At 38.8% G+C, this 144,179-nt stretch overlaps 1 protein-coding gene across 1 annotated transcript; it reads right to left on the reverse strand.

Annotated features, from left to right (window-relative positions):
• Window positions 1–48,366: 48,366 nt before the first annotated feature.
• On the reverse strand, window positions 48,367–109,718 carry CABCOCO1 (ciliary associated calcium binding coiled-coil 1). The gene is made up of 8 exons (XM_075215177.1): window positions 109,600–109,718; window positions 104,011–104,117; window positions 99,195–99,364; window positions 98,729–98,873; window positions 92,113–92,185; window positions 60,215–60,337; window positions 56,500–56,613; window positions 48,367–48,875 (listed from the first exon to the last, which is right to left on the reverse strand). The coding sequence occupies exons 1-8, from the start codon at window positions 109,633–109,635 to the stop codon at window positions 48,801–48,803; spliced, it is 843 nt and encodes a 280-aa protein (XP_075071278.1). The 5' UTR covers window positions 109,636–109,718; the 3' UTR covers window positions 48,367–48,800.
• Window positions 109,719–144,179: the final 34,461 nt, after the last annotated feature.

Below are 144,179 nucleotides of genomic sequence, written 5' to 3' on the forward strand. Positions count from 1 at the left end.
AGGTTAACATTTTAAAAATAAAGCTTTTTAAATATTTATTTGTTATGGTATCTTTAGCTTTCTACTTTATGTTTGAGGGAAGGAATTACGGTTGCACGTTTTGTTCTACTGTGATTGTCAGACTACAAAAATTCCGTGTTATGTTTTAATCAGAATTAATGAGGATACCAACCAAAAGGGTGAGGTATGTGTATTACCTTGCTAATGTGGGTAGTTTAGATAGCAGGGATCTGAACAAATGAAACTAAAAGGTTGAATATACAAATACAAAGGTAAAGTACATGCCAGAATACATTTAAGAGCAACAGTGGTGCATTTAAAAGTGTTTGGGGTACTGGTTTAGCCTTACTGGTTTAACCTTGTAAATTAAATTACCTTTAGCACAACTGTCTTTGGAGGCTGTGCTCCACTCTATTTATATCATCATAGTGGGCATGACTTAGGTAGGGGCAGGTGTATATATTCTGAGGGGTCATCCCTCTGAGGAAGTGCCATTGCAGGCACAAAGCTTGTTAGGCCTTCAGTTGAAGTGCTAATCTATTTTTATAGTCGTTTGACTAATAAATAAACTGCTGTAATATAAGAAGGCTAACAGAGGCTTTCTTTGATCAGCTTGAGTGGGGTCATTTCCTTGTTAAATTTCACAATGCTGGTGGGTGGTGGAAGAGTCCTCAACCACAAACCTGGAACTAGTTACCAGATGTCAATGATGAGATCCCCATTCAGAGCCGCAGAAGGAGATATATCATTTATAGAGCACTTTGTGCTTAGGTCCGGAGATCACGGTTACGTGGTGGCTTTACATAAGGTAGTATGGTATTGCAACAAAGCGGATTTCCCTTCGCAACCCTATGCGGGATGAAGGTTAATCCACGTTACTTCGGTACAGCGTAGTACCTTCATCAGCCGTTCTGAGCGAAATCGCGATTTCTGGACCAAATTGAACATGCCCCTCTATATTCAAAAGTGTGTAACTTGCAGTTTACTTTGATAGAAAGATGGTTATTGCTAACCAAACTAGTTAAATTGTGGTTTTCAAGATGACAGGTTTGATGATTACATGGCTATGTGCAGATAACTCTACAATATATAGTTATTGTACTCTATATTCCTCTATATTATGATACATTTCATGATCTAATTGAATTCATTACCTAAACCCACCAGACCTCTGTATATAATAAATCACTTTTAGACCATATTTTGCATTTAGGGCATTTCAGACAAGTTATTCCCTCTAAACATGCATATTCTTCCTTCTGTCTACAAATGATGAACACATCCCTCTTACATCTATATGGGGTGACCCCACTGACAGAGTCCGACATGACTAAATGCATTGTGTTGTAGCCTGACACTGACCAATCATTCTGTGACCAGCAGTGGTGAAGCTTACTATATATATATATATATATATATATATATATATATATATATATATATATATATATATATATATATATATATATATATATATATACACACACACACACACACACATATATATATATATATATATATATACACATACAGATGTGCCAAACTTTAAATTAACATTTATGAATTGTAATAAATTAAATTTAAATCTAAAGGTATGTGCACACACAGCATAGTGAATAGTACATAGGTGTAGAAGAAATATACAGAATATCACAGAACACCAGTTTTCTTTTTTCATTTGATAAATTTTCAGATTAATATCTCATGGCAGAATATGCTTTATTGATAGAGAAGCCGGGGACCACCAATGGTGGAGTAGAAACTTTAATATTAAAGTACACAGACAGTATAATGTACAATTTAATTGTAAGCTCCCTGCACCTTCTTTGTCATATATGTCTTTTTTTCTGATTCTCTGTAAGATTTCTATTTTGTGTAATTTATTATACCGACAGTCTGGCTTTGGAAAGCTTTGTGGAATCTTGTAAATAAAAGTTGAGGATATATTCAAAAACATTTGCTCATCTGTAATACCCCAAAGCAAACTGCATGATTCTCAGTGTTAAGCAATATAACAATTGGTTCTTTTCTGTCTCTACATTATGGAAGGTTGACCAGCAAGCTGCAAATCTCAGTCATCTTTAGAGATTCACTGTAGAAGCAGCATTCAATGGGTTCTGGCTGTGACTTTGGATTAAGAGATCAGGAGGCCATACCCAATATATTTAACAATATTTTGTGAGAGTAGTAACTTCCTTATTCTAAATGTACTTTTATATACAAATTGTCAGGAATCATGTATTTAGATGCAGGGCTCAGCATTTAACTCTCACTGCACAGTATGACAAGCATAGCTGATGCAAGATTACTGGGTTGCAATCAGGTGATAACTCACACTGCAGAGGCAGCTAGTTGAACTTCCAAACAATATATAATCCTGCTCTTCATGTCATTCCCAGCCAGATAATCAGTTTTGCTGTTCTGAGCTCCTGAGTGTGTTATCCCATTTACTACTTGATTCCTGATTATTGACCTGGCCTGTTCCTGACTTAGTGATGCCTGGATCCTGACTTTGTACTGCTTTGACGGATTGGTTTTGACCTAAGACTTTTCCTGACTATTTCTCTACTTATGGATTTTGTATGGTTTACCTGCATCTTGCTGACCTTGACTTGTCTGACTATTTTGCCTTCACAGTTACATGCCTATAATGCTCCGCCCACAACAGTAAGGGCCACCTGGCTACTATATGCAGCCTCATCCATCCCGCTTTGTGGCAGGCTTTGGTGTTTACTTGTAGTAACTTAGACTCTGTACCACTGCTCTCTGGCCTTGTCAATATTAGCTGGTCCACAACCCCTTACCTGATACAAATACACTGACTATGATTTATCTGCAGTGACAGAATAAATGATATTCCATTCTCATAAAATTATAACAAATCTTATAATAGCATTAAGACACCAAAGATAGCAATTTAGTGTCATCAATCTGCATCAATATATAAATATAATGAAATGTACCAAATTACAAAATTTATGATTAATATACATATGACCAAATGCATATTAAATATTAATGTACATGTATTGATAGCTAAAATAAAATACGAATTGACATAGTTATAACATGGTTAGGGGTTAAAGTATCTGAAGAATTTATCCTGTGTAATTTCTGACTTCACTGTGGCCAGTAAAAAATTAGTTAATTTGATTTAACTAACCTATTCCAAACAAGCGATGAACAAGCGATAATACACACCCAGGGGAGAGATATCTTGCCCAGATTAGCATATACAGTGCCCATCTGAAGGAACATGTTCATAAATCCCCTGCATGTTGAAAAATTGCTTTTGGGAGTCAATCAAATTGAAGAATTGTCCATCTAATTCTGCCTATTCCCAGACATAAGACATACATGTGTTTTATTTCTGCATTTTTATCCTTTTATTTTCCAACTGTATTTAATTTATTTGTGTCATTATGTTTTTTTAAATTATATGCAATGACCTGTACTTTTTTATATTAAATCTCATATGTAATATGTATTGTAGCATGGGCACCCTTCTTGTGACACAGGCACCCCACGGCCATCAGTCACAGACAACTTCTTGTTGAAATAAACGGTACTTTTATTGTTCCATCACAATAAACAGTATATACTTCATCAGGATGACAACAGTTAACCAATCACTGGCTAGTCCTAGTTTCCCTCTCTGGACACCGGTCACTAGCTGGCAATGGTCGCACAAATGCACAGTACTGTCTTTTATAGTTCAGACTGCTCCCACAGCCTTGACTTGACGGACAGGCGATTGCAGGCATGGACAACCTCTGGCTCTCCAGGTGTTGTTAGACTACAAGCACCAGTATACTTTCCAGCTGATAGCTGGCAGGGTATGCTGGGACTTGTAGTTTCACAACACTGGGAGAATCACAGGTTATCCAGGCCTGGTCTATTAGGAATTCCACTTAAGTTTATATTCACTCAGGCTCTGGATAGCGACATCAAGGGTAACTATAGCAAAATAGGTAAGAGCTATAGGACAACTGCTGACCGCTGTGTATATATATTAGACAAGTTAACCCGTGCATGATACTCATGCATTCTAGTCAAATCAAGCTACTTAAGGTGTTAAAAAGGTTCTTGTCATGTATTTGGGGCTAGGCCAGGCCTCCTCAGGGGAAGAGCGTTACTTCCCGACGTAAGCGCCCTTTTTTAACGTGGTTTTGTCCACATGTCACCACCTCATCATTCTTCTCCATCACCTCATCCTTCATCTTCATCGCCACATCCTTAATCTCCATCGTCTTACTGTTCTAAAACCTCTCGATACACAACGTTTCTGCTAAACACCTTATCGCTGTGCTCAATCAGTCTTCCTTGAAGGGCAGTATTCATGACCTGCACTTTCACATCACTGCTTCTCCGTACTCATGAAAATGCGACATACAATTGTCCATGACCAAACACAGGCTCTGGTAAATAAATACCCACACGGTCAAGCGTTTGAGCCCTCAACTGGTAAATTTAGCCTTTACTACCCCTCCCACGGGGGGAAGGGGGGATGATGGAAGTTAACTGACTTCACTATTATAATTGTTTTGTCAAATAATGTCAGTATACCAAATTTCAGGTCAATTGGATGAGCCCTTTCTGAGAAAATAGTTTTTTCCACACACACTAACACACGCCGCTAGGCTTATATATATTCGATCATTTATACTTTTTAGTGTAACTAACTTAATAATAGCAAGTAGCCGTGCTTGGTTAGGTGCTTTGCTGTTTTCTCTCAAAAATAAAGAAAAGAGTTCTGGCACACTATGACAGGCTTGACATAACTTGCAGATGACAGATGGTATGAAGCTGTAAATATTTTTTGATATATGTACATAATTCTTACTCAATGTAATGTCCATCCTTATTTCTCTTCTGTAGCCCATGACACCCTGGAGCCTTACTCAATATAAATATTTTTTTTATATATCTACTTCTCATTTAAAACTTCTCTTACCAGAATTATGTTTAAACCAAAAACAAGTTCTGCAAAACAAAACGTTGTTTTTTTTATTCTATGCTTGAGCTTGATTTATACAGAGATTTTCATTTATAGGGAACTAAGAAATATCTTAATGACCAGTTAGATGAAAAATAAATTAGGCCTATTCACATTTTCCTCCTAGAACATGAATAGTTTTAAAACTATTCTGATGTATATTTCCTGTAATATAACTTCTCAAGAAGCAATTGCAGTAACCCAGAACACCACCAGATGGCTCTACTGAACTGAAGTTTCCAAGAAGGTGAAATGTATACTATAGTTCAAAATGTCATATTTAATTTTATACTGTTTACGTGTTTTGAATGGCAGCCAACTGAATCTGAACAGATATATATTAACAGGAATCTAGATGTTCATTTCTGTCAAGCTGTAAATAAATCTTTCCACTAGTAAAACACATTACTTAAGCTAAATAATCATACACTGTTGTTTCTTGTTCAGTTACTAACAGTAAATAGCTTAAACTGTGAATTATCCCATTGTCTATATAAAAAAAGAATAGCGAAGAACAAAGAAAAGGAATAGTGGCTTTAAACAGTTTCATGTTTTGAAAGTTATTTAAATGAAAAACAGATGACAATCCTATATAAATGTAATTTAAAGAACACTGATGTGCACGTGTAGGCAACCTGTGGCTCTACAGATGCAGAACTACATGGCCAGCATGGTATGTTGGCACTTGCAGAGTCAGATCACCTGGAAAGTCACAGGTTGACCACATGTGCAATTGAGTATCTCCAGTCATATTTATGTGATTAATGTGTCTTCTAGAACATACTTGCCAACATTTCCTCTTTGGCTTCAGGGAGATCCCGGGGGAGGTGGGCGTGTGGGGGCGGGGTTTGACAAATTGTACCATTTTGACCCCGCCCATAAATGATTATCACAATTGTGGCCAATTACAGCGGGGGCAGGGCTAATAATAACGCAATATTTGCATCATTAAGCTCGCCCCCCACCACTTATCTATTGTGGGGGCGAGAACCGAGAGGTTGCCCTGCTCTCCCGAGAGGTCTCCCAGAAATGCGGGAGTCTCCCGGACATTCCAGGAGAGTAGGCAACTATGCGCTACAGAAAAGCAGCTAATGAATCTCTACAGACTGAAGTGTCTTTTACATTTCTGTCTCCTTGACTGAAGTTATGTTGTCTTACCTGTCAGTCTTTGACTAAATCTTGGTCTCCATGAAAATGGCCACCTCCAGAGGCATCGATACATGTACATAGGACACAATTTCTGAACTCTGTCATCATGCCACAGATGGCGAAGCCAACCACGTCTTGTACTGGCTCAGCATCAGGGAGAATGCCAGACTCTTCAGGGAGTGAGGGAGATCACCTCTATTTCAGTGAGTCTCCCTGACATTCAGGGAGAGTTGGCAAGTATGTTCTAGAATGCAGACTGCTGCACCATGGTGATTTTAAAAATAAAATAGATGGTCTATGCACTCAGTTTGAATAATGCTTTTGCTATCTTTTATCATATTATTTATTTCTGGAGGCTGATAATACTATTGCCTAACAAGAATTACCCGCACTTTCCCCACCAATTGTTATGCTATTATTTTCTGTAGCATGGTCCCCCCACCTCTTAAATCGTAGCTCATTTGCGCCGGGCTATCTTTACCTTCTGTTTCATGTCATTGTATATAAAGTGTTTGTATCACGTTTTGATCTCCTAAATGTACAGTGCAGCATAATATGTCAGAGTTTTGTAAATAAAAAAATATTAATTAAAATATAATAATAATCTTAAAAAATGTCTCCATACCTACATACTTTTTCATTATGCTGCTTTCATAAATTAGTAAACCTTATAATACATGTGTTATAAATTCCCACGTATAATGTGTCAAAACCAGGAAAGATTGTGGAGTTCGAGATGCGAGTTTGGGACCAAATGCCTTACTACAATAGATGCAGGGGTACAGCTGCTATGAGGGCTCACAGTTGAGGGGGTATGCTCAAAAGTGTTAAATCAACTGTGCTCCCTATATTTTGCAACCGTGCAGAGAGAAAAATGGGGGAAGGGATTCCGCACTCCCCGAGAAAACATAAATGGAAAAGAACTCCCTAGGCGCAGTAGGTGTGGTGTATAAAAGGTGTCAACAAGATGTGTATAAAATAGACCAAATGTTTATTTACAATAGAAATAATGAAAGGTTCTGGCCAGATCAATAATAAGCAATCAAATAGAATTATATAAAACTCATATGAGCTGACGGTTATACACCAGGCGAAATGCGTTGGTGGTTCATTACTTTCATATATGCATTCTGGATGTGAATGCTAAGAGATTACTGATGACGATCCTGCTTTCTTCATATACATCTACCCGATGTAAGTCGCGCTATACTATACACCCAGCTGCCTAGACCAGCTCACATGCGCATGTGCTACTCTACTGGGCCATCACTGAACACTGCTGCACACCTCACGATCATCTGAAAGCAGCGCCCCCCGCCACCATGGGGAGGTAATGGAACACATCTATGAGAGGACCGAGAGCAGCGTCCGTTGCATTTCTTTCACGTAAGTCGCAGAACGTTTGTCTCCGGGTATCGCGTTTGCAATAACCACTGGAGCAAGAATTTCTGTACTTTCATGACCATTCCTGTTGACAAACAGGCAACCGCACAGCACCGATAGGGACTTCTTGGAATATCCTCTCTAGTAGTGCTTCTGTCCTTGTTGGTTGTTTTCTACTAGGTTGTCTCTCTTTGGATGTCAGCTCATATGAGTTTTATATAATTCTATTTGCTTATTATTGTTTTAGCCAGAACCTTTCATTATTTCTATTGTAAATAAACGTTTGGTCTATTTTATACATATCTTGTTGACACATTTATACACCACACGTACTGCGCCTAGGGAGTTCTTTTCCATCACAGTTGAGGGGGGCCTGACTATCTTGTCAAAACCCCTTGGGGGCAGTACATGGGGGCTACTAGCCCCCATGTACTGCCCAATGGTGAGTTTTTCACCATTGTGCAGTACATGGGGGCTGGGAGCCCTTGCAAAAGTTTGCCATGGGGCCCTGTCTCAAACAGCACTTACCGTAGCCTGCGTGATGTATATGTGACAAGGCGCTACCTGGTCTGTCTAACAATGATGAAAACCTCTCCGAATTATACTTCACACTCACTATTAAAACTGCCACCACCAAGTTTTAGTTTTCAAAGATCACACCTTGAGGAAGTCATAGTTACTCCGCTTAACTCAAAATTCCATCACAACTAATTACTACAATTCAACTTTGTTTAAACAGAGCTATGGCTAGCCAAACAATCCCTTGTATATCAGTTATGTAGAGTTTAATAAAATGATCAAGAATAACTAGTACGTTAATTTGTTAAGAACACAGAATGTGGGTTTCCTCTAATTTTAAATTAGTAATCGTTATTAGATTTAATATGGTCACAATGTTTAAGGTATAGAAAAAAATAATAAGATAACAAAATTACATGCAGTAATACAACATTATGCAAATGCATTTGACTAAAGTAAAATGGAGAAAAACAGAAACTAAAAAAATGTTTACAATTTCCTATTTTTTTCTTAAAAGGATTATGTTGGGGAATTGACCATTCCCCAACACAGATTGGCCTCCAGGAATATAGGAGTTTAGTAGGAGATTTTAATCCCATTTTTTCCTACCCATAGCACCACCCACTGTGTATATGCTAATAGTGGGGAATTTCACACCTGGTGTGTATCACAGTATATTCAGAAATAGTCATAAAGTGCTATAAAGTCCATAAGTTTCCCCTTAACCACTACAAAATCATAATAAATGCATTCAAATGGAATATAAATTTACTTATTTGTAGACATGAGACATCACTATAAAATATTAATTATTTGGACAATATTCTGTTCTATCGTTTCCCTGCTAGGTAGACCTTTCTATTTGACATATTATGTGTAATTAATGTTTCCAATAATAAATATGGAAAGGGACTTGCACAACTAGGAATGATAAAATAAATTGTTTTGATGTGGACATTTTCTTATTTAAAAATATAGATCTGCCCATGTCCTCTGAATTCAGTATGGGCAGTCATAAACTTCTGTCTGACATGTGATCTGATAACTGAGGAGATGCCCACTAGCTATAGCCCCCTGCTATTGGAAAGGACATAAGCAACAGTAGGGTGCTTGGCTATGGCAAATGGCCAGTTGATATGTCAGCAAAGCTAAGTAACCCCTTGGTTACTTGCCATAGTGAGTTGCAGCAATTCATCTTTTATATTTTAACCCCTGATCATATCACACCAACGAGAGGCTCACAAATGTCTAAGTATGCACCTGATTGGGACCATATGCATTGTTTCCTTTTTAGGGTAATGTTACATTACATGAGCTGGAAGCAGTTTTGTGATGGTTTTTGAGTCCCAGAATACTGTCACAGCAATTGCTCTCCCTTCATGCAGCTTCTCCACATCCTAACCTCCACTGACCAACTCACTGCTAAACACCTGACATCTTAACCATATATCCACCTCTGTTTACCCAAAATCCATGCAGACTAAACCTAGAATATTCCATATTCCATAGCCTCATCTTAACCCACCCCTGCTTCCGATCCATAAAGACTACTACCACCCAAAACTAAGAAGCAGTGCAGTGTTCCAAAAGAAAAAAGCAAACTTTACTCCATGGCTTGACCACGTTCCCCTCTAATGGCTCGCCATGCTGCTTCAGGTGTACACTATTTCATGGGCCTCTACCTTTGGAAGGCCCTGTTGAGACCATCATTTCTAGGAACTACAATGTCGCTTATTAATTACCAATCAGGCATGTTTTCTTATACCCATCCTCTGCCGCTAGGAGGACCACACTCAAGAGGTGAGGAATTATCTTCCAACACTGTCGTCAGGTCAGGGGCCATTATGTTGAAGACCAGTAGATAAGTAAGTGCAGGAGTGAATTGCTCACTGTCAGATAAATTACATTCACTTGCAGCTGATATAACCAATGTAAGACTAAAATTTTCCAAAGCCTTCAGAAGGAGAATTCTCAGAATGTTCTGTTTCCTGTGCTGCTCCTCCAAATAAAAGTATAGCTACTACTGGATAGTTAACCAACATCATACATTTTAATTAAAAATTGTTTTGTCCTGACTTTATGCCTCTTTGCTATGGTTTATGGACAACTATATTACAGGCTGTCTGATACATATATAGACACACAGTCTTCTACCCCTCGCTCCCCAGCACTACACACCGCATTGTATGCATCCATTATGCGAATTACAAAATCGCAACTGGTGCTATCCAGCTTCACCTCACATTCTACAAGTGATTGCCCCGCCTTTCGCAAAAAGAAACATGGATTTAATTTGCACAAATGCACCTACTTGACTGACATCCACTTTCTCCTGAGGGATTGTGACCATTTGCAGGATTTGCAGACAGAAAAAGGTGTGCCTGAAATGACAATTTTAGTTTTTCAAAGTTCTGCCTATAATCAGACTCATATCTTTCTTAAAGCAATTAGGAGATTAAGTAAACATTGAGACCTTCTTTAATATAAAATATACTTTCCTGTATAACAATGTGGAATTTAGAAGAAATCTGGGGAAGGGGTTGGAGGGGGGGTCTAGCACTTGTAAATGTTGCCTATCTATTATCTCTCCCTCCAAGATCAGATAGGGGGGAGTCAGTGTTCCCTCTCACCTAGGGCACTCAAACCTATGGCTTTGTGTTAATATATAGTCTCTGCACAGCACTGCGAAATTAGTGGCACTATATAAATAGATGATGATGATGACGATGATATATGTGCTGTTGTTTGCTTTGTCAATTTTGGGGGACTGGACTATGGGACATATTTATCAAAAGGTGTAGAGCCGTATTACTTATCATGGTCATTTAAGTATATATCAGATAATCACTAGCTTGGTCATTGTTATGCCCTTCTGTCTGTCTTCTGTTTCTTTCATTTTTCAGGACTACCTTCCAGATATCCACATTCAATTAAATTTTTAACTAGTGGTCTAATTGCACCATGATGGTAATTTTGTGGCTGTCTTGGCACAGCCACCGCAAATCACTAATTTAAAATTAGAGGAAACCCACATTTTGTTGAGTTGCCCCTTGTCTATACTCTTAGCATATTGACAAATGCATAGTGTCCCTTCTCTTGTTTTATATGATGGGATAGGTGATAACTATATTATATAATTCCAGTTTGTAAATTATGTTATCCAAATATTGCACATTTAACATATATTAGTCTAACCCTCAAACCGCAGCTACTATTCAGCATAACCACAAGCACTTGCATGATTACTTGCACTATTTTCCTCTGCAACGCAATATGATCCCCTTTGTTCCTATGCACTCTATTGTATACACGACTGTTTGTAACTATCCAATTTTTCTAACAAATGATTTACTTCATTTTTTTTTATAACCCATATTTTATATCTTTTTACTTACCTTGCGTATTGGTATCATTGTTTTATAAAATGTCATACTTTAAAAAGATAATTCACTAAATACCTTCCATAGTGTGTAAACTGAAATTGATTATATATGAATATTAAACTCACTTTACTGGGAAATGTTAACTTAATCCCTTCAATTCTTAGAAACGCTTGTTAAAATGTTGAATAGAAATGTGCTTGTCACAAATTGTTGACATTAGTGATCATTTGATACCTCCGTTTTATATGCCACTACTCAAATTACGTCACCAGAATATTATAAAAATAAAATAGCTTTCACCTTTGGTTTGCATAATAAACATTAAATGCTACATTTGCATGATTTATATATCTTTAATCTGCATTCATTCCTTAGAAGAACATTAAACAGTTTTAACCTTTGTTCTTTTAAAAGGTTGAAATTTAATCTGTGGATTTAAATGATTATATTGATAAAGTTTAAATATATATTACCTAGGAAAAGTGGGATAAGTTTTTCAGCAATGGAAAATTATATATTAAACGTGAGTTTTATTTGCATATTCAGTGTATTTATTCTTTAATGAACTTAAGTTGTTCAATGTGAATTAATTAATCATGCTAAAGAACATAATTCTGTTCATGCTATATAGCTATCTTCTTGTCCCCTCCTCCCACTGACATTGCTTATTGGAGAATACTGATATTTGTACTGAATATAAAAAGCATACATAAATCCATGTTCAAAAAGACATAAAAAAAAATCAACAACATCTCTAACTTATGTTTCAATATGTCATTAAATGTACATTGCCTGCTAAATGGTCCCTCCTATGAACACTACTGTCAAATATTAAAATAATAACTGGCGCTAATGCTTAACTCTTAATTTCACAGTCCCAGTTAAGATAAATTCGGTAATTCTCCCAAAAAATATTTCCCTTGATTTCAGGTGGCTGCCGTTGTACTAGAGCCTGGTGTTCACACAGGTAGTTGAAGATCTAGAGACAGAGGAAAAGACAAATGTACCTACTATTGTAGTAATTAAGTCAAGTTGCCCAAAAAAGTATTGTGTATAGCGAATTCAAGTTTCGTAGGATCTTGCTTGCAAGGATCCAAATTCATAGAAAAGAAAAAACACTCACAAAGCAATAACGTCATGCACCAAACAACCATGTCCGGACCATATAAAGAGTGTCTGCCAACCAATGATGCAAAAAAAGAAATGCTTAGCTGTAACACTTAGGATACACTCCTGTTCCTCTGCACTAGTATCAACAGTGTCGCTGAACTTTAAATCATACAAAATTTCAGTACTATCAAAGTAGAAACATAATCAAGGAGTATCATAGTGTAGTATAGATGTAAAAAAAACAAAAAACAAAGCAAAACACCTTTATTAATTTAAATACAATGTAATGTATGTACATTTAGCAGTTAAAAAATAGGCTTATCTGGTTTTTCCTTAGGCTAGATCTCCTCTCTGAGGCTTTTGCAGAAAGCAGTCCTGTGCAAAGTCATTCCTATTGGAAGCTCTCACTAGCAGGACCCTCTTATCCTCGTGTCCTCCTGGTTTTGTTACCTTTCCTCTTGGCTCCCCTACTAGATTTCCTCATCACTAGGCCCCTGCCCTTGGTCTAACCCTTTACAATGCAGCACCGCTTGAAATTAAATCGCGGAAGAGGCTGAACACGCGGGTGTTGAAGAACCCGCAGATTGATACATTTACCCCCAGAGGTCTGATTCATTAAGGATCTTAACTTGAGAAACTTCTTATTTCAGTCTCCTGGACAAAACCATGTTACAATGCAAGGGGTGCAAATTAAGATTTTGTTTTGCACATAAGTTAAATACTGACTGTTTTTTCATGTAGCACACAAATATCAACTTTAAATTTCAAGTATTTGTGTGCTACATGAAAAAACAGTCAGTATTTAACTTATGTGCAAAACAGAAAAGTAATTTGCACCCCTTGCATTGCAACATGGTTTTGTCCAGGAGACTGAAATAAGAAGTTTCTCAAGTTAAGATCCTTAAAGAATGAGAGGTTAGCTGGTGCGATGTGTGTTATAAGAATCATATAGATCAGTGCACTGATCAGGTTTTACTATAACATTTTAGATATGTGTATCTGTCAGTGATACGTGTTATTGTTCGTTTTTATCTTGCAAATGGTTCTTTTATGTGGTATTAATAATGAAAGTTTTTCATGGATTTTATTCACAAACTCATTCCTATGTATGGATAACGGGTTATTATCTAGCGCTGCAATTTTTTCTTTTTCTTTTTTTTTTCACGTGTGAGAGCTCACAGGCTCTTTGGCAGCTACAGACTACAGCTCTCTGTTCACCTATTCTTCTTCCCCTTTTTAATCAATTTTTAGAACATACAATCTTGCTCAGCGTCATGGGATTATTTTTGTGTTTATCCATCAGGACTTCATCAGGGGTATAACTATAATGCTTACTTGACTGGACCCTCTTTTTATCGTGACAATAATCCATACATGTTGCAGATATGTATACATCTACAACATTCTGAACTCTATGGGCATGTGCTGACTGCGCTTAGAATGTTGCACCAAGTAGCGGCCATTTTTACTACTGGAAACATGCCCAAAAGACCATCTGTGCAGTTGCTATGAATGCCGATTCCAGCTGTTTATCATTCAACCTAGTAGACCTGAAATACAAGTGATAAAGCACTAATTGTTTAATTTCCTACCAAAGAAAATATACCTGGTCATTTGATGTTTACTGAGAACATATGGATTATAAGACTCACTGCACATAAATATAGAGCAGTCAAACTGCTATATTGAATTAAACGGTGCCCATTTTAATGCCATTAATTCAAGAGCTTATCGGCTCTAAAGATGCTAATACGTATTATGACTACATAAATCTTTAAAGTAATACCAATAGAGAACAGTAAAAAACTATTATCTAAGCTAATTGGAGTAGATGCTGTATTCATATTCTGACATTAAAATACATGTGACATCATGTATCTATGTCCCCTAAAGGACTACTAGTTAATATACATGAAAAAACTTATAAAATACATATAATATACAGATAACCACATATAAATGTATTCAAAGTGATCATCACAAAATGTATAGGCTAATCCTAGAAATACATAAAAGCATACCAATCCTGAAAATCATAAAGATCATTAAAATCTTTTAAAAAAAAATCATTTAAAAAGCACATACAAAGGGAAATCTCAAAACTTTTGTTTAAACTGTTTGGGGATAACAGACCTGATTTGTTAAGGAGAGTTAAGCACAAAAAAAAGAGTAGCTTTACACCTTGGCAAATACATGTTGCATTAGAGGGGGGGTGATTTAAAATGTGAGGACAAATTTTTATGTGGGGTAGGGCATGTCCTAGATCAACTTTAAATTTCAGTGTACAAATAAGCTATCAAGTATTTGTGTGCTACATGAAAAATCAGGCAAGAAAAAAAATTGTGTGCAAAATAAACTAATTTGCACCCCTTGCATTTGTAACATGGTTTTCTACAGGAGTAAACTTACTCATTTTTTTTGCCTTACTTTCCTTAATGAATCAGGCCCAAGGTGTTTAACTAAGAGATTCAAAACATTTCCCTTTTGCAATAATTCACTGCCTCTTTTACCCAATTGTACATGTTCTATTGCTTTAAACAAAAAATATTTGGGATCACAGTTGTGTTCATTAAGGAAATGTCTAGGAAGGGAATCACTCACCAATCTATTTTTAATGTGTCAGCCATGATCTTGTATTTTGAGTCTTAAGACTATAGTTTAGTTTTCCCCATAGTTAAATCCACAAACACATTCCAGGAGATGGATCAATGAGGTAGTTGTGCAGTTAGTAAGATCCTTCATCTCAAAACTCTTTGAATTGTCAAGATGGAATAATTTTTTAGGCACAGAGTTAATGTATTTACATATTTTACAGTGCCCACATTTATAAAAACCCAATGTACTTAGTTCCCCATATTCATTCTTATTGGTTTTACCTCCTGGTAGAGCATACTTGGTGCCAAAATATCCTTCGTTTCTAAAAATATTCTTTATTTTATCTGGAAGGATTTTCCTCTTCTTAAAAGCAGCTTTGAGTTAACGCGACTCAATGATAGTGATTTTTTATCTCCATCCCAGAGGTCACATTCAAGGGAATTATAAATATAAAAGGTATATACAAATAAAATATTCGAGAAGTCTCACCCTTAGAAACAGAGTGAGAGGCAAATGGGGAAAGCACAAAGAAATCACAAATACAATCCTGCAATAGAGAATACAGATCCAAGGTCACAGGGGATTTTTAACCTTTCTAATTATGAAAAGTCCAAAGCAAATATAACATTAGCTAAAGAGTTATAATTTGCCCCCACTATTAAACCAAATTATTTCCAATTGTTTTTGGGACTTAAATTTTGGGACACAAGTTTGTCCGAAAATTGACACTGAAGAGACACTTCTTTAGGAAAGAATCAGCAATTATTGAGTATTATGACACTAATTCCAAATCAGATTTGAAAACAAAGTTGAAATCCTACCCTTTAGAGACTAGCAATAGCCTAATATACATTTTTTTTATGAGATAGTTAAAGTTGGCTTTCTGAAATAGAAAAAGATTGAAAATGTAAACAATTTTTAAAAACAAACCCTAAAGTATTTCAAACTGGTAAAGATATAGTTATAAGTCAGTGAATAAAGTGGGTTGTCTAGTTATTATGAATTGAAAAAGATTATGAAAGAGAAGCATTAAGATTACTTAATGATTAAGATTTGTGTAAGTTAGATGTCTGTTAGTGCAAGGTATACACATGGACATAATTAACAAAGAGCAATATGAGAATCCATTGCAAACTATTCTGGTAATCCTGGTCTTTTATTTCTTCCCAAAGATACATTAGTCTCTAGAGAGGCCATCGGACAGACCGATTGTGGCAGGAATAGATTCTCTGACATCACACATTTCCGAATAGGTCAAGATTTTCCTGAATAAGTATGTGAAGGAGTAGTCCTTATATGTCAAGAATACCACATCATATTTACAAACAATGCAAGATTTTACATGGCATGATTATTTTTTTATTGCCCACCACTGATGTACAATCTCTTTAAACAACAAATGAAAATGGAATTTTAGCAGTGACAGAAGTTTAACGAATGACTCAACGTTAAGTATGATACACCAAGATTTTATATGTTACTTTATCTATTTTATCCTCACTCATAACCATGTTGAATTTCTGGATACTTTTTATTAATACATTTGTGGCACTGCAACAGGGACTATATTCGCCCCTAATTTTACCAATTTACATATGGGTAGTTGGGTAAAATGCTATATTTCTGATAATAGTCCCTACAGTGAAAATATTCTTAAATACAAACAATATATTGGCAATAATATTAAAGTCTGGAAGGGAGATGCTGAGACTTTTGTAAAATTTCTTAAGTGGATTAGTAGTATTCATTATAATCTTACATTTACCTATAACAGCAATAAGGAAATAATTGAATACCTTTAGCACTTATGGGAGAAGGAGAGAGTCACTACAAAAAAATTAAAACATTATATAGAAATAGCTACTTGCATTTTAGTAGTGGTCATAATCAGGCCCGGCGCTCCCATTAGGCAAGATTAGGCAATTGCCTAGGGCGCCGGGACCTGCAGGGCGCCTCAAAATTAAAAAAACCCGGAAATCCACGGGGAGGAGAGGAGGGAAGGGGCTATTGAATCTTACCTGCATGAAGCTGCTCCTCTCTGCTCTGTCTTCTCCCCTCCGCTCACTGACAGTGACAGGCCGTGATGATGATGTCATCATCACGGCCCGACAGTGTCTGTGAGTGGAGGGGAGAAGACAGAGCAGAGAGGAGCAGCTTCATGCAGGTAAGTTAAAGAAAGACGTGGGGAGGGGTGGGGAGGGAAGCGCAGCGGTGATTTTTAAAGGGGGGGGGCGGCGATTTTCACACGGGTGGGGGGGGCGGCGATTTTCACACTGTGCCTAGGGCGCCAAGCCTAGCACCGGCGCTGGTCATAATAAAAAAAAACAAAGGCAAATATCTCCTACTTTACTCCAAGAGATTTAAATCAAAGGGGCATCCAGAAGTTTTAATTAATAATTGTCAAGAATAGCCACCTCTAGCAACTCCCTGATTCATTATCTTATCATATATTCACACAGTCAAACAATATATCACCTTTATTTTGTCAGGAAACCAATCCTAACTATGTTTACCAGTCACAAACCGCACTCTGCGCACTCATGAGTTGGAAGCTTACAGTAAGGAAACACACAGGATTCCAGCCTGAACCTCACACTCATCTCTCTCTCAGGCTACAGATTTAGCTGGCCCCTTTCCCAACACAGATACATGCTTCAAAACTTCTCTGCAACTGCCACCAGCTATGTAAGGGCCGTAGAAAACCTATTACTTAATTACCCCAATTGCGCACACTCGGTGCTCTGGTAGCTAAACAGTTAACACTTCACACACTGGTATCTAAAGAGTTAGCCCAGCCAAGCAATCTCTTCTAAACAGGCAGTGAATTTGTTTAGAGCAATAAGGACCTCACTAATTACATTTTTAATTTAATATACAAAAAGTACAATGCTTACAGCTTATAATGAAAACAATTAATAATTCACATGACATACATAAGCAAAACAGATTTAAAAACAAAGGGATTAAATTCATAGTATAACTTACAGACAAGTGCTATATTCTGCACCAAGAGAAATTGGCTTGAAGATGGACAGATTATCAATTATAATTGCTTACCCAAAAGACTGACAATTTCTTGAAAATGGTCTCAGCTTTTTAGAGAATCCTTTAAACCTTACCTCACCTCCAGGGGTTGTAGTCTGTGACACTGTTTACAATCACCATTTGCATGTTGCCTGACTTACTACCCAATTCTACTATGTGACCTAACTTTCCTGTGGAGTGTCACGCAGACCCAATTTTATTATTAATCCACTATGAATTTACCCATTTATTAATACCAAACAGGCCTAGGTCCATTGTTTCAGTTGAGCTTCTACTAATTTCCTCATATTCTCTGTGTAACAGAATCAGGGCCTGATTAAGGGTTCCGGGTGCCTTGGGCTAATACACCCCCCTTCCCCACCAATGTATTGACATATGGGAATACTCCTGAATATGAGTGTTTAGGAATATTCTCCAACATCCAAATTTAGATATATTGTGCATCTTACCTGTTATTGATCTTCTCTCTTGCTTGTTCTTGTAGCTTTGTTGTCTTCTAGCTGACTTCTGGAAAGTTGGGGTTCTGTGGGCAGCACAGTGGCGTAGTGGTTAGCACGTCTGCCTCACAGCACTGGGGTCATGAGTTCGATTCCCAGATTCCCAACCATGGCCTTATCTGTGTGGAGTTTGTATGTTCTCCCTGTGTTTGCGTGGGTTTCCTCCGGGTGCTCCGGTTTCCTCCCACACTCCAAAAACATACTGGCAGGTTAATTGGCTGCAATAAAAATAAAAAATAAATAAATAAATAAATTGACCCTAGTCTCTCCCTCTCTGTCTGTCTGTCTGTTTGTGTGAGTGTGTGTCTATAGTAGGGAATTTAGACTGTAAGCTCCAATGGGGCAGGGACTGATGTGAATGAGTTCTCTGTACAGCGCTGCGGAAATAGTGGCGCTATATAAATAAATGATGATGATGATGTTTTGAAAATGAAAGAATTGTATAACGCAAAATATTAACAAATATTAAAAATCCCTGAATGATTTGGCCCTTTACTTAATACTCCATTATGGCCAGATAACATTACTCCATTGTACAGGCATATATAAGCAATAAATGTACTACATGTCTATTTATAAATAATAAATTGTCAGAATTTAGTTGTGGGGACAAAAGATATAAGGTTAGAGGTTTGATAAACTGCACCACATGTTTTGTCATATATATTCTTAAATTCAGCTGTGACTTAATTTATGTGGGTAGAACCACAAGAGCCCTTAAAGTGAGATTTATGGAACATCGAAGAAACATTCTAAATCGTAAAAACAATCATAGTGTTTCATGTCATTTTGATCTAGTGCATAATGGCAAGGATGAAGGTCTCACAGTCTGTGGGATTGAACATATAACACAAACTGTAAGAGGGGGTGACTGATTTAAACGGTTATGTACACAAGAGGTTTTCTGGATACATCAGCTGAATGCCCAAAGTCCTGTAGGATTGAATGAAGCTCTAGAATTGAACGATGTTCTGTCATAATATCAATCTGTAATCATATGGTCGTTATTACCATTAGTTCTTCTTATTATTATTATTACTAAGTTATGGCACGTTATTGCATCATAATTGTATGTAATTAGGTATCTCTATATATAACTAGTGGGTGACTAAATTTTATTGGTCACCAGTATGGATTTATTGTTGTAATATATTCAAGCATACATGAGGGGGGAGACCATATTCCATTGGTCATCATTATGGATATATTGTTTAATTTATCGAAATATACATGAGGGGTATCCTCAACATACACTATGGTTGTAACATCCCGTTTTTTGAGTGGGATATGGTTTATAAATCATCTATTTCTCATTGTCAGTGTGAGAAAAATGAGTTTTATATATATATATATATATATATATATATATATATATATATATATATATATATATACAGAAACGTGAGAGACATCTGATATGTGTCTCCTATGTAGTCTTATTCTGAGCTAGAAGGTTGATTGTATGGATTCCCATTTATGGGTTTATTGTATATGTATGGATATTAATATGATATATATATATATATATATATATATATATATTTTTATAAATCAATTATGTGAATTTTTATGTATGTGTGTTTAGTGGTTAGATTGTCAATGTATAGATCGAGGGTCTTTATTTCCTTTTTATTTGTATTTATGGGTTTGTACCTTTATAAGAACCTCGACTTTTGAAATTTTATATAAATCGGGTTGACTATTTTTAAAAAATCGTACTGATTAAAGTGAATTGGATATAGATACGACTGTCAATGCTGCTGTTAAAAATAGGATTATAAATTTATTCAACTTTGCAGCCAGAATGTGTTACTTATATTGGATCTATGAGAACTTCCGATCACCAGTTGACTAATTAATTAAACTGATGGTATTTAAGAACAACCCATAGGAAAACCACCTAGTACCTCTGATGAAATCACCAATTGGTGATGAAACGCGTCAGTTCACATGACCAGCTGTACTGATTCATTTTTGAAGTGGAGATCGAGTGGTGTGCTGCTAGCTGTGGCCGAGAGAGTCTTTTCTAATCTGGTTATCACCTTTGGATGTGTCATCTAACAAGTATTCACTAATCCGCTTTGGGACGACTATTCCATTCATGAGGAGGCCCGCTAATGGGATTGATTGTCTGGTGGTGAATTATTTCCCGGCCTGCATAGGACCGATCTCGTGGACTCATCATAATATGGTATTGTATTGCTTGCTTGCTATATACCGGATGAAGTTTTACAATATTTCCACATATAGAGATTGATCAGTCTATATCATGGAGACCTATCACTGGATTTGAAGGATTAGAGACTTGATTGTTTCCAGCTACATGTGTATCTAACATCGGATGAATTATATAATCTTTTCTACACACAGAGTATCATCAGTCCAAATTTTGGAGACTAATTACAATTTGTCTGATTAACTAGAAATATCGGCTTATCGAGACATTTCGTGGATTCATTAAATGTATGAGTACTCTTGATCTAGCAGACACACCTGCTTCACAGACTTCACGGAGTTTGTGTTCTATTACTACCAGCTCACTTTTGAGCATTCGAGACATTACCATCTTTGAGTCTATTGAGGAGTTACCTATTGGCCATTAACCACCTATTTACTCCCCGTGAGACTATTACTGAACGCCGACTCCTTAGAGTTAATTGTTATAGCTTTTATTCTATGTGATCAGCTGGTCATTTATGAGTTAATGTGTTATTCAACTGTTATGCACATGTCAAATAAATTGTTATTTTAATCATTTATCCATGCCTAATGGTATTGGTAGAGATATTTCCAATTCACACTCAGCGCTGTTTTATTGAATTCTTTGCGTCTGCCATTTGAGACTCCACGGGTCTTTCAGCAGCGGGTGTGGTTTGGTTGTTTCTCTTCTAACAGAGATTCTGGTGGTGAGTAAGGGTGTGCACCGGCCACTTTTGGGGTTTTGGGTTCTGATTTGTTTTGCCAAAACACCCCACGAAAGGTTTTGGTTCTGATTTTAGGTTCTGATTTTTTTTTAAAAAAAGCATAAAAAGTGCTAAAATCCATATTTCAGGTTTTTTTTTCACTCCTAAACTATTATTAACCTCAATAACATTCATTTACACTAATTTCCAGTCTATTGTGAACACCTCACAATATTGTTTTTAGTCCAAAAGGTTGCACCGAGGTAGCTGGTTGTCTAAGCAAAGCGACACAAGTGGGCGGCACAAACACGTGGCCCATCGTAGGTGGCTGTGTAGGCTTGAATGGCTTTTTTGCTGCTCCTCCATCCTCTGCAGCATATAGAGGGTGGAGTTCAAGCACGTCACTACCTCTTGTTTTAGTTGATGGCAGGGGCAGGTTCATGCTTTTTTGATGTAGCAGGAACAGTGAACGTAGTTTAATATCTGATACTAATATTTCTGCACTGCAGGAACAGTGAACGCAGTTTAATATCTGATACGAATATTTCTGGACTGCCCATTGAAGTGGAATCTCGACGGGATTTGGTACCGGGGACACAATACCTCCATCAACCGTCTAAATTCCACTGCACAGTAGGCGGACTCCGGACGCACGTCTAACAAAAACATAGCTGTTACATCCGCAGTTATCCGCTTTGCAATAGGGTGACTACTGTCGTACTTTGTGTTTATGGCAAACGACTGTTGGACGGTCAACTGTTTGGTGAAAGACGTAGCGTTCTTGCGACTTCCCCTCTAGGAAGATGACCGACTACCAGCAGCAACAGCGGCAGTAGTAGGCGTACCGCTGCAGGATTCCTCGGATGAATCCCGGATTGAAGAGGACTCAGTCTGGCTGGTGACATGGCCTGCAGGACTAAATATGGAGATCGTGGAGGAAGTTGACGAGGAGGGTGTTGGTGGTGTGTATCCAACAGGACCAAGGGATTTAGGTGTCCCTGGACTGCTGACGGTCCTAGCCACAGTTCCTGAACTAAACACAGAATTATGAAGGTTCTTCAGGTGACGTATAAGGGAGGATGTTCCTAGGTGGGCAAGATCTTTACCCCTGCTTATTTGAGCTTTACATAAGCTACATATGGCCATACATTTGTTGTACGGATTGGGATAAAAATAACTCCAGACAGAAGAGGTGGATTTTTTGGTCTTCTAACCAGGCATGACGATGGGCTTTTTCATCCCATGGACAACAACTGTTTCCCCCCCTGGTGCCTCATTTAAGATAACCACATCAGCATCCTCCTCGTCAAGTTCCTCCTCAGCGCCAACTACATCAATATCCTCCTCCCGGTGTACAACATTCACACCTTCATTAGCCAAATTTGTAACTGGACTGTGGGTGATCCTTCCAGCATATGCAGAGGGCGTGCTGCAAATGGTGGAAGGAACCACCTCTTTCCGTACAGTGATGGGAAGGTTGCTTCGCAACCACCAACACCCTTGGACTCGCCTTGGGGATTTGTGATGACATCTCTCTAGAAGGCAGAGTTGTTTGCTGTGTTGTTGATGACAGCTTAAGTCTCTTAAATATTTTAGAGGGGTGGGGAGGAGGAGGGCTTAGATCCTTGGGTGAAGCTGAACCACTAGTCATGAACACGGGCCAGGGCCTAAGCCGTTCCTTGCCACTCCGTGTCGTAAATGGCATATTGGCAAGTTTACGTTTCTCCTCAGATGATTTGAATTTTCTTTTTTTTACTAATTGTAGTGAACTTTGGCTTTTTGGATTTTACATGCACTCTACTAGGAGATTGGGCATCGCCCTTGGCAGACGACGTTGATGGCATTTCATCGTCTATGTCATGACTAGTGGCAGCAGTTTCAGCATTAGGAGGAAGTGGGTCTTGATCTTTCCCTACTTTATCCTCAAAATTTTTGTACTCCATTATATGCAGCACAAGAGAGCGTACCCCTAAACCACACACACTTTGGTACTGTAGAAACAGTGAACGTAGTAATATAGATTGCAGTTCCTATTTTTTGGTACTGCGGAAACAGTGAACGTAGTAATATAGATTGCAGTTCCTATTTTTTGGTACTGCGGAAACAGTGAACGTAGTAATATAGATTGCAGTTCCTATTTTTTGGTACTGCGGAAACAGTGAACATAGTAATATAGATTGCAGTTCCTATTTTTTGGGACTGCAGAAACAGTGGACGTAGTAATATAGATTGCAGTTCCTATTTTTTGGTACTGCGGAAACAGTGAACGTAGTAATATAGATTGCAGTTCCTATTTTTTGGTACTGCGGAAACAGTGAACATAGTAATATAGATTGCAGTTCCTATTTTTTAGGACTGCAGGAATATATTGCTCTAGAATATTTTTTATACTTTTATTTAAAATAAAAAAATTTTTTTTATATTTTTTTTAGAATTATAAAATTACTATGGACTTAGCAGAAAAAAAAAACACAGGACAAAAGCACCACTGGACTTAGGACAGACACTGGCCAAAGCACCACTGTAATCAGCAGGACAGAGCACTGGACAAAGTACTACTGGACTCAGCAGGACAGAGCACTGGACAAAACACCACTTGACTAAACTAATCAGCAGGACAGAGCACAGGATCTCAACAACCTCCCTCTTCAGTGATCGCAGGGAGAATGAAGATGGCGGCCGCGAGCGGGGCATTTATGACATCCGAGTCTCGCGAGATCCGACGCGAGACTTTGGATTCTTTTGGCGGCCGGAAGTACCCGAACAGTGCTCGGATCCCGTCGGATCCGCACTGTTCGGGTGGGCTCGGATTAGCAAAATCCGAGCCCGCTCATCTTTAGTGGTGAGTGGAGATCTGTTTTCATTGCGCCAGGACATTTTGTGTGTTTATATATAAGCAATATCTGAACATTTGTGGTCAATAAAATACAAAGCTCTATCAGCCCCACCTCACTCTCACTAGTATTTAGTATTCTAGTGATCGCTGAGACCACAGACAGCATCCATGTAACCGCCACCACACAATAAAGAGATCATGCCCACCAAAGCTGCTCTATTTTTTAAATACCCCCTCAGTCATTCCTTACATCCCACCCTGCATCCCCCCTGCAGCTATTTTCCAAACCTCCCACTGTAGCTATTTTCCTAACCCCCCTGCAGCAAAATTTCCTTACCTCCCATCCTGCATCCACCCCCCCTTCAGCCATTTCCCTTAACCCCCTCTGCAGCCATTTTCCTCACCCCCCCTTCAGCCATTGCTCCCTCTGCAGCAATTTTTATTACCTCCCTCCCCTTGCAGCAATTGTTCTCACCCCCTTTCAGCCATTTTCTTAAGCCTCCTGCAGCCATTGTCCCTCCGCAGCAATTTTCCTTACCTCTCACCCTGCATCCATTCTCTCTCCCTGCAGCTATTTTTCTCACCCCCAGTAGCCATTTTTTTAACCCCCTGCAGCTATTTTTCTCACCCCCCCTGCAGCTATTTTCCTCACATCTCCCCTGCAGCTATTTTTCTCACCCCCTGTAGCCATTTTTCTCACCCCCCCTGCAGCTATTTTCCTCACCCCCCTGCAGCTATTTTCCTCACATCTCCCCTGCAGCTATTTTCCTCACATCTCCCCTGCAGCTATTTTCCTCACATCTCCCCTGCAGCTATTTTCCTCACCCCCCCTGCAGTTATTCCCTCCCCCTCAACTAATCAACTCACTTACCTTATTACAGCAGACCTCCTCTTCTACAACAGGCAGCTTGCAGGAAATCCCCTTGCCTGTCAGTGCAGGGGCAGAGAATGCTTAGCCAAGTCTTGTGAGATATGGAAATCTTGCGAGACTTGACTAGAAGCTCTGTAGCTGCAATGGCAGGCAGCTAACAGCATGGGATTTGCTGTCAGGCTGCCTGTCTCCATAGTGATCGTCGGGGGTCGCCCCCTTTGGACTATGGGTGGCTCTGATGCCAGACAGCCACGGAGCTCTCCATTTTAAGAGAAAAAAAGTTTAAAAAAAAAATCAAATGCCAACAGCGCAGTGCCTCAGGCTGCAGCCTGATCAGTCTAATGGTTGATCAGGCCCTGGACAAAATGCTTTGATACATGGGCTGCCCTTTATCATGCTATTGATGAATATGTGGTTGATCACTACTCTCATTGATTTAGAAACTGAAATATATTTGCCTATACAAAATATAGCTATTCATCACGTGGTCTCCTTCTGTAAGACCACAAGCTGCGAACGGCTCCTGTCTGTCAAATGTCTCTTTAGGCGTCAAAAAAACTCTCCTATGTCAGGATGTAGCTCAACCCAGGGGTCTTTGAAGCTGCTCAACTTTCCCTGAAAGTGGTGCTGTTATCTGTTAACACAGAGGTGGGCAGGGCCTACAGGTAAACACACTCCAGTACCTCTGACTTCATATTTTACACCTTAGTAGCTCAATTTATCAATGGATTAATTTGATATACCATATTTACACTGCAGTTATGATTTAGGCCTTTTTCCCTCCCAGTTATGTTATTGGTTAATCCTTATAACTGTATTTCCTCTATGTTCACTACAATAATGCTATCCATAGAACGAGTGAGGTTGATAGATGGGATATGCTAAAAACAAAAATGAGGAATGTATACCATTTATCATCTTATATAACCAATCTGAAAAAAACCCCCAAATGAGAACATGTAGGGAATCATTGAAACATCCTTTGTCTGGATCCGGAATTAAGTCAAATAATTGCAGAAAAAAGGCCTATTATTTTTAGGACCCTGAAGACATTTTGGCATCAAGCATGCTCTATCGAAAGGTAAAACAATCAAAATGAATATGGGGAACTAAGTGCATTGTTTTTTTTTAAATGCGGCACGTTAACATTTATAAATACACGAATTATGTGCCTAAAAAGTACTTCATTTTGACAATTAAGAGAGTTTGAGATGAAGGATTTCACAACTACCTCCGTGAACTATCTTCTAGAATGTGTTTGTGGATATAAATAGGAAAATCTAGACAAGTCCGAAGACTCAGCATACTCGTCATATCTGAAACATTAAAAGCAAAGTGGAGAGCTATTCCCTTTATAAAATTCCCTTAATGAAAACAACTCTGACTCCAAATATTTGGTTCTTAAAGTAATAGAACATGGGTGAAAGAGGAAGGGGGCTAAAAATTAAATTTTATCGCAAAGGAAAATGTTTTGTTTTTTCCCAAAATAATGGTCTGAATAAAAGCTATGAGATCGCCCCTATTTATGATTTTATAAGACTTTTATTGATCTTCATGTTTTTGAGTAGTTTAGGATTGGTGTGCTTTTATGGATTTATATGATTAATGTATATATTTTGTGAAAATAAATATATATATATATATATATATATATATATATATACACACACATATATTGTAACAAAACGCACCCTTCTCATGGTACTTGTGTCACCTTCTGTTGCAAGAACACACAGCAGCTATCAGCAACACGAAAACTTCTTGTTTTAAATCAATATATTTATTGCTTGCATCACAATAAATGGCAATTCTTCTGTCAGGATGATACCAGTAAGCAACCCCTTTTGCTTGCACCTCCTGGTGACCCTAATGCTTACTAGACATAGACCATCTTTCTACTGACTGGCCAACTAGTTCAGCATCAGTCACATGTAACAACAGCACAACTCAAGGTTAAATACACAGGTGTCCTCCCACAGGCTTGGGTGACTGACAGACGACCCTCCCACCTTGTCTTTAAAGGAAGTCCCCACAGGTGCTCTGTAACGCCTATTCAGTACAGCCATCCCTATCAGCTCTGCTGCTAGCTGTGGATACAAACATTAAAGCAAATAAGTAAATCACATTTTACATTTACTTTATCACATGTCTCAGACCTGTACATAACTGAACCTAAGCACAGTGCTACACCTGAATATAACTATACAGCCTTTTACCTGCAGACTAGGTTTTGGAGACTAGTGCACCTGGCTTTATAGTGACCAAGTTCTCCACACATGAAGCACCTCTTGTCAGGCACACTTATAGCTTGACCTAAATTAGCAGCAGGGTTCCCCTTTAGGCCCTTGACTTTGGGTTTACCCACTTGGATGCTCTCATCCTTGGTGTTCATTAAACTCCTCTGAGTGGATGTCAAGGCCACTGCTTGGTCACGTTCCTCAGCATACCTAGAAGACAGAGTTTTTTCTTCTTGGAGCAACTGTTCCAGCTTTTCATGCTGTTCATCAAATACAAGCTTCTCCAACTTGCACTCCTCAAGCTCTCTTGCAGACTCTCTTACTAAGAATACCTCTTGCTGAGCCAAGACAAGCTTCTGTTCTAAAGCAGCAATTTCTGTCTTTCTCTTTTTGTTCACACACTCTTTGCATGCATGCGACTCATTTTCCACAGATTTAAAAACCACATTGTCTTGCTCTCTCTGCTGCTTTAAATTCCACACTTTTATAAGACAGCAGTTTTCCTCAATAAACATTTTCACTAAAGAATGATACTCTTGCCTGGTCACATGTTCTGACCCAGGTAACACTAGGTTTGTGCAGAGAGCATGAGATTCTCCTCTCTGATTTTCCATGTTTTCCTGTTGAGAATGTACCTCAGACACACCTGTTTGCACACTTTCCTTCTGAGATATTTTGTTCTTTTTCTAGCCCGTCTTAAGGAGCAAAGACAATTTTGTACTAGCAGCTTTCAATTAGCAAGCTTCACATATGTCCAGCACTTCCACAGGCAATTAGTAAAACAGGTGCATTAGTCTCCCATACAGGTAAAACAGCAACTTAAATGCATAGGCAAAACAGCAGACTTGTGGACCACACCCAGTGAATAAACAAGGTATGGCACTACAATGCCCAGCCTAAAAAAACCTTTTGCTTTCTTTTGCAAAACAAATGCTGAATAGTTCACAGTAATATTGCTTCTGTCTCTCCACAGACAAAAAATATTGCTTGCTTAGCAACAGCAATCTCTTCACTGCCACTGACAGCATATACAGTTTAAGGTGTGATAGCAGTATTCAATCATTTCCCACTCACCATCTCTTGCATCTGGAGGTTGGGTGGACAGCTGTGCGTTGGCTGTTCTTGGCGATCCCACTTCTGACACCACTTGTAACAAAACGCATCCTTCTCGTGGCACTTTGTCACCTTCTGTTGCAAGAGCACCCAGCAGATACCAGCAACACGAAAATGTCTTGTTTTAAATGAGATATATTTATTGTTAGCATAACAATAAATGGCAATTCTTCTGTCAGGATGACACCAGCAAGCAACCCCTTTTGCTTGCACCTCCTGGTGACCCTAATGCTTACTAGACATAGACCATCTCTCTACTACCCAACTAGTTCAGCATCAGTCACATTTAACAAGAGCACAACTCAAGGTTAAATACACAGGTGTCCTCCCACAGGCTTGGGTGACTGACAGACGACCCTCCCACCTTGTCTTTAAAGGAAGTCCCCTCAGGTGCTCTGTAACGCCTATTCAGTACAGCCACCCCTATCAGCTCTGCTGCTAGCTGTGGATACAAACACATTAAAGCATGTAAGTAATCACATGGTGGACCCCCATGCAGGCGGTGAAGGAGTCATTCAGGTGAAACAACATTCTAATATCAACAATATACATACAGAAGAAAACAAATGTACAGCAAACCGTATTGTCCTCTATTTTGGCAGTCTCAAAATACTCATGGTATAGTCAGGGGGGTGTAGCATGTTCATTGGGCTGGGGAGATTCTATGAGCGCTGGAGAAGGGGATGGTATGGAATCAGGCGTCTTGAGGTGCACATGGACTATCTGTAACATATTCATGCCATCTAAACCATCTCATAATGGGTGCTGATGCAGATGTGGAATAGGGCATGTCTATTGTCTCCATCTCAAAGCTATATTGAATTTTTCAGATAATCCGGGTGATAGTAGGGGGGTGGGGGACTTCCAGTTTTGGGCTATCATCGCCCTAGCAGCTATCAGTATATGCTCTAAGAGATAGCGGTCTTGTTTAGGAATGGAAGTTGGGTATACATGAAGAAGAGCTAAGGCAGGGTCTGGAGCAACAGTGGTTTTCAAAACAGTGAATATCAAGGCAAAAACCTCACCCCAGAGCGGCTGTAGCACTGGGCACATCCAGAAGATGTGAAAAACTTCAGATATCTAAATACATTGATGCCAGCTGAATTTTGATTGGTTTGGCCAGATCTTATGTAGCTGGTTCGGGGTGAGGTATAACCGATTGAGGAGTTTGACCTGAATTTCTGTGTGATTAATGCACTTTGACAATCGGAAGGGTGTCACGGGCACTAGGAGTCTTGCCCAAGAATTCACCAGATGACTGGGCTTACCAGAGTAGTGAAGCTCACACAACGGTCCTCTGGTAGCGGGGTGAGTAGCGGAACAGATATCACAGTAGATGGAGAGAGAATGCCAATAAATAATAGGAAAGTCAGTGACTTGCAGCAATCTTTGGTCAATGAATCAGCGACTAGCTGATATAGTGGAAAGGCAGATTTGAACACGGAGATCAGGATGGACGTGAGTAGATGCAGGGAGGTAGCAGGGAAGTCAGTGGTCTGCGTACAGCAAGTTGTACCACTGCTTATGGTGAAGAGACTTGTCCAAGTGCAGGTAGGTAGCGGGGAAGTTAGTGGTCTGCGTATAGCAAGTTGTACCACTGCTTAATAGGTGAGGATGTGTACAAGTGTTGATGAGTGGAAGCATACAAAGATAATAGGATGCAGACACTGAGAGCACAGAGGAACTTGATCCCAATAGGTATGCAGCATATCCAACAAAGTCTATATAACGGTATGTGTGGCGCTGCTTGGTAGAGACTTGCTCAGCACAGATATGCAGGCCAATAATGGATAGTCAATCACAGTTATGCATATAACGACTGAGTAGTACGGTTAATTCCAAACAGGTATGCAGCGTAACAATAACAGTCTATAGCGGGTATGGATACCGCTGCTGAGCGTGGAAACTTGTCCTAGCGGATATGCAGAGTAAACGTTGAAAGTCAATAACAGATAGGCATACCGCTATTCAGTAGAACAGTCTGTCCACAGGGAGATGCAGGAACTGCAGAGACGAGTGTAGGAACCACAGGTGAGTAGATCCGGTAATCAGAGTCCAGCTGAGGACACAGGCAGGAAACAGGAGACTGTAGCAGGTATGGAAACCAGCGATGAGTAGCACAGGGAATCCACATGAACTGAAGACACTAGTAGTACACAGGAGATAGTAGTGGGTATGGAAACCAGCGATGAGTAGATCAGGAATCAGCAGGAAACTGAAGACACTAGTAGAACTCAGGGAACACCTTCAGAGACTCACAGGGAATGAGACTCCAAGATCAAGCAATGAGGTAATGCACACAGGTGCCTTAAATAGGGAGTTGCCTGATCAACCAATTTGGATTAAAAGCAACAGTCACAAGAGTTCTTGGGAGCCGCGCATGCGCAGACCATCAGGATGGAGGGCGGCCGCGGTTCAGGATAGGTGCCGGCAGGAAGGCTAGGGAGCCACGCACCAGCGCAGAGGCACTCACGGTCCGGTGAGTGACAAAGGGAAGTTAAATAAATATTTTTCCATTGTTGCAGGGTGAGGGTTACACAGATGCTTGCTTCCCAGCAAAGGTGGGCTGAGGCTTTAGAGGGGGGGGATCAAGGAGTGGAGGTACTGGTACCAGAACGTTATTCCACCTTTATTAGCACCCTTTGTCAGCCTATCTAAAACAGAAGCTGGTGGCGGGGAGAGAGTGAGGGGTCTTCGAGACAGTCATCACCCAGTGCCTGATTTGCAAGTACTTATATGTCTCAGATGAAGGGAGTCTCTAACGGTCTTGGAGCAGAGTGAAGGGAAGAAAGAGACTCTGGTAAACAGATCTGATAGGGAGGCAATCCCCTTGTCCCTCCAGTCGGTGAGATTCAGATCTGGAATGAGTTTGGATACAGCTTGAAGGGAGAGATTGCGGGATGGGAGTGCAAAATCTGTATGTAACCCGATGACTCTGTCCCACACCTGCATGGAATCTGAGATGGACAATAGTCTATGAATGGTTAGGGGATAACTTGGGCACAGGGCCCTTTCAATTTCTACCCATGGTTTAGAGGCCTGGAGAAGTGCCCAAACCCACAAGTGGTTCAGTATGCAGGCTTGTTGATAATGTGTTAGTTTGGGGAGCATTAGGCCATCTCATAGCTTAGGTAGGGCCATACGTTTATGGGTGAGAAGGGGGCATTTCTGTCTCCACACATATGTCTTCATTAGTGTGTGGAAGTGGCTATCAGTCGTTTGGATACAATATATGGTACAGTGCAGAAAATATACATAAGTTTGGGTAAGAACATCATTTTAAAGGCAGCTATACGACCCAGCCAGGAGACCCTGAAGTTAATCCAATTGTTGACCAGAGAAGAAAGAAAGAGGAAAATTGGGAAAAAAAATAGTTTCAAATATAGTAGATAGGGAAGGAGGTATGTGTATGCCGAGGTATGGCAGAGACTCCTAGCCCACACAAAAGGGAATTGCTTTTGCAGAATCGATAGTGAGGGTTGCTGTATATTGATAGGGAGGGCCTCAGATTTAGTGATATTCAGTTTGTAGAACGGGGCTGCACTATAACGTCCAAGATATATTTCAAGGCTGACAACGTGGTCTCCAGGCTGGTAACAAATAAGAATACATTGTCTCCAAACATACACAGTTTGTGTGTGTATGAGTGGAGAGTAATACCCAGGAAGTCAGAAGCCTGTCGAATTGCGTGGGTAGGTATTCCATGGCAAGAACAAACATCAGAGGGGAAAGAGGGCACACCAGCCAAGTACCACTGGTGATAGGGAAAGGGGAGGATAGGAAGCCATTACTAAATAAATTTGTGAAAGGTCCTTGATATAGGGTCAATATGGAGAGTAGTTTATTTCCCTGTATACCAAATTTAAGCAATATCTCTTGCATATAAAGCCAATGGTGTCTACAGAAAGCAAAACAAGCTTCTCTTGGGTCCTAGACAGGAGATCCACAAAATCCAAAATGTGACGCACATTATCTGACGCCTGGCGGCCCAATATGAAGCCTACCTGGTCCGGATCAAAAGAGGGTTTAGACGATCAGCCTAGCATAGATTTTCAGCTCAGTATTGGGTAACGCTATGGGTCTATAATTCTTACAGTTTCGGGATAGTTAAGATTTGTGCATCCAATATCTCAGCTGGGAAGCTGCCATCCGTCAAAACTTTGTTCTACAAGTTGGTAAGAAGCGGGGCCAGCTCTGACCTAAATGCGGTATAGAAAGCATCAACAAAATCATCCGGAACAGGGGCTTTATCTTTTGGAAGGTGTTTGATAACATCTTCGACCTCTCGCTGGGACCAAGAGAGGTTAAATAGCTCCAGACTATTTACATTTAATGAGGGGTTCAGGTGGTGGAGGAATGCAGATAGGTAGGCTTCTGTTGGTTGTATAGTGTCCTTGTCATCCTTCAAGTTATAGAGTCTGGCGTAGTATGTAGCGAACTGATTGGCTATAGCAACAGGGTTGTAGATCTTATTACCTCTAAAATCATGGAGGGCTTTTATTCAAATTCTGGTTTGTTTACCTATAAGTTTACCGGCCAGGTCTGTTGCCCGTGGAATAGAATTTCTGTTACAGTTTAGTAAGGAATGATTTCATACAATATATAAAAAGGGTATTAAGCCATTTCCTAACGTCATTTATTTCTCTTTGAAGGGCTTTGGAGGGGCGTGTCTGGTTTTGTAGTTCAACAGTAGACAGACTGGACTCAAAGGTTCGTTGGGAGAGGTACTGTTTTTTTTAAGCGGGCAGCTATTTGGATGGCCGAGCCTTGAAGGACTGCTTTCAGAGCGCACCAATGAGTGGAAAGAGAGGTATCATCTGGGTTGTTAGTCTGAATATATTGTGACAATGCTTTCGAGTGGGCGACCCTGGGTTCTAAAGAGGTAAGTAGATAGGCCAGCAACTGCCAAGATCTCAGGGGAAACTTTAGTAAGTTGTAGGTTCCTGGACCACAGAGCATGGTCTGACCATCTGGTGGGGAGTATGTTAATAGTGCCAGTATGTTGAAGTGAACATTTACCTATCAGGACCATATCTATTCTGGAGAATGTGTTGTGGACCATGAAGTATATTCCCCTGCGCCTGGAGATTGAACCCGCCAAATGTCATATAGATCATGTTTCACTAATAATGCATGAAAAGCGGTAGAGGGGCCAAGGGTGGGGTCAGAGTTCATAACCAGATGGCCCCTGCGCACTTTATGTATCTCGTCACATAGTGTCTTAAGGAAAGAGACTTGGCGAGAGCTGGGTGCATATAGCAAGACTATGGTTTGTCCTCTAGAAGTCTAACCAGAATTATAAATCTTCCGAATTTATCTTGTATTTTTAATTGAAGCAAAGTATCCCAGCGGGTATCTTGGATCACTCAGCTGGGGAGGGAAGGGAGCACGGGACGAACATTGTGTTTCTTGGAAGGCTATAATATCTTCTCTGCGCATGTGGAATGTGGTAAGCACCAAGCGGCATTTATTGGGGGGAGTTAAGTTAAGGAACTGGGAAGGGGAGATTTGTAGCTAGGGAGTCTGTTCTGTTCTTGTGGCATGGTATTTGAGTGACCAAGGGGAGAGGGGGAGGGACTGGTGGAAGGGTTTAGGGGAGAAGAGAGAAAAACACTGAACTGACCCGAGGAACGGGGTCAGAGGATTTGCCACAGAGGAAAGCGTGTGTCAAACTGGGTATCATGTGGAGGGGTGGTGGAACAAGATCCCACCCATGGAGCACCCGCAGAAGGAAGGGGGGTTAAGAAACAATATAGCAACAAGTGATGCAACTGATATATTGCAGATAACAGTAGCATGTCAGTACACTGTGAGCAGTGCTGGGGGAGGTGCGCAGCCACTGGGGGCTCCAGGGCCCAACCCCCGCAAAGCTATGAAACATCCAGGGAAGTATCGCAGCAGTGGCCCACTAGCCCACAGGAGGGGTCAGCCTTAGGGTGGGAGGGGCGCACCTTGGCAATCCTAACTCTGGGATCATACAGACATTCCATCTCCCATATGTATGCCTATTGCAACATAGCTTGTATTGTAAGTCAAAAACTTAGAACATAATGCATCAAACATTGATATTAGTAGTAGCTATACTGTTATGTTTGTTTAGTCACTATCAATAAATATTTTCTGCTGTGATCAATGTGGTTCCAATGCACAAAAGAGATTTAATAGTTTAATATAATAATTTTAAAACCACTTTATTGATATCTAAGGTTTAGGATATAGGAAATAAATCATGTTTAGTGTCATACTAATCCACTTTTCACCCTGTGTCTGCTAGTTATGGATGATAAAGGATTAATGCTCAAAATTATATTGTGTTTGGAATGCTCATAGGCTGGTTGAAATCAGTATTTCGTCGGACTCCTGAGGGAAGACACGTAGGCAACATTTGGAGAGTTGCCCCCCACCCTTGGAGAGGATCGTTTGAACCAACCTATGACCTGCATAATACTGGACTGTCCTAAATCCTGAACCAATGGAAAAATGCCATGACATTACCACAGTTTTTTTTATGTACCACAAACTGTATATAAACCAGGCACTGTGACCATCATTCAGTCTACTTTGACCACAGGCTTTAGGACTGAATGTTTGCCGGATCAAGTGCACTGCATTTGTATCGGCTGTACTTTATTTTATTTTATCGTTATTTGTTACATCTTGCTATTAAATCTCTTTTGTACGATGGAATCACATTGATCGCAGCGGACAATATTTATTGATAGTGACTAAACGAACATAACAAATTCTAGTCGGAGGTAGAAGCTATAAATACTTCAGCAGAAACAGTGAACCTCAATCTTTACTAACATGAGTCCATTTTGGTTAAGGCGGTGTCTTGCTTGCAGCAGGTCTAGGAGGAAGATGTATGTGCCATTCCTGTAGGAATTTAGTACCGGCTTCAAGGGACGAGATGACATAAGTTGAGTCTTTATGTCGAACCAGCAGCTTGACCGGAAGCCCCATCTGTAGATGTTATTGCCTGTGAGGCTACTGTGAATAACTGAAGAACTCGTCTTTGGTTGATGGTGGTGAGAGGTCTTGAAAGAGTTGTAGGTCGTTAAGCACCGCTACATTGCTCGGATCTCGTGCTGCTTGAAGTATAGGCCCCTTGATGTGGAAGAAATGAACCCGGAGGAGTGTGTCTCTCGGGACATTCCCTGGCGCAGAGCGAGGACGTGGGAGGCGGTTTTTACGGTCAATATGAAGGTCCTTAATGTCCACAGAAGGTAGCAGTTTCCTAAACAATGGAACAACATAGTCCCATACGTCTGTATTCGAGACAGATTCCGGAATGCCTCTAATCTTGATATTGTTCCTGTGGGATCTATCTTCCAGGTCTGTAACTTTGTCTTTCAGAAAGGTAACTTCACTCTGAAGAGAATTTTGTGAGGAAAGAAGGTCGTTATGGGAGGAAACCAGTTCCTCCATATTTGATCTCCAAGCTCAGCAATGTCAGTTTTCAGGCCGCCAATCGTCGCCTTCAGCTCAGAAGTCAGATCGGCCCGTAGGGCAGTTAGCATCTGATGTAGAGTATGAGCTGTTAATGGGGTGTCCAATGCTCTGTTGGATCCCAAATCGGAGAGGGGAGCACTCAGAGGAGGGACCGCTGGTTCCAGGTCTGTGGGGGAGAGCCTTTTAACGTAGAAGGTGAGCTTGTCACAGACTTAGTCTTCGGTTGAAATTTAATTGGAGAAGCCAAAACAGCGGGCTTGAGCTTTTTAGGAGGCATGTCCGTCTGTGCAGTGGGCTGGTTTTGCAGGATCTGTAGATAGAATCAGACTAGCAATCTGTTACTTAGGGTGCTTCACAGGTGGGGTGTCCTACATATTAATTCAAAAGGCTTCCATTTGGATGCTGATCACCACTGGAGGTGTGCAGTGTCATATCCCATAGCGTGGTGGGAGGTGGGCCGATACACTGTTATGCCAAGTATTCAGCTGTGGCTGGTATGGTTACTTAGCAACTTCAGGAAATTAGACTCAGATATATAATCGTCGGAGAAAGGGCTCTGAGTACAAGTACATGCTGCACAGTGGTGGGCAACTGAAGACCTCCAGGGATTGTACCAATCAGTGGCAGAGCAGTCCTGTGGACTTCACACGGGCTCCCTGTTCACTCTTATAGGTCTCCAGGCAGAGCAGCAGGTCTTGTTGTAACAAAAAGGAGGGTATGTAGAGTGTATTATAGCGCATTACCAGAGCGGTTGCATAGCCATGCTCCCACCGGAAGTGAGGCGCCAACGGCAAGCCAGGACCAGACACCGAGGCCTCGGGACCAGAAGTAGGCCTCTCTCAAGGTTGTCCAGATGCAGGGCCGGGAATGGTCTCGGCCAGTAGGGAAGGTCCGCAGTCAGGTAGGCAGACTAGGGTGGGCTGTGAGGTATGCCAGCATGGTTTGAGTACAATTTTAGTGGGTCACACCACGGAACAGCCGATTGCTGTCAGAGGGGTCTCTGTAGTCTCCCAGAGTCATGTTAAGTGTGGCCGCTTAGCCCCTGCCCCTCCAGAAGTCACTCGTTGGGGGGATAGTGAGTACCAGAGACAGAGGCCTCCGCACCGGAAGTAGGCCTTCATCTGAGCCAAGGCAGCAGGTGAGGCCGGGAGTCTGCAGAGAGTGTAAAAGACAAGCTCGCTGACCGATGTGGACAGCTGTGCTATTCAGGTGAGCAAGTGCGCAGTAGATGTCGGGGCCACACCGCGGCATCCAGTGGTCAGGTGCTTGCTCAATGGTGTCACTGTTGAGGGGGTCCGCCTCCTGTGGGATAGCCAAAGGATGCAGGGAGAGAAACTGAGCAGGTGGAAGGTATCCAGGCCGCGCAGTGAGGGCAACAGCCTGCTGCTCCCGGAGGTAAAGTTTGTGAAGATCTCTCCTCTGTTTTACTGGACTCCACAAGTAGGTTCCTACGTTACATAGAGGCAGGTATGGTTGTGGGAGTAGGGGATATTCCCAGAAAATCAACCAGATTTACAGCTGTTGGCAAAGAGCTCTTATGAAGTGCAGCCAGTAATCATGGCGTCCAAACCATGCCCCCCGACCCTTCTTAGTTTTAAAGTATGACTATGCAAACCCCAATCAACAAAATCCATACTATAACTGGTTATATATGAAGATATAGTTCTCATCTCTTAAAGTATGCATAGGACAAAGATCCATCTCTATATAATTAAATATGGAAGGTCTCTCATGTAATTACTATGCATCCAATATCTGACAATTCGATTGTTGTAATGTGTGACACAGAAGTGATCACTAGAATGTTAGGAACATATAGAAGTAGCTTGTTTATTATAGCATGTGAAACAAAGATAAACAGTCACTCCGATAATATAAATAAATAGACACTGATTATCAAATACTTACAGTTTTCTTCAAGTGTCCTTTAAATTTTCCATCTAGGTCTGGTGCCAGCCCTCCGATAGGAGATCCTGATATAATATGCATACAAATCAGCACTTGGACAAAGTTGGAATGGCCACAATCTTACAGCATGGTTACATACTGCTCACACAAAATGTCATAGATATCCTTTATAGTGCACCAGTCAGACAGACAATGATAAATCCTTCCTGACGCATTTCATTGCCATTCTGCAATTTCCTCAGAGGAAAATAAATAGTTTTAAGTAAAATCCAGATGAACTCTGTTTATATCATTGGTACACAAGCACTCTTATGCACTACATGCTGGATGGACCTTAAATTCAGCTTAAAAAATTTATATTGTCTGGATACCCCAGAAAATGTTGTGATAGGCAAAATACAAATTTTACAGAGCCAATAGCTGAACACACTAACAGCCCTTTATGGTTTAAACACAACCATGATTGTTTATTTAATATGCAATTCTATCTTAATATTTCAAACAGAAAAACGTGTATTAAGAGTAAGTAAAATCTTAAAATATTTCCAGTTCTTGCAGAATGAAAAAGTGATTTTTTTTTTGGCTCTTTTGAAACCATGTAGGGGTAACAATGCCTTGAGGATATGTCAGGGTTTTGTAAATTAATCATTTCTATGATTTCATTTAGTAATGATGCATTTTCATCTAATATAGAGCTTAGAAAAAAAAAAGCTGGTATAAAGCCAATTGCACAACAGATAAAGGCAACTCTGCCCCAGTCATTTCTGATATTCAGCCAAGCCCTTGAAGTTTTCCCACAAACACACATTATTTATTTCATGTATTAACATTAAAAGCTGAAAAGAAAACCACAATAGTCTCTTAAAGTGTCCATAATGGTATATTTATGACTACAGTAGTTTTTTTAGGATTCATTACATGTTTGTCTATTGACACTATATTTGCTAATTTTTTCGTGCATTGTGTTTGTTTGATGGTCATTAACATTCTATTCCAAGACTGGACTTAAATACTTTAACATGGAAACATAATTTAAGTAGGTTAGCAAGAGTCAGCTTGTTTGTCTTGTACAAATAAATCAAAAACATATTTATATTCCAGACAAAATTTCTATAACGAGTGCTTTTCATATTATTTTGTTTATTAAATGTTATTTAAGTGGCTGTTTCTCCCATTGTTGCAAATTAAATTCCAAGATAATTTACTCCAAAAACTCAAGAAAAAGAAAGTTGTACAATATTTACTCTCTTACTCTCATTATCTAATCTAAGGTAACTTAGGCACTGGGTTAACATTTATTTATTGCTAATGAAAATGTCTGTAAGACCCAATGTTTAACATACATTTGATACAAGCATTTGGAACTCCCTATGGTAAATGCATGTAGATACAAGAAGATGAATTGCAAAGGGAGTGCTACAGCAGGAACTGTAACAGTGGAAATTGGTATGGTAACACTGGGGATAATTGTTTTTTATGTAATATCCATTTACATGAATTTTACAAGTGTTAAATAGATAATAAGAGTTTTGGTTGCATCTTGGGTAAGAAAAGGGTAAATTCTAGCAATACTTCAGTGGAGGTGATAGAACTGAAAGACTAGATTTAGGCATAAAGCAGAGGGCAGAGTTAAGAATGAAACCAAGCAGCGAGCTTAGAAGCTTGAGGAATTTGTAGTGTTGTTGAAGATGAGGGAGATTTGAGGAGAGGTGGTGTCATCAGCATATAGATGGTATTGGTGGCCAATTGAGTGAATTAGCTCACCAAGAGAAGATGTGTACAGTGAGAAAATCAGAGGACTAAGAACAGAACCTTGTGGGACCCCAACAGTTATTGGAAGTGCAGGGCATGACATGCTAGAGTCACTGAAAGGGAGATGGTATAGGTAGGAAATTGAACGAGGAAAGAACTGTGTCACCATGGCCATTGGAGAGAAGGGTGTGCAGGAGAAGCGGGTCATCAACAGTGTCAAAGGTTAGCGGAAAGGTCCAGGAGGATGAGTATGGAAAAATGACCCTCACACTGCTGTAAGTAGATCGTTGACCACTTTTGTGAGGGCAGCCTCAGTGGAATCTTGGAGGCTGGAGTGAAAGAGTGACTCGTGTAATGGTGCTCTGTAAACTGGGTGTGTGAGTGTTGGTGTGCAGGAGTCAGGGCTCCCATCAGGGGAGAACTGAAGTTACAGGGGCCTGCCATCTGAAGCAGAGTTTTTCAATAACCTGTTGGGGTCCTTACACATTCTGATATAGTTATAGTTGTTCCAGTGCATCAATATCAGAGCCAGTCCTGTGCTAAAGAAGGCAGGCCCAATGATTACTGTACTTCCTGGTAGCTGGTATTCCTGATAGCTGGTACCTCCCTGGGACCTGCTACCAATGAGCTGCCTTCCTTTCTAGTCCCCCTCCTCCGCTCTGTCTCCCATCCTCCACCCTCTACTCTCCGATCCCAATCATCCCTACTTCCCATCATCTAGCCTGCACCACCCCTCCCCTCTTAACTAATGTTGTGTGTGGGGTGTTATAATAACACCCCACTCTTAACCCACCCTACATAATATATGTGGGGAAGGTATTAATGTTATGTGGGGGCTCTTTTGAAAATACCCATAAACTTACAGTGATCAGCAGGATACTTCCCCTGTACAAAGGCAGTCTGGGCTGGTGCTAATACTTGTAACACTTTCCCCACAATCAGTGCAATATATAGGATATATCTCTTTCCCTCTCAGTGTCTGTGCTGTGTTCAATGGACTATCCTCTTTCTCTCTGTGGTAAAGGGCATGTGGAGTGGTCTGAGCGGAATGTGGGGAGGTCCAAAGAGCATGTAAAGGGGGTGGACATGGAGGAAGAGGGGCCTTGCCAGTTTCATTTGTAATGGGCCCCACAATTTCTGATGGCAACTGTGGCAGGAGTAACGTAATCCATATTGAGGTACTCTGAAAACTGGGTGTGAGTGCCGGTGAGCAGAGAAGAAATAGTCTGTCATGTTATCTGTTTGTATGTTTCAGAGACAGCTTGGGAATTTACACAAAGACAACAAAGGAAGGAGGAGTCACAATATATACCTTCCGGGGGTATCAAGTTTTTTGTTTTTAATCCATTCATGAAGATCGCCAAGTCTGAAGAGGAAAAATTTCTATGCTTTACCATTCATATTGTTTTCTAACTATCTACATTGTTACAGCAGCTCATAAGCTAAATACAAACAAAATACCTATAATAAAACACAATTTTGAACAAATGTTAATGTATATGTATAAAAGTGCTAAAGTACTTACATACAGTACATTTGAGAATATAATCTAAATGTAATAATTTACTCTTTGCTTACTAGGATCCCCTGTGATGATTACTGTCACACTGAAAGGCAATCATTTTCTTAGCAATCCTGTAAACTGCTCAAACACAGTGTATGCTGCTGAACAATTTGAATCAAACAGGTAAAGATAGTCTATACCATTTTAGCTCAAGTCTTTGACTTCACAAGGATAGACTGAAAGATATGCACAGGGCCGTAACTAGGGCTGGTAGACAGGGGCGACCGCCCAGGGCGCAACGCTGAAGGGGGGCGCAATTTGTGAATATTTTAGGTTAATTTGGTTAAAATCGAAGGCTAGTGGGGCGGCATTTGTCTTTCTGGCTCAGGGCACTAGAATTCTAAGTTACGGCTCTGGATATGCATAGTAAACAAGGGCTGTTTATGCGCTATCCGCTCTTTCAGGTAGGCTTTCTCAAGTCTGAATAGCAGGAGAGCTAAGAGGTTTATTGCCCAGACGTGAGCTTTCTACTCTGCCCAACTCGCCTTTAGATTTGGGGCTAGATGACAGCTAGAACCTGATTGCTTGCTATAGGCAACATCTCCACTTTTTCAAACCCACAGTTTAGTAAATCTAGCCCTTGAACTTTCAGACTGCACTATTCTCACTTTCTGTATAACTCTCAGCTCTCCTGCTTTGTGGGCTGGAGGAAGCCTGAAGAAGAGAGCATAAAAGCACAGGGTACAGTAAAGCAAAATATAAATAAAGCAAAAGCCGCTTTAAAAGAAAATAGCAATTTGTTTGTATTCTTCATTAGGCAATGTTAATAGCAAGCTGCAGCAAAACAATGTTATTGCTAGCTAACATCCTAAATCCTAAATTCTGCTTTTGATCTTGGTTGTGTTTATATCACACACATTCTGATTTTATCAGCTTACAAAAAAGGCAGAAGCTCTGCTCCCTCAAAATCATTATGGCACAGGTGTTTCATACTAAACGTTCTGGATGCTGTTTCTTGAAATTCAGTTTTCTCAGTATTAAGACACTTTTCCATAGTTGATGTTTTAGTCTGATTACTCTAAATTCATGAGTGAAAGACTACCCGTTTTGCATCACTTGTTTTAGTAATTTAAATAACCTTTTGCCACCATAATTTAACACAGGCAGTTTCACTACAGTGAATAAATTGCAGCGTAATCAATAAAACAAAACAATACTGCCATCAAGATAAGTAGAATTAATTATTTGTTAACTTTTTATGAGTCTCATTGATATTAATCATGAGCTCTGTCTCAATCTGAGTATTTATTCCATTAGCTTTCAGTTGTTTTGTAATGATTTTCTCTGTACTTGAGCTGTAATTTGTTAGAGTATATTGAAGCAGAACTGAACTTTATTTTCTAGACTAGGGAGTATATTTTGCCGATAGTGCTAATACTAGTAGTACTGATATTTAGGTAATAAATACATAATATGAAAGCATCATAAAAAAATCCGTATCAGCATAAAATATAACAAAATCTAAACTATACTAAAATATAACAAATATATACATGTGTACATAAATTTGCAAAATAGAGCTTTCCATATTAACAGAGATGAGAAAAATTTAGCATGAATCGAATTTTATAACACAACAAACAGTTGCGCAGATAGGTAAAATTACAGCAACACAATCCTCGAATTACGCTTTTGCTTGGCAATTTCATGGAATTTATAGTCTAGAGCTGGTACGATGATGGTGAATTCTTTCTGCTGCGTAATATGGTTGGAGAAGGACTGGGAACATCTAAGGCCAAATACCGCTGGCGAAATATGCAAAATGTCACGGCCAATGCAGAATGAAGTCAGTATTCTTCTTGGAAAATTTTGCATATCTGTACATATAATAACGAGATGCTTTAGCACAAACATTCAACAATAAATGCTAAAAGTCTTTGGTAGACATAATAAACGTACATTTTTCATAAATCACCTAAAATTCTGAATATTTTGTTTTAATTTAATAATGACTTATTGGTGAATTGCAATTATTATTAGTTATTTATCAGGCACCAGAGATTTTGTAGCAATGGAAATGTAATCCCTGACCTGGAACAGAATAGGGACGTCTGCCTGTCATTATAACCCATCACTTTAACCACGGTTTCAGACAGAGTAGTCTGGTCCCTGGATCAAAACAGGATTCACTACATTCCAACACATTATGGACACATTTGCTCTGATCTAATTTGCTGAGATCTAAGGGGGAAAAAACAAGAATACACAGGAACAGATTTTTCCAATACTTACAATTCTGACACATCATTTGAGACCACTTTGCAAACTATCTCTCCAAGGAAACTGTCCTCATTTGAATGAATATGCCCATTATCACCCAATCAGTGAAGGGATGTCTCCTTTTCTTTACTCCAGATCAACCCAACCAAGAATCACACAAAGTAACCTGGCAGGACATAGACTCACCTCTAGTCAAGAAATTGTCAAAGTGTTCAAATAACCTCAAGGAAAATACATTCAAAATTTATAGTCAGCTGGTTTTAGTGCCAGAACAGCTCCCACCTATACCCAAGTGCATCCAACCAGTGTTGGTTCCTTCTTTCGTATATGGTGTTCCTGCCTAGTAAATGCCAAAATCTTGGACGCACAATCCTACTAACCTCACAGTACAGCTACTCAAGAAACTCCTAGTAAAATGCAAGTCATATTTACTATTAATTGCATTTTCCTGAAAGACTCAAAGGCAGCCCTAACCTTGATCAGCTGATCAGAGACAGAAAAGGGAAAATGCTTCCAGTGGGTATATAATGTGACTTCTCATCTTCCTAGGTGAATTGGAGTAACTTCCCAAGCTGTCCCTATAAAACAGACAACACAGATGGGCTGCAATGCAGTCTTTAGTGGAAACTAAATTAGTCGTAAATATAATTTACTTATTTCATCCTCAGACTCCCTAACGATTGAGATGTATTCAAGCAATATAAACATAGGTAATAATCACCAAATTGTGATGAAAATAAAATTTTATTGATCCATAGTCTGAAGGGTCTTTCTTTCAAACTGCGCAACCCTAGATGTAAAGCAGTACCTCTGATTATATTCCATATGAATTGGCTTTCTTGGTATTTATTTCACTCAGTTCCCCCACCAGGCTCATCCTGAAAAGTCAACACTTCCGTAATCCTCCTTGGTTCTCCCTCATCATCTTTACCCCTTTTCCACTTCCAAAAACCACCCCGATACTCACACTTCTCTCCTCCATAACAATCCGCTTTCCCTCTCCTCCCTTTTTTCATAGAGCAAAAAAATCCTGACTACAACCACACCACAAATATTTGGATTTTATATCTGTACTGTATCAATAATGTGGTACTTGGTACATTTTAAGTACAAACAGTTTTATTTTGGGACCAGTTTTATTTTGCAGGGTACGTGGTCATTAATGATTTACAAAAAGTTAAATCAATCTCCTCCTTTCTTTTCAAGGTGTCTCTTAAGTCTCATAGGATAGCAATAGCATTGTTTCATCAGTCAGCTTGTTAACATTTGTTAACATTTATTAGTGTTTTATAGTAAGTTTTGGTGAAAGCATAGAAATTTTACTTGGTACATTTCTTATTTTAATTACAAAACTTTACCTTTAACACAATTTCTACTCAGCCAAAGTGCAAATTAGCTGTGAGTTATCTAATCACAAAGTACGTTGGTATTAAAGAAAAGGTTATCTACGCGAAGGCAATGCCATAGGGGGGTTCGATTTCATGTGCCCTACATCCAGGGGCAGGCTGGGCTAGGGTGCAGGGATGCATCTGCCCTCTGGGGCAGGCCCACAGTGAGCGTCTACGGGCTAAGACACTGGGCCACCTGCATTCTTTTCCTTAAAAATGTTCCTAATAGGCTGCTTGGTCAAGTTTTGCCAACCCCCTGGGCTAAAATTAGCTTGGCTCAGAGGGACGTCCCAATGCATCTCTACTCGCTACAACATGTGCCATGTGACTGTGATTGTCATTATAGTTTATGATATTGTGCAGAACTAGAAAGTATTAGTGGCCTGAAGAAGCAAACCAAGGAAAAATGGTAAATATAGTCTGCTACTGTGATTTATTTACAAACACATTATTTCATGGAATTGCTGCTTTAATGTAATACAAACAGTTTCAGCTTTACTCTTAGCAAATCACTTACATCATTTGCAGTGCTCCCCACTGCAAAGTTAGCACAACTAGTGTTGGAGTCGCGAGTTGGCGATTCCTACATCAGTAATATTTAAAAAATTCACTACCTGGGAACAATGGCAAATAATGATATTATTACGTTACACAATTATATTACAGAAATCCTGGTATTTTCAGAAAATGTCAGAAAGCCAGCCCCATAGTTCAATCTCACAGACAATGTTTCTAAAAAAAACATCTCTTTACTTGTGCCCATTGTTAACTATGGTTTGCTGAAAAATATTTCAAAAAGTTTTAACCTGTCTTTTCTCAGATATATCCCAGAGACATAACTCTCCCCCTTCAAAAAAACGGTCATAACTTTTTGCACGTTTAAATACCAAATATGATGAAATTACAGCAATATCAGATCTCATCCAGAAAGACAAGTGACTACTGCGGTTCCCTGTATAGTTGGAACCTATGCTTTAGAACCCGAGTGTGGTTTTTGCCCCTCAGTACGGAGTGGCACACTGATTTCCCAAAATATGAAATATGAAGGCATTTTCATTTAAGTTATTATTTTTATATTTTGTATTGGCCTAAGCTGATCCTCTATCACTTAGCTCTATCTATTTTACACCTCACACCTAGGGGGTACTTTGTTATTTACAATGCCTTATTAGACCGTCTCCTCTAAATAGGAATACAGGATCAAACGGCAATACCTGGCTGTGATCCGCATATCTTAATTAGCTTCCTGACAGAATGTCTGTTGAAACCAATTACCTCCCACTGGACTAATTGACCAAATGTTTTAAAGGACAAAAAAAAACCCTTTATCTGAGGGAAAACTGCGCTCATTTCTATTTATCAATGTGATGCTTTATTTGTGCCCTAATATTTAATATTATATTTAGGAGGCCCTCATCCTGACACAACAGCTCATAGTAGCTGTGTGTCCAAAATTTTTCTTTGACAGCATGCTCACTGCTGGATGCAGAGCCCGGACACTTGCTCCTCATGTTGTCAAAAGTTGTGTTGACAGCTGTGGTGACCAAGGAGACCATGTAGATCACCAGGAGGAACAGAGATGGAATTTTCTGACTCCACAAAGAAAATAATCCTATATCTTAAAATTAGCTATATCCGTGAATGTTACGAGTCTGCTCCTTGCAAGACGGAATTGCAAAACTCCCTCAATAGAAAAAGGCCACATAAAAACCAAATCAAAATGAGCACTAGTTAACATAAGTAAAACTATTTCAACAATGAGAAATAAATAAAAATAAATATATACTCTGAAGTATATGGTAGAAAAGTGTAGAAAAGGTTCCTAGCTTATATAAGAACATATTTAGTTGAAATAATTTGCAGTATCAATAAGACCTCCATACAAAAAGGAGTAAAAATGAAGGCTAAAACTGCATGTTAAGGGAAGTCAGACCGATAGTTCATTTACATTGATACAAATCCCACAGTCTGAGATCAGAAACTACTTGTCATCATAGAATGGGAATACTCCTACATGAATAGTTAATGGCATGCTGTTGTTTCTCAGAGAATATTCAAACATAAGGAAATGATTGAAGATGCTGATATAAATCGCTTAGTATCTCACAGCTTGATATGCATAATATCCATAATGTTCTTAGTTATAGAAACGATATCCAGTAAATCAATACTATGCAGAGGAGGGGAGTGGCCAGCTCATCTCACTCACCACTAATTGTGTCTTTTGAACAGATGGTAAGCTCAGCTGCAGCAAGGGAATGATAGGATCCTTAGGGTCAACTCGTCACCCCGAAGTTAAAAGTGAAGCCCCGGTTAGATGCTGTCTTTACACTCTGGAGCTGCCAATCACAGCTCATTGACAATCAAGGAGACACAGCTGAAAGATTAACTAGTGAAATTATAAAAGAAAACAGTGTCAGTTAAGAATGCTAAATATACTAAATCTATGGAAATAGAGCTAGGAGCCTTTTTGCACTTTGCCTTCATAAAGAAATCATTTGAGTGGGTAATTTACCACTCGGTATCCCCAAAGCAGTGGCCCTTTCCTCCATCTGGGCACATACTGTGGCAGTATTTTGTTTGTACCAGTGAGTGAATATAGATTTTTGATTTTTTTTTTAGTTATAGGCAGATCAGGTGATTGTTAATTACTTCAAACTCACATGTGGTATTTATGATGACAATGTAATATATTGAAAGTTTGTGTGATCATAGACTAAATATCTGACTTGTCAGCTGCATTAACACTGCAGATATCCATTTACCCAATGAATATAATTCTTTTGTAGGATCGCCAGGTCAAATATTTTAAAATATTGGACTCGAGTGCTTTCTGGCATGGAGTCTCACCTAATATTTTGTTCCAACGATACTTGAGACAAAGGAACTTTCACATCATTACTGTTTGATTGTATTTGTGATATTATTTTAAAAATAATGGACACGTGTGGCAATGGGCAATAATGAAAGAAGGTGGCTATTTTGTTTTTAAATTCATGTACCAAAATTGATAAAATTATTTGCAAACTGTTACTTCTGCTGTCTGTAGCAATAAGTCTTAACTGTATTGCAAGAGCATCAACAAAGTATAAATTAACAGTAGTCTAGTGAATAGGGATGAGAGGGAATGTGAGATGTCAAACTATCTTTTAAATCTCATTTGATGCAGTTTAGCTGAAGCCTTAATTAGATAAGTTAGAAAAAACTATAATATATGCTTAGTTTGCAAGCTGAAGCCCGCAGAAAAATAGATACAATAATTAATAAATCACTTGTTTTAAAAATAAAATAAAAATATGTACAGTTTAGTTTTAGATTATTTGCAGAGCAAAAGTGTATGATATATCTATGAAATTAAATGTTTTTATTTATTTAATTTCTATTTGTGCTATTTATCTAAACACCCCCTCCTGCAAAGTCAATAAGTGTGAAACAAATTCCATAATCAGTTTGCAAATGTTTTTATTGCATTCTTTAATTGAAAAAATTATTTTGCATCATATACATTTAAAACTCTGGGAGGCCCTTAGGTGTACTCTTGGTACAGGTACTGTAGGTTCAGAAAGTCAAATAACCAACATCTGCACGTTATATCAATCCATTTATTGTCACAGACTTGAACAAGACATTTTAATCTTCAGCTTGTAATATTATTTTTTTTTTACTTGGAATAGATTTGCGTGTTTATATGGTATGTATTTATGTATTTGTAAACTGAGTTCTAAATATAATCTCTTAACAAAACAACACCAAAATTGAGACCAGCTGTTGTTGCCTGTGAGATGTTTTGCATGAAAAGAAAATAATGAAAAGAAAAGGTAATTTTTTTCCAGCTGGAGTGGTGTGATTTTTGAAGTTCCATATAGTTTGCTGAGAATGTCATGGCTTTTTCAGGTTTTCTATTTTTGCAACGAAGGCCTCTTCCTGAACTCTTAACTTTTCATTTATCTCAGCCTGCAGAGAAAATGAAAAAGGATTTAGGGAAAAGCTGCCCTCTGCTGCACTTTGTCTTTGTAGGTCTGACATATCCATCTAGCCTTTACACAGATTACACTTCATGTGTCTTCCTGTTTTACAGACATTACAAACTAAGAGCCTGCTTTCAAGTGATAACATTTACCATATTAGGATGTAGAACGCATATGAAATGTGAACTAAGCATATCGGATACTACGTGAAACCTGTTGAAAACAAAATAAAAAAGTATTAAAATTTATTAGGATACTTAGATCATACTTACCTACTTTTGCGAAGTTCTTTCCGGGAGAGGGGCGTGACTGGCCCCACCCTCCGCGATGAAAATGCAGTTTTGTCGCGGAGATGGGGCCAAAATGACGCAATTCACCACGAATCGCGTCATTTTGGGAAGACAGTAGCCGGATGCAGGAGACTTGCCAGCTTTCCTGGGAGTCTGTGAGACCGACCCGAATTTCGGGAGTCTCTCGGACCTTCCGGGAGAGTTGGCAAGTATGACTTAGATAAAAGTGTCATTTGATATGGCTTATTTACCTGTGACAATTATAGAGACAACATTTTAGCAAATCAGGTTTGTAAATCAGGTTTTTGTGCTTAGATAAAACACTGAAATGCTAATATTGCTAATAAATGCTAATATATAGGTTACTGGAATTGAAGTGTCTCTTAGTTCACCGGCCACTTGTCTCTTTGGGCTCCGATTAAAGGGGAAAGTTAATAAACTGACAAAAATGTACATTTCACAGTTATTGATGTTGGCTAAGGTGTGTATAGCGAGGCTGTGGTTGGCCCCGACGAGTCCCACGGTTAAAAATTGGAAGGCACTGGTCAATACCACCATAAGGCACGAGAGATTTGTTTATACTAGCAGACAGACTCTGAAGGAATTTGAGAATATATGGTACAGATGGTTAGAGTCTCCATTCTATCCTATGTCATCTAGTACAGATGCTCTATCTACTTAAATGTATGGCTACCGCAGTTCTTATAATAAGTATCTGAGTCCATGTAATAAACCCTGCATGTGTAACATACTTATGTATAAGCATTTACGATGTATGATCCTGAATGAATATAGCACATTTATTATTATTATGCTTTAATGTAATCTTGTAAATTCCGTCATTTAATTCCGATATGTATGCGATTGTTTTTCTTTTCTTTTTGTTGTTTGGTATGTTTATATCTTAAAAAATTTCAATAAAAATACTGGATTTAAAAAAAAAGAAATGCTAATATTAATATTTTTTAAATGGTTCATATTTACAAAGTACTTACAGTGTAGTCTTTTGAGATGAAGTTATTTTTTTAAGCCAGAATATTAAACCTACATTAATTACTTCCTTAATTTTGAACAATCTAAAAATAATGATATATTTAAGCTGGGTACACACTACAGGTTCTTCACTCAATTATTGTGATAATCACACGGTAAACAACTGTTAGGTCCGATATCACATGAGTGTGTATGCTCCCATGATCATGTTTTATCATACCAAAGCACTTTGTTTTGTTTCATTTGATTTTATAACCAGACTTAAAATCTTTATAAATGACGGAATGATGTCAGGCAAATTCTGCAGTGTGTATGCACTCACGGCCAGCAGTGTAGGCAGATCTCCATAGAGTGTGCAGAGTCACTGTCTATTAAGGTGTAAGCACACAGCCACCCCAGAGGGAACCAGGATATATATATAGATGTGACCATCTAATTTATATATCCGGTACGCAGAATAATATTACACCACCTTATTTTGGGTTTCATAGAACTCACCGGAACTGAGTTTTGCACCTTTTTTCGATGGATTTTCCAAGTTTTAAAAGTAAACTTGAACATTTGATGTTTGGTCCATGTAGACTTGAATCGCCCTGTCGAGCGTAGCAGGTTGGCGGCAAAATCATTAAAACGGTGCATGCGGGCTGCTTGTATGTCGAGTCCGATGCATGCGCACTTCGTCCATGCCGGTTGTAATGGCACTGCTCGGCTTGTGGCACCGCTCAGCTTGTGATTGGTCGTGTGGTCGCGCGCTGAGTGCTTACTGTGGGCGGCGACCATTATGTTTCGTTACACAACTGACGTGTGTGGGGGTATGTGTACAGTGATTGACTATGTGATATGAGTTCCGGCACCTTTTTTCTTACAAAAAAAGCACTATACTATACTATGTGTATATATATATATATATATATATATATATATATATATATATATATATATATATATATCTCCATTGCATTCTAAGCATCATAATAAATGATATTTAAATGATATTTCTCCCTTCAGGGTTATGTTAGATATCATGGTAAATTTAACATTTGCTGCAAAGGCTCCATTTGCACAGGTAGGTGTTACTGCCTAAAGTAAGAAATAATTTCGCTGGCAAGCACTGCTGTCTGTGCTAAAGAAAACAAGACTACACCCATTAAGTTTCTATATCTAGAGCAAACAAAAACTAATCTATGCTTTAGTCTGACAAAATGTCACAGTCCATTTTGCACACTTCCTTACAATAACTGCAGTAAGCTTGTTTATATATCAAAGTCAATGTTCAAACAAGCTAACAAGTTATTCATGAGATAAAGCAGTTTCCTTTATTTGAAACACTACAATAATGCCCAGAATATATATTTCTATTATGGAAATAGAAGCAGAAACATTTTATATCAAATTCAATATTTATTTCTATATGGTTTTGCAAAACTACTAAAACCCAGCGTGGCATAGAAGCCTCCGCAATTATTTGATGCATTGTAATAAGCATTTTACTTTATACATCATTAAGAAAATAGAGATGCAGAAATATCTACAGAAGTGTTCACTGTGAAATGCAATTCACAAGTTATAACTCTTTATAATAAATTCTTATTAATGTTATATATTTTACAGATGAACCAGATGTTGGTTAACCTCGCTTGGCAGTCTTCAGTAGTCTCACCCTACAACCGTTTTATATTGGTGTGATGTTCCCCCAGATAAACTAAAAATAATTATTTACCTGCAGCGGTGGTTGCTTTGAGTGTTCGACTTAACAAGGCCCTCTTGGAGAAATGTACATAATGTACATAAGTGCTTTATTTGCATAAAATACACATTTTCTCTTGTGGCACATGGGGGTAATAAACTTGTACCCATATGTCCAACATATGCAGCTTTTGACAAATCTTACAATGGACGCAGCCAAGAGATGTATCTCCTGTTGGTGCTGTAGGGCTGGTGCAATGAGAACCAATGATGATGATGACGACGATCAGCAACACTACCTAGCTGCTTCTGATTGGCTAATTGCTTGCTCTAGTTCATAGTACTTAAATCACTAGTGTGGCTGTATGTTATATGACGCCATAGACATCTAATTGTATTAATTATGTAACACACCATCACTCTGGCTCTGCAAGAGGTGTTACAGTCAAGTAGTGTGTACACGTGACTTTTCTTACTCATTTCTCTTGATGATGCAGGGCCTCCATCAAAGTCTTCTCTTGTAGTCTGTAGGGGTCTGGATAGTTGTATTCCGCCCGAGGACAACACTGAACACACAGGAATAATGTCCTAAAATCCACCTTGGTGCATTTATTTAAGGGTTAAGGAATGGGGGAGTAATAAAATAACTGGTGATGAGGTAGTAAAACAGTTCACAATATTGGATGGTATTCAGTGAAATATGAAGAATATGATGAAAAAGAGTACATTAGTATAACATCAATCAGTAGAACAATAACCCTCAAAAAGGAATAGCTGACAACTGGATAATAAAGAGAACAATGAAGGTCAGCACAATTATCTATTTGGTTAGATCATTTAAATGGTCACATGTCTCCATAGTCCTACCACACTGATGGTCAAAACCAGCCACACAAATCAGACATGATCAGCGGTTATAGCCCAATGTAGGAAGGTGGTTTATCAAAGCGATGTATAGACCCCAGGCACTAATGAATTTGGGGATAATCAAAATTTAATTAGGCTAGAAGACCAACAATGAAACAGAATATAATTGAATGGAATAGAATTGAATGGAATAATATACCTGAATCAAAATTTCCTATAACACTAACACTAACCTAACCGCCCAACTAACAGACACAATATCCCCCCACTCAGGTAATGGACAGGGCTAAGTAACACCACAGCTCAGTCAGTAAATGCTGGGATATAAACCCCCATTGTGAAATAATGTGGAGGTATTAAGCTACAGTTCACACCACACCATCAATCACGCTAGGAAACTCTCACTCTGGCTAGTGAATGCAGTTACTATATCAATAGTAATAATGTTGCAAGGCATTGGTAATTGGGTTTACAGGTACTTGGCAGGTGAGGGGTTTAGCAGGTGAGGTTACGCTTACTTTATATTTTCATCTGGACTACATCAGGAACGAAGATTCTCATGTGATCTTTTAAAGGGGAAATCAACAGATCTTATATATAAAAATCATTGGTCTGGTTGTCTGTCTGGTTATGCATTCGGACACCCCTACACCGATTGGGATGAAACCAACATGAAGGTGTCCAGTTGGATCCTGGCCAGGTTTTAGGGGGGTTAGGGTCCCAGTCAGACCTCCCATTGGTGTACGCTGGGCAGAACTTTGACCGGGGGAGCCTGTTCTGAGCCTGCTTTCGGACACCCCTGAACCGATTGGGATGAAACCAACGTGAGATGGTCCAGTTGGATCCTGGACAGGTTTTACAGGGTTTAAGGTCCCAGTCAGACCTCCTATTGGTGTACGCTGGGCAGAATATGGTCACACATTAATCTGAGTTGAAAATCAGGTTCATTTAGGTATCAATGCAATGTTTTATTTGGGCCCTGTCATTCAATATTATATTTCATCATATCAGATTTATGCTCTCATCCTAACACTATCTCTATACTATCGTGGGGTGTAAATATAGACATTACTCCTGATATACACCTGGCACAAATGCTAGCTATATACAGCTGGTTGCATCATGAGAACATAAGTACATAAATGTGTTTTTCATGTGTGCATCTTTTTCTGCATATGGCCAGTGTGCTTCCAAATCTACATGCATTTGGTGTATTTATACTGGGGTTGTTCTGCCATATTGACTATTATATATTAATAGATAATAGATAATACATATATTTGGATGGATATTACCATTGTTCTGAAGTGTGTTGTGCTATACTGAGGGTGTGATATCATTTCCACATTCTGGATTCCTCTGGTTTAACTAGCAACCACTGCCACCAAGGTGTCAAGGAAGAGCTGTCTGTTTCAGTGCTGGGGCTGGTAGTGATCAGGCTAATCCTACTACTGGGGCTGGTGGTGATCAGGCCAATCCTACCACTGGAGCTAGTGGTGATCAGGCCAATCCTACCACTGGAGCTGCTGGTAATCAGGCCAATCCTACCACTGGGGCTGGTGGTGATCAAGCCAATCCTACCACTGGAGCTGCTGGTAATCAGACCAATCCTACCACTGGAGCTAGTGGTGATCAGGCCAATCCTACCACTGGGGCTGGTGGTGATCAGGCCCATCCTACCACTAGGGCTGGTGGTGATCAGGCCAATCCTACCACTGGGGCTAGTGATTATGAGGCCAATACTACCACTGGGGCTGGTGGTGATCAGGCCAATCCTACCACTGGGGCTGGTGGTGATCAGGCCAATCCTACCACTGGGACTGGTGCTGATCAGGCCAATCCTCCCGATCTGTAAGAACTCTAATCAACAGAATCATGGTACAATTTTGGCAACACACATAGATGACCACATTGGAAGAGAATCTGTGTATGGGCTGAGTGATCCTATCATTTCAACTTTACTGTGGACTGTAAGCAGGTGAAAAAACAACTGAATTCTTCTGGCCACATTTTCCAACATGTTTGATTATCACTGTGATATTGCTGTTGATGTCATGGTGTGTGGGGCTAGCTTGATATGTCTCTATATGAAGGTTTATTAAAATAACACAGTTTTGTGAAAACTATATTGTTCTTCTGATAAATATAAATCTTTTAAGGATATTTGTGTAACTGCTCATTATATTGGTACAACATCACTTAAACCTAATCTAAATTGTTCAATAACAACTTGTGATTATTCAAACAATGTATACTCATGGGGAACTGTGACTCTGTATTTTGTAAGATGGCTTTTTGCAAAGAACACTTTATACAGTCTCTGGCATTCAGATATCTGTTAAGTCTTCCCTTGAGATATTCCATTCAAACACATTTTCCTAGCCTAGTATGTGTTTTACAACCATATAAATAGATCCAGGTTTAATTTGTTTTGCAGTCTGAATCAATGCAATTACTTATTTTTCACCTATATAACCTGCATCTGCTTTAAATTTAAAATCATTAATACTACAATTTACCTTTGGAATGCAAACACAGACATTTGCTTAGATAAAAGTAGTTATATTAGTCATATTTGTGAAAACTGATGTTTATTTTGGTGTTTCAAACATAAGTTACCTTGCTTTTATGGGAAGTTTCAATCCCAAAAGTGACTATTAGTTTTACAGTTTCCCCTATTTATAAAGTGCTGCCAAATTTCACCTTGCTTAATAAGGAAAGAGGTAAATATTTTAAGAAACAATTATATGGGGCATATTCAATTGTCCGAAAGTCCCGCCGCGTTAAAACTACTACTGTTATTACGGTAGTAGTTAGCTGGATTTCAGCTCGCGGCTCAGGGAGTTGCGAGCTGAAATCCAGCGAGAAAATTACCGTATTAACATTTTTCCGCGCACTATTATGGTAATAACGGTAATAGTGCGTGGACCGCGGGATTTTCTGTGTTTGCGCCGACAATTGAATATGCCCCTATTAGTCACAATTTCAAAATGTAAATAGTAGATGAGAAGCATGAATATTACAGATATTTATTTAATGTTCAGAAGTTCCTGGATTTCATGTGTTAACAATGAAATTAGAAAAGCCTATGGAAGACAATTACTAGCTATATGCTGTAACCCATCAACCAATTGGAAATTAGCTTTGGTCAATGCACTACAAACCAGACTAAGTAAATGCTAGATTGGTTGTTAAAGCACATATGGGTGATGCAGAGTGGGAAGTACACCAGTTTGCGTAGCTTGCATGAAATCACTGAGGGTGCTCAGAAAGCAAGCAAACACCACTGTACCTGTGCAGACCAACGGTTATCTGACACTTAAGCTCACCTGGACCTGGAGAGGTGGGATGGGCAAGGGATAGGGTGTTCTAACATTGGCCGAGTACAGTAATTGCGTGTTCAAGCAGTGCTGGTCTTGCATATCTGTTGTACATGCTTTAGAACAGGTGCCAATGATAATGACTTGTTTTAAACCAGGCTCAAGTGGGTGGCTCTTTAAGTACAAGTCAAATAAATAGGGGGAGCACCAAAGATGCTTCTTGAATTGTTAAAGCATAACAAAATCTCTCAATAAGTTACACACTGAATTGTTTCCAGAGTCAAAAAACTTAGAGTGTGTAGACTGGATTAAAGACTAACAAAAATATATGTTTTCTAAAAATGCCTTTGCCAAAGAGCTACTTACCTGGGATTCAAGTGAAGTCATCCCTTAATTTTGGAAGCACATATACAACATATGAAAAAGGGTTCATATATCTGCATCTAAAGTTTACCTGGAGGCTTCCAATAGCATCTGCTGTAACTTCATTTAAGACAGTCTTCACTTCTTCAATGTTACTCCCGCTTAGATCTTCACTTTTATCGAGCTCCCCAGGCTGTGCGGCATCCTTATTTAAGAAGTATCAAAGAATTAATGACAAAAGAAAGAATTACATCATTTGTTTCACACTGCAGAATATAAGACACCGTTTTACATGAGAAAAGGCAGCCTATGTCATTACCATTTTCTGTAAATGGCTCCATGACAGAAATTACATGAAAGACATATGATATTTTATTTAAATGTATAATACAGTTATTCCACCATCTGTTTCAGCATTTAGTCATTTTAAATGGTATTATGTAGCACATATTTTTATTCTATTAAGAACACAGTCAATTGAAAATATAATTTTATCATAAAATGAGTTTTAATACTGTATAGCATCCATATACAGTTGTATTTTGAGATTAAGAAGTCATTAGAATAATGATATCCAACCTCCCACCACCTCCAATGCTACATTAAAAATCTCATTATCTGGGTCTATTATTACTTAACAGAAGTAAATTGTGTAGATTTAGTAATTAGAACATTCAAAACTGGCAATTTCCTTAAGATATGCTAATGCAGACAAAAATAATATTTGACTTATTTAATAACATGATGCTATGTCCACAAATTTACTATAATCCAAACAACATTACCTTCCATTGCCCAATTCCCAAAAATATACCGGTAGAATCTGATTGTCTGCTATGTATTATTACACATTTGTACATTATGGTGCTATATAAGTCCCATAGTGCACTGCATAGAAATGTATTTTGGCTATTTAGACAAGCACTATAGTTTTATTATTAAATTTTTACAGTTAATTGACCCATGTTAACCTTTATCACTTGAAAGTCCATTTATGAAAAATAAATATAAAAGACATCCAAATTGGGGGTAATTAAGGTTTCGTTATAATTGCACCATTTGACACACTACAGAATGCTATCGGGTGTGCTGCAATTCATGGAATAATTAAGATTTAAACTGTGCGTTATAGGCGACTTGATTAACTTTTTCATATGCTCAAATTACATTTTAAATATATAAAATCCTTAGTGATTACATTACTTGCAATGATTGAAATGCTCACACATAAATTGATATTTAACTTACATGAAAAGTACATTAATCCAAATTATTTTATTACAGATTTTTTTCAATCATTATAATTGAAATGATTTTTTGCATTTTTACAACTCATTAAACATCATGTGTAAAAGAAATAGGTAATGGGAAAGGCTACCTTTAAAGTCAGGAAGTAGACTCAGAGAGGAGAGATGACCGAAAGCCGTCAGACTTCCGAAATACTGAGGAGCACAGTGAGCACTGTGCTACCAGTACATGGGATGTTCACATTCTTATAACTACCCATGAATAGTACCTAGCGTCTACCTGCCCAGAAGATGGGCAAAAATGATAGCTGTGGCAGACAGTAAATATAAAATATTAATTTATATGGGGTCTGTGCAGATAGTTGTTTAATGTGTAGCTGTGTGTTACAGGTCCATTTTTAAGAATAATTCCAGCAAAACTGAGAATTCAAACCCAATCCACAAAGGTTACTTTCCCGGAGTTTGGCATTCCGGCTTTTAGATTCTCAGATGGTTCCATTGACCAGAGAATGAAGAGAGTCCATGATATTTGTGGGCAGCATGATGGTTAGCACTTCTGCCTCACAGCACTGGGGTCATGAGTTCAATTCCCGGACATGGCCTTATCTGTGAGGAGTTTCTATGTTCTCCCTGTGTTTGCGTGGGTTTCCTCCGGGTGCTCCGGTTTCCTCCCACACTCCAAAAACATACTAGTAGGTTAATTGGTTGCTAACAAATTGACCCTAGTGTGTGTGTGTGTGTGTGTGTGTGCTAGGGAATTTAGACTGTAAGCTCCAATGGGGCAGGGACTGATGTGAATGAGTTCTCTGTATAGCGCTGCGGAATTAGTGGCGCTATATAAATAAATGGTAATAATAATAATATTTGCCACTCTCCCTTTATTCCTGCAAGCACTGTCTTTTTTCACTCAGACAGTATTAAATGTTGTGACCTGCAGGAGTATAGGTAGCAGTGGCAGATGCACGTAGAGAATCCGCTGAAGAGCTTGAACTCTGACCCCAGGTAAATTTTGGCCACCAGGTTACACCATACATGCCAACTCTCCCGTGAATCACGCCATTTTGGAGGGCGGGAGGGGCGGGACGAGGCCAATCGCGTCATTTTGGCCCCGCCCCGTGAATTACGTGTTTTTGCGGGGGGGCAAAATGACGCGATTGGCCTCATCCCGCCCCCTCCCGCCCTCCAGCCACGCCCCCTCTCCCAAGAAACAAGTTTCCGGGAGTTGGTAAATATGGGTTACACTAGGGATATTCAGTTGTGGGTGGAATTATTTTCAGAAATGTGCAAAACTAAACATTTGGATTGTTTTGCATCAAATGAATGTAGAGAGATCTCCTATAGGAAATAATTCAATAAGTAGAATTGCTAATATTGCAGTTTAAAATATAGCTTTTGAACAAAAGGTAAAAAAATAAATTTAATAAATGTATATTCTAAAATATCTATACCCACTAGACATCTATTTAAACTACTCTGTTTGCAACATAAATAAAAGATTTACAAATCAATGCAACAAGAAAAGTACTACTGACTACTATTGTTAGTTGTTCTGCAAATGGAAGCACTGGAGATTTGCACACTCTTTACTGTTAATTACTGAGGTAAGGCATGCATACCTGTTTCCCCATCTGTATGTGTGCAGTGTAAATAGTAAGAAATGAATGTTTCAATATATTATGGTGGAGTACTTTAGCTTGCCTAGAGAAGCAACACTTTAGTAGATCTGCAAAGAGCCATTGTTTCTGTCTCTGCTCTATCGCTTAATCTCATGGTCAGGTTTATTGTCTAAAAATACAAGCAGACAAAGGGACAGCAATCTGAAAATCTCTAAATTGCTCTTAGCCTTCACAGGGGAGTAGAAACTGCAATTATATAGGATTATATATTAAATTTTAAACAGTTAAAATGGAAGGTAGTAAAGATTCACCTTTATTTTCACATAATTCAAGAAAATAAATTGGCCAATATGCAGTGAACAGCATGTATATAGATACTGATTTAAGAGCAATTAACCATCTGTTTAGTTTTAGAATACCAGTTCTAACCTATTGGGGTATAATAAGACAGCTGGAGTGGTTGTAAATTGTTCATAAAATTGTAGTAAAGTAGCTTCAGCTTTTCACTTTTATCTGTTTCATTGCAACTTTCTGTGTGACAAATTGGAGATACAAGTGGTAGCATGATTTTAATATTGAGCATGAAGTAGATACACCAGTATTTTTAAGAGACCATACCTCCTCTTCCTTCTTACTTCAATGTTATAGAATACTGCCAGCATGGCAAGATATGATTGAATCACGTTAACAAGTCCATTAAAAGGCATAGGTATGAGAGAGTATCAACGCCTAGAATGTCTCAGATCTTTTTGTACTTCGATCAGTGTGAGAGCCAATATATATTTACAAAGCAATGTTAACTAGGGGTTAAAATGTGAAATCCACAGGTTCCAAGGTTAAAGGTGAAAAAGTTATCATTCCAGATCTACATAAATTTAGCCCACTGACATTACCTTTACATTTTAAATAAAGACTGTCCAGGAATTATTGCAATGAATTATACCATTGTATTTTCTGTCTCTTCCTTTAGCTGTGCTATAAATTTTCGATATATTTCAGAAGATATTCCTTCTTCCAGTGGTGTTGGGAAAGGTGTTTCCGCTGGTTTAGCAATCTCTATTACTTGCTGTGGAACAAGAGGAAATAGCATTTAATTGGCCACGATCTTGTTAAAGATATTCAGTAACAAAATACTTGACTGTGAGTAATACAATCAAACCAACTGTTCTACATGTGTGTGGTGAATACCATGACAACGCTTACAAATTTAGTCTTTTTTTTTTCTCTTGGGTTATATTTTTAATTAAAAAGCATGTAAATTAAATTAGCTCTGAATTTAAATTTGCTTCCAAACAGAAAGAAAATTCCATGCAAATAAGCACATTTATACTACATTAAATGATAAAAAAAACCATAACACTTGATTGCATTAAAGCAGGACTAAAACATATTACAAAGAAAATCAGTTTCCATTAATTGCATTTTATTGTACAAGCATGCCTTAAAAACAATAGTTGCTTTGAGATTTCATAAACATTTTAATTTTCTTTTACAGCAATACCAATATCTAAGGTACCTAAAAAGGTATAAAAGAACATTGTGTCTTATAAAGCATAAAAACCTAGTATGAAGGAAACAAAGATTCAACTTGATTCTGTGATTTATTACGTCTCTGCTGAGTTCTTTTGATCCTTGACTATGCCCTTTGTCCTCTTCTGCAATGCAATATGTACTTTAATAGCTACAACATCAGTTTAAAGGAAAAAATACACAGAAAAGCTGCTATTTCACTTAAACTTCTAGTTCTTTTAGTTTTGTTTGAAAACACCAACTTGCAGACAAAGGCATCAACAACATCTACATTGTATTGTACAACAAAGCTACCAACCAAACAGAAGGCGATGCCACACCAGAATACATTTGTTTATTCCACTAAATACTTATGAGATCAAATTGCTTGAATCTTAATTGTTGCTTTTGTATTTGTAAGGAATTTAAATAATTATTTATATACTTTGGAATTGAACATCACAGAAATATGATATGGTAAATAAATTTGTACTATATAAATAAATGTTCATAATTTGGCTTCAAAACACTTATAATATCTGCCAAATTGAGTTACATATTTGTATATAGTTAAGTCCATAAACATTAAATATTGTTACTTTGTATTTGTAAAGAACGGATTTAATTATCCTATATAAACTATGGAGTGGACCATCACGAAATATGATAGTGGTAAATATGTTTGTGCTATATAAGTAAATGTTAATATATTAGCTTCAAAATACTTGGAATGACTACCAAGTTGAGTTACATTTTTGTATCTAGTTAATCTGTAAACTTTAGATGTGGCATTATTTGTTGCTATGGTGAGAGCCATCACAGTCTTAATGGGAATGTGCGTCCTTTGTTAACGAGTCAGATGGTCGCGTGGGCAAGTGTGCCAGAATGCACAGTGATGGTGTCATCTGGAAGTCCAGGTCTAAATCTGAAACATGCACATTGCCTATAATATGTTTACAGTGAGTACTTGTTTGCTATGACTTCTATGTAGCATTTAATTGCCTGTTTTTGGCCATGTCTGATCTCTGCAGGCAAGTTAATTCCCACATAGGAGCCACAGAAAGTGAATGAAAAAAAAAACCCCAGCATCAGATGGAAAGAATATAGAGAAACTTTAGAGGGTCAAATTAACCAACAAATCTGTTAAAAATTAGGCTGTTCAGTCTGTTCATTGTACGGTGTGTGTGTGTGTGTGTGTGTGTGTGTGTGTTTGTGTGTGTTTGTGTGTGTGTGTGTGTGTGTGTGTGTGTGTGTGTGTGTGGTTTTCTACATTCAGTTTGTTTCAATGAAAAATCTGATCCTGTGACATGAAGTTTCATTTTCAGAATTCTCAAATTTAACACATGGGTTATAAGGGTCACACATTATAGTTATTCATCACTCTAGCTCTTAGGCATCTGAAGGTTTTATAATCTGAGTCTTTCTAAGACAATCTTTTCATTTTAAAGCAGTTACCATTACTCCTGTAATCCATACATTTGTCCTTGATCACCCTAGCATAACTCAGTAGCAATACACAAACTATGTGACCTTGTGTCATCCTCTAGTAAATCTAAAAACATTCTTAACGTAAAAAAAAAAAAATATTGCAGAAGCGAAGTATATCACCTGTATTGATCTTTATTAAAAACAATGAAATGTATAATTATTGCCACCCTCTAAAAAAACAAAACAATTAAGATCAAAGAGAATATTAAAGGAACAACAGAAACATTTATTACATATTTAAATCTTTTACCACTAGCTGTATTTATTTATTTATTTATTTACTTACGAAATGGGTATTAAAATTGCAAAGACATCATTTTAATAATGCAAAAACATGTGTCTTCTCACTTAAATCTGGTGTCATAAAGAACAATTAACATCACTGTACAATATAAACATGGGGAGTGGTGGGGTTATAGAACTACAAGTGTCCTGGCATGTTCAACTTGGCTGATTTCCACCAAATTGGCCTAAAATCATCAAATTTATGTAGGACAGATTGGAATCCAATGGATGTTGAATACTATGGCTATCGGACAATAGCACTAGAAGGGCCCTAAGGAATGCAGCAGTTCAGCTGGACTACATATGGTCAAGTCTGTCCAATTTGGGCTCCCACATGTGTGGTCCAATTTAGACTTTGTCCTATTTCGAGCTTCAGTGTTTAAAAGCATGCATACCTGCCTCTATGAGTTAGGTATAGAAGAACTGCTTCTCCAGCTGAGTCAAAGAAGGAAAAAAGGTTTAAACTTTTGAGCTCTTGTGAGTTATTTACATTGTAAACATTGTTTTCTTGCATTTATTGTAGGTTTAGTTACATAAATAGAAAAATGGACCATGTTCAAAGTCATTACCCAATAACAAGCTTTTATATTACGCCCGAAAATAATTTAAGCATTATACATAGCTTATATGTTTCAGTGGTGAAGAACAATCTGGACAACCAATACCACTGTGCAAACATTATTTTATTTGTCCCTTTTTTTTGCCCTTAAAAAGATATTTAACTCAGGTGTATTTCATTATCATGTATAATTCATAATTATACCACTGTGGTATATAAAAAAATATATTGTATTCAAATAACTAGATATATTTTATCCAGACAAAAATATTCAAAAATGGTTAAAATATTCCGCATAATTCATATGTGATTGACATAACTGACCCAAATAATCATAGAACATGATTCATATATAGTTCATATAATAATGGAAAGATATCAATGAGGTTATAAATCATCATCAACATTTATTTATATAGAGCTAACAATAAATATTGAATATTGAATCACTAGTGGCCTTAAAAGCAAAAGTTTAAAATAAGTGTCACATTCTACATGAAAAACAACATACATGAATGTAAATGGAATAATCACAATCTACATAAAAGATAACCATACACCTAACTTGGTACCATCTTCAGGGTAAGCCAATTAGGAAGAGAAGAACATTAGAGATCATCACACCCAAGGGACATTCTAACTAAATTATTTTCCCATTTTCCTGAGCTTTTCATTTAGGGAACCCCTTAAGTACAATTATTTCTGGAGGTACCCAGCCAAATTTCAATGCGCCATTATTGATGACAATTTATAAAAATATAACTTCAAATGTATAAACACACTGATAATTTGTAGTTATTTGATCTTTACTTTTGAGATGGTCCTATATGGTTTTATTTTTAACAATTCTTCAATGCTTTTAATAAATTCAATAAAGGTTACGTTTTATCTTAATATTGTGTACTATGATGCCCCTAAGGTCTTCTTACTATGTGCATGAAAGAAAAGTTGTGCAATATTTATGAGGTTTTCACTTTGTCATTTCATTCCTTGAAGGATTTTATTAATTATGTTAATCTTTTAATCTATCTTTTAATGCTTTACATTATTTGCTCAACTCCTGACTGAGCATTGAATTGCCCTTCTTAAAAATAAGTTCAGTACCTAAATAGAAGAACGTGTGCCCCCTACTGGGAAAGTATGTGCTGAATGTAACGTCTTTTATTACAGTCGCAGAGGTTTTACAGGAACTCAGGTACGGCTGAAGGGTGCAGATATTTAGGCATTTGCTCTACACCCCAGGCTGTATGAGGCCTACAGTCAGAACATTTCTTACCTTATTTGTGCTCAAATAAGGTACGCCTATGTAGAGGACAATATAAACATCTCTACCTATATTTATACTTGAAATCATTTCTTCATTGCTAGTAATTATTGTCTAAATAGCAAATATAATCAATTAAACTCCACTACTTTAATTCCCTAGTCTTGCTTCTTTTTTCTCTTGTTCCTTTCAGTCCTTGTAGAAACATTTTAGTTTTGGAGGCTCGTGCTTTGTATAAGTATTACTCAACTATGGATGCTACAATATATAAAAGCTAATATATACACTTACATTTGGCATTGAGGGGATTACAACAGCACATCCCTCTGTTAAGAAGTTGGTTAACGTAACCAATATTTTATTTGTAATTGTCACACTTACACACAGTACATTTACCTCCTAACTATTGATACCTACTTTATACTTTAGGGACTAGACCAATATTAAAAATGTTGCCATATGTTGGCTAAATTCAGATTACTTGTTTTATTTTTTAGGGTATCCAAATGACTTTACATTGTTATACGGATTTCATTTGTTTTAATTGTATTAGAAGCACAAGTGCAAACTGAGCCCCCCGAAAAAATAAGTAATTTTTCCTATATTTTGCACCTAAATATTTCCCCCCCGCCTGCTTTCTAATAAATATATTTTTTAGTTTGAGTGTGTAGTGTGGGAGAAGATGATTTTGATTTGGTAAAAGACCCTATATTCTGTTGAGATGGCCATGTATTAACTCTTTAGTATGATAGCTGTCATCTACGCCTTGGTCTGAATGTAACAGGCCTATCAAATGTCCACTGAGCTCTGTTTTTGTTGTATTCATACTTTTCTGTGTGTATTGTAAAACGCTTATCTGATCAAAGGCTGGACCGAGACATCTCCATATATAATGAGAGGGCGTTGTCTCAGATGCTTCAGCGCATGAGCGAGAATATATTATTTCTTATCAGTAATATACCAATAGCAAGTCTGAAAATATGTTTATACAAAATATGTATATGCCAGTTGATTCTAAGACCCTTTGTTCTCCGAGTATAAAACTGGAATGCAGCCAGGGAGACCCTTGCCTCATGACTGGACCTTGATGAAGAAAGGTGCCTATTGTTTTTTCAGCTTTCGTGTGAAAGAGGGGTCCTGGAAATTGACTGTTACTTGAATATATTGGAAGCTAAATATTTGATTTACTTTTTCTTTTATGTTATGTTTATCGTAAAAATAAAGGTAAACGTCACAATTAATCTTGCATTCATGAGTCATTAACTGTTTGAAACCGAAAGAACCTCATTCAACCTGGAAAAGGACACAAGAGTCAGGACAACAAATGTGTTTTATCCTGTTTGAATGAGAGTTCTAAATAATTTAATTCTCCATTTGTGAGGCTCACTTGCATTTGGGAAAAGTAATTGATATCATATCTGGTCAAGGCCGGATCACCAGCAAGGCAATTTTGGGAAAGAGCCCGATGAAACTTGGGAGGGATGTGACGATATGTAGTATATCTAATGACTGATTGTCATTTTCTGATGAATTTATGTATAACACTGTGAAAATGTTATGTAACCTTTCAAAGTGTATTTTGTTAACAGACCTGAGTCTGACCTAGGCAAGTGTCAATGGTCTTGTGAAAGTAGCCAGGCCCAAATAAATCTCTAAGTAGTTTGTGTATGCAGAGGAGTTAGACTTGGCTAAGCCGAATGAAGGAGCAGAGGTGAGACTTCAAGGTCCCGTGGACTTTCCAATCTCAGCTCACTTCGAAAGCCCTGTGACATTTGGGAGATCCATCTGTCTCTATTGACAGCTAAATTCCTAAGGTGGGGGGTGAAGAGCCAACAAGAAATGGTTTAAAATCTATCAAGACTGAAATGTCCCATACTTTTCAATTGTGTATCCTCACACACAGCCAGTCTACCTCGTAAGTAATACTCTGATTTTATCTATTTTATTTTCTGAAACTCTTTTGTGCAACATATTGTATGTCTTTGTTATTAATTTTTGCAAATATGCCTTGGAAACATTCTTCAGATTAAATAAATTTAATCTAGCGTATTCTCTGTAATTCTTTGTGAATTTACGAAGCCCAGGGAGGATCATGCCACATGTGTATGTGATTTAAGTATGAAACTTTAATAAGTGGCTTTGGTGAACGTAAGGACACCATAATAAATCATTTGTGGTGGCAGAAAAGGTGTATTCTTTGCTAAGTGACTAAGGTGACGTCAAACTGTATCTGGCACAGGCTGGGCGTTTGTGACGGAGGGGAGGGGGGGGGGGGGGGGACAGCCACAGTCCACTATTCCATTCTTAAAAAATAATATAACTTTGAGGCTCTCACACGGTTTAAATCAGGCCCCTTATTCAGAGACGTAGGAAGAAGGAGAGGCATGGTGGACTTGGGGTATTGGTCTGGCAAGCCACTGTAGCTGGTCACACCTCTTGGACCAGTCACCTATGATCTGTATTTCCCACCCCTCCTGTCCTCTCTACCACACCTCTCCTACTTCCCCTCCTCACTCCTGTCCTCTCCAGCCCTCACACATATCTCCCTCTCAGAGCTTTCAAGAATAGGGGAGCATTTTAATGTTATGTGAAAGGCTGTGTGGGGTGACTATTATGAAAGGGTTGGTGAGGAGGGTAATAAGGTTTTGTTGGGGATGTTTACTAAATGTGATTGCTATTAATTTAATGTCAGAGTTGGTTTGGGAGGCCTGTTTAGTAAGCATAAATACTATTATTAATGTTTGGGGGGAAATGCATAATTAGGAAATGTGGGTGCTACTGATTTAATGTTGAAGCTAAATATGGCGAGGGAGGCCTAGAGTGTGCACTTGTTTCTCAGCTTTTCAGGATGTAAATAATACCTATCCCATTTCCAAGAAGAGCCCCATCATTCCAGTGAACAATGCAAGAGCAGGTAGGACAAAGCAGCAGAGGTGGGAGAAACTGTCCAATTATGGTGGGACAGTCACAATTTTGGGTGACTATCCTGCCTGTCTTATGTATCAATTCACACGTCTCTTCCCTTTAAGGGTGTGCTGCTTACAGCCAATCCAGCCATCTGATTAGAGAGCAAATTGTAGTCAGATTAGACAAACCAGTATTATGCAGCCTGTTGGCCTCCAGTTATTTTGCAACTACAAGCCTCAGCATTCATGGAATGGTGTGTATGGAGGTCCTCTTGTCTTGATTCAATATGTGGTGGCAGATTATAGGTATATACGGGTGAGAGAGAACTGTTTGGGTGGTGAATCAGTGAATCTATTGCTGGCGTGTTAGGCGCGTGCAGGATTGAGTACTGAAATCGTTTATAACCCCATACAGTAAAATTCCAAGTCAGGGACATTCCTGACTGTTGGATTTGTTTAAAAGGTCCCAGGGGATGCCATGGGAAAGACATTTTGGCAATGCATGGATAAAAGGGCACCCCAAATGAGAATCTCACCTAGGGTCTTTATCTGGCTCAGTATCCGGTCACAAGCACATTGTTCTTATGTATAGAAAACATTTCTGTACATCTTACTTAATTTATCATACAAAATATGAGTGCACTTCAAAACACGGCAGCCAGCCAGACATTTGTTTCTTATAAACTATTATTAAAGTACTCAAAGTACTAAAATACTCCCCAAAAGTTCAATCACGGTTAGGGTTGGGCAAATATTTAATGCAACATATACTGTTCATGTATGGTAAAATCAATTTAAAATACCTTTAAGCATTTAAAAACAATGGTAAGTATGTAAAGAGTTACTACACTGAAATCTCATCTAACTTTGAATATTTTGTGTGCATAATCAATAAAACCAATTATTTTATTCTAGTGTTAATTAAACTAATTTCAGTAACAGTTTGATATTTATACAGCTAATATTTTATTCCGAAATAACAATAATACTCTATATTTTCCCGTGTTTTGATCTTTTTCTATTTGCATTACTGCAGATAATTGTTCTGCCTTATGACCAAACCACATAATAAATAATGTAACAGGCAAGAAGAATGATTTGAAAAGATCAGAACAGGAAAATGGGCTGATTGATGACTGCATAATGAATGAATTCCACAGATGTGATTGCTGTAGGAAGAATTGACTTTGCATAAGTTACCCATATACTGTGATGATTTTCTTTTCCCCTGGCATATCCTTATCAGAAATTAGCTTTGTGTAAATTGCCAGCACTGTTCATTATATGTACATAGTGGAAAATTACTGTTATTTAAGGCATGCTAAAATTAATTATGGATTACGGTTCTTTCAGTAAATACTAATGGGGATTTACCATCATTTGTTCAGCTTAAAGAATGGATTGATATTTCATATAGAATTAAACTATTTGACTATTATTAATAATGATGAAAATAAAAGTCTCAAAACAATTTTCTTTGGCAAAATCATGATAATTATTTGGCTAAGAGACTCAAAGAATATAATTGGTTTTTATACTGTTATTTATACAATTATTAAATAGTGTGAAATCACGACCAATTCTATGAAAATCATCAACTGATTTTCCATGTATCTTAAAGGAAGTTTATAAAATATAAACCAATTATACAATAAAAATACAGGGTTGCTAAGTGCTTTAAAATAAAAATAAAAAGACGCTAAACAATAGGCTTTGGTAAATTTACACATATTTCATAACATATTGTAGTCTGAACTGCAAAAATCAAGAATGTTAATTACATTTGTTATTTTATTTTAAATTCAGCTTTGAAGCCGTCATTTTAGGCAGTAAAAGACAGGATGGGAGCGTGTGTGGGACTCAAAACTTCTATTAATTCTCATTAATTAATATTAGTTTAGAATAGAATTCTTTTTATTTCTTTGCACAATCTGCCTCTAGTACAGTTCATGTGCCAGCATGATTAAAACAGTATTTCACTGCAGGAAGTCTTATTTAAAGGAAGAAAGTGCAGACAGGATCAGCATCATTTATATTCATGTTGTTTGCTGCCAATGTACTGGGGTTTGGGAATAGTTTATATAGCCAAATTATATCAAACATGTTTTGTTTCTTTTCCAGAGATTTTGGATTACTGCTTTCAATTACTTTATTTAATTCAAGTCAACCATTGAAAAAGAATAATACACAGTAAAATACTTTAAGCACATAAATATAAGTCAGTATGGGTTTAACATGGCAACGTACATATAGTACAGTAAATTAGAATGTAAACAGCTCTTGTAATGTGGAGCTTCCAAATAGCTGCCTACTGGGAAGAGGAGCATGGCTCTAACTCACAGTAACTATGGTATGGTCACATATACATCCACCCACCGATAGATATGCACTTAAATCTATATCTATATATTTATCATTATGAACAATGCTACTTTAGCAGCTATATGCAGTATACATATAATTTATTTATGAATTGGATACATGCTGGTCACATTAAAGCTACCTGCTTAATTAGATAATATTCATGAGCACTGTCTACAACTATGGGCTACTTCGGATCAGTATATGACAACTGAGGGCATTTATTGGCTACATATACAAAGTGAGTGTAACTTAACTGGAATTTATTTTAAGAATTTATTGAATGGGTGCCTTGAATTGTACAAGAGGAACCCAGAAATAGTTCCCACACTCCTGCATATATAGCAGGAAGCAGAAATTAACGAGTGTTGTCTGGAACCATATTGTGCCAGGTGAGAAGACCTTTCAGCCAAGTAATTATTTTCTAAAATACATTTTAAATATTTTTCATGCTCTTCTGTAATATCATTTGTCAATGGTGTGTAGTATCACCAGCTAGCCAACAGACTGTTGCAAAGCATTTGCCAGACAGCTAGATACCTCCAGAGACATAATAGTATTAATAGACTCTTCTGCAATCTATAAATAAAACTAAACGTATTTTGCAAGTTTGCTGGTAACTTTTGAGTGATGCATCTCACAGCAATGGCAATAGCAAACTCATGATGCATCTCATAGCCGCTTATCTGAGGAAATAGCCCAACACCTTGGTATATTTCCAGACCCTTTTAACGTTAATCCCTTCAACATTTGAACCAAAGTAAAAATGTTCTAAGAATATGTTAGTGCTAATTATTTTTTGCTTTTTGCCATGACAAAGATCACATAATAATAATATATATTATAAACAGGTTGAATGAATTGCATTTGGCACCACAGTTGCATCATGGTGAACGAAACCTCCTATTACAGTTTTGGCTAACCTGTGACACTCCAGGTGTTGTGAAACTACAAGTCCCAGCATGCTTTGCCAATATATTGCAGCTTATTGCTGGAAGGGTATGCTGGGACTTGTAGTTTTACAACACCTGGAGTGTCACAGGTTAGCCGACACTGTCCCACTACTACTCTGTCCTGTTGTGGGAATCTAACTGTTCTTCCACTATCAGACTCAGTTTCAGACTTGCTGCTCATCTCCATTTCCATCCTCATATACTTATATTGTTCTTGTCCCATCCAGCACTGTCCTCACCTCCATAATCACACAAGTGGTTAAGTGGATAACAATACTCTTGTTCTGAAATACTCTGTGCTGATATAAACATTCTCATAACACAGACAGGGGATGAAGATTGATTACCAAAAGGTGCTTCAACTCTAGTCAAAACACAGCTTAACAATGTGGAGGAAATTATGATTTATCTTACTGGCAGCTTGCATTTTACCTTCCTATATGTCAATTCTGTACATGCACACTGTAAGTTCACAACAGTGAATTGTCTGCTGGTCTATTTATCATTAGGCTTAAAATGTGATAAAAAGAACAGGTGTTGTTTTCTACTATCCTGCTTACTTCTTTGATTTTCTACTCTTTAAAGTCAAGAGGACAAACATGAATGCTTAATTTACATTTTTATATAACCCACTCTGGAGAATTTGTTTTTATAGGCATTTATTACTGGCAAACAACAATGACTGATATAGTAAACTACATTTCCTAAGTGCTTCATAGTTTTATAGGCTTGCAAGCACATGTTTTTGCAGCTTTGTCTGATCAAAGAGGGATCAGTTGTAGTTCTCCAGTTTCATTTGTGAAAACAGTCATAATTCATAAGTCTACAACCTCATAAAGATAAAGGCTCTTTACAAAATTGTCTAATGAATAGATCACATTTGCAAATTAATCCTCATATATTATATGCATGAATTGCACCAATATATCCTAATTTAGTAACTATGTACTCATAGTTCTGAGAATTATTTTCCTATCCATAATCACCAGCACTCCTTACAAAAAACAACACAGTAATGCTATACAGAATTTATAGTTATGTGACTGTCATGATTATTGCATAATAAGGAGTAAGGAAAAATATATATTAATGAGCTCACTGAGTATGATTCATGCTTGGGCGTATGTCCATTTGCGTAGTGTTTCTTGTGCGCATGCTCAGAAATAAACCTGACGCCACTGTTCGCAACTGCATGCAAGTCATGTCCGAATGCAAATAACACGACACCCTATGACTTGAGGGGCGGAACGGGAGAGGGAAGGGGCAGACTAATGTAGGCAATGTACAGTAAGGGCATACCGTGGGGCGTTCCGATGCAGATGATTTTTATTTAGACTGTAAGCTCCAATGGGGCAGGGACTGATGTGAGTGAGTTCTCTGTACAGCGCTGTGGAATTAGTGGCGCTACATAAATAAATGGTGATGATGATGTTGATTTAAATCCTGGGTTTCTTGTAAGTACGCTAAGTTTCAGACGTATCAGTTGCACCAGTTACGGGGCAGTAAGTGCTGACTGATAGTGATGACTGACACGGCACATGCATGCCACAAGCTAACACAGAACATGTGAATAAAAGTAAGACATACTATAAAAACAAATTACATGTACAGTACGCATTGTAAGCTTCTTGATTAATATATTAAATGTAAAAAAATAAAGAAAAAAATCTTTGAAAAGCCATATTTGTATTAATATTAATTATTATACTTTTAACATTTATTTTATCATTTTTTTATGCCTTCTGATATTCTAATGTAACCTTATATTGCACATACGCTAGTGCATATAGTAAACTGTCTGTCTACAAGGCAAGTACTGTTTGGGAACAGCGTACTTAGATCCAGATTCAAATCGATATTGATGTGAAAATGGTCGGAACTAAGTTCAAGTTTCTGTGGTCTTTTAAAAAAAATAATAATTTGTGTCCGAACATGAATCCAACAGCTTGTATTGTCATCCCAGCTAGAATATTTATATTCAGAGATGCCTAGTGTGACCCAGCCACAAGATAAGATCATACCACTGATGGTTTATTGCACAGCTCTGAATACAAAGAACAATAGTTGCAGTCAGCCCCATGCTTTGTATTCCCTGTAGGGAAATACATCAAAACAATACTTTTCATAATACATATTTTGGGAGAACTTTACACAGATCAGACCAGTGAAAATAGGTATATGAAATCATCAATAGATACTGGCATCATAAAGAAGATATAGCATAATTTATTTTCCAAAAAAGATCATTCGAGCATTCATGTTTGCTATACGTGTGTGGGGAATCATAACGTCTTTATTGGAATTATTATTATATCTCTGTGATGTTCCAGAGAAAAGATATACCAGTTATGGAATTCACTACTAAAAGTGTGTGTACAGGAAATAAAAGCAGTTGCAACACCCAATTAGTATATTCTAGAAAGGCGGTAAGGAAATAGAGACTACTTAAAAAGTGGTAAAATGAAGCTGACAATTTTAAAATTTCTGGGCGTCAGTCTGCTACTGGGAGCTTTCCTAGCCTTCTAGCCTTCCACTAGACAACATATTACATGAAAAGTCTGTACACTTTCTGTTTTTTTTTCTAATACCCTGAAGAAGTAAAAAAACGAAATGCGTGTTGGAAGCGTCTCAGCACTCCTTCAGCAGAGATCTGCTACGTTAAATATAATGGTCAATGAATATAGTTAGAATGATCAGACACGCTGCTATAGATTAGATTATTCTGAAGACATATCAGCACCTGCCACAGTCAGGCTGCAATGAGGCAGTTGGCTGTGTGAATGACAGCGTGCTGACACATACAGATAGGAGCGGCTTCTTCTCTCGTTCATTGACAGAGTCTCCGAAATTAAGGGGACAAAGAGTACTGAGACTCTCACTAACAGTTTCGCAAAGCATTATTTACATTTTCCGTTCTATAAAAACTGTTTAACAATATCTCTTAATGACTAATAATCTATTTATTTTTAAAGATACGGGTGAAATATCTCGCCAGTGTCCAAAACAATCAACAGGAATCTGCATTTTTGGCAGACCATTAATATGCTTGCATTTCTGAAAAAAAATAGCGATGATACCTTTTTACTATCTAATGCATTTCCATCAATATATCTAGCCCACTTGAAATATATTAGGGCTTTTCAACTTCTCCTATGCTGAGCTCATTGATTTGCAAAATATGATCAAGACAGATGAGAATTAAGCTATTTTGACACTTTTTCTCCCATGAGTGAATGTAAATTCGGGCAAATATAACGGCATTCAATCAGGTTGCTTTCACTGAGAACTGAAATATAACAAATGCAATTACTATGTTACAACCTGTGAATGCCGATTAGATACTGTCCACTAATAATTAATACAACCATGAACTAATGCGACTTCAGATAAACTAAAGACTGGACTGCTATAGGTCTAAAGGACCCAGGTTTGATGTGGTCTAAGAGATATTTCTCTCTTTCCTAATTTTGATGCTTCAAATAATTATCACTAGACTATAACATACAAGGTGATCTTCTAAGAATGAATGCCAAAAATCACTATTTGTGATCCACAAGGAATATCAGATCAGAGTATAAACATTACATAAAGCTAAGAGAATTCAGAAGGAGATCTGACATTTGCATATATGACCATGCTATTTGATTATCTAATATAGATGAAAATAACATTAGAAAATGTCAGAGAATACACACCCAATTGTAAGACTTATCAAATAAAACAAACCTGACACTTTCTATGTAAAATTAAATTATAGCACTCTATAGCACAACCTCATAGCGATTGTGAAATACACAATCTTTTTAATACACTATTACATTTCTTCCTTCCGCTTCTTTGTTCTTAATTTAATTACATTAAATAAACTTTTGGAACAAGTATTGATCAAATCGATTTGGAGCGATAAATAATTGCTATTTTTAATTATGAAATAAAATATGGAGTAACCTTTTTAACAATTAATACAATCATTGTTAAATTTAAAGTGCCCCCACAATAAGAACCTTTCTCTCTCTTTTTCTTGAGGTAACGAAAGAGAGACTTCTTAAAAAGTGGTAAAATTAAGCTGAACATTGTAAAATTTTGCCCGTCAGTCTACTACTGGGAGCTGTCCACATTGTAGCCTTCCTCCAAACAACATATTACATGAAAAGTATACACACTTTCTGTTTTTACTTCTGTTTATTTTAAAGAAACCGTTTGCAGTTGTATTTCTTTGCCATTTTGCTATTTTTTTGTATACATAAGCATTGTGACTTTGTCATATTAAACTCCATTTAGTAATATTCCGTCTTTGTGTTCTTAACAAATTCAATTCACACGTCAGGAAGGCTTGGTTGTTATATTTTTCAATTTTTTTTTTAAATATATTTTTATTCAGATTTTTGTCAAAAATAAATGGTACAGCATATGTTATGATCATACAACTCATAACAGTATTAACAACGAGAGTTTATAATACAGGTGAGATAAAGAACTCAGAACCACCACAGATGGAGTGGTCCTCGAGATTAGTAACATACGGATAACACGAGAATCAAAAGAATTATGGTTATGAGATATCTGGCGTACCATGAAGGGAAAATGGACAGGGGGAGAGGAAGAGGAAATAAGAGAAGTGGAAAACAGGGAGGAGGCAGATTGTAGGGGGGGGGGGAAGAAGGGAATGTTAGTAAGGGGAAGAACAAAGAAGAAGGAAGAGGAAACAGCTCAAACAATTACTAAAGTATCGTTATTTTCATTTTTCAAGAAGAGGAATTTGTAGCAGAGAAGTAATTTTGCCACCTATGCCATGTGGAGAGAAATTTGTAAGGGCGATCATTAACTACACTAGTTGTGTGCTCTAGGTTATATATATATCAAACATTTTGAATTAGTTCCGAAACAGAAGGGCTCTCTGATTGTTTCCATTTCTTGGCTATTAAGCATCTGGCTGCGGTCAGAATATGGCCCGGAAGTAACCACATTATTTTGTGGGTGTCAGGAGGTAGCCGAGGGAGGAGAAAGTAGGAGAAAGTAAGATCGATGGAATGGAGATCTTAGATTAGTTATTTTATAAATAAGGTCAGCTACCTCCTTCCAGAAGGGGATGATTTTTGGGCAGCTCAACCAGATGTGAGACAGGGAGCCGCGCTGGCCACAGTTGCGCCAGCAGAGGTCAGAGGTTGCCGGATAGATTGTTTTCAGTCTGGATGGGACTAAATACCACCGGAATAAGAGTTTATAGGAGTTTTCTTTTATCTGTGTACAGATAGAGGATTTAGCGACTGCCTCACGAATCTCCATCCATTCCTCAGGATCCAAAGATTCAGCCATCTCCTCCTCCCAGCGGAGCTCATGAGTATCCTTGTCAGGCAAATTGTGACTCGTTAGTAGAGAATAGAAAGTAGATATTAAACCTTTAGAAGACGTTTTGTTTTTACAGAAGGATTCTAGGGGGGAGGGACTGTGAGGAGCACGAGGGTCTATTAAGGTGGAGAAAATGTGTTGAATTTGTAGATATTGATAAAACACGGAGGGCGAGAGATGGAAACGCTTACAGAGATCAGCAAAGGTCGGGAAAAAACCCATTGGGCCATTATCAGGTTTTTATATTTTTATTGCCACATTGAAGGTAGACAATTGTTTGGTTTACACAACTGTGATTACATTAGGTTGCAATTGTATTTTGAGATCTGTAAGGGAGTAACTAAAGATTTCCTAATAGTGTCTGCTCTTGAACTAAATACTATTGGAGGTAGAGCTTGGTAGTATCCAATATCACAAACACTTAGGTGAGGCTTGTCATGAGAGTAATAGAGTATCATGCATTATTTACAGTAATGTATTGACTGTTAGGTTGCATTTGTATATCTACCTTGTGTCTTTTAATAAGCCTTCCAATTACAAAGCAGCAATCTGATCTTCTGTGACAATCCTGGAGAACTACTGTATATGCCAGAATAGGGAGAGTATGAGCAAGGGCCAACTTAGGCAGGTAAATTTGATACTATTCATGCTGCAAAGAAACTGAACTCTAAGTCAAGGTCAGGAACCAAGCTAAAGGTCAATCCAGATAGGGGTCAACAATCAATGCCAAAACAATGACACAGAGTACCTAGCACTATAAATATAGGAGGCAAGAATAAATAGGCTGCAGACATGACTACTTGTGTGCAGCAAAGTTGCCAGACAAACAGGGTATTTTAAAAGAAGATACTGTGAGGCCAACTGTCACATTAAAGGAAATATTGATGTCAGTAGCTATGACAGAAGACAATTTACATGGATCAGCAATCTGCAATGCATTCCACAAAAAGGCCTTTATGGGCAAATCATATTGAAGCAGCCATGGCTGAAATAAAACATATGGTTTACTATGGTTTCATCTGAAGATGTATGTAAAAGTCATAAATAAAGATTCCCATTCTAACAAAATAAATAAATTCCAGGCTTTAGGATTGTTGTGTGAAAAAAGGATAGAAGCTGAACATTTTTTTAAGCCACTGTAAGTGATGTCAAGCATAAGGGTAGTGCTGACTCGCTGGCATGCCTACACATCCTACTGCATGACAAATAGTTTACACTAATAGAAGACAGCTATTGACACTTTAATAATTTTTAGATCTACCAGAAAGGTAGAAACCTACAAGTGTGACTTCTGCAACACGACAACTTTTTATTTTTAAGTTAAATGTTTTGCTGCCCCTCCAAACGCTGTTTCTGCTAATTCGGTACATATGAAAAACAACTGACTGGTTAAGCTAAATTTTGGCAGACAAACCTAAAAATAAGATATGTTAAAACTCAATCAGTGAAAATGGAAAAAAGGATTATGTGTATTGGCTGGATACGATTATCATTGTATCTGCACTGTACTGTGTTGTATATACTATAGGCAAATAAAATATAAGTACCTTGCTCTGACTATATCACTTTTAAAACAAATGGAACATGTCTATTTGAGACAAATGGCGGAAAACATTGGCATGGAGAAAATGTGCTGCATTGCAATGTGGTACTTGAGTGCGCTAGCTGCTCCCTGTGCACTGAGTGACATGTGGTCTCATTCATGTATGTTCTATATCTATACCCATGTCATTCATTCATATCATGCTTACATCCACATTTAAGAAACAGATCATAGTAAAGATAAAGCACATACTTAACAATATTTATTCATATAAATTAAGCTTAGACCCAGGCAATGGAGTATCTAGGCCTAATACTCATCCTATGTTCATGGTTAGGTTCCAGTTTAGCTACAGCAGGTCTGTGATTTCATCAGGTCTCATAGAGCTTGAGGTACCCCGATTTTCACAAGATAGTCCTCCTCCCCCCTTCAGCTAAAATCTTGAACTTAGCATGCTTATTTTCCCATAATTCAGACTCTTGAAACACCCATGTTATCAGAATAAGTGGATCAAGGTGGAAGTTTCTTATAACAGGTTTACTTAATTTGTGGTCCATTAGCAAGTACGGGGTAGATTCTATAGCATGAAGAAACATCTTGTCACATAAGTGTCATCTAAAAATTATGGGGACCCCATTTCTATGTTGAATCTTGTTGAGCAATGCTCAACAAGAGTTGCAGTAATTAGTGTCTGTCCATTATAGTTGCAGTCATTAGTGTCTGTCATTTCCTGGTGAAAGCCACATTAGTGTCCAGAATGGTGTAAGATATTGATGGAAAGTAGCATCAATGTATAGAAAAGGAAATACCACATTAAGGCACTGCTATGAATTTGTCTGATCTGTTGGAAGTTTGAAGATATTGCATACCATATTATCCCTGTAAGTAAACATTTATCAGAGCCTCCTGTCAAAGAGAATGGTACTGTGTCTTGCCTCTAAATTGGGTCCAGGTGTAATTAAGCTCCTCCAGAGAGTCACCCAAAATTCCTGCAAAGAATTCTGTGACTTAATCCAAGGAGGGAATGGTGCCCCACAACCCCAATAAAACCACTGGGGTGAGTCAGCGGATGCTTGAGGACACTGGGTGGTGTCTGTGGTCCCCAGAGATATGATTACATAGATTTAATTGCCCGCTGCTGTGGAAGATGTTTTCACTTTTAAATCAATAATAATTGTAAATATTCAATATACAGGAATGAGATCTCATACCTAGAAAACCGTTTTCAAAAAGTCTTGAAAAGCAGAAATTGCTGCTGTTTAGTGGAAATGTGATACCCACAGACATTAGTCACAAGTGCCTTTTCCTGCAGTGACTTTATGAAGCTACTAAACAATCCATTGAGGAGGGAACTTAGAGGCAGGGAGTGGAAGATGGGATAATTATTAAATGTATTTAAGCATATTTTAGTTAGAGAGCTCTAAATTGTGGCCCCTGATCTGGAAAAGTCGCAAGCATTCTAGATAATAGACCACATACTTGCAAGACATTTTTTTATATATAGTATGTCCATAATGATTATTCTCTATTGATATAATAGTTAGAAATGTTCTGTATTATCTGTTTGCTGTGTCTTGAAATCAGTTTTGCTCAGAATTAAAGTGGTTTAGTGGTTTGAACTTATTTTTAATTCTGACCTCATAGCTGGCAGGACAGTAACATGGCAAAGCCAACGGCCAAATTAAAACACAGTATATTCCACAGATAGCTTGGCTAATAAATCAAAAGATAAATAATATCTATTCTACATATTAAAGTCTTGAAAATATGCTCTAGTTTAAAGATGTTTCATTTTCAAACCTAATAACATGTTTTGATAAAATAATCTCTGGAACCGTGACTCTGTGTTGGAATCTTTCAGATGCAACTTGATACCAGCTTGAGACTTCAGAGCTATTTAATCTAAATGTACATTAGAATAAAATATCAGAAAACTATTTTAAAAATGTTCCCAACCCAAAACCAAGAACGTGAAAAACACAAAAATAATTCCACATAATTCCCACAACTACATTCATAACTATACTGGTAAATATGACTTTTATTTTCTCAATGTCAGCAGCTGAACATTTTCACTAAGATCTATGACACTGAAAAGGTATGACCCCACTACTTGCGCCACCTAGTGGTTCCCATTATGCTTGGTCTCTAAGAAAAAATGTAAATATTTTACCTTTAGAATTATTTAGTGGTCTGAAAAAACATTGATCTGGGTACCAAACTATGGCCTACAACTAACCTTGAAAGGTTCACAGCTGCAAATAACACTTTGTGGTGATGGACAAGCTCTGTGCTAATCATCTACGGAGGGGGGCCCAAGAAGTTGCTGTGCTGGGGCCACAAATTCCTCTTGACAGCCCTGAGCAAAAGTGCTTGCAACTAATAATATTGGGGTAAAAAAACACCTAGTACATGCTGACATTCCCGATTTATGCATTTGAGAATGTCAAAGGTGCATTTTAAATAAAAATAGATATTAAAGATTACATTTGGAGGGTTAAGAGTTTTGTATGGGGCATCAGTGTGTACAACCTACAAAAGGCTAAATATTCAGCTATCTCCTAGTCAGCCACTGTCCCATGCAAAGTTTGCAGATTATTTACTTTCTCGAGATGTCAATAAGCTTTCCTGTCTTGTTAACTGCAGTCTCCTAAGTTTTTAGATGGGCTGGTAATTTAAATAGCATGACCTAGCCCCATACCACGAAAAAGGTCAAAAATCAAAAGAAACTTAAAAAGAAAACATCTGTTTTAATACTGTATATTTCTAATCTTTTGATGTGACTCCTTTAAAAGGCAAACTAAATTGTATGCAGAACACAAATCAATAAAATTTAAAAGGCACAGCTAACTTTCGTTATAAAGATAAATACATGCATAAAACTGATGAATCTCAGATGTGGGTTACTGAACCCATGAACATAAATTCAACATTATTACCCATGTTACCATGTGTTTTTTTCTAGCCTACCATCTTTTTGTGTCATTTTCTTAAATATTGTAAGTTTATGATATTTATTATTTTTTCCTGTTTAGCAAACTGGCAGATAAAGGTCTTCCATGCGAAAGCCAGAAGAGTCATTTTTACATAGTGTTGAAATTGTGATGGCCAACATCAGTTCAAAAAAAGTGGTTTCCTTGGTTTATATATGAAGGGGATATTTAATTGGATGGCAAGGATGGGTTAGCTAACCAATCAGGTGCAGTCTTCACACCACACCTCCCTTAGACAGCCAGTATTGCAGAGCCTCAGCACCTGCTGCCAATCCAAAGGTGACTATAGGGTAATATCAAGGAACCATGAGGAACTGCAACCAGGAAAAGAGAATGCTTTGGGGGGAGTTATTACTTGACTGGAGATCATTGATAGACAAAGGTGTTTCTTCAGCTCTTGTTTTTATCTAACTTTCAGGCATGTTCTGTCAGCTGCAGAAGCAGAAAAATACACTGTGGATTGAGAATTTAAAAACAGCTTTAAATGTAAAACGCCACCCTAAACACAAAGACACAATATATACTATGGACCTGAGTCATTAACAAAAGTAAGGCAAATAAAAGAGTAAATGTTCTCCGGGACAAACCATGTAACAATGCAAGTGGTGCAAATTAGTTTATTATTTTGCACATCAGTTAAACACTGGTTGTTTTATCAACTAGCACACAGACACTTGATAGCTTTTTTTTAACACTGAAATTTAAAGTTAATCTAGGACATGACCTATCCCAACTATAAATCTGTCCCCACAATTTAAATTTACCTCCCTCTCCAATGCAACATGGTTTTGTCTAGGTGCAAAGTTACTCCCTTTTAATGCTTTGCTCTCCTTAGTGACTCAGGCCCTATGTTTGGATGTCTGCCTATCTGTTTTCTCTTTACTTGCTTCTTTTTAGCAGTAAACTGTCCTGCAGCTTCAGAGCCAGGGCCTGATTAAGGGTTCCAGCCGCCCCAGGCTAACACAACCCTTTACGCCCCCCCCCCCCCCCAACCAATACCTATATTTCTATAATTATACACAGTCTTCAAAGTGGAAGCTTAGAACAGTTTTACAATTAAGGCAGTAGAAGTGGAGGTATGGAATTACACAGTCTACCAGCCCACTTCACCACTGTGTGTGTGTGTGTGTGTATATATACATGTGTGTGTGTATATGTATATATATGCACAAAATTGTAAAATGTTAATACATAAAAACACATAGTCCTGATTCATTAAGGAAAGGAAATCCCCCAAAAATTGTAACTTTGCACGTGGGCAAAACCATGTTGCATTGGAGGGGGATGTAAATTAAAATGTGGGGAAAGGTTTATAGTTAGGGTAGGGCATGTTCTAGATCAACTTTAAATTGCAGTGTAAAGATAAAGCTAACAAGTATTTGTGTGCTACATGAAAAAACAGCCAGTATTTAACTTGTGTGCAAAATAATAAACTAATATGCATCCCTTGCATTGTAACATGGTTTTGTCCAGGTGAAAACTTACTTATTTTTTTTAATTACTTACATTCATAAAGCAGGCCCACATTAGTTTGAAAACACATTAAAATGTCACTAAAGTAAAAATACACATTCAAAGTTAAGACAGATTGCACTGTTCTCTCTTACCTGATCTTGCAGCGTAGACTACCTGATGTTCTCTTTTACTGGATCTTGCAGCGTAGACTACCTGATGTTCTCTCTTACTGGATCTTGCAGTGTAGACTACCTGATGTTCTCTTTTACTGGATCTTGCAGCGTAGACTACCTGATGTTCTCTCTTACTGGATCTTGCAGCGTAGACTACCTGATGTTCTCTCTTACTGGATCTTGCAGTGTAGACTACCTGATGTTCTCTTTTACTGGATCTTGCAGCGTAGACTACCTGATGTTCTCTCTTACTGGATCTTGCAGTGTAGACTACCTGATGTTCTCTCTTACTGGATCTTGCAGTGTAGACTACCTGATGTTCTCTCTTACTGGATCTTGCAGCGTAGACTACCTGATGTTCTCTCTTACTGGATCTTGCAGTGTAGACTACCTGATGTTCTCTCTTGCTTGTTCGTGAAGCGTTGTTGTCAGTTGGCTTCTGGAACCTTGGGGTCCTGTATTGAAAATGTGCAAAAATGCTAAATGTTAACAAACCCTGAATGATTCAAACACAACACTCCATTATGACCAAATAAAACAACCCCTTACTACAGGCATATATAGATAATAAAAGATATGAAAATTATTTATAATAATATACTAACATCTACCAACCCATGACAGTCAGTTAATTAGCCCCCCAGCCCTTAGCCAATTTATGATTTTTATGCCCCCTGCAGCTTATTTACCCCCCCACCCCCCGAGTCATGGTCTCACCTCTGGCCCCCATATAGAGAAAAATATTTATCCCCCTGCACCTTATCCCCCCCCTGCGCCCAAGTCATGATATGTGCCACTCCACCCACCAGTCATGATCTGTGCCTGAGCCCTTCCCCAGTAATTATTTGTGCCTGCGGGCTCCCCCCAGTAATTTTTGGTGCCCGAGGGCCCCCCCTCGATTTTTGGTGCCTGAGGGTGTGTCCCCATGAATTTTTGGTGCCTGAGGGTCCCCCCCCATGAATTTTTGGTGCCTGAGGGTCCCCCTCATGAATTTTTCGTGTCTGAGGGTCCCCCATGAATTGTTGGTGCCTGAGGGTCCCCCCCATGAATTTTTGGAGCCCTAAGTTCCCCCCTCCATGAATTTTTGGTGCCTGAGGGCCCCCCCCCATGAATTTTTGGTGCCTGAGGGTCCCCCCCATGAATTTTTGGTGCCTGAGGTTCCCCCCTCTCCATGAATTTTTGGTGCCTGAGGTTCCCCCCTCCCCATGAATTTTTGGTGCCTGAGGTTCCCCCCCCCCCATGAATTTTTGGTGCCTGAGGTCCCCCCCCCATGAATTTTTAGTTGCCTGAGGTTCCCCCCCCCGCATGAATTTTTGTTGCCTGAGGTTCCCCCCCCATGAATTTTTGTTGCCTGAGGTCTGTCCCCCCCATGAATTTTTGTTGCCTGAGGTTCCCCCCTCCATGAATTTTTGTTGCCTGAGGTTCCCCCCCCCCATGAATTTCTGGTGCCTAAGGTTCCCCTCCCCCTGGGTTATTATCACTCCATGGGCAGCCCACAGTGCAGTTTACTTTTTTTACTCACCTGCCGAGAAATCTTCTGTGCGCTCTGGCGTCCAGCAGTGACTGTTTCTTCAGTGCAGGCACGCTCTGTCTGCTTAGTGTGGTCTCGTGAGATGTTAACATCTCACGTGACCACACTGAACAGCGCACCGCGCCTGCACTGACAGCTTCTGATGCTGTTAGCTGCGCCTGCCGTCTCTGCTGTTGGAGCTGTCACTGACTGTGTGTGGAGTCATAGATGGACTCCATACACAGGAGCGGACCCCAGAAAGTAAAAATTCCGGGCGGGCGGGCGGACGAGCGGGTTGAATCTGCAACAAAAAAAAAAAAAAAAAGGAAATAATTTTTTTACAACTTAACCAGCGATGCGCCCCCCCGACCCAGCGCTCCAGGCTGCAGCCTGGTCAGCCTGTTGGCTGATCAGGCCCTGTTCAGAGCTTATGATGACTTTAACTGTTGTTCCAATTCAAAATTTTGGCCCGCCTTACTGTTCAATGATGCATAGACAAACTCAGGAGCCATCCCTCCTGTCACAGCTCATCACTTGAAATTCATTCTGAGGGGTGTAGTCCATGCACTGCCATTTACATTAAAAATGTTTTTTAAATATTTTGACTTAAATTATTCTTTATTTTATCAGCCTTTACTATGTGGCATAGGCAGTATAATGGGGGTGGGCATTTAAGATCACCGCCTCTTCAAATTTTGAAACACTAAAGGCTAAAAATATGACTATTTTTCTAGAACTACAAATGAAAACAGGGCTATGGCATGTTCTCACCTTCTGCTTCCAGATTGAGCTCTCCTGTCTCCACTAAAGTCTGTAGGTTGCTTTACATGCCTGCACTTGACACAATGTCACTATTTGTGGCTGCTATTTATCTATTTCCTATGTATGACCATCTTTGTTGTGGGATCATGTTTGTGGCCATCCTGGTTACTGGCATGACCCTTTACTTTCAGTGGCCATCTTTCTATCAGTACCTGTACACACCTGTCCTATAACCCTATTAGCTCATGATTGACAACTGTAGTTCTGATCTGCTAATGCCCTGGTCTGCCAGAGAACACTTATTTTGAGCAGGTGGAAAAGCCACTAGTTTGTAATACAAGGTAGTCCAACAAAATATAGGATGTTGTAAAAGACAAGTCTACAAAGCTTTAATACCAAGTTAGAATTTAATCATGTGTGTTGTGTTACTATTTGGTGCATTATGAACATATTTAAGAAAAAAACACTATTCCTTATGAATCACTAGACTAAGTATTAACAAGATATTATTTCAAATTCTAGACAAATCAAAAATATACCAAGCTGCCCCCCAAGGTCCACCCTGCTTTTGAAGTCTGTTCAGTGAGTGCTGAGAGTTTGGAGCTTACAGTTGATCTATTGCTCACCATATATTGAGGTCTTCCAGTGAACCCAGTATAGAGTAACAAAACACATAAAGATGTTAACCGCTGCCATAGCAATCGTCCTTGTCCATCAGCGGTCTTCTGTGGCCCTTGACGTGGGGGAGTGGTTTAGACGGATAGATCTTTACAGGCCCATGGATGACATTAACCTCTCTGGCCAAAAGAAGGTCACTGAATATGCAGCAATATGGCTCAACTGGCTTGAATTTAAGGAATCCCCGTCTTACCGCTCCCTCGTGGATTTGGGCTAGGTCACGTTAGATGAAGCTCAGGATGGACCAACACATGGAAAGTTAAACATACTGTGCTTTCCCCTTGGGGTATTCTTCCCCTTGTAATGTGATTTATACACCTTGAGGAGTTATCTCCCTGTACCTCCCTCCGCCTTCTCTTCACCCTGCCTCTTCTTCCCCCTCTCCCTCCAGTTCTCCTTTCTTCTCCTGTATATGTTTCTGTGTTCCCCTGTCTGTTGTGTATTGTATGTCTGTACAATAAGCGCTACTATATTGGTTGATGGACTAGGAAATCTATATTTAATTTTGTTCTTGATCTATGCCTTATTGGCTGTTTGTACTTCATGTTTATCTCTCCCTAAATATTTCAATAAGAACAAATTACATAAAAAAAAATGTTAACCAGCCCATAAGTGCATATTCTTTGATGTACAAAAAGATATGTTTATTCTAAAAAGTTTGATTACATTTTACATTTTTATTAATAATATAAGTAGCTCTAGTTGTGCTAGCATACAATCCAAAAAGATAGCTTTTAGTTTGTAGGCCTTTCTAATATAATGCATTTTTGATCAATACAACCAAAGATAGGTTCATAACTTGCTTTAACTGCTCAATGCAAAATGCTGATGAAGAACGATACTTAATCTATTATTTCAGGAATGATCAGCCAAAGCAATTCTTTACTAGATATTTTTTAATTTACAGAACAATGTATTTCAGCTATGCCATAACAGAGTCATTTTAAAGTCTCTGATGAGGAATTTTGAGAAAATGATTTTAAACACGCTTACTCCCCAGATTTCCATTACATTCATTTTCATTATGATTATAGCAGACCGTCATCTATTTTTATAGTTGCCTGGTGTTTGTAAATTAAATAATCCTATTATTTTCATTGTAAAATCACGGTGTAAGGCTGGAGTATATATTTTTTTCTCACTGGAGCAGAACATCAATAAATCCTCTTTTCTAAGTGGAGAGGTGCCCAATGTATTTCACAGCTTGCCTAAATGTTTCCAAAGAATCAAGCCAAGGTAATAAACTAAAGGCAGCCAGATATAGCCTAGCAGAATTATTGCCATGTTTACAAATAGAATACGGTATCAGGTAACAATATCCCTTCTGCGTTATGACACAAATAGCAACCCTAGTGTAGCAATAGTCGATATAACAACTCATACCATATTCTAGAACAAGTTATTTTAAATCCATTTCAAATTACTAAAATATGGCAGGGAAATGTAGCCACTCCACGGTGAAGTTAGTGAATTTATTAAGCCAAAATACACAAGAGTCAGAGGAAAAAGGTCAAAGAGAAATGTTCACCTAACACAAAAATCATTAAATGATAAAAGCAGAAGAAATACTGTTAGGATATAAAAGGAACACATTATTGAATGCTTAATAAAGATAGATGTGTTCAAATTATTCAGGCTGTATATAACTCCCCTGGGAGCACTAAAGTAATTGACTGAATTCATTTCTAACCCAATAAAGAAGTAATCTTTTGAACAAGACAGATATCAAAAGATTAAAGAAGGCCAAATATTGTTCCTGCTGTAAATGAAAAAGTGAGGTACTTTAACCAATTAAAAACTACTGTTATTATAATTCTTGTCATGTTTTAGATGGAGCTAGGCGCCAGAAAGCTGTTTTAAATAGATTTTCTTAGGAGTGATTTAATTAAAGAAATAAAAAGGATTTAAATATATGAATACTTAACCCTCTCCTTCCTGCGGACTATAAATGTACACCTTCTGCAGTCATTGGGATGTGCATTTCCCTGTATAGCACCAGTGCTAAACTAGCACATAATGCCCAGATGTGTAGCCTGGGCCTAGGGTGGCAGAATATCAGGGGAGGGAGGCTGCTCTATTATATCACTTTATTTTGTTTTCTGTTGGTTTTCCAACATACCAAAAGAGAAATAAAAACATTATTTCACTTATTGCTAGAATAAATGTATTTTTTCGACAGATGAGTTATGGTGAGTGTTGGGACCAGGGAGGAGTGAAATAACGGTGAGGGACATATTTGGCGGCATTGGGTATGTGAAATCCAGGTCAAACTAGTATAGCAGCACATATGTCAACATGATTGTTGTTTTTCTTTAAGTTGAAGAATTTTGTGCTAATCATGCTATGAAAGATATAACGGGAAAATTTGACATGGTAATGCAATGACAGAGACGGTCATTTACAGCAGTCAAACAGTACAACTGAAGTACCTCTGTAATCAAATAAAAAAAAAAATAGAATCAGACTCATTGGGTCATTAAGGAGAGCAAAGCATAAAAAGGAGTAACGTTGCACCTAGGCAAAACCATTTTGCACTGGAGGGGGAGATAAATTCAAAATGTGGGGACAGATTTATGGTTGGTGTAGGGCATAAATCAACTTTAAATGTCAGTGTAAAAATAAAGCTATCAAGTATTTGTGTCTAGATAAAAAAGTCAGTATTTATCTTATGTGCAAAATAATGAACTAATTTGCACCCCTTGCATTGTAACATGGTCTGTCCAGGAGCAAACTTACTCCTTTTTTTTTTGCTTTGCAGTTCTTAATGACTCAGGCCCAAAGATTTTAATTTGCATTTCTGTATTACAGCCCACCAATGTATAAACTGGTACCAGGGCCGGATTGGCCATCTGGCACTTCTGGCAAATGCCAGAAGGGCCGGTGGCTAGATGGGCCGGACGACACTTCCCCTGGCTTTCTGATGGCTGGCTCCTCCCCAGGAACCAGCCACCTCCGTTGCGCAATGGATCACTCTGCACTGTGCCCTATAATGTGGACACAGTTTGCAGACTTCTATATTTCTGAATGAGGGATTTTCGCGGGAGTCGTGGGGGGGGCCGCGATTTTTGCAAGGGGGGGAGTTGTCAGGAGTGTGAGAGAGCCAGAGTGGAATGAGTGCAGGAAGAGGACAGAGAGCCAGGGGGAAAAGGGGTGCTGGAAGTGGGGTGACGGAAGTGGGGTGACAGAGCCAGGGGAAAAAGGGGTTCTGAAAGTGGGGTGACAGAGCCAGGGGGAAAAGGGGTGCTGGAAGTGGGGTGACAGAGCCAGGCGGAAAAAGGGTGCTGGAAGTGGGGTGACAGAGCCAGGGGGAAAAGGGGTGCTGGAAGTGGGGTGAGAGCCAGGGGGAAAAGGGGGTGCTGAAAGAGGGGTGAGAGCCAGGGGGAAAAAGGGTTGCCGGAAGAGGGGTGAGAGCCAGGGGGAAAAGGGGGTGCTGGAAGAGGGGTGAGAGAGCCATGGGGAAAAGGGGTTCTGGAAGAGGGGTGAGAGAGCCATGGGGAAAAGGGGTTCTGGAAGAGGGGTGAGAGAGCCAGGGGGAAAAGGGGGTGCTGGAAGAGGGATGAGAGCCAGGGGGAAAAGGGGGTGCTGGAAGAGGGGTGAGAGGCAGAGGGAAAAGGGGTGCTGGAAGAGGGGTGAGAGCCAGGGGGAAAAGGGGGTGCTGGAAGAGGGGTGAGAGAGCCAGGGGGGAAAGGGGGTGCTGGAAGAGGGGTGAGAGCCAGGGGGAAAAGGGGTGCTGGAAGAGGAGTGAGAGAGCCAGGGGGAAAAGGGGTGCTGGAAGAGGGGTGAGAGCCAGGGGAAAAAGGGGTGCTGGAAGAGGGGTGAGAGAGCCAGGGGGAAAAGGGGGTGCTGGAAGAGGGGTGAGAGAGCCAGGGGGAAAAGGGCGTGCTTGAAGAGGGGTGAGAGAGCCAGGTGGAAAAGGGGGTGCTGGAAGAGGGGTGAGAGCCAGGGAGAAAAGAGGTGCTGGAAGAGGGGTGACAGCCAGGGGGAAAAGGGGTGCTGGAAGTGGGGTGAGAGCCAGGGGGAAAAGGGGGTGCTGGAAGAGCGGTGAGAGAGCCAGGGGGAAAAGGGGTGCTGGAAGTGGGGTGAGAGCCAGGGGGAAAAGGGGGTGCTGGAAGAGGGGTGAGAGAGCCAGGGGGAAAAGGGGGTGCTTGAAGAGAGGTGACAGCCAGGGGGAAAAGGGGTGCAGAAAGAGGGGTGACAGAGCCAGGGGGAAAAGGGGGTGCTGGATAAGGGGTGACAGAGCAAGGGGGAAAAGGGGATGCTGGATGAGGGGTGATAGCCAGGGGGAAAGGGGTGCAGGAAGAGGGGTGACAGAGCCAGGGGGAAAAGGTGGTGCAGGAAGAGGGGTGAGAGCCAGGGGGAAGGGGGTGCAGGAAGAGGGGTGAGAGGGACAAAGGATAAGATGGTGCAGGGGCATAGCTAAAAGTCTGGTACATAATAAATATTTATAAACCAACAAACACAGAGGTAATACAATTGCTGGACGTCAAACCTGTGTGCATGTGATACTGCATTAAACTGATCTAATTGTATCTCTAATTTTTAAACTGGTATCTCCCTATACATACCAGGTCACTGATGTCCCAACAAACAAATAATGACTAACAGTCTCATCCTCAACAACTGAATCACGTACCACTTCGGTATGTAAAGGTTTCTATGTGCATACAAAGCTAATGAATCATTTAGAAATTACAGATGTAAAAATGGACATTCTGAACATACAATAGATGACCAGACCCCTAAACATGCTATTTAGTTTCTCACTTTGTGAATATAATTTTGGTATCTGAGAATCTGACTGCAATTTTCAGAAATGATCTCATCAGCATATCTGCTAAAGTCAATGTGGTTTTAATGAACCATAAATCTGATGCAAGATACATGCTCAATTAACTGGATTTTTACAGCTGTGAAACATTGATAAATAACCCCAAAGTGACTCAGAGAAGGTCACAGGAAAAGTTACATTTGAACTTATCTCATGGGAAACAGTATCATTGCCACAAATTGCTCCTTTTTCAATATTTAGCTTTGTGAACTTTTTACAGAGATCATATTTGCGATTAGTGCACAATGGTGATTATTATTAGATTAATATTAGACGACAAATGCTTTCAGAGCTGTTCAGAAGCTTCTAAAGATCTATAAGTAAGCATTGCAAACAACAACTATACATCATGTATTAGCATACTTGCCAACTCTCCCTGAATGTCAGGGAGACTCCCTGAAATAGAGGTGATCTCCCTCACTCCCTGAAGAGTCTGGTATTCTCCCTGATGCTGAGCCAGTACAAGACGTGGTTGGCTTTGCCATCTGTGGCATGATGACACAGTTCAGAAATTGTGTTATATGTCCATGTATTGATGCATATGGAGGTGGCCATTTTCATGGAGACCAAGATTTAATCAAAGACTGCAGGTAAGACAACATGACTTCAGTAATGGAGACAGAAATGTAAAAGACACTTCAGTCTCTAGAGATTCATTAACTGCTTTTCTTTAACGCATAGTTGCCTATTCTCCCGGAATGTCCAGGAGAATCCTGCATTTCTGGGAGACCTCTTGGGCTCCTGGGAGAGCAGGGCAACCTCCCGGTTCTCGAGCCTGCAATAGATAAGTGATGGGGTGGGGCTTAATGATGCAAATATCTTGTCATCTTTGCCCCGCCCCCTGCTGTAATTGGCCATAATTGTGACAATCATTTAGGGGACGGTGCCAAAATTATGTCTCGCCCCCGCACGCCCACCTCCTCTGGGATCTCCCTGAAGCCAACGAGGAAAAGTTGGTAAGTATGTGTATTAGTCATGAGGCACTGCACAAAAACATGCAAAATTAAGTGTTAAACTGCTATTACCAATGTCATACAAGCAAAAATGTAATGCAAAGAGTTATTCATTCATGAGAACTGGCATTTTTTAACAGACCCATGTTCACATGACACTAATGACATTTTCCTCCTACCAAACATCTCAAACATACTTCTTGTCAGAGCAATGTAATCTAAAAAATGAGTTCATGACATCAACATGCCTACCAAGAGGGCTGGATTTCTCAGCAGAAACTAGCCTAAGGGTGTGTGGCTAAGGGTGACATTTCATTCATATTATCCACATTTACTCTGCTGCTAGCTCAACTTATTTTGCATTAAACACTGGAGGGGACATTTATTATTTAAAACTGGTGAAAAGAAAGTACAGTACAGTTTTGAAAATTAAATTAAACATCTGATTGGTAGCCATGGGTCACAGTACCTTTGCCTCATGTACCAATTTTCATAAATGACCTTGTCTGCCTAATTTGTCAATGTTCCTCTTATTAAGTCATCACTTTATTACAGTCTTGTCTAGGGAAACATACTAAAGTGTAATCTGTCCCAGTCTTCCAACAAAAAGTCATAACATCGCATCAGTGATCTAAACAGTATTATACAGCCAGCTTAAAATATCCTTAACATACTACAGTTTGAAAAATATTATACTATACTACATTATAGATGTATAGTCCATTGTTTTTTGTTGGGAGGGTAGGGTATTATGTTAATGAACTATGCAAGTTTTATTTTCCGCTTAGAAGGAGAAAATATTTAATTTGAAGGGGAAAAAAAATCATATTATGAAAATATATGTGACTGCGCTAAGTAGACAATAAAGTTAAATAAAAGTTATGGTAAAGAAAAAGATAAAAGTCGCATTCCCATTTAATGCTTAACCAATGATATTATTCCTAAACACAAACACATTGAGAGAAATAACATTTCAAGCTAAAACTACACTGTGATGTCCTGGAATAAATACCATTGGTTGAACATTTAAAAGGAATGCGACTTTTATAATTTTCTTTACCATAACTTTTATTTTAAGTTTATTGGCTGTTTAGTGCAGTCACATATATTTTCAGAATACTTGTTTATATTGGGATGATTCACAATCCCTAGTCACAGCTGCTTATATCCAAATTTCTGTACATAATTTGAAGATTAGTGACCTTTTGGAATTACTCTTATGATTTATTTTTTGTAAAAAAACCTCTTAATTATTTAAATGCTCTTACTAACCTCTACTCCTATAACCATCTGATCCCTTGGAACTGTGAATAGGCATTCATAGAGCTTATAGTGCTGAAATAAACTGAAAGGAAAAAAAACAAACAATGCATTCACCATAAAACAAGTAAATAATCCCCAGCTCAGGGGAAAAATTACACACTTTGATGACTCCAGACATTTCACAAAGTAATATGACACAGACATTTGAAGCAGAATTTAATAGGGTTTAAACCTTAACTTGTTTACACATTCTTGACATCATCATCATCATTTATTTATATAGCGCCAGCAAATTCCGTAGCGCTTAACAATTGGGAACAAACATTAATAAGACAATACTGGGTAATACATACAGACAGAGAGGTAAGAGAACCCTGGTCGCAAGCTTACAATCTATAGGACAATGGGAGTTTGAAACACAAGGGCACGTGCTACATCATATTGCACAATGGACCAGCTAGAATGCAAAGGTAAAAGTATTGAGTGGGCTGTGTGTGTGGCAATGTTGGTCAGAAGGTTGTTGTCTTTTGTTATCTGTGTAGAGGGTGGTAATGCTTGAAGAAAGTCTTACTGTACGAGGGAGGGAATTCCACAAAGTGGGTGCAGCCCAGAAAAAGTCCTGTAACCAGGAATGTGAGGATGTGATGAGAGTGGAAGATCTTGTGCAGAACAGAGGTGTCGAGTTGGGAGATATTTTGAGACGAGTGAGGAAATGTATGTCGGTGCAATTTTGTTGACGGCCTTGTATGTTAGTAGAAGAATTTTATATTGGATTCGTTGAAATACAGGCAGCCAATGTAGAGACTGACAGAGTGGCTCGGCAGAGGAAGAACGCTATACACAGATTCCTAGCATCCTTGCAAACAATTCAGGGCTGTCTGAGTCATATTTATATATATTTATCCTATTTTATTTTAGTTACTCCTGACTTGACAACTATCCTCTTTAACTGTATCTCATGTACCTTTAAGTTATCTTTATACCCACAATAACCCCTGCTGCGTCATCAGGGCACCTCCAGTACCCCTAAGTGGGAACAACATCATCCAAGCAAAAATTCAGTAAAATATCACCATGATTTATTTATATAGCACCAGCATATTTGGGAAAAAACACAATAATAAAACAATACTTGGTATTAAAGACAGACAGAGAGGTAGCAAAGCCCTACTTGCAAACATACAATCTATGGAACAAGGAGTTTGATAAATGAGCTTAAGTGTTACATATTGCATATTGGTCCAACAAGATAGCAAAGGTAAAAAGTGCTTGGTCAAAGGGTTGTTGCCTTGTGAGAACTGTGAAAAGATTGGTAATAAGGTAACCTAGGGAGGTTAAGAGGGTAGTTGAGGAATTTTATAAACTTGACTGAAGAGGTGGGTTTTTTAAAAAAGATTGAAGGTTTGAATATTAGAGGAAAGTCTTATTGTGCGAGAGAGGGAATTTGAAAGTGGGTGCAGCCTGAAAAAAGTTCTGTGGCCAGAAATGGCAGCAGGTAATGAGTCTGGGTGAGAGACGCAGATTGAGTTGGGAGATATTTTGAAACAAGTGAGGAGATGTATGTTGGTACAGTTTTTTTTATGTACTTGTATATTAGTAGAAGTATTTTATATTGGATTCGATGAAAAACAGCCAACCAATGTAGAGACTGACAGAGTGGTTTAGCAGAGGAAGGACAATTTGCAAGGAAAATCAATCTAGCCGTTACATGCAAAATAGTTTGTAGGAGTAAAAGTCTGATTCAGGGAAGACCAGTAAGAAGGGAAGTACAATAGTGCATTGTTATTATTATCATTATTATCGTAACTTTGCAAGGCACCACAGTACTCCGCAGCACCGTACAATAGAGAAAATAGGACATACGTAAAATAAGGACATACAAGGCAGACAAAATAAATGAAGACATGAAAACAAAGGGTATGGGTGAGCCTGCTCATTAGAGAGCTTACATTCTAAGTGGAAGAGGGCACAGCTGAAACAAAAGTAGCGAGTGTGGCTTAGAGTGGAGATTGGGACAGCGGTGAGGGTGTATTAGTGTGAATAGTATCATCAGGGTTAAGGTAAGCTTGAAAAAAAGAGATTTTTTTTTTAGAGAACATCTAAAAATGTGAAGGCTATGGGAAAACCTGATTTGGCATGGTAGGGAATTCCAGAAGTTGGGGGAGCAGCACGGGAGAAGTCTTTTAGGCGCAAGTGAGAGGTGGTTACCAGTGAAGAGACAAGACGCAGGTCAGAGCTAGATCTAAGACGGAGGGAGGGAGGGAGAGTATTTTTATATGAGATTTGAGATGTATGAAGGGCTGTTGTTGTTGAGGGCTTTGTTGGTAAGGGTGAGTAATTTGAATTGGATTCTGAAGGACACAGGGAGCCAGTGTAGGGATTTGTAAAGTAGTGCAGCAGATGTGGAATGGCAAGAGAGGAAGATCAGTCTTGCAGCAGCACTTAGGATGGATTGAAGTGTGGATATATGGGTATCGGGAATCCCGGGTAGTAGGAGGTTGCAGAAGTCAAGATGGGAGATAATGAGAGAATGAATAAGAGTTCTGGTAGCATGTTGAGTAAGAAAAAAAAACCTATTCTGGCAATGTTTTCAAGGTGGAATCGACAGGGCTGGGAGAGAGTCTGGATGTGAGGAATAAAGCAGATAGCGGAGTCAAGAGCAACACCAAGGCAGCAGACTTGGGAGACTGAGGAAATTGTGGTGTTATTGACAGTGAGGGAGATTTTAGGGGAGGTGGAGATTCTGGCAGTAGTTAAGATAATAAGCTCTGTTTTGGAGATGTTGAACTTTAAGTAGCGCTGTGACATCCATGTGAAGACAGTTGACATACAGTTGGTTACACAAGTTTGTACAGAAGGGGAGAGGTCAGGGGAAGAGATATAGATTTGGGTGTCATCAGAGTGGAGGTTGTTCTGGAGGCCGATTGAGTGAATTAGTGGCTCAAGAGAAGAGGTGTACAATGAAAAAAGTAAAGGGTGGAGGGGAGGATGTGCCAGAGGTAGAAACACTAAAGGAATGGTTCAATAGGTAGGAATTGATTCAGGGAAAAGACTGTGTCACAAAGACCAATGGAGTGAGTGGTGTGTAGGAGAAGAGGATGATCAACAGTGTCAAAAGCAGCAGAGAGGTCCAGGAGATTGAGCATGGAGAAATGACCCTTAGACTTTGCAGTAAGTAGATCATTGATCACGTTTGTGAGAGCAGTTTCAGTGGAATGTTGGGGACGGAAGTCTGATGAGTCGAGAATGGAGTGACAGGAGAGAAAGTGAGACAGACATTTGTGCATAAATCACTTAATGAATTAAATAAATTGCATAAATTAAAGTTAATGTGTGAGATAAGTGTGTATTCTGGAAATGTTTTTTATATGAATGTAACATGATTTAGATATAGAGTTGATGTGGGGAACAAAGTTCTGAGTCAAGAATCACACATAGACAACAAACTTGTCAATTAATTGTCATCAGAAATAGAAATGTCAGGTGGGTAACTTCTGTTGGCGGGTAGGAATATTATTAACTTTGTTTTTGAAAGATTGAGTTTGAGTTAGCTAGAGGACATCCAAGATGAAATGGCAGAAAGACAGTCAGTAATGCGGATCAACACAGATGGTGAGAAATCCAGAGGGGATAGATCAATTTGGGTATCATTTACATAGAGATGATACTGAAATCCAAAGGAGTTTATTAGAAAGTAGAAGAGCAGAGGACCAAGAACTCAGCCTTGTGGTGCTTCAACTGATAAAGGAAGAGGAGCAGAGGTGGAATCAGGGAAACTTACACTAAAGGGCAATTAGATAGATTTAGGGTGGAAGGGTTCAGAAGAGATTTAAATGTCTTAAAAGGGTGTTTGGGGCTCAGAGTCTGAGTGGAAATGTGAGATTAGAAGTATGAGTTCATTAGTTCTTTTAGCAGTGTCCAGAGCATTTTGACATGAGTAGTAGAAAACAGTATATGTGCGGAAATCATTAGAGGTATGAGATTTAGACCGGTGACATTCTGGTTTGCGAGAAAGTTTTTTTGTGCCACGACTGACATCGGAGTTGACATGGAGTATGAAGAGTGTCTGGAGCCACTTGATCAAGGTACAGTAGCGTTCCGATCTTCAGTCCAGCAGGAGCTGCAACCCCAGTCAGTCCTGATATACAGCACATGATCACACACATAGGAGCTGATTCAATGTTACCATGTCATGTTGTATTTAAAGATCTTCTCTTATTCTTAGAGTGAGCTGGCTCCTTGGCAGCAATTCTTATGGGGTCTTGATTCCCAGCCTCCCTGGCTGACTTGTATCTTCTTGCTTCCCGATTGGACTGTTCTCTCTTCTGAAGTACGAGTTCTTCTCTAAGTACTGTTACCCCTCCAGCTCTGATTGACAGTTTTTGGATCCTGGAGCAGGAGCAGCTGTCAGTCTCAGTCTGCAGACCCCCTGCTGCAATGTCCAGGCTTCACTCAGATTTTTCCAGGGGTTTAATCAATGTCATGAGATTAGGCTGGGCATTGTTTCTTGCCGTTTAACTCCCGAATTTCCGAGCTGCAGATGGTTACTCTCTCTGCCCATGGTGGCTATAAAAACCTACAGCATACCTAGCAATAATATACTGGGCACATATACTGGGGACCCCTATGGAGAGCGAATCCCGGTGAGATAAACTTTTATTTAAAATGTCAATACCCTCCTCTCAACTGCAATCTGGGTAATACATGGGTTAAAAGTATCCCTGGCTAAAGTTCATTCCATGTCAAAAATAAAACACAGTTATGTTGGAGAATAGTGAACCCCTTGTTTCGCCATAACCACAGTGTATTTACATGGTACAACCTGGGCATAGGGCAATGCACATCATATGGATTCTCAGTAACTAACATGACCGGTTAGCTATGGATTAACCTCCTGCTCAGGCTATTACACCATACTGTGCAGGCAACATTTACTATAATAACAATAATAAGGGAAACAACTGGTAAAATTGCACTACTGACTCCTATCAAAAGGACTGATGGCCACACAAGGGGTCCTTAACAATATATCACAATGTCCAGCAGTGTTCTGGTGCAAGCAATATGCACTGTTTTCGTGCAAAAAAAACATGCACTGAAGTTTCACTATGAAAACACATTTTTAAATAAAATAACTTTTCACGTGTAAATCTATATAACAAAATGGAAAAATATATTCTTATTTTACCAAAAACTTTTTCTCCCTTTTTAAAACAATATTTAAGTCATTCAAAGAGAACAAATACACAGTTACTGGTGGATGTCATTTACCGTCACAAACCATGTACGATAATCTAAAAAAGGTGAAGTTTAATATTTTAAACTACTCTTTCAAACTTTCTTCAGCGATAGGAAAATATCTTCATCTCCAAGACATGCAATCTTTCACTATTAAATTCTGTCTCTAAGCAAAGTCATATATTTCCTAGTGCTGTGCTGCCAGATGGATCTTCCAAAAATAAGTAGTAAAAAGAAACAGGGAGATTTATTTAATAAGGTGATTTTCCTGTCACATTTAAAACTTTCGGTGCAGATTACATCATCTGAACTTTCTCCTATGTAAGGTGCACATCTAGAGAAAAAAACGTTAAGCGACTATGAATCATTCTGGTTGGGATAAACAGTTTCATTGTTATAGCAACTTAAATGTTGAAAAAATATTTCACTTCTCATTACTGCCACCCCCATTGGATGTTTAATAGTGGCAATAACTGTTCAGGAGACTTGGAGCTAGAATTACTAAACTGCGGGTTTGAAAAAGTGGGGATGTTGCCTATAGCAGATTGAAGGTATCATTTATTTAGTACATTCTACAGAATGACATCTAGAATCTGATTGGTTGCTGTAGGCAACATCTCCCCTTTTTCAAACCCGCAGTTTAGCAACTACACCCCTTACTCTTTCTAACATTCACAAAATGATTTGGAAGTGTTGAAAAATTATTAAATGTTGCAGATTTGGGAGTCCCTATTTCAAAAATGACCACTCAGTCTATCTTAAACAATTATGAGAGATGGGGATAAATGTGGATTAGTTGGGGTAGGTACTGAGAGAGCAGGGAGGAGCAGTTGATCAAAGGAGTGCATAGCAGTGAAGGGACATTTGCCACCCCCTGGATGGGATAATGCTGTAGACAACCTTCAATACTTAGATATGTAGTTTGGGACTCTGACAATTGGACTTAATGGGTCCAGCAACCGAACACATATGGCAGCCACAATGTTAATTGAGCTAAAGTGGGTCCAGAAGCAAAACAGAGATAGTAGATTAATAGACTTTGTATGCAGTTCTTTGAGAAATAGTTATGTAGTTGAGAAGCTTTCACCAAATCAAGTTGCTTGTATTAAAAAAATGTTTTAAATCAATTCAAATCAGCCAGTTTCCTCTTCTGAGCAACTTGGCATGGTGGACATTATTATAAAATTAAGCCAATTCCTTGAACCTTCACACGTTACCCTATAGAGTCCTTTTAGTGTTCGTTTTCCTTCCGTTCATCTTGATTTTAGCTAACTTATTGCATGCTTTAGTGGAATACTGCAATAATTTGACATCACAATGACATACAAGGACAATTCAAATTTAATAAAGATTGATAGTGTTAGGTAGACCTACAAGTGGAACATACCTAATTTTGATGAAGTTGATAATATCTTTGGCTTGTTCGACATTAAAAAATGTTAGTCTTCCTGTGGTCTTAAGCTGACTGTGTCCTATGCCAATCAAGGCTCTTCCCAGCTCCTTTATGTTCTCTTCAAGAGACATTTGCTTGGCTGAAATACAAAACAGAAAAAAGTTTGGAGAGATAATACAAATCATTGAGCAGTAAGGAAGGTTACAGCAATACAATGCCATGGTAATTGATATTTAAACCAACGGCACATTGTAGTGTGGCTCTTTAGAGGTCACAGCAGAGACGTACAGTAGACTGCATTTGTTTCTAGCTCTATAATGATGAACAGGGGATTATTATAATTTGGTATTTATACTGATCTTATAAATTGTATCCTATAAAGACATCTATATAGACTCATAAAGATAAAACTTTACGTAAATAAAGTTGAACCTACTCTATATGCTGATCACACACTTACTTTCAATATTTTCAATTAGAAAATGGAGCAAGCCCATTAAGCCAGTCAGTTGCTGCAAGCTAAAGTTCATGTCTTTTCCGAAGCAGAATCCAGACACATAATAGTCCACCAAGATGGCTTCTTTCAGATTTGTTTCAGGATCTTTAAAGTTAAGAAACTGTAACATTATTCTGCAAAAGGTAAATGGGGAAATTATTTTCAAGCATGGACTGAAAGTTCCAAGTTATGCACACATGTTTTTACACTGGTTTTAAAAGAGCAGAGAGTTCTGTTTATTGCTCTGTGTGTGTGTATTATATATCCTATAGTTTGTAAGCTTGCGGGCATGACACTCTTACCACTTTGACAGTTTCTAAATACCTAGTCTTGTTTTGTGACTTGCTTGTCCCCAGTTTTAAAGCACTATGGAGTACACCTTATATTTCTGCTATATAAAATAATAATAATAATAATAATAATAATAATAATAATACATACATACACATACAGCATAGTTGCCTACTCTTCCGCAATGTTTGGGAGACTCACAAATTTCTTGGAGTCAGCAGGGTAACCTCCCGCTTCCTGACGACCTCAACAGTAAAGTGGTGGGGCGGGGCTTAGAACGCGAATAGCACATCATTGTGGCACCGTTCCTGCTGTAGTTGGTCAGAAAATGTGATTGATGTTTGGGGGGCGAGGCCAAAGGACACAATCCGCCGGGCCCCGCTCCCAACACACTCACCTCCCCCCGATCTCCCGGGGCACTCCTTGACAAAGTTGACAAGAATGACATACAGTATGGGGGAAATTCAAAGGCTGGCATTGTGAAGAACGGACATCGTGCCGCTCACATTGCCGGCAAATACGGCAGAAATCTCCTGCTCGTTTTGGTGACACTTCGTGGCTGATTGAATTCTCCCCTATATATATCTTGTCAGAAATATTTCTGGAGACCCTTTGCACTCTCATTTAACTTTCCCAATCATTTATGAACATTGAAAAATAGTTTGGATTTAAAGGAAAACACACCTGCATAACTTGTGTGCATTTAAGGGCTTGTGCGCATACGCATTAGTTAATTCTCTCTCTCTCTCCACTGTTCCAATTTTGATAGGTGAACAGAGAAGAAAGAGAAGCTCACGTAGAGATCATAAATCTCTATGCGTGTGTAAGTTAAAATATTTTTGATGTGCCTTTTGTTTGGAAGTAACTAATATCAATTTATGCCAACACAAAAAACAGGAAAAAAATGTGTGTTGATTTTCTCTTGCTCATGTACAATAATACATTGTTTTCGTGACGGTCAAGCTATGTATTCACAACAGCAAGATCATATGTACTGATAACAGCTGATACTGAGGTGATTAGTCTACCTAAACATTATAATAAAGAGGGTTTGAAGGTTCCGAATAAATCTCTCAGAATAATGTACTGTAAAAGTTGGCGAGCCCTATGCTCGTGGGGCCTGCAGGCAACCGCCCAGTGTGCCCATGCGTTAAGACAACTCTGATATAGGGTTGCCAAATTAATGGTCAACGGCTTCAAGCATTCTTTCAAATAGTTCTGTGTTAATACTTTTTAATTAATAATTTTTTGGGTGACAGCTTACCTATACACATGTAGGTACATGCTGCCAGCTCTGCTGCTCATTTATCTTATTTAGTTGTACCCGTCACCTACACACCATGGAGGCAGGACTAATAAATCAACAGAACCAGCGACATCACCCAAAAACTAGGATTCTTCTCTGTATATACAGTACATACCCATTCAAAGTGTAATAATATATTACTAAGTGTAGCTGACCAAGCTTCAAATAGATGTGCGAAAAATGATTACCAGATAAATATGTTTTTCCATTAGCTTAGACTTCCAGCCACGTAGTGATCACTCCTGTGTGTGACATCATCATAGAATAGCAGTAATTATTTCTTTTTTGGTCCTGGTTTTCAGAACTCTCTGGATACTTGGATTCCTCATAAGTGACCTAATACCTGTCTTTGTATTGGCATTCCTTAGTGGAAACTGTTGCTAAGCCTTCACTCTTAGTATTACTTTTGTGGCAATAGGTCAAGTCATTGAAACAATATATATCTAAAACAGAATAAATGATCTATTCCAGTGCCATCCAAATTCTTAGGTGTGGAGGACCACATTGTGTAGGATCTATGACCTATGCAGAACAGGATAGCACTGTGGGGCTGGTGCTGGGTAGGATTGAGAAAAAGTTAAGGGTCTGTGTTGTGTCTAGAACAAAAAAAGTAAATGTTTAGAATGTGCAATATAGCAAGAAAACTAAATACATTCCTATGTTTAGCATAGCAGCTTAATGCCCACATTACGTAACCCCATGCCTCCTATACTCGGCAGTGTGCCCCACATAACAGCCTCAATCCTCCTACCATTCTTGCAGCCCTCTGAACAGCATAAAAGCCTCAATCCTCCCACACTAGTGCCGTACCCACCATAAAGAACTATGTGACCACCATACCATCCTCATGCCCACTATAACCCCTGTTCTCAGCCCCAAACCCATACAGTCTTATGATCACCATATGCAGCCTTTTTCTCAGCACAATACCCCCATGGCAACTACATACTGTACATCCCCTGTCAACAACAGCCTAATGCTCTCCATATTACCACACCTTCCTTTCAGCCTTGACCTGCACAAGTTATTCCCACCATATAGTCATCTGTGTAGATTAACAGCCTACCTCATACACTCTGTGGAAAGATTACCAGCATCACATCACAAACAACCATAAAAAATCTTTGTCTACTGCCCACAAAGCACAACCTTCTACCAGTCTCCTCTACTCCCATCCTCCTAGTGTGGAGAGCCAATGGAGAGGAAGCACTGCAATATTATCCATGACATCACAGGGCTTCTCTCCTATGGAATCTCAAGTGGTTACCCTGCTTTCACATAGTCAAATGAAAGTTTTATAGCTTGTTGCTTCTAAGCCAAAGAGGTCAGTGAACAGCCCTTATTTATTCCATACCAAGTACGAGTAAATTAGGATAACCTGCAAAATCTGACATAACAATATTTTAATAATGTAGATTCTCAGAACTCATTATATTAGTGTTTCATTAACAACATGTCTTGTATAACTAGCATAATATCACAGTTCATTCAAGCAAAAGTGTCTGAGAATGCTACAGATGTCTCTGATCAATGCAACATTAGAGAACAGATAACTCATAATTATGGGAGGATGTGCAAGAGGGCTCCTATAGTTTGCTGTTTGTTAGCACTGTAGTACATGATGTAGTCATTGTTCTAGGCTGCACTTCACTCAGCCATTCCCAACAGCACTGTGACAATGCCCATACCCAATATATTTCTGTGCTGAGTGTTTAATGCCCAATGATGTCAGCAAATTGACACGGATGTGGGTGGGTCATGTCTATAGGTTCCTCAGCAGTTCTAATACTTTCCTAGAGAAACCATTTGTAATAGTTATTTATGCACTTTAGTACATCAAATTAGAAAAACTATTTGTTCTACAAATATTTATTTAGCCTTTTCTATCTGTCTCTGCCCTTTCCTTTGCTGTCAGCCCCTTGATATTGCCAATGGCTATGTAAAACAGAGGAATGAATGGCATTTTATTAGGTTAACAATAGCTATGCTACAATACTAGCCTTGTGGAGAGGGATGTGAAAATATGGGGATAATTATGGAAACTGGTGCAGAGAATAAAGGTGGCATTTGCTGCACATAGTTACCAACCGTATTTTTTAATGCGATGCTCTAAGCCAAGGTAATTTACAGATAGTGTATTATGTCCAAGGATGTCATTTACAAGGGTGAGTACACACACAGGGCCTCATATAAGGTTAGGGGGTAAATGTATCAAGCTGAGAGTTTTCCGGCGGGTTTGAAAAGTGGAGATGTTGCCTATAGCAACCAATCAAATACTAGCTATCATTTTGTAGACTATACTAAATAAATGATAGCTAGAATCCGATTGGTTTTTCAAACCTGCCAGAAAACTGTCAGCTTGGTAAATTTACCCCGTGGAGTAAATCAATCTAAATTGGGGGCATATGCCCCCCAGGCATGTCCCATCGTGGGCTACCTTGGGCTGAGTTAATGGTCCACCTGCACTTTTTTCCCTTTAAAATGTTCCTAAAAGGTTGCTGAGTTAAGTCTTGCCCCCCGGGATAATGTTTGCCAGCCCTCCCCTGTTGGTGGCTATATATTGGCATGTGAGGTATTTTGGCTATATGGGCCTTATTGTATGTCAGGCTATATGGATGTATACTGGCTATATGGCAACATGTGAGACTCTACCGAGGTACATTGGGCATGTGCTACCTTACATGTGTCTTACGTACATGGTATTTATTTTGCCACACCAAGCATATTATACCTTTCCAACATATGTTTTTGTTGCTATGACTATGTCTTCTTATGTGTATATATATATTTATCCGTTTTTACTGTAATAGTATGTTAATGTACAATGTCAGCCCTACTACTTTACAGATATTTTGACACGTAATGCAGTAAACTAAATATATAATTTTTGTTCTTACAGTTTGCTAGTTTAACTGTTTTGCTCTTTATTACATTCATATGACAAGTGGTATCAAAACTAAGATTTTGTGGCTCACTTTGTGTGGCACACAATTTTGCGTCCTTGTGCACTATTCGATCTTAATCTCTACAATCTCACTGTAAAAAACAAAAATCCACCTTGGCAGGACCAATATAGGTGTCAGGTCCATTTTAAGTGCATACACCCAGGACACATCTACATAGCAGGATGCTGACAAAATATTTTTTTTTAGCAGTTATGGAAAGTGGAATAAATGTGTATACCTTTGTAATTCATCCACATCTTGTTCTTCTAGAAGAGTGTTTATTTGTGAAGAAGAAAGAAAGGTATATGTTGAACAATTCTCAATTTCATTAGCAGCAGTTTCTTCCTGTATATAAGGAAAAACAATGTTATTGTAAAGGAATTGTTTATATAGAATTATACATACACATATACACAAAAAACAAAACTAACTGGATAATATCTAATATATATAAGCTTAGCGGCGTGTGTTAGTGTGTATGTGTGTGGAAAAAACTATTTTCTCAGAAAGGGCTCATCCAATTGACCTGAAATTTGGTATACTGACATTATTTGACAAAAAAAATTATAATAGTGAAGTCAGTTAACTTCCATCATCCCCCCTTCCCCCCGTGGGAGGGGTAGTAAAGGCTAAATTTACTAGTTGAGGGCTCAAACTCTTGACCGTGTGGGTATTTATTTACCAGAGCCTGTGTTTGGTCATGGACAATTGTATGTCACATTTTCACAAGTACGGAGAAGCAGTGATGTGAAAGTGCAGGTTATGAATACTGCCCTTCAAGGAAGACTAATTGAGCACAGCGATAAGGTGTTTAGCAGAAACGTTGTGTATCGAGAGGTTTTAGAACAGTAAGACGATGGAGATTAAGGATGTGGCGATGAAGATGAAGGATGAGGTGATGGAGAAGAATGATGAGGTGGTGACATGTGGACAAAACCACGTTAAAAAAGGGCGCTTACGTCGGGAAGTAACGCTCTTCCCCTGAGGAGGCCTGGCCTAGCCCCAAATGCATGACAAGAACCTTTTCAACACCTTAAGTAGCTTGATTTGACTAGAATGCATGAGTATCATGCACGGGTTAACTTGTTGTAAATATGTTTCTTAGTAGAAGTGGTTCCATTATTTATGAATAATTTTACTGTTATTATGACATATGCTGTCAGCTGTGCCCACGGATGCAGTGGTGAAAACGCAGTTATAAGAGAAGCTCTGATAAAAGCCAACACAATGGCAGGTATTACATCACTTATGAGGAATACAGGTATCTAGAAAGTTCCAAAAACCAGGAAAAAAAGTGAACAATTATTGCTGTTCTGTGATGATGTCACACACAAAGGAGTGATCACTAAGTGCCTGCTCTCACAGACACTGCTAATGAATTTAAAAGGATGGGGAATGTTAGGGGATGTTTTATGAAAGATATGGGTATATTTAAAATATAATTTACTATATTTTAAGTATGATGGCCAAAATGACAGGAAAAAAATCTAGGGCCTGATTCATTAAGGATCTTAACTTAAGAAACTTCTTATTTCAGTCTCCTGGACAAAACCATGGTACAATGCAAGGGGTGCAAATTAGTATTCTGTTTTGCGCATAAGTTAAATACTGACTGTTTTTTCATGTAGCACAAAAATATCAACTTTAAATTTCAGTGTACAAATAAGCTATCCAGTATTTGTGTGCTACATGAAAAAACAGTCAGTATTTAACTTATGTGCAAAACAGAATACTAATTTGCACCCCTTGCATTGTAACATGGTTTTGTCCAGGAGACTGAAATACGAAGTTTCTTAAGTTAAGATCCTTAATGAATCAGGCCCCTAATCTGGAAAATGTCCTGACCCCATGGCTGGAAAATTCGCATCTAAATCAGGCCAGTTGGGCATTATGTTGAGGCATCGTTTGCATATGTACAACTTTGGGGGTCACAGTGTAAAGCTTGTTACTGAGCTAATTATCAGCAGTAAAATAGATACATATACTACAAACGCAGGGCCGCCTTCAGAAATCATTGGGCCCAGTACGGGCGCCCCCCCGTACTGGGCCCCATGATCTGCCTGTGACAGATCACATGATCGCAGGGGGAATGATTCCTCCACCGTTGCGACCGCATTCTGGTGCCTGGCTGTCACGGTGACAGCCAGGCTGAAGACAGAGAAGCGGAGACCAGTGGACTGCAAGACAGCGGGCCCCCAGGTAAGTATGTGTTGCGCTGTTGTACCGGGCCCCCTGGTGAGCCCGGGCCCGGTACAACAGTACCCCCCGTACCCCCCTGATGGCAGCCCTGTACAAATGTGTAGTGTCATGAATGAATTACAGGTAATGGCCCAGGACGATTTACAAAGACTGCTATCAGGTTATGATTTCAGTATCTTCCTGTTTTAATACGGATGGACAAATTAGTGGTCTAGATCTTGTTAAAGCCAGGATATACTGAAAACATATCTGCTTAGTTGTTTGTCAGGACCTGGTTCTCATAAACTATTGCATAACAGTACATCTTTTGAGCTCCTTGAAGCATTGAACTGGTAGCGATTGCATCCTCTGCTCCCCTGATAGAGATTGCCCTCTTAGGTTTATTATTTCATTCATTTAATTTAATATAATATATATAATATATGTACAATGGCTTGTTTATGTACTAGTACATTATCATTTCTGCAAACCTAAACCAGAATTGAAAACTGAAATGCAGCCTTTAACCTTTTCATTTCTATGTTTCTATATATATATTCAGTGGGTTGTTCTATCATATACCTATGTACATGTATTTTAACAGGAAAACAAGTAAAGATATTAAACACATTTTAAGCTCTATTTGACACATTCACAAAGTAGTATTTCTTTACGGTACCTTAACCACTGGAGTAAAAAAATATATATTTTACTAGCATTTTAAAAGCTAGCAAAAGCTTGTCAACAGGTATGGAACCCATTGGTTCTAATGACCACATACCCACTTGCACTTGCAGTCGGAGGCATTTGCAATGCTGCAGCATTGTGTGGACTCTACCTTCACTATTTCCTCCATTTACCCTCACTGGCTGCAAATGCTGGTTACCAATGCATGTCAAACTTAATCACCTTTGACATGTGGTGTCGCTGACATTGTCCTAAAGCTAATGGGTAACCAGCCTTTGAAAGCCTAATAATTACCAATAAAGTTTATTGTGTCATTAGAAATGATATACTGCTATTCACAACCAATCAATAAGTAGCAGTATAAATTAGAAGCCTAGTCTACGGATGTGAGAAAAGCAGCAGATTTCACACCTTTTCTGACTTTGTTCTAAAAACAATGTGAGTTAGCTAATTAGTATAACGGGTGGAAGAACCCATACATTTATTACTTTACCTGTGAGGAGATTCACTTATAGGCTCAGACATGTGAAGCATTAAATGTAGAAAATGTAATTCTCACACATATCCAGTTTTATTACCTCATTAACATTCACAGCATGCATATAAAATGAAAACATTTTAATAAACACTAATTGTACTGTGTTTTCGTTCAGTTTGTTGCAAAATAATCATTGTAAGTGACATTCTCCCCCCATGGATACATTCTTCCAAGAAGCAACTGCTGCTAACTGACACATTCCTGGGGGTAAATTTATCAAGCTGTTGCCAGGGCAGGGCTGGCAAATTTGAGCCCGGGGGGGTGGGAGGGGGGGGAGCTCGGTGGCAAAACTAGACTCAGCAGCCTATTTTGAAGGGAAAAAAATGCAGGGGGCCAATATGGAAATAGCCAGGAGGGCAGATGCCCAGTCCAGCTTGCCCCTGCATGTTGTTTATAGCACCCAATCAGATTCTACCTGTAATTTTGTACAATGTACTAAACAAATGATAACTAGAATCTGAATGGTTGCTATAGGCAACATCTCCACTTTTTCAAACCTGCAGCTTGATATAGTCATGGCCAAAAGTTTTGAGAATGACACAAGTATTGGTTTTCACAAAGTTTGCTACTTCAGTATTTTTAGACCTTTTTGCCAGATGTTACTATGGTATACTGACGTAAAATTACTAGCATTTCATAAGTGTCAAAGGCTTTATTGACAATTACATTAAGTTTATGCAAAGAGTCAAAATTTGCAGTGTTGACCCTTCTTTTTGAAGACCTCTGCAATTCGCCCTGGCATGCTGTCAATCAACTTCTGGGCCACATACTGACTGATGGCTGCCAATTCTTGCCTAATCAATGCCTTGTCAGAATTTGTGGGGTTTTGTTTGTCCACCCGCCTCTTGATGATTGACCGAAAGTTCTCAATGGGATTAAAGTCTGGGGAGTTTCCTGGCAATGGACCCAAAATTTAGATGTTTTGATCACCGAGCCACTTAGTTATCACTTTTGCCTTATGGCAAGGTGCTCCGTCATGCTGGAAAAGGCATTGTACATCACCAAACTGTTCTTGGATGGTTGGGAGAAGTTGCTCTTGGAGGATGTTTTGGTACCATTCTTTATTCATGGCTGTGTTCTTAGGCAAAATTGTGAGTGAGCCCACTACCTTGGCTGAGCAGCAACCCCACACATGAATGGTCTCAGGATGCTTTACTGTTGACATGACACAGGACTGATAGTAGTGCTCACCTTTCCTTCTCCGGACAATCGTTTTTCCAGATGCCCCAAACAATATGAAGGGGGATTCATCAGAGAAAATGACTTTACCCAAGTCCTCAGCAGTCCAATCCCTGTACCTTTTAGACATTATCAGTCTGTCCCTGATGTTTTTCCTAGAGAGAAGTGGCTTTTTTGCTGGCCTTCTTGACACCAGGCCATCCTCCAAAAGTCTTCGCCTCACTGTATGTGCAGATGCACTCACACCTGCCTGCTGCCATTCCTGAGCAAGTTGCATTGGTGGTACCCGATCATGCAGCTGAATCATCTTTAAAAGAAGGTCCGGGCGCTTGTGTGCCCTGAAGCATCCTTCACAATTATTGAACTTCTCTCCTTGAAGTTCTTGATGACCTGATAAATAATTGATTTAGGTGCAATCTTACAAGCAGCAATATCCTTGCCTGTGAAGCCCTTTTTGTGCAAATCAATGATGGCCGCACGTGTTTCCTTGCAGATAACCATGGTTAACAGAGGAAGAACAATGATTTTAAGCACCACCCTCCTTTTAAAACTTCCAGTCTGATATTCTAACTAAATCAGCATGACAGAGTGATACCCAGCCTTGTCCTCATCAACACTCTCACCTGTGTTAACGAGAGAATCACTGGCCTGATGTCAGCTGGTCCTTTTGTGGCAGGGTTGAAATGCAGTGGAAATGTTGTTTTTGGGAAAAAGTTCATTGTCATGGCCAAGAGGGACTTGAAATTAATTGCAATTCATCTGATCACTCTTCATGACATTTTGGAGTATATGCAAATTGCCATCTTAAAAACTAAGGCAGCAGACTTTGTGAAAAATAATATTTGTGTCATCCTCTAAACTTTTAGCCATAACTGTACATTTACCCCCTGATACCATCTGAACACATGTCAATGAAAAACGTTCCTCCTATATGTGATTACATTTGACACATCATTGCAAACTACTTCTCAAACTAATTTACATTATATGACTAGCAGTACATTAATAAAGCCAATTTACATCTTAAATTATACATTAAACATATTTATTGCAAAACTCATTTGGATCTAAACACATCCAGTGTGCATCAGCATTATTCCACCATGACAAAAATTACTTGGTGGTTTGCACGCAAAAGCACAAAAAAAGAAAACAGTTTCTTCGTTTCATATCATTTATACCACCAAAATTACACAACTGCTTATGTGTGAACATGGTGCTCCCCAGCTGGATTGGATTAAATACCTGGATGTCAGTCACACTCTTCTCCTGGGACGCCATTTTTCCAGGGTTAGCGTTCTGTTGCCATGGTCACCAGGCAGTAGAGGTCACGTGATTGATCATGTGCCAGCGTCTCTAGCAGCCGTGCACAGCTCTTGTGCAGGGTAGCTCAGTCCTGGCTTGTCACGCAGTCCCGTTTAATCGTCTGCTATTCACCATTGTTCCATAAACCTTACAAGAACGTAAGCGGCGCTGGAAGGGGAAACTGATTTATTCTCCTTCAGTTTATAAATGAATGCCGGACTGTGTATTATCACATTTATCACTGTTGCTGCTCAGTCCTAACCCATACACACGTTCAAAATTATATTGTGGGTTTGCATGTGATTTCTCATTTTGGAATTTGGCAGGCACAATAATACTTATATGTGGTTCTGCAAAGATCTTCTCAGTTACTAAGTATCATAGAAGCCAATCCAGAGTGGTAATTTAAAATGTTAGCATCTGGGGCAAGAAGCAAAACTGTCACCCCCTAGACTTCAATTTTAACCAAATGAACCTGAAATATTCATAAACTGTGCCCCCTTCTGCGTTGCGCCCACGGCGGTTGCCCCTCTCACGCAGCCCTAGTTACTGCCCTGAGCCAATCATGCAAGCTAATGCACTTACCTACATACTCCATAGAGTTAAACATTCTCATACTGGGCATCCAAAGGTGAATCATCCTATGTTAAAGAAGAATAGTGTTCCATCTTGACTGGAACATACTTCTGCATACGTAAACCCCTCAACTACCCCACCACGGCTGGCAACGGCTGATTATTACACTTAATAATAGTTTGCTCCTTAAGTCACTTTGTTTAAATTGCTATACATTATTAGAGGCAAATTCATGAATGGTCCATTTGAAAAGATACTGCTTTAATCAAAATTTCTTTATACATTTATGAATACTTATGGAAGCTCCATATTTGTTAGATATTTTGTGGCCAGACATTGGGATACAGATATAGTGATCCCATAATTTTGAAACATTGTGGTGCCAACTGCCAACTGCAGAAGTATTTATAGTAAAGTATAGTGTATCCAGCCCAGGCAATGTGCCTGGAGTGACACAGCAGGTTTATTTGCTTTTTTTTTAAATGTATATAAAATGTTGTTTTTTTTTAACAGTTATACACATCATTTAACTTAATCAAGTTAATGATGATGAATGGTGTTGAGTACATCACCACATCATGATACACTTGAAGAGTGTCTTCATGCGCTTTGAATATATCTTAATGTGGATGCACTGAAGTGTTTAGTTTGAATTGCACGTATTGTAAGTGCGCTTAAATCTGCTTTTTTTTTTTTAACAGTAATCATATTTCACCTGTGGAATTCTAAATGACCCTCTAAATCAGGAACAACTTAATTGAGCAATTTGGTGGTGTTAATTAGTTATGTGGTGTATTATGGGTTTGGTTTTGTTCAGTGACCCTCCAATCTGGAGGATTCTTTGAAGGCTACACTGGTCCTGCGCATCTCTCCTAACTCCCACTAAGTCAGGATCGTGCAAAATATATAGTCTTGGTGTTGATGCTTCCCTGTAAGCTTCCTAGTTATTGCACTGAGCTTTTGAATGAAGCCCAAATAGGGTCTAAAATGATCAGACAATAAAATTGGCGGACTACATGGGCTGAATAGTTCTTATTAGCTGTCAAGATTGTCACTCATACGCAGTGGCGGATCCAGGGAGGGGCGATCGAGGCAATCGCCCCCCCTAGCAGGGGCTTGCTGCCGGCGGCTGCACAATATGTGCAGGTCCGCTCGGCAGTGACAGTGTGCTGCCCGGCTGCTCTGATTGTGTTTAAAACACAATCACAGCAGCCAGGCAGCACATTGTCACTGCCGAGCGGACCTGCACATATTTTGCAGCCGCCGGCAGCCTTGAAGTCAAAAAGGGGGCGGGGCCTAAATCGCCCCCCCCTAAATCGCCCGGGGTAGGATACTTTTCTAGATCCGCCCCTGCTCATACGTGATAAATGCGATAGTGGCATTGACAACCACTTCATTCTCTGTAAATCAGGCAAATGAGTGGTTGTCTACAGATGCAGCTAGGGGGCTTAGGAACTGGTGAGGTAGACAAAAGGCAGAACAAACACAATATTTCACATCTGCATTGCCTACTATATGTAATATTTTTTAGGGATGGAGTTCTTTTTTTATGTGACCATGTAATGCAATTAAAATTTGAGTTTGTTGTTGCTTTGTAAAAATGTTAATAGCATTATTTAAAATAATTTTGTGTCTTATATTACAGTTTGTGCACTATTGGTGAGCTTTTGTTGTGATTGAGTGAACACAATGGACATTCTATTGTAATCTTTTATTTATAAAGCACTAACATATTCCAGAGCTAATAGACAAAATCATTAGAATATTATTATCAGTGTAATATTCATATATACTAAGACATAGGGGTAAAGGCATATTATTGTATTGTACAATACATGTTTTTAAAACAATAAAAACATGTATAGTATAAACAGTAATGATTATTTAATGACAATTAGTAGAAATTTTATATTATAGAATTAATGATACTTAAAATCAATAACTAGATTTTCTACTTAAACATCATAATATGAGCTTTCTAACTGTGTTATTTTATATCTGATACTTGATCTTAATACATGTACAAAGAATAGCATTTTAAAAATGGAATCTGTATAAGAAAATTGTTAAAATATGCCACATTTTTAGCTCTAGAATCAGTGTTGATTGTCATCTATACTACCATCTAGAGGACATTTTACACAGTGCATTAGGTTGAATTATGTTTTCAAAATTCTGAGAATATTATTATGTAGAATTTCTATATTTTTTCCAGAGAGCATATATTACATTATGTGCTATTGGTATTAAAATTAATATATTGAATTGTGTTATAACTTAAATAATATGCAACATATTTTGCAATTGATGCAATCTAATAGTCACTATATTTATTGATTTATTTATAATCAGTTTTACTGTGATACTATGGTTACCGTATGCTGTGTATATGAATTACTAAACCTTACAAGGAATTGAATGCAACATCAGAACAAGTCATAATTAAAAAAAATGAATAATTTGTAAGGTAATGACAGCAAGCTTAGTGAAATGATTATCTAGATCAGTAAGTGGATGAATATAGTTCATAAAGTACAGTTATTAATATTAATACAATAAATTGCTCTATATACTTCAAAGAAATGTAACCCTTTTGTGCATTTTCACGTACATCTATGTCCTTTGCTTCGATGGGCTGTAGCCATTGTCGTCACTGAGTAATGGTTGGAAACTATTTGAATTGGGTCCCATCCACAAGATCACAAAGCATAGCATTCATTATAGTTTTCTTTCAGGTATTCCTGGAAACCCTGCTGATATCATGATAATGGTCCAGCAAGAGGGAGAGACTCTGGATCTAGCAAGACCCAGATAGCGCTATTCACAGTGCTACAGTTGTTATAGAACATTAATACACTGCTAATGTCATGTTAATATGCTTATGTATGAGAGAAGAGTTCCTCTGTACTCACCCTTAGCAATATATCAAGAAACATTAAGACATGTCGATACTATGTGGCTACTTTAATATGTACTCCATATGAAAGACCAGTTTTTTGTTCCAATCATTTTAATATATATTTAGCTGATCAACTCATGACAAAGTCTTCCCCTTCTGTCCAGTCCTACAATGTCGAGGTTGGGAGATGGAAGCACAGGGCTGGATGTTGCCTCCACAACAAATTTTGCAGTTGGATTAAGCCCAAACTGTGTAATCAACTTAAGCAACAGGTATTTTGTATCAATGGGTTAATGTGGTCGTGTTTCTAAGTCGTGAAATATGCTTGAGGGAAAATGTGAAGTTGTACACTGCAATCTTTTACTGCAGGGATGGAAGACAGCACCACCAGGCCCGATGGCAAAATTTGGGTGAGGCTTCCAGGACCCCAATCTGTTCTCAAGAGAGCAGAGTGGGAACTTATTCGGAGCAGGCGAGTGTCCGGTCCCCAATCGGGTCTTCACTGTGTATGCGCAGGATGTGAGCATATTTTAGGTGCACTTTGTACAGTACATTCATGAATTGTTTCAAATGACAGATAATGTTAAGTTTCCTATCCCTCTTCCTATTAAGTTGCTTTTCTTAATTTTATTATATTTATTATTATTTTGTATCTAAATTTATTGGGGGTGATACCATTGATAACTATATCTTATAGACTCCAAAAACAAAGAATATGGTTAGTAGTGCACATAGGAAATCATAACAAGTGATTAAAAGTAGTGTAACACTCCCTCCAGGGTGTGTCTTCCACCCCCACTTGGGGCAGGAGACAGGTTCACTGGGAGGATTAGGAGGAGTCATAAAGGGGGAGCACGTTCACAGCAGCAGGCTGCATAGAGGACCAGATAGCCAAGAGAAGAGTCCCCTGGGCAAGAGTCCCCAGAGTAAAAGGGGGGATCGCCTTCTGAGCAGCGTGGCAGCACTGCAAAGCCTGCCATAAGAGGAGGGAAAGAACCCATGGATAGAGGATTGCTGCAAGAAGCAGGACAGGCAGCTGTGAGCATAAGCCAGGAGAAGAAAGTGTCAGAGCCTAAGGGAGAAGTCACCTCTGCTGAAGAGGAATGAGATATGGCTGAGAATACCAAGGAGATGGGCCAGAAACCAAGTGAGTGTTATCATCCCCGCAGAGGAACGATTGCAAAGGTGCAGTTGAGGGTACATACGGAAGGTGTCAGAACTGTATACATGTGTAGAATAGAAGCTACCTGGATGTGGGAAAAGTTTTTCCCATCATCTATGTGAGTACCCTAAGAAATGCAAGAGATCCAGCTAATTATTGCAGTGTAGGAGCCTCAGAAAAGGGCTGGCAAATTTTATCCCGGGGGGCAAGACTCCACTTAGCAAACTATTAGGAACATTTTTAAGGATAAAGATGCAGGTGAACCAGTGACCCAGCCCAAGGTAGCCCACTATGGGACCGGCCCGGGGAGCAGATGCCCTCCTGTCCCCCAGCCCAGCTTGCATCTGAGGAGCCTGCATGTATTGAAGGCAGGAGAAACAGCTAAGATATTGTGCCTGCAGATAGGGAGCAGGGAGAGGCTAAACAGTGAACATATGTGGAACTACTGTGTCCAGGAGAACCTGGTATGAACTGAAGCATTGATACAATGCAGGCAACTTGCTTACTTAAATAGTGACTGTAACTACAACAGCAGTATAGGAATAGTGCAAATGGAGTGAGGAGACGTGAACTGTGATATTTGTCATTTACCAAATGCGTAAGATTTATTCTGGAGGACCATGAAGAAGTCTGATTTTGCTACCGCAACAGTGCTATTACTTTATCAGATGCTAACTCTATGGGGTTTTAGTATTCTTAATATATAGATGTGGTTATAACGAGGATTTTGTGTTTTATTTAAGGGGTTTTATTATTTTTATTAAACTAATGTGGTTTGAAAGAGGGTGTTGTGTTTAATTAACATTTTACTTTGTGGGACTACAGGTCACAGCGGGCCCTGGGTGTCAGGGCATGGTGGCACTTGTGGGAATCCAGCCCCATGCTGAACAGCCTGGGGTTGGTTTGCCATTATGACAGAGAGACCCCCTGCCTCCTGTCCCCCTGCTATAGTGCCACTCACCCTGGCTAGATGGCCTAGTGTTGATTTGGGTGAAATCGGGGGGACCCCATGCATCCCCACCAATTTCACTGCAAGCAGCAGTAGCCTGGCAGCACCTGTGTTAATAGCAATAGAAGTGTTGTTTTTTTTTTTAAACTATTTTTTTACACAGTAAAGCGCCGACTGTAATGCCGGCCGACCTGCCGGCTACGTTAAACTAGCCCCATAGCTGGAGCAAGAGTTACGGTTGAAATGGGACTTTGCTCCCACGGTCGTAGAGCTTGCACACACTGTACATTGCCTATGACCACGCTCTCTTTCCCTGCCCAAGACACTCCCCTTTATCATAGGCTGTAGTAAGTGCCTTTTCTGTTCATTAGAGCACAGAAAGACTGTTTAACTGGCTGTATCTGCTGGTGCTGAACATGTGCAGACTGATTTTGAGTAAAATACGCTCAAAATCAGCAGATATGTGCCATAATGAATCGGACACATTGTGAGGTGTCTCAATATTATAACTATTTTAGTATATGTTTTCTCATTGTAATTAGAGAGAGATCATGGGCTAGATTTATCAAACCTTCTATAAAGGAAATGTGTGGGTTTATCAAGCACATTCTACAAAATGATAACTAGAATCTGATTGGCCACTATGACCAACATTTTCACTTTTCCTTTGTAGGTTTGATAAATCTACCCCCAAATGTGTATTTATAACTTTCTTACTAGTGCAAGTATTTATCTCAATATTAACACAGGACAATATTATTAGTTCATATAAATTTCAGTAAAACTTTGCAAGCTAGTGTTACCTTCGATGTACCCTGATATCTTATATTATCCTTTTCAACTCTTAGTACTCAGCTATAGATCCCAAGCTGTGTGTAACTTGATATTGGTTCATCACAACCTGTATTTGATTGTAGTAACAATATATCAGTATTTGTTGTGTACACAGGTTTTTTTTTTTACCAGGTTGTGTGTAGGTAAATTATGACAATATATCAACTAATATTAGCTGATCTTTGTCTGTGTTCTGTTACAACAACAATGTATCAGCCTCTAATATGATAATAGGTATTTTTTAAGTATTGGGCTGATTTCACACAATTTCAGGCAATTTAAAATTTGTTTCATACTACCCACATAGTATTTACTCACAACTTGTGATACATCTGTTTTAACGTTTATTAGTCATAAAATGATGATAAATGATACTTATATTCATCCCCTTGAGTGGTTTGGACTGTTAACTGCCAATATACTCTTAATATAATGTTTGTCGGCCCCTCACTCAAAAGTAGCTAAAACTAACATCTTGTTATTTCTTATTCTCTTTACTCTCTGATCTATCTTCCATTTAATATATATATATATATATATATATATATATATATATATATATATATATTCACTATTTTTCACCCTGAATTAAATTATTAAGTGATCATTCTATCTATCTATTTTCTCATTCTGTTTTATTATTAGCCATATTATTTTGCATTATATTCTCCAAACCCTCTCTCACTATAAATACTATTCAGAAAGTTTGCACAACTAAGAATGTTACAAGTAGTGTTTTCTTGACTTCTGATTCGACTTCTCGTGCATGACACCTCTTAACTCTGAAGACCAACCCGGCTCTTTGACCCTTCAGTCTTGCTAGAGACATTCCAGATTCTCAAACACAGACATTCATGGCTCTGTTCACTCAACCACTACTGTACCCTGCTCTCTGATCCTTACTCCTCTCCTTGCCACTGGAATTCTTTGCCTCTATTCAATTCAGGAGGACTTAAAAGTCATACATCACCATACTGCACCAAATTTGAATTTTTGAATTGTGTGCAATTATATCTAGTGGCAATAACCTTCATTTTTGTGAACACCAAAATATATACTTCAACCGCTCATCTCTGCTCAGGCTTGTAACCCTAAACACCTTTTTAACACTTTTAAATCACTTCTCAATCCTCCCAACGCAAACCGTCCGACTACTATCAGTGCCCAGGATCTTACTTCCTACCTCAAGGACAAGATTGATAAGATCAGACTAGAAATGGTATCATCTTCCTCAACAAGCAATCAACTCACTTCCTTCCCAGCACCCTCTGTCACCCTCTCTTAGTTTCATCCCATAAATGAAGATGAATTATCTACTCTCATCTTCCTACTCTACCTCCTATCCTCCTGATCCTATTCCCTCACAAATCGGGAGATCCTTGTCTCCTGTGCTCATAAATTTTAACTATAATCTATAAGCTCTCACTCTCTCTCTCCATTGGTAACTGCCTTTCATTATACAAGCATGCAGTGATTACTCCTATTCTGAAAAAACAAAATCCTCACCCAAACTCTCTCTCAAATTACCGTCCCATCTCTCAGCTCCCATGCCTCTCAAAGCTTCTAGAGAGACTTGCCTACACTCGCCTCTCAAAGCTTTCTCTCTGCAAACAACCAAACAATCGGATCCTATTCAGTTAGTCTTTCCTTCTGAACACCCCTCAGAGACTATGCTAACCAAGGTTGTTATTTATTTGATCACTGCTAAAACTAAAGGACATTACTCTCTTCTAATTCTCCTGGATCTCTATGCTGCATTTGACACTGTTGACCACTCTCTCCTCACACAAACACTACAATCCCTAGGTCTTCAAGACACTGTCCTATCCTGGTTCTCATCCTATGTATCTAATCACTCTTTCAGTATTTGTTTTTCTGGGTCCACCTTTGCTCTGCTTCCTTTATTATTTGGAGTACCACATGGGTCAGTACTAATAGTAATCACATAGTTAATTATCTTCTATCTATCTGCTAAGCACAGGTCGTTATAAAAATTTATAAAAGAAATATTACATGATAATAATTTATTACGTGATAATAATTTAATAAAAATAAAATAAACATTCATATAAAACATTGATATAAATGCATACATATGTTTAAAATGTTAAAAATATTTTAAAATGCTTTAAGATGCTTCTCTCAATATCAAATACATACTGCACTTTTAGGTGCTACATAAGCGTACTACTTGTCCTATTACAAAAGTTGTTCTTTTATAAGTTCTATCACTTTATTATTATTATTTACATAAATCCACATATTATTTCCGTTGCTAATACGGACAAGGCATTGTTTATCCTTCATATCGAATGATACAGTATTTGATGGCAGCAAATATAATAAACAATCTCTATCATCACAGGAAAGGGGTAATTTCGCATCCCTCATTCAATCCAGATGGAATAAAGGTATTTAAAGTATATATCTAAAATGTTTCCCTTTGTACTAATTTCAAAAGACGGTCTCCCCTATCAACCTCTACGTGTTCTATTGCCTTAAACCGTAAAGATCCAGGATCTGCATTATGACATTTAGAGGAATGTCTGGGGATACTGTGATTTTCAACCTTATGACGAATATTTCTCAAATGTTCAAATATACGCACTTTCAATGGTCTCTTAGTTTTTCCTACATATTTTTTTCTACAATTACATTCAAGAAGGTAAATCACATGTGTAGTACAACAGTTCATGTAAGACTTTATATTCCAGGTTTTCTGAACAGATGTATCTGAAAAAGTTTTGTGGTCTCCATGCACCTGTTTACATGCTTTGCACTGACCATATGGATAAAAACCTTTTATGGGAGTTAACCAATGATCGTTCCCCACACTGGTATTTTTAAGATAAATATGGCTAAACAATATTATCTTTCCATTTCTTAAAGTGACAGCTTGTATAACTATTGCTGTCTATTTTCTTTATATATGTATAAGTGTTATTAACTTTATTTTCCATGACATTTTTTTTTGTATCCAACACTAAATCTAGAAACTCGATTCTCTCTTTCTGGGTATTGGAGGTGAGCTTCAAATTGCAATCATTCTCGTTAATCTCCTTCATAAACTGACCAAATTCCACTGCTGTACCTTTTCAAATAATAAGTATATCGTCTATATACCTCTTAAACAACAAAATTTTCTGCATATAGCAGTCATTGGCATAAATCACCTGACTCTCCCATTCATCCATATCCTTTATCGTGTGGGATCGCAGTGTAATGTGAGTGCACATCTATTGTACACCATAAATAATCTGATTGCCACTTAATTTCTTTTATCACCTGTAAGACCTGGGTGGAATCTTTTAAATATGATCTCAATATTCCCACATATTTTTTGCGTCTGGAGGTTGGGTGGACAGCTGTGTTTTGGCTGTCCTTGGTGATCCCACGATGACACCATTTGTTACAAAAGCGCCCTTCTTGTAGCACTTTTGACACCTTCTGACACCACTTGTTGCAAGAGCACCCTGCAGACATCATCAACACGGACAACTTCTAGTTGTAAATCAAACATACATCTATTGTTTGCATATATATATATATATATATACACTTTATTGTTTTGTTGTTGCTCCAGATGGGGTTTTACTCCAGCAAAAGACCAGGGTCCCTTGGTGACGTACATTCTGCGGTGGACTGTGTACTTTCATCTTGGCTCCCTGGGGTCACAAGTTTCTGGGCCAGTCCCCGGCCAAACGGGAGGTGCACCAACACAATTCATCTCCTGCAAGTTCTTCTTCAGAAATCTACACTACCCCAACCCTGACATTTATACACAAAAAACACATTAGTTAATATGTGTATGGAGGATAGACAACATATCACACACCATCTCACATGAAACCCTGACTTTACGTACAAGTCTCAAGGAGTGAAGATGCTTCTGCCACCCAGAAGAACTGCACACTCATTTATTGCTGCTGCAAACATTATTTTTGACTGATAAATCAAGAACATAATAAAGAAAAAGAAGATGAAGACTGAATAAAGTAAGATTGTAACTTTTATCAAATGCAAACAAAAACATGGAATAAACTAGATGTAAAAGACCCCGTATTTTTGCCATAATTGCTCACGCTATCTTCTTATTCTATTCTGGATACGCTTGTTACATTACCAGATGCATTTACAATCTCCCTCTTATGACACACCTACTCCAGTCCTTTAAACCTAATTTACTGTATCACACAGATTTTTATATATAATATCTACTGTATCAATTAAAGGACTCATATATACTTTACTGTTTTTCAGAGTCCAAATGGGGAGAGAAATCTTGAATGTGTATCTGCTTCTAAGTCCAGTTAACAAGAGAACTACAATACTGTGCAAACATTTTTAGGCAGGTGTGGAAAAGTTGCTGAGAAGTAAGAATGCTTTCAAAAAATAGAAGTGTTAATGGTTTATTTTTATCAATTAACAAAATGCAAAGTGAATGAACGGAGGAGAAATCTAAATCAAATTAATATTTGGTGTGACCACCTTTTGCCTTCAAAAGAGAATCAATGCATCAATTCTTCTAGGTACATTTGCACACAGTTTTTGATGGCACTTGGCAGAGAGGTTGTTCCAAACATCTTGGAGAACTAACAACAGATCTTCTGTGGATGTAGGCTTTCTCAATCCTTCTGTCTATTCATGTAATACTAGACAGACTCAATGATGTTGAGATCAGAGCTCTGTGTGGGTCATATCATAACTTCCAGGACTCCTTGTTCTTCTTTACACTGAAGATAGTTCTAACGACATTGGCTGTGTGTTTGGGGTCATTGTTCTACTGCAGAATAAAGTTGGAGCCAATCAGAGGCCTCCCTGATGGTATTGCATGATGGATAAGTACCTGCCTGTATTTCTCAGCATTGAGGACACTATTAATCCTGACCAAATCCCCAACTTCATTTGCTGAAATGCAGCCCCAAATTTGCAAGGAACCTCCACCATGCTTCACCTTTGCCTGCAGACACTCATTATTGTACCACATTCTGTCCTTTTGGTGAACAAACTGCCATCTATTACAGCTAAATATTTTAAATTTTTACTCATCAGTCCAGAGCACCTGCTGCCATTTTTCTGCACCCCAGTTCCTATGTTTCCGTGCATAGTTGAGTCACTTGGTGTTGTTTCCACGTCAAAGGTATAGGTTTTAGGCCACAATTCTTCCATGAAGACCACTTCTGGCCAGACTTCTCCAAATAGTAGATGGGTGTACCTGGGTACCACTGTTTTTTTTCTAGTTCTGAACTGATGGCACTACTGGACATCTTCCGATTTCGAAGGGAACTAAGCATGATGTGTCAATTATCTAATGCACTAAGTTTCTATGGCCGACCACTGAGCCTACGGTCCTCAACGTTTCTTTGTGCTTCTTCAAAAGAGTTTGAACAGCACATCTTGAAAGCCCAGTCTCTTTGAAATCTTTCCCTGGAAGAGACCTTGCTGATGCAGTATAACTACCTTGTGTCTTGTTGCTGTGCTCAGTCTTGCTATAGTGTATGAGCTGTGATATGAACCTGTCTTCCACAACCTCACCTTTACAGCAGTTTGGCTGTTCCTCATCCAGTTTTAAGCCTTCTACACAACTGTTTCTGTATCAGTTAAAGACTGTGTTTCACCCTACATATGAAAATGATAATCATTATCACCTGCTTGGTATGATTGGTTAATCATACATCTGACTACAATCCTACAAAATCCCCGATTATGTGCAAGTAAATGTACAGTACCTAGAAAAATGTATACTGTTTTGAGGGCAAATGGTGGTCACACCAAATATTGATTTGATTTAGATTTCTCTTCTGTTTGCTCACTTTGAATTTTATTAATTGATAAAAAAATAAACAATTAACACTCCTATTTCTGAAAGCATTCTTAATTTGCAGCATTTTTTCCACACATGCCTTAAATTTTTGCCAAGTATTGTATATCAAAATGTGTGTGTATTTTTCAGCTCATCCCCCATGTCACCAAAGCAATGAAGACAAAAAAAAGGAAAGCACTAACAATATTCAAATAGTTGCTAAAGGCTGATATACACATCCAGGGACATTGAGGTGGTCATGTGGCGTCAGACGTAAGTCCCACTTGTATGCACAAAATGCATTTTTGCTTATTGTGCAGTAGAAAGATTTAATTCTCAGTTTCAATTAGAGATGGAATTGGGGAGGGAATAGATTTTAGGTATAGTTACAGTATGGGTGTGTGACTGTTTACGTATTATGCTGAGGGTGAAATAGCGGCAGATATGCCTCTAGACCAGTGTTTCCCAACCCTAGTCCCCAAGTACCCCTAACAGTGCAGGTTTTCCAGGTCACAAGTGAAACATTTACCACCTGTGGATCTTTCAAAATTTGTCAGTCAGTAATGATTACACCTGTGCTCTAGCAAAGTGATGTGGAAAACATGCACTGTTAGGTGTACTTGAGGACTAGTATTCAGAAAAACTGCTCTAGGGGGTGTAACTGTGGTACAAGATTCATACTGATGAATATGAGCATCAGCACTGAGCTTACTGTGTGGAAAAGTGATAGCAAATAAATAGTTTAAAAAAAAAAATACCATAAACCCCACAAAAAAAGCATAACCAACCCTAGTGCTGCCACCTATGTTGGTACAGGCAAAATCGGGGGGGGGGGGGGGGGGGGGAGGGGCGGGACGGGACGGGACAAAAAGCCTGGGGTCCACCAAAATGACCAGTATATTAGTCAGGACGGGTGTCGCTATAACAGGGAAACTTGCAGTGAGGTGATCCTTTTCCATAGTGACAACCAGGCCGCTCTTGTTGGTTCTGCTGTCATATTTGTAACTGGAGAACTTCTTCTGAGCATGGGAAATCATTGGTTATAATTATGACTGCATAGCTGCATTACCGCTAAGAGATCATTCACGACGAGAGCTCTCAGCCGAGCAAGTCATGTTTCGTTAGTTATGTTTATGGCACTTGTGGTTCACAATGTGCCCTCATGCCCTGACAGCCATGGATATGCTAGCGTTTGTAGTACTACAAGTGCCAGCATGCTCAACCACTTTATGGTGGTCCGCGCATGCTGGGTCCAGTAGTGCACCATGAACAAAATGTTTATTTTCATCTATCTTTTTACTTAATTAAACCATACCCATTTTTTTGTGCATTATTTAGCCTTGTGACCGGCCAAGTGCTGATTGTCACTACGATGGCTACTAATGACAATTGTGGGAGGACTCCACGCTTTTTATCTCCCCAATTTTGCCAGTATGAGTCTAGGGCTAATGTTCTTTTTATGGTAGTTTGCCGTTTTTTATATTATTATTTATTTTTCATGCTTACATGCCATTGTGTATGATACACATTTAAGGTTGGATATACTCATAACGTAAGTTACAAAAACATTTTGCGTACTTTTCAGATAAGATTCTATTATTCTTATGATACCTGCAGCTATGTATACTGAGTGAACTATGGGGCACAGTATATGATTAAGTTGTAAACGTAATAATACGTTTAACTCTGTATAAAGTCCTGAATATGCTCCTTATAGGCATAAAAAAGTTGAAACATTTGTATAGTAGCAACATGCTCTTGTTTCAAACTTTCTTTTTATGTAGCAAATGCAATAATATCAAATTATAATGTAATTTATGATCAAATGCAAATTATTGGCAACATGACTGTGTGGTTATTGTTAGTGCATTAGTTTGTCAGTAGTATTATCTCATTACTCTTAATTAATGTGGTGAGTTCTTTCTAAAATAGAGTGCATATAAATTTAGATTATTAAAATGGGTTGTTGGAAATAAAACATAAATGCATTCTGTCATGGTTATTATTAAAATTTATTATTTAAGCACAAGTAACAAAAACTGGTTCTGTATGTATTTTGTTTTGATTGTTTTACGACATTTCATACGTGTAGTATAGATGCAGATTTAACCTGAATTCCTGGTTTATAAATACAGTATGTCCCAAAACCCTACTTTTTCTAGCTGTGAGTTTAAATGCCCATGTTCTACATTGTATTGTGTCATGATCACAAGGATGTTGATGGTAACTGCGGAGCAACTGAACAGAGAGGCGCAGAGTCTAACACCCCTCCGGTATTCACCAGGGACTCCCGCAAGGAACTATGGGCTTAGCTGCGTGGGATGTACAGGTCATGGGCCTAAATGCCAGTCACTGGTGAGGTAGCAGGTGAACAGAATGGTCAGAAAAGCCGGGTTGATAACAAGAGGGCGAACAGGAGCAGAATCAGAATCCAGTGGATAGTCAGGAACAGTACGATCAGAACCAGGGAATCAATGGAGCCAAATCATACTAATGGGATAGTCAGGAGTAGTCAAGGTCAAACCAAATAATCATGAGAGCCAAAATCAGAATTCAAGGAGAGTTGCAGGAGCAATAGCAGAGGGCAAACCAGGAATCTACTAGATCACAGAACAAATGCTGGAGTTGGACATGGGACCCAATACTCTGGCAGCGATAGGCAGCTTTATATAGGGGTTTGAATTAGGTGGTCAATGATGTCACTGACCGCCAACAGCGCCAGAAAGAAGCGTGTCAGGAGCCACTGGCCTGAATAGGAAGTGGTCAGAGATTACTTCCAGTTGACTAGCAATGGGGCGCGGCGGCCTGGACAGTGAGAAGACGTCCGTTCCCACTAAGGGCAGGGGGAGTGAGCGAGGACTCATTACCAGAGAATCATCAGTCATAATGTGGCAGTGTTTGCTCATCATAACGAATGATTATTTTTTAACTATGTTCATTTTTTCTAAATAACTGATTATATGTACATCTGAAAGGGCATTGAAGATAATATATTTAACTTTGTGTCTAGAGATTTTTCTACTGCTTCTCTGCACCTGCAGACATACTTTTCTCCCAAATGGTTCCTAAGAAAAGTATTGAAAGAATCCCACTTTCGCCCAGTGCCACTATTAAAGATTGTTCTGCCTCTCCTCAAATTGAGGCAGACTGTTACTTTATGAAATGTAGAAAAAGACGCAACCAGAGTAAATATATGGCAGTCATCATTATCTACAGTACCTCTAATATAATTTTAAATAGGGCCCAAAGTGTTTGCATTGTATGAACGCCGGCAGGTTGTGCATAAAATGTTCCAGCAGGTGTTTTTTAAGGCCAAAATTAACTAATTTTCTACAATTTCCAGAGCAGGTCAAATATACAAAATTTGCTTTATATAGTCAAATGTAATTAAATGTATAAAAGTATGAATGTACATGTGATATGAATATTCTGGTGAAAGGCCAAGATAGAATTCAATCATTTAAAATACTACGCCTGTCTGAGCACTACCTGTGGATTTATTTTTAAATATACTGGTGTTTTTGTAAATGATGAAGATAGGTTTACAATTATAAGGAAAAGAATATTTACATGTGAAATATTCACTTATATTCATAGAGGTGCAGCAAACAAGAGAGAAGTTTTCACTTTACCATCATTTTTGGTGATGTGTGCCTAAACAAATGCATTCCAGCTGAGAGTCTGTGCGTGCGACTGGCAGCCATACTTGTCTCCCATCCAGATAGATTTTGTAAAGGTGGTAGATATTATAGGACAGAAAAATAAGAAAATCAGATACATGCTTAAATGACACTTAACTTGCTATTCAAAGAAAAAAAAACATCTATGTGGGTTGCTGCTTTAACATTTAAAGACAAACTTTTAAAGATATTCATTTTAAATCCAGAATTTCTCTAGAAGAGAATGAAGGATAGCCAAAGATATTATGTATTCTCTTTAAGCAACTAGTTTAGCAACAAGCAATGTAAGAAATACCTGGATTTTAATTGAAGAAGTGTATCTGAGACTCAGAAAGGGGGAGGAAACAATAAATAATAAAACTGAGGGGTTCGCACTTAGCCGTAGAGGCATTTTGTAGTAAAAAAAAAAAAGAATAAAGATTGTTTATGGGCTAAACCAATGGGGGCTACTAAAGTGCAAGGAGGAGTTTGAGGAAGAAGAGACAACTAAGCCCCCAATTCAGAACCCATTAGATAAAGGTAAAGGAAAGATAAAAAGATAGGGTAAAACGGTGGCTAAGTGGTTAGCACTTCTGCCTCACAGCACTGGGGTCATGAGTCAATTCCCAACCATGGCCTTATCTGTGAAGAGTTTGTATGTTCTCCCCGTGTTTGCGTGGGTTTCCTCCAGGTGCTCCGGTTTCCTCCCACACTCCAAAATCATACTAGTAGGTTAATTGGCTGCTAACAAATTGATCCTAGTCTGTGTGTGTGTGTGTGTGTGTGTGTGTGTTAGGGAATTTAGACTTTAAGCTCCAATGGGGCAGGGACTGATGTAAGTGACTTCTCTGTACAGCGCTGCAGAATTAGTAGCGCTATATAAATAAATGGTGATGGTGATGATGATGATGATAGGTTTGGGAGCATTTGGGGCATATGCAGCAAGCCTTAAACATTTATAAGGCTGTCCCACTGTCGCACAGGTTGATCTGGGTTAACACTACCAGCTGCTCCTTCACTTCACATTTTGGGGAGATTACCTGTTAAAGGTATAGAGGTGGGTAAATGGTTGCCTCCAGTAACCACTACATTCTAGACTAAAATTCCTGAGTCTCTTTTGAATATATAGTATACCCTTAGCTTTGACTCTGACCATGACTATAGATGTTTCCTATGTATTAACCATTGGCACTAAATATTGGAAATTACAATATATCTTGTTACGGAAAGTGATCACGATTCTTGGTACCAATTTTCCAGTACTAATTTAATTTTACTAATCAGTGACATTAACCTGTGTGCACCCAGCAGCCATTGGGTTCCAATGCCTATAACACTAGCTGCACAATTTGTTTCCAGCTGCCTTACATCTGTATTAATGCTATGATCCCCCAAAAATGGAGATCGTTGCGCATGCCACTATTATAGAGCTGCTCACATTAGTTTCAAGCTGCAATAAAAGTAACACCCCCTTTGCTCTGCTAGGGTGTGTGTACCAATCTTAGTGTGTCCTATCTGTGAATGGACTCTTTACTGTGTATTCAGTTTTGCGCAGTATCTCCACCTTGGTCTAAGTACTGTAGGCTTTTTGTGGGGTGGTGCCCTGGAATTAGCAGCACCAGAGAGAGACCAAGGAAGTGGACCACAGGCATACACAAAGAATATATATTACTACACCAGTCTTTAGAAGCCACACCAGCACATTAATTAGTGAGGCATGGACTCCTAAAGTTTTTGTAGATTTTTTTATATAAAAAATATATATCTGTGGCTCAAACAATGGTTAAGGGTAACATGAGAACAATATTAATTAATATCCAATATAGACTTTACACAGGCCTCACTAGTTTTATATCACTAAGAGGTAACTCTATCCCCTCTAATCATGGTCTTATAATAAACATGATAACTGGCAACATTCACTAAACTCTATCACAGTTACTTTACCTTTGATAACACATATCACACAAATGCAATTGAATATTAGACAAATGTATACAATCCTGCAGTCTTTGTTACTGGCAGTTCAAATACTGCTCACTTCCTGTCTTTCCCAGGCGTTTTGATAAAACACGCTCCCTTGTTCATGTTTCCTCCAGTTTAATACGAATGCAGACTACAATTTACATCCCACTGCTCCCTCTCTTCTTCTTAGACAGAAGCATACAGTCATTTTAATAAAAACTGGCTCCACTACACACAGTTATAGTCTTCCCCACAGTTAGCAGATAATGCAAAAGTGTTTGGTGCAGTTATCTCAGTCTTAAACTCAGTCTCTGTCCCCTATCTGTCACTACACTCCACCCTTGTTATTATATCACAGTTTACAGCAAAAGGGTATTATACAATATTCCATACTTGCCAACTCTCCCGGAAGACCTACCCGGATTTCAGGAGTCTCCCGGACTCCCGGGAGAGCAGGCAAGTATCCCACATACGGCAACGCGTTGAATCAATCGCGTAATCAATCGCACAATCAATCTCGTCATTCTGGCCCCGCCCCCCCCCCCGCGACAAAATTTGTGTCTCGGGGGTGGGGCCAAAATGACGCAATTGATCACGCCCCGTCCCCTCCCGCCTTCCAACCACGCCTCCTGCCTTGGATCTCCCGGAATGCACTTTTCAAAGGTTGGCAAGTATGCAATATTCCACTGTTTTCCATTATTTGCATCCAAGGTGGCTCCTTTCTGTTCAGTTGTCAGCTCTTTCACTGGGAAGCCTTTTCCCTTCTCTTCTTGCATCTCTCCCTCTCTGGGGTCTCACTTTCACTCAGACCTTCGTTCAGCTCTCCAGTTCACTTGCTGCAGAGGACACCTCAGGAAGTCTGTCTCCCTGATTTCCCCTTAGAATTCCTACTGCCTTTTGTAACTGCTCCTTCACAAGCTCCTCCTCTCCACTGCATGCTGGGAGATGTAGTACTCTGCCTGCAGGGGAGGCATTCAAAGTGCATGTGTGGCCCTCTCGGGTCACCAGCGCCACACAAAAAACATTACAAAGGAAAAATTAGATGCCAAAAATAACTGCTATCCTCCCCCTACAGTTCTACTTCTCTGGGCAGTTCCTATGTAACATTTAAAACAACTCAAATTATTTACATGCTCTGATATTAAAATGGAAAATTCATCATCATCATCATCATCATCATCATTTATTTATTTATATAGCACCACTGATTCCGCAGCGCTGTACAGAGAACTCATTCACATCAGTCCCTGCCCCATTGGAGCTTACAGTCTACATTCCCTAATATAGACACACACTCACACACAGACACAGACAGACAGAGAGGGAGACAGACAGATAGAGATGGAGACAGACAGAGAGAGAGACTAGGGTCAATTTTGATAGCAGCCAATTAACCTACCAGTATGTGTTTGGAGTGTGGGAGGAAACCGGAGCACCCGGAGGAAACCCACCCAGGGCCTTCTCACCTCTTTGTCTGTTTTACCCAGTTTCCTTATTAGTTTACTGTGTTTGTCCCCAATTGTAAAGCACTACGGAATATGTTGGCGCTATATAAATAAATGATGATGATGATGATGATAAAAAATATGATGATGAATATGATGATGATTATGAAAATGATGATGAATATGATGATGATGACTAATATGATGAATATGATGAATATGATAATGATGATGATGATTATGAATATGATGATGATGATGAATATGATAAAAATGATGAATATGATGATGATGGAAATGGACTTTTAACTGAAATATATTGAGTAAGTTACACATGAATCACCAGGGTAGTTTGCTTTGACATGTATTTGTAAAGCTGCATTTTGGAAGAGTTTTATAAAAATCTTTTTCACTGTTGATTATTACTATTAGTATCTAAGTAATGCAATGTAATACATTTCAGTAGAAAATTACCTGTCTCTATAACTATTGGTAAGGTATTATATAGAAAGATTCCTTTAAAGGTTATTGTTTAAAACTAAAGTGACAATCTGCCCACTCTGAAATTGTTTATGTCAATTATATACACAATACTCGCACTATCTAAATTATCAATCTTGGTAAGTGGAAGAAACTAGTTTGTATTCTACACCCTTAAATTGTGTGTTTTGCAATTTGGCAATATAATAACTATGTTGCAGAGCACTGCACTGTGTAAATCTATCGGACTGGAATAGGTAATATATTTTAAAGGAAGCCTGTGGGGTTTGTGCCTGAAACTGATTCAATGCTTTGTTATCTGCTGTTTGTTTTTAATTTTAGAACTGCAAATATGTATCCATTAAAGTTAATGTTCCATGACTCTGGTAAGTACTTCTGCATTTTGACATAGCCTTTTGGTGTCAAAATATAAACTTAATTGAAAAGTAGATGATTTTCATTCTTTAAGTTGAACTCACTTGAAATAGCTTTTCAGAACTTCCAAATAAAAAAAGAAATAAACAAATAAAATTGATGATGATGATAATAATAATAATAATAATAATAATAATAATAATAATAATGATAGCAATAATAATTGCTTACTTGAAATTGAACAAAAACATTTCTACAAACTAAATCAATAGTGTTTTGTTTTCTTGTTACAGAAGAGTCTGGAAAATCCACAGCTAAATGATACAATCTTATCTTTATTTTAAGTCTGGAAAGTAATAACTGATTTCTGATTTGGATTCATTTGGCTGAAAACATGTTTCTGAAAACCCTCATGATTCTGCCCAAAAACTCAAACCACATGGTAAATTTAGTGCATCTCTAATCTATGAAACAATAAAGTAGTCCTATATTCCTATTTTGTAAGAACCTCTTTACTACATTTAATAATAATAATTATATTGATATAATTAATCAAATACGTTTACCACCTTCTCTGGAAGTTCTTTTACATGCAGTCATGGCCAAAAGTTTTGAGAATGACACAAATATTATTTTTCACAAAGTCTGCTGCCTCAGTTTTTATGATTGCAGTTTGCATATACTCCAGAATGTCATGAATTGATCAGATGAATTGCAATTAATTTTAAAGTCCCTCTTTGCCATGACAATGAACTTTATCCCAAAAACAACATTTCCACTGCATTTCAGCCCTTCCACAAAAGGACAAGTTGACATCAGGTCAGTGATTCTCTCGTTAACACAAGTGAGAGTATTGATGAGGACAAGGCTGGAGATCACTTTTTCATGCTGATTGACTTAGAATAACGGACTGGAAGCTTTAAAAGGAGGGTGGTGCTTCAAATCATTGTTCTTCCTCTGTTAAACATGGTTACCTGCAAGGAAACACGTGCAGTCATCATTGCTTTGTACAAAAATGGCTTCACAGGCAAGGCTATTGCTGCTAATAAGATTGCACCTAAATCAACCATTTATTGGATCATCCAGAACTTAAAGGAGAGAGGTTCAATAGTTGTCAAGAAGGCTTCAGGGTGCCCAAGTGCCAGGACCATCTCCTAAAGTTGATTGAGCTGTGGGATTGGGGCACCACCAGTGCAAAGCTTGCTCAGGAATAGCAGCAGGCAGGTGTGAGTTTATCTTACACACAGTGAGACGAAGACATTTGGAGGATGGCCTGGTGTCAAGAAGGCCAGCAAAGAAGCCACTTCTCTCCAGGAAAAACATCAGGGACAGACTGATATTCTGCAAAAGGTACAGGAATTGGACTGCTCAGGACTGGGGTAAAGTCATTTTATCTGATCCCCTTTCAGATTGTTTGGGGCATCTGGAAAAACGGTTGTCCAGAGATGGAAAGGTGAGCGCTACCATCAGTCCTGTGTCATGCCAACAGTAAAACATCCTGAGACCATTCATGTGTGGGGTTGCTTTTCAGCCAAGGGAGTGGGCTCACTTACAATTTTGCTTAAGAACACAGCCATGAATAAAGAATGGCACCAAAACATCCTCCAAGAGCAACTTCCCCCAACCATCCAAGAACAGTTTGGTGACGAACAATGCCTTTTCCAGCATGATGGACACCTTGTCATAAAGCAAAAGTGATAACTAAGTGGCTCAGGGAACAAAACATTGAAATTTTGGGTCCATGGCCAGGAAACTTCCCAGACCTTAGTCCCATTGAGAACTTGTGGTCAATCCTCAAGAGGCAGGTGGACAAACAAAAACCCACAAATCCTGACAAACTCAAGGCACTGATTAGGCAAGAAAGGGTGGCCATCAGTCAGTATGTGGCCCAGAAGTTGATTGACAGCATGCCAGGATGAATTGCAGAGGTCTTTCAAAAAGAAGGGTCAACACTGCAAATATTGACTCTTCATAAAAAGCCTTTGACACTTATGAAATGCTTGTAATTTTACTTCAGTATACCATAGCAACATCTGACAAAACGGTCTAACAACACTGAAGCATCAAACTTTGTGAAAACCAATACTTGTGTCATTCTCAAAACTTTTGGCAATGACTGTACATTGACTGTCACTTATGTATGCAACGTCTGATGCAAGCATAGGCATCATTGTCACTAATTATAGTCCAAGTACTTGGCTTGTCATGCTGGGACTTTTAGTCCCATAACAACTGGAGAGTCACAGCATATATTTAACAGCTCTGCTTTAGCCTGCAGAATGTTTATTTAATTCTAATTAAATACATGTAAAGTTATCAGTTCCCTACTCCCAAGACTCATGACACTTCTTTAATGCATGAATAAAACCTATATTATTTTTTTCGTTAACTAGTGTAGCCTCTCATTCTGTTTTGAATATTTTAAGATTTGCCATGCTTAATATAGCAAAGGTGTGAATACACTCTTAATTTTCTACTTGATATAACACTGCACATGAACAGTTGCTGACAGAGTGTCTTAAAATCTGCAATTATCATAGCAGGATGAGTTGAATAGATTACATAAATACAAGTTATACATCTTTTAAAATGTAGAGATGTGTTATGTTACTAATATTATGAAATGTTTTGAGGCTTTGGGATACCTAAAATAACAATTTATACCACACCTAGTGCAACAAAGGTAGCAACATGTTAAATTGTGAAACAAATGCCAACTAAACTGAAAAAGAATAATAGAAATAACACTAATCTGAAATAGTAATTTGCTTTATAAAGTAGAATTTCCATTATAAAAGAACATTTACTAAACCTATACTAAACTTATACTATATGTGAAACTTTACAGAAATTAATGGATATCTTTGATACATGAAATAATTTGAGCAAATCAATTTAGAAGTTCTTTATTTTTGGTTTACTTGCAAAACGTTTTTTGAAAATGATGTTTTTAAGGACATAAAAATCAATTTATAATGTAAAGTTGCTATTTCATTTCATTTGAAAACAATGTTGTTCAAAAAGAATGTTTTACAAAACATTTTATTTTAATACTGTTTTATTTTAGTATGACCCTAGCAAAGTGCTTAACCAGCTACAAATCATTGAAATGCAGAAAATCTCAAACTTTGCAGATTTGTCTCGTTCATCGCTGTTTGCATTAACTGTATTTGTTTTTTTTTAAAATGTATTGCAACATCTTTCTTCTTCAATCTATATTAGTAAGATTTAAATGCTTAGGGGTATATTTACTAGACTGCGGGATTGATAATTGGGAGATGTTGCCCATAGCAACAACTCAGATTCTAGTTATCATTTATTTAGTACATTCTTCAAATAGAAAGCTAGTTTCTGATCGGTTGCTATAGCCAACATCTCCATTTTTTCAAACCCTTAGTTTAGTAAATATACCCCTTAAAGTTTGGTTCAAATGCACATTTATTTTGATGGTAGATTTTGCATTCTTTTAAGGCTTTACCAGCCATTGAGATGCAAAGGACATTTGAAATAATTGCCACCATCTCACTTGCAACTGATTGTGCTTAGTGGAGAAGGGCCACTGTGTTTTTAATGAGTCTCTCCAAAAGTATGTTAGCCAGTCCACCTTGACTGCACAGGAACTAAATATTATGGGTGCAGCTGCTACAGGCCCTCATGTTGCTACTGCTCGTGCCGTCCCCAGGCCCTGCTCACCTCTGTGCACTCTCTGCTGTGTGACCACTGACGCTGGTAGACATTGAGTCCCCTGAATGCCATGCATGTGAGCTGGCATTCTAGGGCCAACATGAAATTTTGCACAGAGGGAAAGAGAGCTCTGGTGTTCTCTTCCTCTCTGAGCAGGAAGTGCAGAGTGGCACTGAGCGGAGGTGAACTGCTGGCCCAACAAGGTAATTGAATGGAGGGTGATCTTCCATACAGACCCTTAAGAGCTAGCATGGTAGCTATTTTGGGAATTCTCTATTGATTACAAAAGCCACTTCCAAAAGTGACTGGTTGTGTTTAGTAGAGAAGGGGGCCAAGATCTTTTGTTTTTGTTTATTTAGTTTTATGTCTTAAATGTAATTAACTCTAGGGGGTAGATGTATCAAGGTCCGAATTTGAATATCCCACAATTTTCTCGCTGGTGTTTCATCTCGCAGATGTATTAAAGGGAGATTTTATGTAAAATCACCAGAGATGTGTTTCTGTCAAATTCGCCATTTCCAAAATTGATAGAGATCAAAGTCCCGACTGTTTGCCACTCTAGTTATTCAAGTCTCAAATGTATGAAGCTGCGATTAAGCAAACTGTTCCGAGTTTACTTTAAACATTGCTAGATACAACACGCTATTTCCTAGTTGCGTGATTAGTAAACACATCACAGTTATATTGCCCCGTCTATAGAGCCGCAGGTCCCGGCGGCTGTCAAAAGCTTAAAAATAGATAAATGTTAAAAAAAAAAAAATGCGTGTGGTCCCCCCGTCCGAGCACTATTAACCCTAGTGCTGCCAGCCTACTGCTGGTTGCAAACCAGCCTAGGTGGGTGGCACTAAAGCAGGGGGACACGTGACAGGGATCTCCCTGCCATAATGACAAACCAACCCCAGGCTGTTGGTTTGACACCAACGACAAAATGGCGTCTGTTTGTTTTTTTAATATTACAATCACCAATATTACCCTACAACCACTGCGCAGGGGTGTATGAAGAGCCCTAGTGCACAGGCTGGTTATTCCTAGAGGGGGGGGGGGCCCGCTCGTTTTTTTCGACAGACCCCACTCCCTAGGGAATCCAGCCCAGGGCTGAACAGCCTGGGGTTGGTTTGATATTATGGCAGGGGGACCCCTGCCGTCTGTCCCCCTGCTATTGTACCACCCACCCCGCTGGTTTGCTTACTGCTGGTTATGTGAAAATTGGAGGGGCACCATGCAAATTTTTACCCGTTTTTTAGCAGTAGGCTGGCAGCACTAGGGTTAATAGTTCTCGGATATGGGGACCCCACACATTTTTTTTATTAAAACATTTCTCTATTTTTAAACTTTTGACAGCTGCCGGACCTCTGGCTGTATAGACAAGGGCAGTGTAATAGTGACGTGTTTACTAACCTAGCAGCTAGGAAAAACAGGAGAGATGCTAAACATGGGAGAGTTAGCTAAACACCAGCGATTTTACACCAGCAGTTTAATACATCTGGCGACTTGGGGACTAAAATTATCACCCGCGATTTGTTGGGATTTCAAATCGCTGAAAAAATTGGACCTTGATACATTTACCGCTAGGAGCATAAATTATCTCAAAGTAGGAAAAAATAAATTATAAAATGAAAATGGCTATAACCTTGCTTTAGTTGCTAACTTGAAGCTGCTGATTTTTGACAGGATTCTATAAGTTTTCTAGTTGTAAAATAGCCCAGGTGACCTGCAAGCTTGATATCAATTGACATTTTTTTTCAATGAACAATTTTCTGAAATTTATTTATAAATGGTGGAAACAATTTCATCCTGAAATGAAGCAAAACATTCTTCAAACCACTGTAGGAGAGCAAAACAAGCAGAGAGATTGCAAATATGGATTTTGTTAATAATTAATATAATTATAGTGTAATGTATTTTCTAAGCAAAATTAACATTGTGTGAATTATTAAAAAGGAAAACATTGGCTAATTATTGCACTATTTATTTTGGGTTTGTTCTATTTTCTTATTTACAAAATCATTACATTAAATTATTGGTTTTTTTCCTGTGTTTCAAGGAAGACTTCTATACTAGGTAAAGAATGTTAATGTACTTAATGCAAATTATGTGTATGCACGTTATGAATCCTTAGCCCATAAGCTTACTTCCCATAATTTAAGAACATAAAAATTGTTAGTGGTGCTCTATTTGTGTTAAATGATTATATGTGTCTCTAAATTTCTACAGCACAAATAAGGTTAAACCCTCCATTAAAGTGAACCTGCCTTGTGCAGTGTGTAGTAAGCAATAATACACGGTTCCCTAATAAATACATCTAACCATGAGAAAGCATTTAATACATACACTATGCTGTATATTGGGCGGAGAAGAGGAAGCCGAACCGGGGACTAGCACTCAAGTTTGACTCCATTTCCAAGTCTTGTCTTACCTTTATTATTTACAGGATGAGCACTGGCCTGTGTAACATCTATCCTGATGTGCAAAAAGTGCAAAAAATGTATTTATTTTTATAGGACGCAATATTTAATTGAGATTTAAGGAGTGGTAATCATGCATTTACAGGTACAGTCCCCCAGTTATCAGGTTAATGGGTGGTCAGGAAGTGCTGGCAATCGGGTATCATCCTGTCTCTTTGTTTTGATAGTAGCTTTTGTACCTTCCAGGTGTATTTGATACAGATTAGCACATTCATGGCATTCAAAACCCAAAGAATCAAAATAGCCAAACACAAAAATGTGACAGGTGTACACTTGTTTAAGTCATGAGGCTGGAAGAAGCAATCCATGAGAAGAAAGAGTGTAAACTAATGGGTTGGTCCAAGAATGCACATTTCCAGATTTACCATCAACCTTGCAAAAGTAGGTGCATGACCATTTTCCAGGGGCCGTTCCGAAATGGGGAATTTGGGCACGCATGTTTGGGCAGATATTATTTTTGGGCATATAAATATACATTACACAATGTCATTTTTGCACTTTCACAACAATGCATGCTGCAGTAAATTAACTTTTTTAACTTCCTTTTGAAGTCTTCATATTTGCAAAATATATAAGGCACAACACAATCCACCTTGAGAGAGATTGTGATTAAAAATTCCCATCAGATTATGCTGATAAAATCTGAATAAAGTCAGTATAAAACTCTCATTTTCACATTTATGAATAGATGCATCACTCAGGAAGTTTTAAAGTAATTCAATCTTTATTAATCTTATATATATATATATATATATATATATATATATATTTATATATACTGTCTCAAAATATCTCCCAACTCGGCAACTCCGTTCTGCACAAGATCTGCGTCTCGCATCCACCGTCATTACATCCTCCCATTCCTGGTTACAGGACTTTTTTTGGGCTGCACCCAGTCTATGGAATTCTCTCCCTAGCACAATAAGACTCTCCTCTGTTCTACAAACCTTCAAGCATTCTCTGAAAACCTACCTTTTCTGACAAGCTTATAATATTCCTCAACCACCCTCTTAACCTCACTACCTTACCCTATTACCACCCGATAGACAATTTCACACAAGACAACTATCCCCTGACCAACATTGCTGTGTGACAGGATCATTTAGCCTATGAGTCACTTTTACCTTTGCAGCCTGGCTGGGCCGAAATGCAAAATGTAGACTTAGCCTTAGCCTCATGTGTCAAACTCCCATTGTCCCATAGATTGTAAGCTTGCGAGCAGAGCCTTCTCACCGCTTTGTCTTTTTTACCCAGTTTGTTTAATAGTTTACTATGTTTGTCCCCAATTGTAAAGCACTACGGAATATGTTTGTGCTATATATATATAAATGATGATGATGATATATATTTATATATATATATATATATATATATATATATATATATATATATATATAATTTTTTTAATTTTTTTTAATTTAACCCATTCAGGACTACATGTTTTCCAGGCCACATAACCAGACCAATGTTCACATCTTTTCTGTACGTCATTTTTACCAGTAACAGAACCAATCATTATGATTCCTGGCTGCTACAGATGGACAAGCAGCTATCAGTGCCATCCTTATTCCAGTTAGGACCATGCATTCACGATAAGACATACAACTACATCCTGTTGCAGAAAGGGGTTGACTCTATTTTAAACTATCCTCCGGCATTAATATTTTGCAGAAAAGAAATATCACGTTTAATATTCTTTTCAGTTTTGTTCTGAAACTTCAAATAAACAATGTTGTGCTGTTGGGTAGTTTAACTGCATCATATGTGAATAATTCAGAATGTAAGTGAGGTTGTAGTGTTATGAATTTCAATGTAGCCTTTTTACTACAAGAATGATTACACTGGGGAAAGAAAAAACCTAACACAAAGAGCAAACAGTAAGAAATAGTCAATGCAGGATTATTTAGGAGAGACACCATTGAAGAAGTAGATAATGCAGACTTGGTGAATTGTGTATTCGGAAATGTGCATAATTCTCCATACATTTCTTAGCGGCGTCTTCAAAGAGACAGTTATTGAAGTTCACATAATAAAAGAACCGCAATGGCTGTTAGTAACATTTTAAAATGCAATACAATAGGATAAATGCATCATAATATGAATATCTCTAAAGATTTTCTGTTGCTGTTGTTTTGAAATATTGGATTATATGTAAAACCACATTATGGCTTTAGGAAGATGTGCATGATCTTTTGCAATATATTTTTCTAATGATTCTTGCCAATTCTTTTTATTAAAGGTGTACTCCAGTAACACAGGGTTCTGTCTCCAACGTTCATCCCTCTCATCTGACATGGATCTGTCTAAATCTATTCCCTTTTGACATTTTTCTGTCTATCTTCTTTCACTGAAAGCCCCAGGTAAGTCTATGCAGTTGTGGCTCTTATCTATATTGTAAATCAAAGGAAAGAAAAAGGAATTTCTTCATGGTCATTATTTTCGTTGTATCCAATGTGTCCAAAGGTAATATAACAGCCCTGCTTAATATCACACTTTTGCTTAAATAAAACATCTTTAACCCTCCTATAGCACCCTGCAATACACAGTTCTTTTGCCTTGTGTAACTTTACTGTTTCTGTGCCAGGTGAAAGGTCGGCATTCTTTTATAACATAATGGGCCTGATTCATTAAGGAAAGTAAAGCAAAAAAATGAGTAACTTTGAACCTTGACAAAACCAGTGGCGCACGCAGGGGGGGTTTCTGGTTCCCCAGAAACCCCTTCCCTCCGGGAACCAACGGTACCCCACAGCAGCCGCGGCGCTGTCAAAGAAGCATCCGCGGCAGTGCTGTATTGTAGTATAATACAGCACTGCCGCAGATGCTTCTCGACAGTGCCGCGGCTGCTGTAGAACTCAGACTCGCTGAAATGGAGCAGCTTTCTCTCTCGCTCTATTTTTTTTTTCCCGGGGGGGGCGGAAACCCCCCCTTCTAAATCCTGTGTTCGCCTCTGAAAACTATGTTACATTGGAGGGGAAGGTAAATTGAAAATGTTGGGACATATTTATAATTGGGGTAAGGCATGTCCTAGATCAACTTTTAATGTCAGTGTAAAAATGTCAGTGTAGAAATATGATTTTTATAGCCAATCAGGTAGTTTTAGACCTGACTTGACACAAATTGTAGCATGTAGTAGCCCAAACAGGCAGCTAAGTCCGATTAACACCTGAAAAAGTTATAATACATGTTGATCTGGAGAGATGGTAAAGTTGGCTGGTAAATGCCCACATCTGACAGTTTATACAGTACAGTCACCTTCTGACTGTGTTAATGCATCTTGTCAGATCTGGTTGTTCACTATGAGTGCTAGCTTTCAGTGGTCAGGCGAAGCAACTGGATTGGCTGTAAACGGGCAGCACTAATCATGGGTGCCCACATTAATCTATTATATTATCTATTCTCTGTTATAATTATAAGCTATATCCCCTTTGGTGGCTATTTGTAACAATACTTACCTGATCCACGTTCCTGTATCCCGTCCTGTTGGCCGTGTGGCACTTCCAGGTGGACAGCAGGTCCAATCATGTGACTCTCCGGCGGGGAATTTGAAAGCTCCCCATCCTCTTTGTATATAAGAAGCGCTCTGACACTAGTCCAGTGTCAGAGCAACAGGTTACATAACTGCCTGGCTCCTGTGCTTCCTAGCTTCTCATCCCTGTAGTTCCTCTGCCTACTGTTCAACCTTTTGTGCACCAAACCCGGCTCGCTTGCAAACTACTCCTTGGATCTTCCCTGAACTAGATTGTTATCTGAACCATGTACCGAACTTTTGCTACTCTTGACTACGCTTTTGGAAAATCCTTTCCATGGTTGCCTACTGATTTGTGTAACAGACCCAACCTGCTCCTTGACTCTGTTACAGGATCATCCTCGGTACTTGACTCATTGTGTCTGGTATCAGCTCCTGTCAAGTTCTGTTTCTACTACTCCTCTGGACTGCTTCCAGGTGCCGTCTTTCATTATATTCGGTCTCAGGCACTCGCTTCTCCTGTCTGTCTCTCAAGTTAGTGGGCTGAACCAGGGGCCGTGACTTGCAGTCTCCCAGCAGCTAAGCCCATCCCGCCTTGGGGTGGTTCTTGGCGAAGACCAGGGGGCTGTTAGACTTCGTGCCCTGCTGGACCTGTGTTAATCCTTATTGAGGGAACCTCTGTGATTGTAACACTATTCATATAGTAGTAATGCAGTCAGAAGTGTTTGAGGTCTTCTGTAAGATTTACAGTATGGATTCAAACGTTGATAGGGTAGAGGAATGGAGAACACAAATACACATATGACCAAGCAACACAAGTTTAATTTTTATGGTACCATCAACACATGGTTTCAATGCAGCAAGAAGTAATAGCTGTTACATGACCAGTATCTATGCAACTTACTTCATGGCTACATTGTAATGAGGGAAAATTTAAAGAAAAAAACAAACATTTATCATTTCTGAAAAAGTAATATTGTTGCTATTTGATTACCTTCTGCAAGTTTTTATTTGATAAATAGTTATAATATTTTACCATAGCAACAAATGTGGAATCTATATTGAACGTAAAAGAAAAGATTGTGCTATGTATACTGTAGTAATAAGTATAGTTCACTTACTGTAAATAAATTCTATCTCCACTTAAATAGTCACTCTATTCATTAAGATGTTCTGTGTAAAGAATGCTGCTATCCAGTTTGTAAAACTTTTTCAATATCTTAGATAATTTTCTCTATGATGCAACACGTGAATATTGTAGTTCATCCAGAATCATTAAGCATCAACTGTGTCGCAGTTATTTTATAGATGGTATTTCCTAAATGTATCTGGTTCTGTAAAATATCTGCAACACAGTATTGGTCCAATTTAAGAGAAAATCAGTGATGAATTTGTTTATGTAGAGATAGCAAGGTAAGAATTCCAGTTATAAGTTTGACAAGTCTGAAGCCAGCTTGAGGCAGAAGTGCTAATCATTGAACCACCATACTGCCTCTCACCTCCTCCATGCCCTCTTTTTTTCTGGCTGCTCCCACCTTGCCCACCTCCTCAACCTATCCCTCTACTCTGATACCTTCTCCTCCTCCGTCAAACATGCTCTTGTCTTACCCATCCTAAAAAAGTCCCTCTCTCTCTCTAACTACTGCTCTTTCTTCTTCATGATTTTGCCTCCAAAGTTCCCAAGTCTATCATTTCTTCCCTAGCTTATCCCCTTCCCTTATGTCCTAGCGTTTCTTAAACTCAATAATACTAGCAATGAAATAATCATCTTCCCTGCTCCAGTGCTTCCTTACTTCACCCCTCTCACTTTCTTCTCTGTTCCTCGAGTCCACTGCCTAGGGGTCCTTCTTTACTCCTCACTCTTCTTCAAACGTCACATTCAGTTCCTCTCCAAATCCCGCCTTCTCCATTTCTGGAATTTATTCGCTATGTGGCCCATTCTGACTGTGGAAGCCACCAAACAACCAGCCACTATAAAAACCTGCTTAGTTTAAGTGCCTGTGTATCAATTGTGTCCTACATCAATACTCCTGCATCCAATCTCCCTGACAACAGCAGACCTATACCTGCATTTCCATCTGCAGTGTTTTCAGCTGTGACCTCATACCAGCTAAATTCTCTGCTGCTTACAAGGAGGAATCCAACTACACTGTGTTTCGACTTGGTTCCTCACTGAGCAAAGTCCATATCCTTTTGCGGGGATCCCTGGTGAAGTTCGTTGGGGGTTTACACTCCATGACAGTGTATTTGGATGCGCCAATCCAACCTGCTAGTTACTGTTGTATGTGTGTGTGTACTCTGCTACACTTGCTGTCTATCTTTGTTCTAGAGGGTAACTGATTTATACTCCGTTGTATCCATTTGTTTATTGCTCGGTACACACTGTTCAAACAGTGCCAAATGTCACAAACTTACTTTACTTGCTCCCCCGCCGCTCCGTCTGTCTCTGGAAGCTGCACTTCCGGGTCACATGACTGCAAACTCGGGGCGGGGAGTTTGAATCTCGGCTCCTATTTAGAACCCACTCTGACACTCTGTGAGTGTCAGAGCAACTTACCTGGTTCCTGGATCCTGTTCCTTTGTATATTCCTTGTACTTGCTCCTTGTGAAGTGTCTCTCGTGTACCAGTCCCTGCCAGTCTCACCTTCCTGGATCTCCTGCTCTCGTGTACCGACCCAGCTTGCTGACCATTCTGTTTGCCTGTGACCCTGACCTGGATTGTTGACGTTCCCACGCTCTAACTCTGTATCTCTGCCATTCCTGTGTACCGGCCCGGCTTGCTGACCACTCTGATTGCCTGTGACCCTGACCCTGGTTTGTCTGACGCCTCTCTGCCTACACTTGTGCCTCTGCCGCCAGTCTGTGTACCGAACCTGGATTCCTCCACGCTGCACCTACTTGTCTATCCGATTCTACGTATACCGGCACCAGCTGGCGTCCTACATCTCCTCTACTCACTGTTCCATCCGTGATATTACATCTTGAGGCGAGTCTGAGGACTGCAACCTGCGTCTCCCGGCAACTAAGTCCACCCCGCCTTGCGGCGGTTCTTGGTGAACACTGTGGAGTTCATTAGACTTTGCACCTCAGGTAAACCGGCGCTAATCAAGATTAATTGCGAATCAAGCTAATCTGTTACACCAACACATCTGTTTACCTTATTGCACACTACACACTGTTAAAACATTGCATAGTGCAAAATCCCCCAAACTCTCCAAATACATGCTACTAGGAACCTCCCAGTTAGTGCCAATTAAACTCCAAGGCATTATTCTACGGGATTAATAATTTTCTTGAGTATCTGACTATGCTTCAATAAACATTTCCCTCAACAAAATGTCCACTGTCACTGCCTCTAGTGTATTATTTTTACTTATATTTTGACTCCAGAGCTCTATTGTTTTCCTGATATAAGAAAAATTAAATTGCAGAAAGTAAATTACCTGTGCTCCTCTGCAGTTTCCAGGCTGCTGACACTGATGTGAAGCACTTGCTGAGTAACTGCAACATTAATTAAAAACTTTTCTGTTTTAATTGGGAGTGAGAGGAGATTAATATTAATTTTGTAGAGTAGTATTAATTTGGTAAGATTGTCAGATTTATGTAAACTGGGTTTACATTAATGTACAGCTTACTCTATGCCTCATGCTTTTTTATTCAAATTTTATTATATTATATACATTTCACTTTTCTAATTTTAGTTTTCATCTCTGACTACTTGTCTGGATTCCTAGCATGAGTACTATGGAGAGTTATGGTAATGAAAACAGAATGTCTTTATTGAGAACATGGTTACACATGGAGCAATAGGTGCAGTCAATGGGTAATGGTAATTCATTTCTTAGATGCAGCAGATTCAGAACAGCAAGAAATGGCAATCATAGCATGGATTACACAGGAACCAACAGATGCAATGTATGCTTAATGACAACTCAGTTCATGGGGGCAGCAGTTTCAAGACAACAGGAATGGCAGGCTCCTAGACATAGAGGGAGAACTGCAGCACACGGTAGCAGGTTACCAGTTCAGACTCTGAGGCTGGAGATGCAGGGGAAGCAGCAGTCACTGAATAAGCCATAAGTGACAAGATTCAGGGTTAGCCGGAAGGCACGAGGCACTGGATAATCCTTGTTTGTCTGGATTCCAGGTTTAGCCAGGAGGCACAAGGCACCAAATAATCCGCAGGTGTCAGGATTCCAGGTTAGCCAGGAGGCACGAGGCACCAGATGATCCGCGGGTGTCAGGATTCCAGGTTAGCCAGGAGGCATGAGGCACTGGATGATCAGACAAACAGAGAGTTAGACAGGTCCGATGTCTACAATGCCAGGGAATGAGCAGCAGCAAGGTCGCAGCAACGTCAGGATCTGGGTCACAAGAGGAGATGCAAAACGGAGGGACTAGCAGGAGTCAAAACCAGGAAGCAGGCCAGGATCAGGTCAAAAGAATACACAAAGAAACCAGCAGCAGTAAAGGCAAATGATGAATGGAAATGCAGTCTCTTAAATGCCAGCCACAGTTGATTGGGATCTACATTCAACGATGAGGAGTTAACCCCTTGCAGACAGGTTCTGCAGAAGGCAAAGCAGCATCTATGGAGAAGATGCTGCAGTGCGGCCAGAGGCAGATCGTGACAGTGCTGCACTGTTGCCTAATGTTTGTCTTTTGAAATTCTGAATTGTTTTGCTATGCTGTACATATGAACAACTGCACAATATCCCATTTCTTTATGTGTTTTACACAGCTGTTAAGTGCAACTCC

Source organism: Mixophyes fleayi, chromosome 6, assembly GCF_038048845.1.
Source record: "Mixophyes fleayi isolate aMixFle1 chromosome 6, aMixFle1.hap1, whole genome shotgun sequence".
In the NCBI taxonomy this organism is placed as follows: domain Eukaryota; kingdom Metazoa; phylum Chordata; class Amphibia; order Anura; family Limnodynastidae; genus Mixophyes; species Mixophyes fleayi.

Coding starts and splice junctions, on each gene's coding strand:
- CABCOCO1 (XM_075215177.1), bottom strand. CDS start 109,635: ATGGCGTCCCAGGAGAAGAGTGTGACTGACATCCAG. Junction 98,874..99,194: donor TCTAATTGAAAATATTGAAA/GTAAGTGTGTGA, acceptor TTTGTATTTCAG/CCAAGCAAATGTCTCTTGAA. Junction 56,614..60,214: donor AAGAGACAGAAAATACAATG/GTATAATTCATT, acceptor TTCTTAAATAAG/GATGCCGCACAGCCTGGGGA.